The sequence below is a fragment of the Mesoplodon densirostris genome, chromosome 8 (assembly GCF_025265405.1).
Source record: "Mesoplodon densirostris isolate mMesDen1 chromosome 8, mMesDen1 primary haplotype, whole genome shotgun sequence".
Taxonomy (NCBI): domain Eukaryota; kingdom Metazoa; phylum Chordata; class Mammalia; order Artiodactyla; family Ziphiidae; genus Mesoplodon; species Mesoplodon densirostris.
Window position 1 is genome coordinate 40,260,405 of NC_082668.1, and position 144,179 is coordinate 40,404,583.

General features: G+C 38.3%; 1 protein-coding gene across 1 annotated transcript; it reads right to left on the minus strand.

The window, feature by feature from the left end:
* Nucleotides 1-20,954: 20,954 nt before the first annotated feature.
* On the minus strand, nucleotides 20,955-104,812 carry LOC132495489 (coiled-coil domain-containing protein 150-like). The gene is given in 30 exon segments (XM_060107383.1): nucleotides 20,955-21,353; nucleotides 21,642-21,752; nucleotides 30,702-30,788; nucleotides 31,514-31,675; nucleotides 31,768-31,836; nucleotides 32,278-32,472; nucleotides 35,769-35,895; nucleotides 36,815-36,984; nucleotides 37,778-37,871; nucleotides 38,921-39,090; nucleotides 39,980-40,108; nucleotides 44,672-44,688; nucleotides 44,691-44,727; nucleotides 45,178-45,285; nucleotides 62,415-62,498; nucleotides 67,654-67,782; nucleotides 84,665-84,733; nucleotides 85,288-85,324; nucleotides 85,326-85,463; nucleotides 85,699-85,823; nucleotides 87,867-87,974; nucleotides 90,129-90,221; nucleotides 91,715-91,758; nucleotides 94,525-94,611; nucleotides 94,614-94,644; nucleotides 95,699-95,815; nucleotides 101,293-101,361; nucleotides 104,293-104,471; nucleotides 104,593-104,631; nucleotides 104,634-104,812. Coding segments are annotated over 30 exon segments (2,997 nt in total). The 5' UTR covers nucleotides 104,680-104,812; the 3' UTR covers nucleotides 20,955-21,227.
* Between the last annotated feature and the right edge of the window lie 39,367 nt (nucleotides 104,813-144,179).

A 144,179-nucleotide genomic window follows, 5' to 3' on the forward strand; every position in this document is an offset into this window, starting at 1 on the left:
ATGTTAACACATTGAAGTTCTGCTGTGTCCGGAAAGACCTAGACTTTTCCTCTAAGGATGCAAAAGGCTTGTAGTTACTGATTTAACCCTTCCAGGGGAAAAAGAAAAGAACTGTGCTTGCCTCTCTGTGTATAGTCAGAATAGTCAGAATCTTCGGGTAAATGCTACCGAGCTGCACTCCCAGGTGGCTGTGTTGATTGTGCGAGGTTAGCTGTCTCCCATGCCCACTTCACACCCCATATTTTTTTCCCAATTGATAGGAGAAAAATGGTTGTTGCATTTGCTTACTACCAAGGTTGAAATCAATCGTCTCATGTTTATAAACCTTTGGATTTTTTTTCTTCTCTGAATTTTCTTCTCTGAATTTTTTCCTCTCTGAATTGTCATATCCTTTGCCCATTTAAAAAATTGGGTTCTATTTTTCTTATTTCATTGTAGGTATTCTTTAATCTGGAATTAAATATTTGTCTTTCACTTGTTTTTTTTCACTTTATGGTGTCTTTTTTTTAAATTGAAGTTTTAAGTTTTCAGCATAATCAAATTTATTATAATGTTTTCCTTTTATGGCCAACATGAAGCTTCAGAAGAAAGTTGGACTGTGTTTAGGAAAGTCAGGAAGATTCTGGAACATCAGGTGGGGTTCTTAGGAAGATCCCAGTAGAAGGCAGACTAACCCCACCTCCATCTGGACTGACAGGAAGTAGGGAACAAATGGTAGGACCACTGAAATAGCCTGGGTGGAAAGCTGGTGTGTTCTGGAAGCAGAAAGTGGGTGCTGGGGGAGGGATAGGCGTCTATAGAAACACGGCTAGACTTCTCAGAGACTAAGAGACAGAGGTGGCTTTTACAGGATTTACTAGGCCCTCCTGGAGATGTAAGAATTAAAAATACGGAGAGGGTACATGGCCCAGGTACTTGCCTGCTGAAGGGCTTTATAGCAAGCTTTGGCTTTGCCTTATACAAATGATTCTAGTCTCATCACAAGCCAGAGGTCTTCTCTAGGAAGAGTCAAGAACTTATATATGTTTTTAAAGGCAGTGGAGATGGGGAGGCCTACTGGCTTCTGTGGGCCAACTTCAGGCATCTCAGGAAGCAAAAGAAACTCCCGAGATTCTTCTAATTGTTAATTCTGAAGGAAGGAGGGAAAGCGGGGACTATACTACAGGGAATCAGAGAAAACAACACAGGGCAACTCCCATCAGCTAGCACCTTGGAGCAGGTGAGGCAGAATTGGCCTTGTAGGTGTGAGAAGAGTTGTTAATAATCCATTAAAGGCAGTAGGAATCAGAAACCTATAAGCCTCACCTGTCCAGAAGAGATCTTCCATTGTAGGTCATGGGGTTTTCTTTGGCGGGAATCCTTTATGACTGACTGGTGGCAGAGTCTACCTACCCAAAGGCTCACTCCCTTGGGAACTGGAAAAGGTGCAGAAGTGCTGAGAGGCTGCCAGGAATGGACTGGGGGTCCAGACTGACCCAGCATTACCTCAGTCTCTACTTGGCTCCAGGCCGTAAAGCAACTCCTGGCTGTCTTCTAGATGGGGTGGGGGGGTGGGGGTGAAAAGCTGTCACAAGGGGAGCCATGCCAAGAGTTGTTGGTCCCAAATAACTGCCTTTTACTAGTCATTCTATGAGCTAATACTTATAAGGTCTCTGTGGCTTGAAAATAGAAAGTCACTGATACTTGGGATACCCTGTGATGCGCTCGTTAATTTCCAAGCACTTTGCAGAGGTAAGAGAAGTTGTAGGCACACTGCATTGTCATACCAGGGATCCCTGGGCTCACAGCAACAGGGGAGCTGATTATAACCAGCTCCTAGAACTCGCTGTTGTTGGCAATAGGCTAAGGAAGGTATCATACACATGCTTATGTCCCCTTTTTATGGTACAGCCCTTCAGTGTTCCCCAGAATTCCTGGGAGTGGTGAGGTCAGGGTATTAAGAGCGGGGTAGTGCTTTGTGCTCCCCCAGCACCCAACCTAGAAATGGAAAGAAGGTTAATATGGAAGTTGAAGGCTAGGAACAGGCATGTCATCTCACTACACCTGGGAATTATAGAAGCACAGACATTTAATGAGTGCTGGAAAGAGTTTGGGCAGAGATCCATGGTTTAAGGTAGTGCTGTCCAATAGAATTTCCTGTGATGTCAATGTTCCATGTCTGTGCGGTCCAATTCGGTGGGCACTAGACATTACTGAGCTGTTGAAATGGGGCTAGTGCGACTAAGGAGCTGAATTTTAAATTGTACTTAATTTTAATTTATTTAAATTTAATTTAGATTAAAATTGAAATAGCTTTGGCAGCCATATTGGACTGTACAGATTTGAGGGACCATATTAAGACATTCTTAATTAATGCCATTATCTGAATTTTAAAGTTCTTAGGCATTTTAAAGAGTCTCCCAGTGGTAGAGGCTGTGTACGAATTACAGGTACTGAACAAGCAAACTTGAGTTTGTCCTGAGTTCAGGATGCCCTCAACTGCCAAACAGAACTAGCGTGTCAGGAATAGGGGTTCCCAGATGCTCACGGTGGAGAAGAAAGAGAAGACAGCTCACATTTGCCGGTACAGGGAGTCACTGGAGAGTGGTTGGGATATGAAGTAGTTGGTGGTGCTACTGTGGGTAACGATTCAATGATGTTGAAAGGGCTTTGGAAGAGCATGAGAAACAGGTCCCTGAACTGGTGGCTCTCCTGCAGGAAGTAAGGAGGGAAGAAATCTGTCACTTGAAAAGCATCATTTCTCTTGCATTTCAGAGAAGTATGTGAAACACATCATTTTTAATAAGCATCGGATTCAAATAGATTTCTTCCCTGGTCCATCAGCTGCTGAGAACTAAGGCTCTGTTTGGAGTTTAATGGGTATGATAGGTGGTTTGTTGGAGACAGTCCTGAAATCACCAACCATTCACCAATTTGACTCGTAACTTGGCAGCAGGAGGACCTCTTCTGGGGCTGGAAAGAGGGCAGAGCACCTGGCTGTGGATGAGGGGCAACCCCAGTGCTACCGGAGGCTTTGAAAACCCCCCAAAGTCTTGCTCATCACACATCTTTTTATTTCAGGAGGATTTGGGGGAAGGAAACCTGTCGCATTTGCCATGGTTGCTCATCTGACAGTGAGGAGGCCTTGTGTATCCTCTGTGAGGTTCAGACTGAAGTGGTCTCTCCCAGCTGTAAGCCAGGACCCGTGTGGATGCCAACTGCCTGCCCAGAGGTGGGGGCCTCATCACCATACCAGGTGGGCCACAGGTGCAAGACACAGGTAGATGAGGAGGAGAAAACTCAGTGGGTATGTTGTCGGCTTGTTAATTTTGTTTATAAAATAAAGGACTCTTTTTTCTAGTTGGTTTTTTAAAAATTTTATTTTATTTTTGGCTACGTTGGGTCTTTGTTGCTGCGTGTGGGCTTTCTCTAGTTGCGGCGAGCGGGGGCTACTCTTCGTTGCGGTGGTGGGCTTCTCATTGCAGTGGCTTTTCTTGTTGCAGAGCGCGGGCTCTAGGCGCACAGGTTTCAGTAGTTGTGGCTCGCGGACTGTAGAGCGCAAGCTCAGTAGTTGTGGCGCACGGGCTTAGTTGCTCTGTGGCATGTGAGATATTCCCGGATCAGGGATCAAACCTGTGTCCCCTGCATTGGCAGGCGGATTGTTAACCACTGTGCCATCAGGGAAGCCCTCTAGTCTTTCTTTTTTCCCTATAGGTTTTCTGTTTGGGGTGTCATTCTTAGAAATGTCTTTCCCTCCACAAGATGACAAAACTTTCCACTCATATAATCTAGTACTTTTATGGTTTTGTCCCCACCTCTTAAAAATGTGGTTAAATGTACTAACATGAAATTTACCATTTTAGCCATTTTTAAGCGTATGGTTCTGTGACATTAAGTACGTTGACATTTTTGTGCAACCATCACCACGATCATCTCCAGAACTTTTACAGCTTTCTCAACTGAAACGCTGTACCCGTTAAATGAGAGCTCTCTATTCTCTCTCCCCCAGCCCTTGGCAACTGTCATTCTACTTTCTCTCTCTATGAACTTGAATTTGACTACTCATAAGTGGAATCATACCGTTTTTGTCCTTTGTGACTGACTTATTTTACTTAGCATAATGTCTTCAAGGTTCATTCACGTTGTAGTATGTGTCAGAATTTCCTTCCTTTTGAAGGCTGAATAATATTCCATTCTGTTATATACCAACTTTTATTTATCCATTCATCCATTGATAGGCAGTTGGGTTGTTTCTACCTTTTGCTATTGTGAATAATGCAATGAACATTGGTGCACAAATTTCTGTTCAAGGTCCTGCTTTCAGTTCTTTTCAGTATATACCCAGATGTGGTGTTCTTCCCCTTTAAGTGTGAAATCCATCTGAATATAAAGGCTGGTACTGAGGTAGGATGAGGTGGAAACCCACCCTTGTTTTACTAAAAGGCTGACTAACCAGTCTGTGTCTCGACTGACTTTACGGAATAATTTTTTACCACTGTTTTGAAATGCCACCTGCAATGTCCGCTCTGCTTGACCAGCACAGTGACTCAGTCCAGTGAGACACTCACAGTCACAAGACCAATAGGCCACACCTGGCATCAGCCTCATTTACATCTATAGGAGGACACAGGACAGGAATTACAGCATGTCAGCAGAACAGCATCAGATGTGTCATCACTAGGGGTCCTTACAGAGTCCAGGAACTAGACTTTTGGCCTCCAAGGAGCAGCACAGGTATAACGGAACAAAGCCACACAAGAACCAAGACCACCATAGGAACCAATATTGTTTGTAAAAGCTCATGAACATCACTTCCAGGGCCCTGCATTGAAGTGTGCACTCGCTCACAGGGTGAACCTCATAGTGAAGCCCCAGGGCCCTGCTTCCCACCAGGCGTTAAAAGCCTCCCAGACTAGGTGCAATTTACTCATTAGGGGGTCATTTTTACTATAAGCAATGCTGCCTGGTAATACAGCTGACACCCTACCCTATTAGGTTTCCAGGCAAATAATGCTGGGAGAAAGTGAATCCAAGGTCTTTTCCTTTTGGAAAAGGAGAAAGGGTTTTGTTAACTCTTTATTCCCACTATCTTAATTACATAGCAAATTCAAATGGTGACTATTTCTGGACTTTCTGTTTTGTTCCATTGAACTGTTAGTTTCTGAGCCAGTACCAAATTATTTTAATGATTATAACTTTACAACACATTTAATTTCTTTTTTTTGAGCTTAATTTTTATTTTATATTGGGGTATAGTTGATGTACAATGCTGTGTTAGTTTCAGGTGTGCAGCAAAGTGATTCAGTTATACATATACATATATCCATTCTTTTTTAGATTCTTTTCCTGTATAGGTTATTACAGAATACTGAGTAGAGTTCCCTGTGCTTTTCAGTAGGTCCTTGTTGATTATTTTATATATAGTAGTGTGTATATGTTAATCCCAACTTTCTAAATTATCTCCCCCCTCCACATGTACCCTTTGGTAATCATAAGTTGGTTTTCAAAGTCTGTGAGTCTGTTTCTGTTTTGTAAATAAGTTCATTTGTATCATCTTTTTAGATTCCACATATAAGTGACATCATATGATATTTGTCTTTCTCTGTCTGACTTACTTCACTTAGTATAATAATCTCCAGGTCCATCCATGTTGCTTCAAATGGCATTATTTCATCCTTTTTTATGCCTGAGTAATATTCCACTGTTGTATATATGTACCACATCTTTATCCATTCCTCTGTCGATGGACATTTAGGTTGCTTCCATGTCTTGGGTCTTGTAAATAGTGCTGCAATGAACATTGGGGTACACGTATTTTTTCAAATTATGGTTTTCTCTGGATATCTGCCCAGGAGTGGGATTGCTGGATCATATGGTAGTTCTGTTTTTAGTTTTTTAAAGAACCTCCATATTGTTCTCCATAGTGGTTGTACCAATTTACCTTCCCACTCACAGTGTAGGAAGGTTCCCTTTCTCCACACCCTCTCCAGCATTTATTGTTTGTAGACTTTTTGATGATGGCCATTCTGACCAAAGTGAGCTGATACCTCATTGTAGTTTTGATTTGCATTTCTCTAATAATTAGTGATGTTAAGCAAATTTTCATGTGCTTTTTGGCCATCTGTATGTCTTCTGTTTTATTCCACTGAACTGTTTGTCTATTTATGAGCCAGTACCAAATTATTTTAATATTTATAACTTCATAACACATTTATTTTCTCTTTAAAAATGGCTTATTTAGTGAAAGTATAATATACTTAGGGAAAAGGGCTCAGATCATAAGTGTAGGGGCCAGTGAATTATTTCAAAGTGAACACAACCATGAAATCACCACCCAAATCAAGAAATAGAATGTGACCAGCTCCCCTACAGGCCACCTATACTCATTGCTGGTCAGAATGTGCGGTTTGAACTGTGTCAGTCTAATTAAGGTGGAACTACATTTTCCAGAATTCCTTTCTCTGAGTGGTTCCATGTTAAGGTTGGCTTGGGGAGTTTGTGTGTGTTTATGTGTGTGTGTGTTTGTGTGTGTGTGTATAAAATTTATGTTTGTGCAGTTGACTGCTCCCCCTAACCCCACCCCACTGCATTAGAAAATCCATGTGCTGCTATTTCTGCCTCAAAGACAAAGGAATTGATAGATGCCTCACTCAAGGGCAGGAAGGTAAAACCGTTGGTATAGAATCAGTACTCAAATCCTAGTTTTTTTGATTCTACATATTGTGATCTCTAATTGAACACAGACTTTTCCCCACACTTAGTTAATTTAAAGTTTTGTAAAATGAAAATACAAGTGCTATATTTATTGAAAAAATTTGCATGCAAATGGACCTGTGCAGTTCAAACCCATATTGTTTAAGGATCACCTATGTGTATATATACATACATACATATATATGTATATATAATTTTATATATTTTATAAACATATATTTATAGATAAATAAAGTGAAATCTGTATTTTTATATATATTTGCTCTTGTTAAAAACTCAATTCCTATTTTCTTGAGTATTTTTATCTTCAGTGGATGTTGATTTTTATTGAAGGCTTTTTCAGCATCTATGAAAATAATTATGATTTTTCCCATAGATTTTTAATATTTTTCCCTTTTGGTTTTTAATATGGTATATGATATTAACAGATATCCTAATATTGAACCAACCTTGCATTCCTGGAATACATCCCACTTGGTTATAGTATATTACTTTCTTGGTATGGTGTTGAATTCTGTTTGTGGATTCTTTAGTATTTTTGCATGAATATTCATGAGTGATATTGCTCTGTAGTTTTTTTTTTATCATCTTTATCAGGTTTAGGTATCAATGTTATACTTGCCTTAAAAAAGGTATTAGGAAGTTTTCCTTCATTTTAATGCTCTGGAATAATGATGAAGCATTTGAGTACCAGTCTTTGAAGCTTTGGTAGAATTCCACATTTATGTTAGGTAATTTCTTAATAACTTTCTCTGTTTCTTCTACAGAAATTCGTCTGTTTAAGCTTTCTATAATTAAGGGCATCAATTTTTTTTTTTTTTCTGTCGTACGCGGGCCTCTCACTGTTGTGGCCTCTCCCGTTGCGGAGCACAGGCTCTGGACGCGCAGGCCCAGCGGCCATGGCTCACGGGCCTAGCCGCTCTGCGGCATGTGGGATCTTCCCAGACCGGGGCACGAACCCGTGTCCCCTGCATCGGCAGGCGGACTCTCAACCACTGTGCCACCAGGGAAGCCCAAGGGCATCAATTTTGATCAGCTGTATTTCCCTAGGAAATTATCCCTTTCATCTAAGTTTTCAAATTTATTTGCAGCAAGATGTGCAAACTAGTCTCTCATGACTTAAAATTTCTTCTGTTTCAATGGTTATTTCTACCTTGTCATTTTTCAGTATTTATGCTTTTTCCCTTTTTAATGATCAAATTAACTAGTGGTTTTGTCTATTTTGTTAATTTTTTAAAATAGGATTTTAATTTATTTACTAGATCTATTTTTAAATTCTCTATCATCAATTTCTGCTTTTATCTTTATTATTCCCTTCTTTGTATCTTCTTTTGGTTTACTTTTTTCTTTCACTAGTTTCTATGAGCTTGAAACTTGATTTATTGGTTTTCAGTTTTTCATTTTTATTGATAAAAATGTTTAGTGCTATGAATTCTGATCACTGCTAATATTTTGGTAAGAATTTTTGCATCTCTATTCATCAGGGATATTGGCTTGTAGTTTTATGGTATCCTTGTCTAGTTTGGTATCAGGGTAATGCTGGACTCGTCAAATGAGTTTTGGAAGTGTGCCTTCCTCTTGTATTTTTTGGGAGAGTTTGACAAGGATTGGTATTAATTATTCTTTGAATGTTTGGTAGAATTCACCAGTGAGGCCATCTGGTCCTGGACTTTATTTTGTTGGGAGGTTTTTGATTACTGATTCAATCTCCTTATTTCTCTTCAGTATATTCAGATTTTCTATTTTTCATGATTCAGTCTCAAGGGTTGTATATTTCTAAGAATTTATTTCTTCTAGGTTGTCAAATTGGTTGGTGTGTAATTCTTCATAGTAGTCTGTTATGATCTTTTGTATTTCTGTGGTATCTCTCTTTTTTTCTTGGTGGGTCTAGCTTAAAATTTGTCAGTGTTGTTTATCTTTTCAAAGAACCATCTCTTAGTTTCATTAATCTTTTATGCTGTCTTTTTAGTCTCTATTTCATTCATTTCTGCTCTATTCTTTATTTCTTTCCTTCTACTAACTTGGGCTTCATTTTTTTCTTTTCCTAATTTCTTGAGGTGTAGTGTTAGGTTGTTTGTTTGTGATTTTTCTCATGTCTTGAGGTAGGTGTTTATTGCTATAAACTTCCTTCTTAGAACTGCTTTTGCTGTATTCCATAAATTTTGGTGTGTTTTATTCCCATTTTCATTTGTCTTAGGTATTTTTTATTTCTCTTGTGATTCCTTCTTTGACCCACTGGTTGTTCCATAGCATGTTGTTTATTCTCCACATATATGTGAGCTTTCCAGTTTTCTTCTTGTAATTAATTTCTACTTTTATACCATTGTTGTTAGAAAAGATGCGTGATATGATTTCAGTCTTCTTAAATTTATTAAGACTTGTTTTTGGCCTAACATATGATCTATCCTAGAGAGTATTCCAAGCGCACTTGAGAAGAATGTGTATTCTGCTGCTTTTGGATGGAATGTTTTGTGTGTATCTGTTAAGTCTGTTTGATCTAATGTGTCATTTAAGGTCTATGTTTCCTTATTGATTTTTTGTCTGGATGATCTATACATTGATGTAAGTGAAGTATTGTAGTCCCCTACTATTATTGTATTGCTGTCTATTTCTCCTTCTTTTTAGCCTGTTAATATTTGCTGTATATATTTAGGTGGCTGTTATGTTGGGAACGTAAATATTTACACCTGGTATATCCTTTTGCTGGACTGACCCCTTTATCATTATCTCCTTCTTTGTCTCTTATTACAGTCTTTGTTTTAAAGACTATAATATTTTGTCTGATAAGTATAGGTAACTCAGCTTTCTTTTCGTTTCTGTTGCATGGAATATCTTTTTTTATCCCTTCACTTTCAGTCTGTGTTCTTACAGATGGAGTGTCTTGTGAACAGCATAGATGGGTCTTAGTTTTTATGTGTGTTTTTTAATGCATTTAGCCACTCTTTGTCTTTTGATTGGAAAATTTAGTTCATTTACATTTAAAGTAATTATTGATAGGTATGTATTTATTGCCATTTTGTTAATTGTTTTCTGGCTGTTTTGTACTTCTTCTCTGTTCCTTTCTTCTCTTGATCTCTTCCTTTGTGGATTGGTGACTTCCTTTAGTGGTATACTTAGATTCCTTTCTCATTATCTTTTGTGTATCTACCATAGGTTTTTGCTTTGTGGCTACCATGAGGCTTATATATAACAACTTATAACAGTCAATAAGTTGATAATAAGTTTGAACATATTTTGAAGTTCTACCTTTTTATGCACCCCCAACATTTTATATTTTTGATGTCACATTTTACATCTTTTAATCTTATGTATCCCTTAACTAATTATTATAGTTATTTTTACTACTTTTTTCTTTTTAGTTTTATAAGTGAATGATCCACTATATTTACCAGTGAGATTTATACTTTCATATGTTTTTCTGTTACTAATTAGTGCCCTTCCTTTTCAGCTTAAAGAAATCCCTTTAACATTTCTTTTAAGGCTGGCTTCATGGTAATGTTTCCCTTTAGTTTTTGCTTGCTTGGAAAACTCTTCATCTCTCCTTCAATTCTGAATAATAATTTTTCCAGGTAGAGTATTCTTGGTTGGAACATTTTTTTTCTTTTAGCACTTTAAATATATTGTGTCACTACCTTCTAGCCTGTGAAGTTCCTGCTGAAAAATCTGTTCAGAGTCTTATGGGAGGGTTCCCTTGTATGTAACAAACTATTTTTCTCTTGCTGTTTTTAAGATTTTTTCATTGTCTTTCAGTTTTGAAATTTTAATTGTAATGTGTTTCAGTGTGGATCTCTTTGGGTTCATCTTTTTTGGAACTCCCTAGACTTTCTGGATCTGGATGTCTATTTCCTTTCCCATGTTAGGGAAGTTTTAAGCCATTATTTCTGCAAATAAGTTTCCTGCCCTTTTCTCTCTCTCTTCTCCTTCTGGGACCCCTTTAATGTGAATGTTAATATGCTTGATGTCCCATAGTCACTTAGGGCATCTTAACTTTTTTCATTCTTTTTCTTTTTGCTGCTCTGATTGGGTGAGTTCCACTGCCTGGCCTTTGAGTTGATTGATCCTTTCTTCTGCTTCATCTACTCTGCTGTTGAAACCCTTTAGTATATTTTTCATTTCTGTTACTGTGTTCTTCAGTTCTGTGACTTCTATTTGGTACTTTCTTATATTTTTCATCTCTTTATTAAAGTTCTCACTAGGTTCATCCATTGTTCTCCCCAGTTTGGTGAGCATTTTTATGACCATTATTGAACTCTTTATCAGCTAAATTACTTATCTCTGTTTCATAGGTTTTATCTTCTTCCTTTATTTGGAACATATTCCTCAATTTCTTCATTTTACATGACTCTTTGTTGGTTTCTATATAGTAGACGAAACAACTACCTCTCTGTCTTGAAGGAGTGACCTTGTGTAGGAGATGAACCTTATCATTCAGCCCTGCCCCAGCTCTTCGTTGTCTCTCAATCCTTTGTGACTGTCCACACGGCCTATTTTATTTTTAATAGTTCCCAGTAGTTGAGGGTGTGCCAAGACCTGTCAGTGTTCCACAGAGGGGTATTTCAGTCAGCACCTTGATTCAGGCAGATTTAGAAGCCAGACCTTCAGGCAGCAGCTTTTAAAGCATGCAAATATATACAGTCCTATGGAACTGCAGGCATAAGTCCTGCTGGCCCCTAGAGCCAGGTGATCTGGAGGTGTTCCCTGGGCAACAGCTGCAAAAATCAAGGCTCCAGAGGAGTGTATAAGTTGCTTTTCTGGGAGTAAGGCAGAGGGAGAGAGTGTAGATGGTGTCCTCTTGCCCATATTTCTTGAGAGCACCTCCACATGCCTCTAAATGCATGCTATACCTGAATCCTGTCCCTTAGGCCAAAGCTCCAGGATAAGTAAATACCTCTTTCACAGAAAGACCAAAGGTGTGTTTCAGGCTTCTGTCTGTGCAGTGCCCTGGGGGTGGCAGTCTGCCAAGAATTCTCTCTTCTATTGTTACAGTCCTGTGGAACCCAGGAAGGTGAGCCCCTGTGGCTACCAGAGCCAGGTGATAAAGGGATGTTTCCTGGGTGGCAGCCACAGAAACCAGGGCACCAGAGGTAAAAACTGGGGCGCTAGACATGTGTAAGAGCTCCCGCCCAAGCAATACTGGCATTCTGGAGTGCCAGTACCTGCTCTGGAGGGAGAGCATGAAGGCTGTGCCTGCCCTCTGCAGTCTCTAGAAAGGTTTACAGTCAGCCCTTGGTGTGTTTTTAATTAGAAGCCTTGCCCCTATGCTGCATCAGTGATGCTAAACTTTTAGGCCTCTTTCATAAGAAGACTGAGCTCCTGGCTCTCCTGAGCTCCTTGCCTCTTGCTGTGCCCTAAGGGTGGTAGCTGTTTAAGAATTCTTTCTCCTGGCTATAGTTCTGTGGGACCCATAGTGTAAGCCACCAGAGCCAGAAAATGTAGAGGTGTTCCCTGGTGGCAGCTGCAAAAATTGGGGCACCAAACAAGTATATAAGCTCCTTTCTGGAATATACCAGCAAGCTGGAGTGAAGCAGGGGGAGAGCACAAAGATTGTGCCCACCAGCCTCTCTTACCCAAGATCACCTCCTAGAAGCGTGCCAGACCAGTAAAGCCTGCCGCTCAGGTCAGAGCTCCTGGACGAGCAAATAGGCCTCTTTCTCAGAAACTCTGTGATACGTATGTTTTAGTAGGCTATCTTTGCAGTGCCCTGGGGGTAGTAGTCTGCCAAGAACTGTCTCTGATTGTGACAGTCCTCTGGCACCCAGGAATGTAAGCCCCCAGGCCTCCAGAGCCAAGTGATCAAGGGGCATCCTGTGGCCGGCACCCACAAAAACCAGGCACCAGATGCATATAAAACCTCCCCTCTGGGAGATGCTGACACTCTGGAGCACAGTAGAGAGAGAGCACAAAGATGGAGCCCACCCCAAGCAGAGAAAACAAAGGTCTAGAGTGGGGAAAAGAGATGGCAACTCTAGGTTTAGCAAAATTAAAGTTTTAGTGAGGATGGCACTCCCTGGTTGGAGGGTGGAGATGACACCTGCCAAGGGGTGAGAATAAAAGGCACCCACTGGCTTTAGCAATGCAGAGGGAGAGTGTGAAAATGGTGCCCACCATCCTCCGTCCCTGGAGAGTATTGCAGCGCATCCCACCCTTCTGGTGGATGCTTTAAGATTAGCAGTTGAATCTCTTTCTTGTAAAGTCGAAGTGCTTTTCTAATGGCTGCTTCTGTGCTGGGCCCCATGGTGAGTTCATGCAAGCCCTTCAAGGGCCATTTCTCAGATTGCTGCAGCCCTTTGGGTCTCATGGACATGAGCCCTGTTGGATTTCAAAGCCAGATGTTTTGGAGGCTTGTCTCTCATGTGCAAATCTTAAAAGTTGGGGTGCCTTTTTTGGGGTACAAACCCTTCACTCCTCAGGGAGCAGCTCTGTGTTTATGTTTCCTCCTGATTGTGGGTTGCCATGCCAGGGATGGGGTTTGTGATGAAATTGGATCTCAGCCTCTCCTACCACTTTGATGTGGCCTTTTGCTCATTTTCCCCATGTAGAGATGCTCAGCTAGTTTTCAGAGGAAATTGTCCCATATATAGCTGTAGATTCAGTGTGTCCGTAGGAGGAGGTGGGTCCAGAATCTTCCTACATCATCGTCTTGAACTGCCTCCCTTGCTTGTACTTTTTAAAAAGCTGTTAGTCCAGTTTCCTTATTTAACCTTTGGCTATCTGGTTTATCAAGGTTTTTTTTATCCTTTAATGCCCTCCTGTGGCCTATATAACATTATTCTATTTTTGTATTTCCTTCTTCTTTTTGCCATTTTTGTAGTTGCATTTCTGCTTTGTCATAATATGTAACATTTGTACATCAGTTTTCCATTGTCATTCTGACCTTTGCTTCATATATTGCTTTATATATTTTTAAATGCTCACACCATCAGTCCTTTGCCTGAAATTTTCCCAGTTATCACTTGGTTGGATGAGGCTCATCCTTAATACAGAGGTTGTTCAAATAAGGCCCACAGGCAAATATGGCCCATAGCCCATTTTTATATGGCTTGTGAGCTAAGAATTTTTCTCCTTATTTTTAAAGGATTGTATAAAACACACACACACAAACCAAAAAATAATGAGTGACAGAAACCATATATGACCCTCAAAGCCCATAATATCTACCATCAGGCCCTTTACAGAGAAAGTTTGCTGACCTCTGCTATTGCAAATTCCTTAAGAAGGGCTGATGGGTACAGAATTCTCTAAGTTTTTATATGTTTCTAACCAATTTTCTTAGTCTTGCTATTTGAAGGACAATGTATCTGGATATAAAATCCTTGGTTCACACACATTCTTTGAGTTTTTTTTTTTAACACATTCTTAGAGTTTTAAAAAAATGCTACTTGTATTAACTTCTTTATTGCTGCTACCTTAAACCCTTAAAATAATACACACTTATTATTTCATAGTTTCTGTGCATCAGGAATACAGACACAGCGAGGCTAGAGTCTCACTCAGGGTTTCATAGGCTGAAAGCAAGGTATCAGCAAGGCTGTGCTTCTCTCTGGAGGTCTAGGGAAGAATTTGCTTTGAAGCTCAACCTGGTTGTTGGCAGAATTGTTTTTTTTTTGCAGTTTTAGGACTGAGGTCAACATTTCCTTGCTGGTTTTCAACCGGGGGCTGTTCTCAGCTCCTAGAGGACACCTGCATTCTTTGCCATGTGGCCTTCTCCATCTTCAAGGCAGCAAGGGCACGTGAAATCTTGTGCTTCAAATCTCTGACTTCCCCTTCTGTAACCAGGTGGGGAAAACAGTTTTTAAAAGACTCACGTGATTAGACCAGGATACTCTTCCTTTCTTAAAGTCAGTTGTAACATATAATTGAATCATGAGTAAAATCACCATTTTCACAGTCCCAGGGATGGTGTAGGCATGCATATCAGAGTGTAGGGAATCTCAGGGCCTTAGAATTCTGCCTACCACACTGCTGCGCTGTTGCTTTGCTTGGTGTGTTGGTTTTTAAATGTCTATTGCCAGTTTCTTTTGCCTTTTAAGTTATTTGATCTTTTTGCCTGTAGACTTTGATAACGTTTTGTCTTTGAAATCTAATAGTTTTATTAGAATATGTCTCAAAGTTGATCAGTTTTCCCAGGGTACCCACAGCATCCTTATAATGTAGATTCAGATATACATATTTTTTTCTAGTTTTGGAAAGTGTGCTTGGGCTGTAGGTTAAAATATTACTTCTATTCTACTGTTTTTTCTTCCTCAGGGCCTCCAATAACACAATTATTATTCCTTCTTTGCCTATTTTCCATTCCATTTACATTTTCTCTGAACTTCTTTATACAATTTTCATTTTCTTGGTTGTTTTCCTGCCTTTCTTCAATGACTGTTATTTTCATCTGAATCTGTTCTCCCTTGAGCATCTTGTAACTTATTCCTCATTTCTGAGACAATTTTGTCTTTTCCTTCCATTTCTTTCCTGAGTTTAAACAACTCTCCTTTTACTTCTGATTTTTGTCCATTTCTGGTCTCAGTTTTTGAATTTGTTTCCCAGTGGTTTATCGTGTCCTCAAAAGTTTGTCTGAAATACATTTGTTTGGAATGTTCACTTTTCGTGTCCTCCTCCATGAATGCCTATTGGAAATTTTCCTCAGTTGAAATGTAGGGAATTTCACTTCCTGACTTTCTGCAGTAGCTCTGTACGGACTTAACTTTCCTCTTGTTCACAGGTGTGATATTTTATGCTTGTCTTTTTTCTTACTGGCCCTAAAATTTTCCTTTTTTCTCTTTCCCCTTAACACTTTCGAAAGAGGGCTTCTCCCTTTTGCCTTTTTTACTCCTCCAGAATCTATGCATTTTGATGACTGCCCCCTTAAATCATGCCTGTACCTTTTAAATCATGTATGTACTTTGAAGTCCCTTTCCTGTAGTTCATGCTCTGATCTGCCTGGACACTTTTTAGTATTTCCAGATTTAGGGTGCATTTAGTCTTTGTGGTGGCAGTTCCAGATCAACCTTAGACTCCTTCCTTAGTTTCCTTTTTCTGTCTTCACTGCAGTTATTTTGGTCTACCTTTGTCTGCCACAGAGCCTTTTATTGAGGGAGGTGGGGCAGAAGTGGGAGAGAGCCATGCATGGGGATTTGGTGATTTTTTTTTTCTCCTCATTTTACTTAATTATTTTGAAGATTTGACATTATCTGCCTTCGAGTTACATAGAGTATGGTTTTGTGTAGAATTTACTTTTTCTTTCTTGTTTCATATTGCTTGTGAAGGGAATATTAGGAGGCAGACAGCTAAGTAGCTGCCATGTCTTTAGTTACCTGAAAGCCCCTATACATAGGTTACTAATGAAATAGTTTTAAAAGCTTCGGGAAGAACTTGACAGCTTGTGGCTGTCCATTAGTGCTCTGGAGGAAAACGAGTGTCAGTATGAGGACCCTATCCGCTACTCAAAGCTTTCTGGCTGCAGTGTAAATGAAGTTCACTAGTGACCTTGGTGTATTTTCTCCACTTACAAACTTTTGACATCTATGGTTTTGATCTGGTCCACCTCCATTTCCCCTTTCTTCTGGAAATATCACTTAGATTTCCTTTGGGGACCACCCTCAGTTTCAGAGATGGACACATCTCACATAGAGACCTAACCAGTCAGTATACAATTCATCTTTCAAGTCACAGTGATTCTTTGAGGGTGGCATTGGACCAATCCTTCCAATGAGACTCAATCCTGATCTCTTATTAGAATTATATAAGAAAAGAAAAGCACTCTGCTGGGGCTGGTAATCAGGAAATATTCCAGTCTGTTTTAGTCTTCTATGTATTGTTCATCGTTTCTGACCATTTAGAAAAGGGATTACATTAGCAAATGGTTTACAGAGTCCCTATTGCCCAAGGAAATCCAAGGTGGAGAAAACATTATAGTGTGGTGCCACCATAGAGCCATCTCACTCAATGAAGTGAGAGATCACCAGAGATAAAAGCCCAGAATAAACACTCTTGAGAAGAGAGATGTCAAATATTATCAAATAGTCAAATTTCTTAGAAAACCTCCTCTTTTTTCGAAAGTATTCTGGGGTAGACCCCACAGCTGAAGTAAAGGAGGACTAGTCCTCCCTTTTTTAAAACAGGCTCAAATATAAACTAGAGAACTTATTAAGAAAAAAATTGAAATGTGAAACTATTTTTAGAAAATATATAATATGTGGCCAGCTGTTTTTAGAGAGGCTTAGAGAGTAAACAAGCTATGGCTCTCTAGATAAAAATTGACCCCTGAGATAAAAACTAGACCAAAAGGTCTTCTGTTAAGAATTGGAAGCCTGTAGGTAAAGAAGCCAGGAGAATAGTGCAAGTGAAAGGAGCACTGAAATAACAATTGTTCAATTCTGGCTAAGAAGCTGAAGGACAATCCAAAATCTGTCTAATCATGGCCGCTCTGAGGGAGACCTGAGCCCACAACAGTTCCTTGTCCTTCCTCTAAACTACCAAGTGGAACAATATAGCATTCTTGTTGATATTAGTGTTCTCTACCCTTAATCCTGCTACTCTGGAACATCAGATCCTCAGAGGAGTTTTGAGGTTGTCTAAAAAGCAAAATGACTTACAGTGAGAGAGAGAGAGAGAATTTTGTCTTAATGTAAAAATGACTGACATGATAAAAGATGATGAAGAATTTGAAAATGTAATCATAGAAGCTTGAGAAGAAATAAACTTGATTTGATTTGGTCTACTAGAACCGCTCTGAAAACTGAGAATTTACAACAATTCTAAGTCTCAGCCCATACCTGATACTTTGGGATCTCTGCTGGAGAAATATTCCTTTCTTCTTTGTGGCACCTACAGAGTTAATAGGCAGGATCTACTTCCAGAGAAAATATACTGCAGCCCTTTCATATTATCAAATTATAGCTGATGTGACATTAGATTACCTACACTAGCCTAAAGAAATGACTCAAGGAATTACCAAAGATACTTACATGTGGAATCCCCCCAAAAAAGGTCAAACTCATAGAAACAGAGATTAGAAAAGTGATTTCCAGGGGTTGGGAGGTAGAGGAAATAGGAAGCAGTTGGGAAAAGGGTACAAACTTTCAGTTATAAGATAACGTATAACATGATGATTGTGGTTGAAAATACTGTCTTGTATAACTAAAATTTACTAACAGAGTAGAAATTAAATGCTGTCACCACATTTTTTTTAAGAAAGATGTGAGGTGATGGATGTGTTAATTAGCAAGTTGAGAAGAATCTTTCACAGTGAATATCAAATTATTACAATGTATACTTTAAATATCTTATAATTTAATGTCAGTTATACCTCAATAAAGCTGACCAAAAAATTACCAAAGAAATAGCTATGGTCTCAGAATCCCCAAGGGTAAAAGACTTTACAGACAGGCTAACTGGAACAAAGTCAATTAGAGTTCAGATTGATTCTTCCTAGATTTTCATAAATCTCTTTTTGTACTGACATGAAATGGTTAGGCCGTGCTCTAGGGGTGTTAGAAACATGGCACTGCCTGTCCCTTAAATCAGTAGAAGCCATGGCTTAGTCTCCTTGCTTCAGAACAATTACAGTCTTCAAGAAATTAGTCAAAGCATCTTCAGGTCTTGTGTTAGTCTCACCTTTAAATCTGATGTTACCACAGGCAGTAAATCTCTATTGCTAAAGGAAATCTCTCATCATTTTTCTACTAGTTAACTAAATAATTATAAACTATTGCCACTTTCTTTTTCTCATATTACCATCTACTGATATAATATTCTTTGAATATACAGAATAGTTACAATAATTGTTTTAATGTCCTTGTCTGTCAACTCTAATGTTTGTGTTAGTTCTGGGTCAATTTTGATTTTCTCATTATGGGCCCTATTTTCCTGCTTCTTTGCATGCCTGATAATTTTGCCAGAAATCGTGATTCTACCTTGATGGGTACCATATTTTTTTGTATCCTTCTAAATATTCTTAAGCTCTGTTTTGGAACACAGTTACTTGGAAATGGGTCACTTGGGGCCATGCTGTTAGGCCGTGTTAGGAGCAGAGCTGTGTTGACTCCAGGGCTCACTATCCACTACCACTGAGGCCAGGCCCTGTTGGATACTACCCAGTGCCCGGAAATCACCAGGTTGCCAATTCTGGCTGGTGAGAACTGGTACTGCATGCACGCACGTGTGCGTGCACGTGCATGCTGGGCACTGTCACTTCTAACCCTTTTGGATGGCCTTTTCTCCAGCCTTAGGTAGATTCCCCAAAGGCATGTGCTGCCCAGTACTCAGCTCAGTACTCAGAGAGGACCTTGTGGGCGTCTCTGACGTGCTCCCTCTGTGCGGCTCTCTCCTCTCCCATCCTCTGTCCTGGAACGCTTGCAGCCTGTGTCTCCCCGGACTCTCAATTCTCATTCCTTAACCCAGGGAACCCATCCTGATTTCCACTCCTTGCATCACAGCCTGAACTCCCTCAAGGCTGTAAGTCGTCGAGGCAACAACAGGGCCCACCTCACTTGTTCCCTTTCTTTCAGGGATGAGAGTGCTTTGTTGCTTGATGTCCAGTCTCTTAAAAACCATTGTTTCATATTTTGTCTGTTTTTTTGTTATTTCAAATGAAAGTAGAGGGTCACAATAGAAGCTAGTATATATGATAGACACTCTAAACGTACTATAGAAACACTTCTAAAGTATCATAGAAATGCTTTAACAAATCATCACACTAAATAGGCTGTTTTAACTATCATCTTGACTAGAAATGATCACCAGTCTAACTCTGTAATTCTCCTCTTGTTCTGGATGAGGATATTAATATTCTTGGCATGTGACTCACGACAACACTCATTTGCAACCCATTAAGATTGATCATCTCTCCTGTGCAGCAATTGGGATCTTTGTTCCTATGCATATTTCAGGACCAAGGTTTTCAGTGCCACCCCAGGACCAGGTTAATTGTTCTCTGGGGCTCTTAGTTAGGCTGTTTCAAGATTCTGACTCCCCAATACCATCAAATTGACAATACCTCCTTACCTCCAAAGGGATAAATACTATAGGAGTTAGACAACTTAAGGAGGCTTTTACCAGCCTGCCAATCAGTGAGTCCCTCACTCTTGAAAGTCAGACACAGAAATGGATGCCCTCCAGGAAACTTGCCTCTGAATGTCAATTAATCAACAATAGTCTCACTCAAGTACTACACATCTGCAGATGATGCCAACCCACTTAAACCTCTGAAACTCTTCCAGTGCTTGAACTCAATGCTTTCTCAAAACCCTATATAAGATCAGCAGTTTGCTCTGATCAGGGGGGCCACTGTCTGACTAACATCTCTCCCCTACCACAGTAAGCAATAAATTCAGTGGTGTTTTTTTATTTTTTAGTATTTTGTTCTATTTTTAAAATTTATTTATTTTGGGCTGCATTGGGTATTCGTTGCTGCGTGTGGCTTTCTCTAGTTGCAGAGAGCAGGGGCTACTCTTTGTTGCAGTGCGTGGGCTTCTCATTGTGGTGACTTCTCTTGTTGCGGAGCATGGGCTCTAGGTGCGCGGGCTGCAGTAGTTGCAGCATGCGGGCTCAGTAGTTGCAGCACGCAGGCCCTAGAGTGCAGGCTTCAGTAGTTGTGGCACATGGGCTTAGTTGCTCTGCGGCATGTGGGATCTTCCTGGACCAGGGATTGAACCTATGTCTCCTGCATTGGCAGGTGGATTCTTAAACACTGCACCACCAGGGAAGTCCCCAGCTGTGTTTTTTTTTTTTACATTAGATATTGAGTGGTGGGCTCATCAACCTCTGAGTCTTATATTTGATATTCTAATTTTATAATTGCTCATTTGATTTAGGTCCTAATACTATTATCAGCAGCTACCATTACTTGAGCATCAATTAAGCCAGGTATTATGCCAGCTGTTTACATACTTTAAATCTGGATTACTTAATCTGAAATGAGAAGATAAAGCTGAATTTATTGCTTACTATAGTAAGGGAGAGCTACATTGGTCAGGCATAATCTCTTGGAACAGAGTTGAATAAACTTCTTTGTAAATGTCCAAGGAACCTACAAATACAACCTCTGAGATATCTTATATACGAACAGAGATATGGTCTTATAAAAGGTGTGCTAGTAATTACCCAGCATAGAAGGGTATATGTTTACTAGACAGTGGGAGAGTTTTTACCACTTTTCAGGTGATCGTATTTCCAGGGAGTATCTACTAGATGTTAGACCAGGACATTTCACTGAAATAAAGTATCATATCATTTAGTTGCCAAATCATCCAGTACCTCATTAAATGCTTTTTGATAAAATTTACTTAAAACAATAGCCAACAGCATCTCCTATCATACAACACATTAATATAAACTTACTGGGTGGAAAATGGGGAAAGGGACAAAAAAGATGGGGTGGTTCTGTATTGATATCAAAGAGTTCATAAAAGGATAAACTCAGGTCCAAAATCTTCAGTCCACATCAAAGACTTCATGTCCTGATGACGGTGGAAACAGCCCAGCCCTAGTTGCTGGGCTCAGGGAATCAGGGTGATGTAGCTGTTCTAAGTGAAGAAGCTCCTCTGTCAAGGACACCACCTTCTCTTTACTTCAGAATGACACTTCTTGGGCACAAGTCTAAGATTCTGTTTATTCTCCCATCAATGTAGAGCAGACTGATCGGATATGCTGCTGTGCCTTTTATCTTGGTCCTATTGGAAAGAAAACACACCCCAAAACTGTTAGAAACTAAATGCAGAGCTGAGGGCCTATTTTGTCTTTATGGATGTCATTTTTTTTTCAAGATAGGTGGTTCTAAACTAGACAGCTTGGGAGAGGTAGAACTTTTAAGAAAGAAATTCAGTTCATTGGTTTTCCAAACAGTAGTTTAAAGAAATCTACAGATTAGTGGAGAGTAGCTGGATGAAGAGAGAATTTGTGTAATTAGAAATCTGAGAAGGAACAAATCCAGAATTGCTTAAGACACACAAATATTCCACCTCTTTCCGCCACCTGTCTTCCCTCTGCAACGGGTTTTTGATCAGCTCAAGTTGTGGGTCATCGCATTTGCACTTAAACCAGAGCCAAGCTTCTTGCACTTTAGCTGTTACCTGCACATACAAATGTTCTCATTAAAATTTACAACAAAGGAACACTTAATCTTTTTGTGTATTAGTTCAAGAGACTCTTTTTTTTTTTTTTTTTTTTTTTTTTTTTTTGCGGTACACGAGCCTCTCACTGTTGTGGCCTCTCCCGTTGCGGAGCACAGGCTCCGGACGCGCAGGCTCAGCGGCCATGGCTCACGGGCCCAGCTGCTCCGCAGCGTGTGGGATCTTCCCAGACCAGGGCGCGAACCCGTGTCCCCTGCATCAGCAGGCGGACTCTCAACCACTGCACCACCAGGGAAGCCCGAGACTCTTTCCTTTTACACTGTATAATTTAAAAGCTTAATTTCCCCCCACAATTAGCAAATGGGCTTCATATTAGTTAAACTGGAAGTTTTCTTCCCATAGTTGCCAGTTCAAGAGACTTTACCTAGATATTAAAAGACTCAAATTCTAACTGCATGGTCTTTGCAACCTGTTTGCATAATACATATCCTCCTATAGATGAGAGAATAATTTCTGAATATGGAGTTAAACAATGAATGCAAACCTGCTGATTTTCATGCATTTGTTAATATTTCCTGGATGTGAACTGAGGTGAGAGGGCTTGGGAGAAAGTTAAGATAGGAGTGAAAGTACAAGATGGCACTGAACATTCATGTGGTAGTTCAAACCACACTTTGAGTTCTGTTCTCTAAGACTAAACACTTCTCCAAAGTCCCTGAACTGTAAAGCCTAGATTTTCCTGCTGTGCTTTATAAAGGTAATAGAATGAATTAGTAAAAACACTGGGCCAGCTTAGTGTAAATGGTATTTTTTATTTCCTTTATCAAAATATTTTATACTTTAGTTCCTAAGCACAAACTTCCAAATGATCTGTTAGACTTGAAAACAGTCCCTCTAATAGTCTGCCTTTGAAGATTATCTAGAATCAGTATTCATTTACTTGACAAATATTTATTGAGTGCCTATATGTGCCTAGCACTTTTCTATGTATTTGGGATATTTTGTGATTTTGAAGGTAGAGCCAACAGGTTTTTATTATATATAAAGGTTGCTTCAAAATAGCTGTAGAACATATCCTCTAGAATAAAAAGTAAAATGACTGGTTTTCCCCCTTTGATTATTTATGTTTCATGGACAGCATTTTCATGTTTTGACGCTGAGGTCTCAGAGACGAGTGTATTTCTCTCTTGCTTGGGAGAAGGCAAGCTTGATGAGAGCAGGGGCTTCTTGTGGCTTCTTCACCCTGTAGCTCCATCACCTAGCACGGCACCAGCCATATAATAGGTCCTTTATAAATTTGTGCTACTATGTACTTGTCCTGTATTAACCAGGTCACAGTGTGAGTACAAAATAGTGAGATAAGAAAATAGAGCTCTGCTTGTCATTTAACTTTTAGAAAGCTACAAAGCTGAAGTATTTTCCAGGTCTGTTTGTGCATCCTGACGACAGACACACTCCCATCCACCCCCAAACCAAACCCCACTTTTCTCTTTATCGGAAGTGGAGGGAAAGATGCTTGAAATGACATTCATTGTACGTCATGTCTCCTCTTGTATGGTGAATGAGAATGGAGCCAACATTTATTGAAACTTACTCCAAGCCATCTATCAGAGTAACAGTGGTAGGTAATAACTTCCTGACTATTATAGAAGTGGTAACTGATGAGTCACAGAAAGTAAATGTAACTTCCTTAAGGGCCCAGTAAGCGTCACTGTTGGCAAACTCACAAGAGACGAGTCCATATTCCTTTTAATTAATTAATTAATTAATTAAAACATCTTTATTGGAGTATAATTGCTTTACAATGGTGTGTTAGGTTCTGCTTTATAACAAAGTGAATCCGTTATACATATACATATGTTCCCGTATCTCTTCCCTCTTACGTCTCCCTCCCTGCCACCCTCCCTATCCCACCCCTCTAGGTGGTCGCAAAGCACCGAGCTGATCTCCCTGTGCTATGCGGCTGCTTCCCACTAGCTATCTAGTTTACGTTTGGTAGTGTGTATATGTAAATGCCACTCTCTCACTTCGTCCCAGCTTACCCTTCCCCCTCCCTTTATCCTCAAGTCCATTCTCTAGTAGGTCTGTGTCTTTATTCCCGTCTTGCCCTTAGGTTCTTCATGACCTTTTTTGTTCTTTTTTTTTTTTTAGATTCCATATATATGTTAGCATACGGTATCTGATTTTCTCTTTCTGACTTACTTCACTCTTTATGACAGACTCTAGGTCCATTCACCTCAGTACAAATAACTCAATTTCGTTTACTTTTATGGCGAGTAATATTCCATTGTATATATGTGCCACATCTTTATCCATTCATCTGTTGATGGACACTTAGGTTGCTACATGTCCTGGCTATTGTAAATAGAGCTGCAGTGAACATTGTGGTACATGACTCTTTTTGAATTACGGTTTTCTCAGGGTATATGCCCAATAGTGGGATTGCTGGGTCGTAGGCTAGTTCTATTTTTAGTTTTTTAAGGAAACTCCATACTGTTCTCTATAGTGGCTGTATCAATTTACATTCCCACCAACAGTGCAAGAGGGTTCCCTTTTCTCCACACACTCTCCAGCATTTATTGTTTGTAGATTTTTTTTTTTTTTTTTGCAGTACGCAGGCCTCTCACTGTTGTGGCCTCTCCCGTTGCGGAGCACAGGCTCTGGACGTGCAGGCTCAGCGGTCATGGCTCACGGGCCCAGATGCTCCGTGGCATGTGGGGTCTTCCCGGACCGGGGCATGAACCCGTGTCCCCTGTATCGGCAGGTGGACTCTCAACCACTGCGCCACCAGGGAAGCCCAATTGTTTGTAGATTTTTTGATGATGGCCATTCAGACTGGTGTGAGGTGATACCTCATTGTAGTTTTGACTTGCATTTCTCTAATGATTAGTGATGTTGAGCATCTTTTCATGTGTTTGTTCGCCATCTGTATCTCCTTAGGAGAAATGTCTCTTTAGGTCTTCTGCCCATTTTTGGATTGGGTTTTCTGTTTTTTGATATTGAGCTGCATGAGCTGCTTGTATATTTTGGAGATTAATCCTTTGTCAGTTGCTTCATTTGCAAATATTTTCTCCCATTCTGAGGGTGGTCTTTTCATCTTGTTTATGGTTTCCTTTGTTGTGCAAAAGATTTTAAGTTTCATTAGGTCCCATTTGTTTTTGTTTCTATTTCCATTTCTCTAGGAGGTGGGTCAAAAAGGATCTTGCTGTGATTTATGTCATAGAGTGTTCTGCCTATGTTTTCCTCTAAGAGTTTGATAGTGTCTGGCCTTACATTTAGATCTTTAATCCATTTTGAGTTTATTTTTGTGTATGGTGTTAGGGAGTGTTCTAATTTCATTCTTTTACATGAAGCTCTCCAGTTTTCCCAGCACCACTTATTGAAGAGGCTGTCTTTTATCCATTGTATATTCTTGCCTCCTTTATCAAAGATAAGGTGACCATACATGAGTGGATTTATCTCTGGGCCTCCTATCCTGTTCCATTGATCTATATTTCTGTTTTTGTGCCAGTACCATACTGTCTTGATAACTGTAGCTTTAAGTATAGTCTGAAGTCTGGGAGCCTGATTCCTCCAGCTCCGTCTTTCTTTCTAAAGATTGCTTTGGTTATTCGGGGTCTTTTGTGTTTCCATACAAATTGTGAAATTTGTAAGTTGCTTTGGGTAGTATAGTCATATTCACAAATGTTGATTCTTCCAATCCAAGAACATGGTATACCTCTCCATCCGTTTGTATCATCTTTAACTTCTTTCATCAGTGTCTTACAGTTTTCTGCATACAGGTCTTTTTTCTCCTTAGGTAGGTTTCTTCCTAGGTATTTTATTCTTTTTGTTGCAATGGTAAATGGGAGTGTTTCCTTAATTTCACTTTCAGATTTTTCATCATTAGTGTATAGGAATGCAAGAGATTTCTGTGCATTAATTTTGTATCCTGCTACACTACCAAATTCATTGATTAGCTCTAATAGTTTTCTGGTAGCATCTTTAGGATTCTCTATGTATAGTATCATGTCATCTGCAAACAGTGAAAGTTTTACTTCTTTTTTTTCTGATTTGCATTCCCTTTATTTCTTTTTCTTCTCTGATAGCTGTGGCTAAAACTTCCAAAACTATGCTGAATAATAGTGGTAAGAGTGGGCAACCTTGTCTTCTTCCTGATCTTAGAGGAAATGGTTTCAGTTTTTCATCATTGAGGACAATATGCCTACTTTCTGGAAGGTTTTTATCATAAATGGGTTTTGAATTTTGTCAAAAGCTTTCTCTGCATCTATTGAGATGGTCATATGGTTTTTCTCCTTCAGTTTGTTAATATGTTGTATCACATGATTGATTTGTGTATATTGAAGAATCCTTGCATTCCTGGGATAAACCCCACTTGATCATGGTGTATGGTCCTTTTAATGTGCTGTAGGGATTCTGTTTGCTAGTATTTTGTTGAGGATTTTTGCATCTATGTTCATGAGCAATATTGGCCTGTAGTTTTCTTTCTTTGTGACATCTTTGTCTGGTTTTGATATCAGGGTGATGGTGGCCTCATAGAATGAGTTTGGGCGTGTTCCTCCCTCTGCTATATTTTGGAAGAATTTCAGAAGGATAGGTGTTAGCTCTTCTCTAAATGTTTGATAGAATTCACCTGTGAATCCATCTGGTCCTGGGCTTTTGTTTGTTGGAAGATTTTTATCACAGTTTCAATTTCAGTGCTTGTGATCGGACTGTTCATATTTTCTCTTTCTTCCTGGTTCAGTCTCGGAAGGTTGTACATTTCTAATAATTTGTCCATTTCTTCCAGGTTGTCCATTTCATTGGCATAGAGTTGCTTGTAGTAATCTCTCATGATCCTTTGTATTTCTGCAGTGTCAGTTGTTACTTCTCCTTTTTCATTTCTAATTCTATTGATTTGAGGCTTCTTTTTTTTTCTTGATGAGTCTGGCTAATGGTTTATCAATTTTGTTTATCTTCTCAAAGAACCAGCTTTTAGTTTTATTGATCTTTGCTATTGTTTCCTTCATTTCTTTTTCATTTGTTTCTGATCTTTATGATTTCTTTCCTTCTGCTAACTTTGGGGTTATTTTGTTCTTCCTTCTCTAATTGCTTTAGGTGTAAGGTTAAGTCGTTTATTTGAGATGTTTCTTGTTTCTTGAGGTAGGATTTTTTTGCTATAAACTTCCCTCTTAGCACTGCTTCTGCTGCATCCCATAGGTTTTGTGTCGCCGTTTTCATTGTCATTTGTTTCTAGGTATTTTTTTGATTTACTCTTTGATTTCTTCAGTGATCTCTTGGTTATTTAGCTGTGTACTGTTTAGCCTCCATGTATTTGTATTTCCTACAGATATTTTCCTGTAGTTAATCGATATCCAGTCTCATAGCGTTGTGGTCAGAAAAGATACTTGATACGATTTCAATTTTCTTAAATTTACTGAGGATTGATTTGTGACCCAAGGTATGATCTATTCTGAGTGTTCCATGAGCACCTGAGAAGAAAGTATATTCTGTTGTTTTTGGATGGAATGTTCTATAAATGTCAATTAAGTCCATCTTGTTTAATGTATCATTTGAAGCTTGTGTTTCCTTATTTCTTTCCAGTTTGGATGATCTGTTCATTGGTGAAAGTGGGGTGTTAAAGTCCCCTGCTGTGATTGTGTTGCTGTTGATTTCCCCCTTTTATGGCTGTTAGCATTTGCCTTATGTTTTGAGGTGCTCCTATGTTGGGTGCATAAATATTTACAATTGTTATATCTTCTTCTTGGATCAATCCCTTGATCATTATGTAGTGTCTTGTCTCTTGTAATAGTCTTGATTTTAAAGTCTATTTTGTCTGATATGAGAATTGCTACTCCAGCTTTCTTTTGCTTTCCAGTTGCATGCAATATCTTTTTCTATCCCCTCACTTTCAGTCTGTATGTGTCCCTAGGTCTGAAGTGGGTCTCTTGTAGATAGCATATATATGGGTCTTGTTTTTGTATCCATTCAGCCAGTCTGTGTCTTTTGGTTGGAGCACTTAATCCATTTACATTTAAGGTAATTATTGATATGTATGCTACTATTACCATTTTCTTAATTGTTTGGGGTTTGTTATTGTAGGTCTTTTCCTTCTCTTGTGTTTCCTGCCTAGAGAAGTTCCTTTAGCATTTGTTGTAAAGCTGGTTTGGTGGTGCTGAGTTCTCTTAGCTTTTGCTTATCTGTAAAGGTTTTAATTTCTCTGTTGAATCTGAATGAGATCCTTGCTGGGTAGAGTAATATTGGTTGTAGGTTTTTCCCTTTCATCACTTTAAATATGTTCTGCCACTCCCTTTTGGGTTGCAGAGTTTCTGCTGAAAAATCAGCTGTTAACCTTATGGGGATTCCCCTTGTATGTTATTTGTGCTTTTCCTTTGCTGCTTTTAACATTTTTTCCTTGTATTTAATTTTTGATAGTTTGATTAATGTGTCTCGGCGCGTTTCTCTTTGGGTTTATCCTGTGTGGTACTCTCTGTGCTTCCTGGACTTGATTGACTATTTCATTTCCCATGTTAGGGAAGTTTTCAACTATAATCTCTTCAAATCTTTTCTGAGTCCCTTTCTTTTTCTCTTCTTCTTCTGGGACCCCTATATTTCGAATGTTGGTGTGTTTAATGTTGTCCCAGAAGTCTCTGAGACTGCCCTCAATTCTTTTCATTCTTTTATTCTGCTCCCTGGCAGTTATTTCCACCATCTTATCTTCCAGCTCACTTATCCATTCTTTTGCCTCAGTTATTCTTCTACTGATTTCTTCTAGAGTATTTCTAATTTCAGTAACTGTTTGTTTGTTTGCTCTTTAATTCTTCTAGATCCTTGTTAAATGTTTCTTGTAATTTCTCCATTCTGTTTCTGAGATTTTGGATCACCTTTACTATCATTACTCTGAATTCTTTTTCAGGTAGCTTGCCTATTTCGTCTTCAATTATTTGTGTTTTAGGTTTTCACCTTGTTCCTTCATCTGTAACATTTTTTTTTTTGGTCGTTTCATTTTTTTTTTTTTTGATGGGTGGTGCTGTATTCCTATCTATCATCTTACTGGTTGTCTGGCCTGAGACGTCCAGCACTGGAGTTTGCAGGAAGTTGGATAGAGCCGGGTCTTGGTGCTGAGATGAGGACCTCCAGGATGCCTCACTCCCATTAATATTCCCTGGGGTTTGAGGTTCTCTGTTAGTGCAGCAGACTTGGAGCTCCCACCACAGGAGCTCGGGCCTGACCTCTGTCCTGGGAACCAAGATCTTGCAAGTTTTGTGGCATTGTAAAAAATAAAAAGAAAAAAGAAAAAGGAAAAAAAGGACCAGAGCAGCACAATATCAAAGAATAGAAAAGAAAAGAAAATTAGAAAGATAAAAAATATATTAGGAAATATAAAACTATAATTGAAACAACTGCAACAAGGTAAAATAAAACCACAACAGAAAAAAGAAAAAGAAAAGGGGGGGTACAAGCCAAAAGGAGAGAACGATAACAAAGTATAAAGAATAAAATAAAATTAGAAAAATAAAAGATTAGGAAATATAAAAATATAAGAGAATCAACAATTAGTCAACAAGGTAAAACAGAACCCCAATCTAAGAGAGGAAAAAAAAAAAAGCCTTAGCTATGGGGGGGTGGGGTTTAGGCAGGGGTGGAACTTAGGCAGGGGTGGGGTTTAAGGTGGGGCAGGGCCTCTGCTTAGGACCTGGGTGGAAGGAAGGGAGGGCCTCTGCAGTGTGGAGTTCTGGAGTTTGGAGGTAAGGCCCTGAATGAGGGTGTGTGGGTAGGGTTTAGGCCCAGTGCCTTGGAGGGGGTCTCTGAGTGTAGAGGTGGGGCCCTGGGTGGGGGGTGTAGGGGCAGGGCTTGGGCTCTGCGTAGTAGGGGGGAGGCTCCGAGGATTAGGCCCAGGAGCCCAACAGGGAAAGCGCTGGCCCTGTTTCCTTCCATTCCTCTGTGCCCTCCCCCACTGTCTCCTCCAGGGTCTCCCCCCATTGCTGCTGGACCCCTAACCGTGGGTGGGTCCCGCTGGGTGTAGGAACTCCTCCCCTCCCCCAGCCACCCCTCAGGGGTGCCAGTCCCACAGGTCCAGCCTTTACTTTTGTTCCCCCTTCCCTCCCACTCCCTCAGGACCCGCACAGCTGGAGGGGGCCTCAGTGGGCAGAGGGTCAGGCCCGGGATCTCAGCAGGCTCCCAGGGGCCCAAGTGGGCAGGGGAAACCTGGCCCTGCTCCCTTTTGATCCTCTGCCCTCCCAGTGGTACCCAAATTTCCCCCTTCAGGCATGGAATCCCTTCCCCTCCCCTAGCTGCCCGCCAGGTGCCAGTCCTGTCCCACCTCAGCTTCTCCTCCCCCCTCACTCCCCCCCACACCCCAGGTCCTACCTGGTCTCTGGGGGTTCCTCCCGTCCCCTTAGGTATCCGTGGTCCCCGGGGTGCCTGGTAGGTGCCCTCGTTGTGAGGAGACGCGAATTCTGCGTCCTCCTAGTGCCCCGTCTTCACCCCGCCCCCCCATATTCCTTTTAATATACCATTCTGACAGTCATATTATCATGTAACTTAATGGCTACAAAAGGGATAAACTGGCAGCAATGTCACTGTGATACCTTTAGCTTAAGAATCTCTTCTTCTTTGAATTTTATTTATTTATTATACAGCAGGTTCTTATTGGTTATCTATTTTATACATATTAGTGTAGATATGTCAATCCCAATTCCAGGGATTTCTGGAATTTCAGGGGCTTGGACTACCAAGTTAATATTAGTCAATGTCAATCAATCTTTTAGCATTCTATGATGTCTCATCAAGACACAGAATCTTAATCTAAAACTATTCTTTATAACGGAGGCTATACTAAGGTATTGGTTCTTGCCTTTTGCACTCCTGACAACTGTGTTACTGAAGGATATTACACGGACTTGTGTTTCAGGGTCATCGTGTCTGAGGAAGCTTGTCTAAGTCTTCATGTCTGTGGGTCTCGCTTACCTGTTCTGATTCCACACTAGCTTCTTTCAGTTTATCCTCTGTTGCCTCTTTACATTTCTTCAGGTGTCTAACTGTTTCTTCCAATTCCTGAAAACGTGATACAAAGATTTTTGACAAACTCCCAATGTACTATATATGGAAGAAAAAGCTTCGATATTGTAATAAATGAGCAACCAAATTATGAAAGTATGATGGGGTACTTTCGAACTCCGAGTGCTACCAGACTATAAGATAAAAACTATTATTTTCAGTTTAACCTACAGTATACATTTGTGTATATGATTATAGATTTTGATTTACAGATTCTCCTGAGAAAAGATGATTAACATCTCTTTCCAGAATTGGGGAATACTTTTCATAGCAGATAATCTCTGTTGGAAGGCAAGAGCTTGATGGTCTCTTGAAGTCCCTTTTCGGTAATAAAATGTGCTTTTCATTAGGTTGGGAGTAGATAAAAGTCCTGTAACGGCAACAGATGTATCTGAGCTATGGGGAAGAACCAAGGGGTGTAAAGTTCCTGAAAGACTATGAAGTTCACAAGTTTTGCTTAGTAACTAGTACTTTGCATATGTGAGCTTTAGCCGTTCTTTAAAAATGAGTATCATTTTTATTAAGTTGAACATGAAGACGAGGTGCCATAGTCAAAGCTCCAGGCTTCATTCCTAGATATGATTCTAAGGACTTAGCTAAGATGAACGACTTGTAAGTTTGTCTTCTTCTATAGAGCCTAGAAAAGCCAGGTGCCCTCATGCTGGGTTTTGCACATGGCCTTTGCTGGTAATCTCTGAGATGAATCTTAGGAACCCTTTTACCTGGCACCGATGCTCCAGCTCCCACCTCCTCTTCTGCTCTGCCTCGAGTTGCAGCTCTTGCTGTTTATTCTGAGCTGACAGATCATGTTGGCTCTTGGCCAACAGCTGCATCTCCTGCTGTAGGTTAGTCATTTCAGATACACATTTCTGGATACTCAGTGCCTGGTAGGGCACAAAGAGGGAGACGGTCGGTGAACCTGTCCAAGTTTGGGACTTCATGTGAATGGTAAACAGAGTGTGTGGAAATCATCTACCTGTTCATAGCTTTTTTTCAGATACTGATCCTTAATTAGCTCCACTTGCCTCAATTCTGTTTCTGTTTGCTGAAAGTAAATGTGGAAATAACATAGAAAGATGATCAGTGGAAAAACTGGCTTGCTCTTTTTGCCTATAGGCTGACAGAAAGAATCCCACATGAGATCCACAGTTACCAGTTCCTGCTGGGCTCTCCTTCCCATCCAGCCCCCTGACCCCGAAAGAGCTAAGTCTTGTACAATCACTGTGGAAGAGACAGCTGGGGAGCCAGAATGTGACACTGGCAGCTAATGAGAAACCAAACACTGATGCAGCAGTATCTCTGCGGGACAAAGAGTCTCCCCCCACCTCCCCCCAGGCAATCTGCCCACTTCCCAGGTGTAGCTGTAATTCCCAGAGAACACATGGTGGTGGGGGGGCTCTGAAACCATCTTCCCCAGACACCACTGCCTGCCTGGATCCTCATCAGATACTAAGGAGGAGAGGAGAGTCAGGGTTTCTCATACAACCTTCCTCCTCTCTATGTTCTGAGCATTATTCGCCCTAGCTGACAAGTGGAACTTAATTTGGGCCTTTTGATCCTTTATTTTCTCCTTGCTGCTGTTCAGTATCTTTTCCAACTCTGTCAGTTTCTGCCGCAGCTCCTGGTTGGTCCGGGATACTTCCACTGATCTGAAGTTGCTTTCATCAAGGGCTTTCTTCAGCTGTGGGATACAAAGGGAAAATTAGAACATTTTAACCTTCCATTCAGTAAGAGAAGCTTATGTTTAGCTGTGTCCCTATATTTTGTTCTCTTTGGACCTTTCTTTTAAAAAGGAGGTTAAGTGATGGGACTTCCCTGGTGGTCCAGTGGCTAAGACTCTGTGCTCCCAATGCATGGGGGCCGGGTTTGATCCCTGGTCAGGGAACTAGATCCTGTGTGCCACAACTAAAGATCCTGTGTGCTGCAACTAAGACCTGGCACAGCCAAATAAATAGATATTTAAAAAAGGAGGGTAAGTGAGGCAATAATAATAAGTAGATTTGTGGAGAAACACTCTCAGTGATTTTCATAATTTTTAACACTAAAGAACACAGTTTTTCTTAGAACAGATAATGTAAATGTATGTTCGTCATTTGCTTTCTAAGAGCATGGCTTTGGAATCAGACAGAAGTTAAAATCTCAGCTTCACCACACACTAGTCAAGTAATTTCAGATAATTAACTTCCCTAAGCTTCAGGTTCATCATTGGAAAAGTATGTGAATAGCCTACTTCATAGGATTCATGTAACAGTTAAACAAGAGGAGGCAGAGAAGGAATATAGAGCCTGGCACACACTAATTGCTCAGTGCTCATTGCTGTGCTTTAAAGGTTTTTTTTTTGTTTTTTTTTTTTTTAAAGCTTAAGCTCGTCTCTTTCTGTCACTTGTGACCTCATGTATGGAGAAGTGAAAATAAATTATATGGAGTTTATGTAAATACACCTATCGGTTATTGACTATCCTTGCATGTATTTTTATAATATTGCTTTTTTTCTATTGAGGTATAGTTGATTTATGATATTATATTAGTTTTAGGTGTATGACATAGTGATTAAAAATTTTTATAGATTATACTCCAGTTATTATAAAATACTGGCTATATTCCCTGTGCTGTACAATATATCCTTGTAGCTTATTTACATAGTAGTTTATACTTCTTATGAATACTGCTTTTTGTTTAGAAATTTTAATAAACTTGTCTAGTGGAAAAATAACATAGTGATTACTATTAAAAACAAGACAACAGGCCCACAATGAAGTCACTTATGCTAAACCTTATGTCACCAAACTGAGACTTAATTACAGTTTTGGCTCTCCCAGAAAAGGACTCTTAAACCAGTCAATCAGGAATGGCCTGATCAGCATTAGGTGAGTAATCTGCCTGACAGACCCCTGCCATCCCTTAAAGGAAGTAACTCTGCTACTACTAACTAATCTACTTTTTTGCCTAGTATAACTTCCTTGTTCCTGCTCCCCTCTGCCTATAAAAGTCTTTCATTTTATACAACTCCTCAGAGCGCCTGTCTATTGCAATCAGTTGCATACTGCCTGATTCAAATTGATTTTTGTTCAAATAAACTTAATTTTATTATTCCTCAATTTATCTTTTAACATTACTTAAATCATTTTACAGAGTTCCCTCCTATGCCCTTAAATGAGTACCACTGGATTTTTAGGAAGAAGAGACGGCAGCTGAGGAGGGAGACGATAGGAGGGTGGTATTCTCTGTGGCTGGTATTTAACATGTCAAAGAAAAAAGTCAAAATTATTTGTTACCTTTTCTCTTTATACTAGCTCATTCCCTCAGATCCTAACCTCACACTACAGTGTTAGTCTTTTATTATCACCCAACTAAATTTCTGTTAGATATTCCACCATTACCTCAATCACAGCTTTGTCAAAACTGGGTAAGCCCTAAAAACTAACCCTCAAAACCACCCTGGAAAGCAGTTGTGATGATTTCCATTTTGATTGAGGAAACTGAGACTCAAAAGTGAAGTCATCTGCACAGATAGTAAATTTACACATTGCTAATAAGAGGCAGCGCTGGGAGTCTTAAACAGTGCACCCTGAGCCCACCCCTGCCACTGACTGCTCAAGACATCACACTCATACTGTTCCTTGGTCTCTCCTGCACAAGTTCACCATCTTTACTGATCCCTGTTAAAAGGATTTAAACTTTTAAATATTCTGAACAACTCTCTCTGAATAAAGGTACTTTTAATTTCAGTGCCCATTTTTGTTTCCCACAGAAATTATTTCTGTAATATTTTTAACACTTATACAGTGCTTTGTCAATTTACAAAGCATCATATAAACGGTTGAATCTGATTTTGTGACTGTGCGCTGTCAAGTGCAATTGCTAAATACGCTAAATTTGGCAAAATACAGACTGGCCACCCCAACCAAGTCTTGGAATTATTTTAATTACTCCCTCCCCTTTGCTTATGATACATTTAGTGTCTGATTTTTCTATTAATTAAAATGGATTTTTGATTTGATTGTTCTCTATTTTCAACAGAAACACTTTGCTTGGCTCTAATCATCTGAAGCCCAGAGTAAATGCTCTAGTTCCCCTTAGCCTCCATGTTTCCAGTTTCTCTTCATTCTTACCTACTCTCCACTGCTAACAGACTAACTGACCTAACATTGTGCTCACAGCCTTCTCAGAAACCTACAGTGCTCTACTGTTACCTAATACTTTCCATCCAACATTCTGGGAGTCAAGGCCATCTACCAGCTGGTCTCATCTAAGCTAACCCCCTTTTCTCAGAAATTTCCTAAAGTCTCTGCTCTGACCAAGAGAGGCAAATCCTTTTTCTTTGCTCACATGTCCTATTTATTTCTGTAACTAAGCTTTGTTCATCCTCTTACATAGAGTGTCACAGCCCTGTCAGCTCTGCCAGTCTCAACCCTGTAGAATTGCGTCAAGCTTCCCCTCTTCTTCGATCACCCAACCAGCCTAAAGCAAACTTTCCCTTACTTCTGAATTCCTTTAAAATTGTACACAGCTTCTAGCTATCCAGGAAACATCTTCTGATGTCTTCCTAGTTGTCTCATGTAAAGAGTGGAGATGACAATTAAATAAGGGGTAATTTAGCACGGACCACATCTTCTGCTGTTTTTACTTGTGCCTCTTAGGAGGAGATAGGTGCATGATGGATGCTAGTTAAGTGAATTGAGGAGACAGGTGATTTGCCATCTGTCTAGCAGATGGCGGTCTCCTCCTTCCCACTCAGTTATTATTCTCCAATGGGAAGGCTGTCACCAAGGCATTCCTTCATTGGGCAGATAACTGTATATCAGAAACTTTTTGTGTGTTAATTTACAAACAGCATAGAGACGTATCTGGCTTGCTGGCAAAAGGGGGATTAGAAGGACCAAAGAACAACTGTAGCCATTCTCGGAACTCCTGTAGCTGGTTCTCCTCTTCAAAGGCATTCACCTAGAGGGAGACTTTTCTCGCTTGCCTCCATACCTCAGTCACTTCCCGTTGTGCTGCTTTGTTTGCAGTTTCTCTCTCAATTTGAAACTGCTTTCTTAGAGCATTTAGGCGTTGAGCATGCAACTCTGCTTCTATTTTGGATTCTTCACTCATCCGTTCTCTGTTTTGAAAAAGAGACATGATAAATCACCTTTAGAAAACATCTTAGTAGGCGTCATTTACCAATGAGAAGCAGATCAGCCACCAGGTAAAAATCACTGATCTGGAACTCATTAACAGAAAGAAGAAGAAATAAGCATTTACCTACAGCATTAAAAAACAAAAAGTTATTCAATATAAAGAGATCCACCCAAAAGAGTGAAACACATGCTCTTGTTTTAACCAATACTGAGTAGTCTTGAGCCAGCAACATTTCACCAGAATATAAAATTTGTACAGATTACAAATATGAAAAATACCTTCTTTGCTTTAGCTTATACTTGTCTGCTATATCAGTATGTTCACTACGTGAAAGGAATAAAGATCCACGTGCACAATGCATTTCCCTTGGGTATAAATTTTCATGGGATGTTATTAATATCTAAATCCTTTGCCTAGATAAAGTTTAACCAAAAACTTTAGTGGCTTGACCTGAACTTGATGGGTTTGACCTAACTAATCTCAGGAAAAAAATGGAAAACAATGAATGGTTTAGCAGCTGCTTAAATGGAATTATCCCACTCCTGGAGGGGTTATTCCCATCCATGCTTCTGTTCCTCCTTTTCCAAATCATGCTTTTAAAGGACACATAAGCTTCTGATAGAAAAGGTTTGGCAGAAACATGTAAGTATCCCTTCCAACTTGGTTTAAACCTTCATGTACAGAAGAAGACCGACACTATATGAGGGAAGAGCTGAAAAGGAGCGTACCCCAGCCAGCTAATATCTGCTCTGCTCAACTATGCCTGCTTCCTTCACATGGCTCTGCTGGGAGTACTAGCTCAAAGTAGGGAAAAAGGGTTTAACGGGTTTATGTGAATTAGCCAAACTTTCTCTCCCAGAGGCTCTTCCCTAATTCCACTGTGACTATACTGCCCTTACATGAAGGTTTCCAAATTCCGTCGCTCACGTTCTTTGCTTTCCAATTTCTCCTGAACAGGATAAAGCTTTGTTTGCAGCTGATGATTTGTCTGGAGAGCTTGCTCCAGGCTCTTAGCCAGTTTCCTGTGTTCTTCTCTAGCTACATCTAGAGCTTTTTGTAGAGCCTCTATCTGAAAGAGAGAAGAAAGAAGATTGTTTTTAATTCCACTGTAAGAGATACAAGAAGTCCATAACACTGTATATTCACTCTTTAAACTCTGAAACAATAATTATTTGGAACCAGAACCAAAGACTCCAGATGCCTGGAATATATATATGTGAGAACTTATTACAGACAGTCCTTAGGAGACTCTTAGAAGGTGGTGGGAAGGGTATGCTCCACTGGTCACTAGAGAGTTTTGGAAAATAGAGCCAACTTATTTATCCTAATTTCTAAGGTTTTAAACCAGTTAAACTCCCCTTCCTGATCCTATGACCCTCTGGTCTCACTGCCTAGAGAGATAAGAAGTGGCAACTGTTCCTTGTATATCCTTCTAGAAAAAGCTTTTTATAGGAAATATCTCTATTTTATATGTGTGCATACGTGTAGATACATATTCATGTGTGTATACACCTATAAACATGTGAGTGTGCCTCCTTATTAAGTGGGATCACTCTAGCTACTTCTGACTAAAGTTATGTTGTTTTCTAAGCCCTTTAACTTCACTTATGCATTAATACATGAAAAGAATGCAGACCATATAAGATAGAGAGTTAGGCATAATTATGGTCCTGGTTTGCCAATAAATGGTTCACTGTAAGATCACAGACCCATTCCCCATTTGGAAATATGTCACTGTACAAAACTCAGACTTGAATGGAAAGGAAATTTACCCGATTGTTTTACTCCATTTTTCCAAAATAGCAATATCCCAATAAAATAAAAAATATCAACATTATCATCTATAAAAACCTGGCTTCTACCTTAGTGTTGTGCTGGAAATCCATGACAAGGATTCTGGCCTGCCACTGGTCCACTTCTGCTTCCAGCTTCTGTACCTGCTCTTGATTTAGAGCCCTGTAAATGAAGGGCACAGGGAGAGTGACCATAGAAAAGTACCATCTAGGAATGATACCACTGGGAGTTACAGGGCACCTTCCAGGAAGCCCAAATGGCATATGCAGTGGGCTACAGATGCTCAGAATATCTGAGAGTTGGCAGGTGACAATTAGTAGCCTCAGCTTCAGGTTAAGAAACTAATTTTCCTATGGATTAAAAACTTGTCCCATTTATGATTCAATTTGGCTTTATATATTAAAGTATCAGTACATGTTAATGACTAACATGGGCTGGTAACTTTATACTATATATATTACTAGTACAAAAATATATCACCTCTGTATGGACTGGCTTGCTGTTGAGATTTCTGCTTTTTACCCAGAATTTTATTGTGAATAGTAAACTATTTTTAATACCATCCCCTTGACTTTTTTTAAGTTCAGAGGTAATACAGATTCATAATATGTAAAAAAACAAGCACAATGAAGAATATGAAACTCACTTGTTCTCCCATAACACAGAGGCAATATGCACCACTACTGTATTAAAATATGTCTTAGAGGTCTGATTAAACTCAAACCATTTGTTCATTAACCTAAAAGGGAAACTTTTATGTAATTTTTGAAACATTTAAAGGAGTTCACTTATAAAACATGGCTAAAAGTAGTTCTCAGAATGATTCATCTAAAATAAATAGGATACTAATAAATGGATAATTAATTCAAACAGAAGTAGACACTTGGCTTTAATCTTGACAATTACCATTCTGTAGACCCAAGGGCAGGTATAAATGGTGTAGGAAACAGCAAGGATAAAACAGCATATATCACATGAATTTCTAGAATACATACTTATTTACATCACTACAAAATATGAGAATTTTTGGATATCATTTTTATTTATAATTCCAGATTTTCCTGAATTTGCTAGTTCTTTAAATACCATTTTACTACTTTATTTTCACAAGGGAATCAATAGAAAATGACTGTTTCTTGACTGCACTCTGTTCTTTACTACAAGGCAGCAGAAAAATACAAGTACAAAGACAGAAAAATAATCTCTGGTACCTTTCTTTCTTGAGGCCTGCAATCTCTGCATCCCTCTGCCCAAGCTCTATTTGCACTTTTTCCAGAGCGCCTCGCATCTTACTGTGAGAAGCCAACACATTCTCCAACATGATTGTAACTTTGCAGTTGTCTTCTTTAGCTTCTGCCAGTTGTTGCTGAAATTTTCCCACCTAATGGAAAATGAAATAAGACAAAGATATTTGATCCTTTCTGGTTATTCTTCTGCTGAGTCCCATGACTTCTAGAAGAGTATGGAAACCAGGTCTGGTAGAATGCTAAGAGGAATAATTAAATTATATTTTATATTTATTTTGTTTCTTAAGTTATTCTGACTTTGAGAAAAAGAAAACTAGACCCTAGATCACATGGATCCTATGAAGAACTCTGCAGTGCATCCCAACTATTGTCGTGTCACAGCACATATATTAACTAGAGACATAAGGACCAACAGCTTCTTGGGTCTAGAGGTGGTTCCAGACTGGCCTGTGCTAGCCCTCCTCAGCTATCTTACCATGGGGTCAGAAGAAGATAACACATTTGAAGCCCATCAGAATTATCTGAGGAAAGAGGACCATAAGTGGAAGCTGCTGAAGAATGATGTGACTCACAGCCCTCTTCAGAGGGGCAAAATCTAGCACCTGCTGTCAAGAAGTTTGGGATGTTACCTCTCTTCCCACTAAGTACACACACTGTTAAGCAGAAAGCATTTGGTAATTTGACTTAACATAAAATCTTAACAGTGTTATATCACATTAATAATACATAAGTAGGTGGTTATTATTACCAAGGTCAGATGTGTTTCAACAGAAAAAAATAGGACTTTTGATTATTTTAAGACAGGAAGAAAAAAAAACATTGGGAGCTAAATCATGTATTTTTAAAGGAAATATTTTAGAGCTCTTCTAAAGTTATCCTTTCTTTAGGAAAAAAAAAATCCTCCTCTGATCAATCCTCATTCTTTTTTACTAAAGGTAACAAGAAAAGAAAGAATATGGCTCATGAAAGATTTCAGAAGCGCTTCATTTCAGTAACAGACTTCAGAAAGGATTGATGTCTTGCCTTCTTGTTCTCCCTGCCCTCCAAAGCTTCGAGGTCACGTTTCAACTTCTGACTCTCTTTCAGGGCTGCAGCCCGACCCTTCACAACTCGTGAGAGCTCCCCTTCTTTCTTTTCAAGAATGGATTTCACCTTAGTAGAAAAAAAGAAATGATAAATGATTCTCCCAAAGCACAGTCAAATCAGCAATTAGAATAAGACACAGCAATTTAGAAACCAAATTTAAAATGTTTAATTAAATATGCTTATATACTATTGTAAATAAAAACTAGCTTTAGTAACTGTTTTTCCCCTTAAAACTACAAAGCAAAAAAAAATCTGTTAATAAACATGGGCAAATCTCTAATATATGTCAATCTCTATGAAAGTGCAGAATGAAGGTAAGGGAGATAAGACAATGATGCTAAGATGAAAAACGGGGGAGAAACTGATTATCACAGAATTTGAAAATACAACGTAAATTAATATCATAAAAGCAAAGGTGAATAAGTACTAAATAGTGTCAAGAAAACAGTGTTACAGAAGTGTTCTAAATAGTGTCCTAATCCTAGTTAGAAGTATTAGAATTTTACATCTCTGAAACACTTTTAGTATATCTACACAGTTGTTTCAGATTCATCATACTATTCTAAATACTACTCCTTTAAAAAATACTTTATCTTGAAATACAGACTCACAGGAGTTTATAAAATTAGTGCAGAGTCCCCATGCACTCTTTTCCCTGCTTCTAATGATGACATCTTATATTGTAGTTCAACATTAAAACCAGGAAATTGACTTTAATGAGATTAACTAGACTACAAAACTTACAATTTTCACTTTTTTTTTTTTTGCAGTATGCGGGCCTCTCACTGTTGTGGCCTCTCCCGTTGCGGAGCACAGGCTCCGGACGCGCAGGCTCAGCGGCCATGGCTCACGGGCCCAGCCACTCCGCAGCATGTGGGATCTTCCCAGACCGGGGCACAAACCCATGTCCCCTGCATCGGCAGGCGGACTCTTAGCCACTGCGCCACCAGGGAAGCCCTTCACCTTTTTTTTTAACCTGCATTCATCTGTGTATGCACACATGCACATAGCTCTATGTAATTTGACCCCATGCACATATTCCTGTCATCACGACAATCAAGATACAGAACTGCTCCACTGCCGCAAAGAACTCACTTGTGCTACTTCTCTGTGTTCACACCCTCCCCCAAACTCATCCCATGTCCCCTGGCAACCAGTAATTTGTTCTCTATCGCTACTGTTTTTGTCATTTCAAGAATGTTATTTTAAACATTTAAAAATAATTAATTTTAGTATAATACATTCACATTTTTAAAAACAGCCTTACTGAGATATAGCTGAAATACAATAAGCTATGTATATTTAAAGTGTACAATTTTGATATATGTATAAACCATAATCATGATAATGAACACTTCCATTATCCCAAAAGTTCCCTTATGCCTTTTTGTAATTTCCCCCACTTCTATCTCTCCCTGTTCCTACACATCCACCCAAGGCTACCACTGACCTGTTTTCTGTCACAATCAATTCACTTTTATTTCCTAGAATTTTATATAAATGAAATCATATTTTATGTACTCATTTTTGAATGATTTTCCACTCAGCACAATTATTTTGAGATTCACTCACTCTTCTTTATATATCAATACTTCTTCCTTTCTGTTGCTGAATAGTGTTCTGCTGAACACTTGAGTTGTTCCAGTTTTAAGCTGTTACAAGTAGAGCTGCTCTGGGCAGTTGTATACAGATCTTTGTGTAGATATATGCTTTCATTTATCTTTGGTGAATGCATAGGAGTGGACTGGCTGGGTTGTATGGTAGTAGTATGTCTCACTTTTAAAGAAAATACCAAACTATTTTCCAGAGTGGCTGAGTGATTTTACATTCCCTTCAGCAATGTATGAGAGTTCCTCCACATCTTCACTAACACTTGGGGTAATCAGTTTTTCAATTTTAGACATTCTAATAGTGTGTGGTAGTATCTCACTGCAGTTTTAATTTGCATTTCCCTAATGACTGATGTTTAACATCTTTTCAGGTGCTTATTTATCATCCGTATATCTTTTTTGGTGAAACGTGTGTTCACCAAATAAATAAAATACTTTGCGCCTTTTTTTTTCGGGTTGTTTTTCCTTCTTAGTGAGTTTTGAGAGTTTTTAATAAACTGTGGAGACAAGACCTTTATCAGATATGTGATTTGCAAATGTTTTTTTCCCCCAGCCTGTAGCTTTTCATTTTCTTAACAATGTCTTTGAAGAGCATACATTGTCAATGTTACATTTTTTCTTTATGGATCATGCTTTTGATGTCAAATCTAAGAAATCTTTGTGTAATCCAAGGTCACAATGGTTTCATCCTATGTTTCAGAAGTTTTACAGTTTTAGGTTTTACCTTTAGGGCTTTCATCCATTTTGAGTTAATTTTTATATATGGTAAGAGGTATGGATCAAAGGTATTTTGTTTTTTTGTTTCTGCATATGATACCCAATTGCTTTAGCACATTTGTTGAAAAGACCATCCTTTCTCTACTTTTACTTCTGTTGAAAATAAAATGTTCATAAAATTATTCTGGAAGGGTAGCACATTCACATTACTCTTAAGGTACAAAAGGATAAAGTGAAAAATCTCCCAGCCACTCAGTTTCCTTCCTCGAAAATAATGTTGCCAATTTATTACGATTCATTTTAGAGAGACTCTATTCAAAAGTGAATACATATGTATACTTCATCGCCCCAACCCTTTTGCACACAAATAGTAAAATACTCTATACTCTTCTGAACCTTGACTGTTTTAACCTAATAGTAGATATGTTATGATTAAGATAAATATATCTTCAAACAGTATTCCAAACTATGGATATACCATGATTTATTTAGCCAGCCTCTTACTGATGGAATTTTGGTTGTTTCTAGTCTTTTGCTAATAACAAACAATACTTCAGAAAGTAACCTTGTAAACATGTCTTATGTACAAGCTAGTGTATCTGTAGGAAAAAGTACAACTGTGGGTGTAGAGTGATAAAGCCAAATTGTCCTCCACAGGAAAAGGGCACTCCAAACAGCAGCAAAGAAGAATGCCTTTTCCCCACATCTTCCTCAATATTATACTTCCTTAAAACTTTTAACCTGTAACATTAAAAATACTTTAACATCTTCTGTAAGGATTCAAGAATAGTACCAAAGATGCTAACTTATAAGGTTTTGAAAACCTATTGGACTTTGTTCTAGAAAAGTACATTAGGAAGCATATAGTTTTTTATAATTTTACCAGTGTTTATAAAATATTTATAAAAATGAAAAGGCCACTAGCAAAAGTGCTTACAGAAAGGGTCTAAATTGTAGTTAACTCTAGAAGACAAGCTATAGTACTTCCTATTTTTAAATACCAAACAAAGATGGATGCTCTACTAAGTTTTCTTTGGAAAGTATTTTCCAGTGTTCAAGTTCTCAGGGCTTCTATTTATGTATTTCTACTTTAAAATCAGGCTTTACCCATTTTACGGTAAATGTTAAGACTATTAGCATTAATTTTTAAAGTGAAAATTAGATTAAAAATCTCAATGGTTACTCTTAAGCCAAATATGACATTTCTGTGTCCAAAACAAAAACTAAGTATGCAATAGCCAGAATGATGGTTTTGATCTACATCATCAGTTTTTCCTGTTTGTGAAGAAGTTCTTTCCATGTTGTTACTCACACCTCCAAACGTTATCTTTCTAGATGTTACTACTTTTCTTCACTGTTGTATAAATCTGAAATTTCCTTATGATTTAATTTGTGGCCTTCACTTACCGAATCCCGGTGAAGAAAATTTGGTGACTCATCATTTTCTAATGGTCTTGAGGCAAGAATGTCTATTTTACCTTCCAGTCTTCCCTCCATGGTTTTAATGGCATTCAAAAGAGTCTTTAGAGAGATCTCAGAGTCTCCAATCTCCTGAGAAGACCTCACAGAAGTCAGGGTAGGTGCAAAGGTCACATGGTGTGTAGGGTTTGGCCTAACCCTGGGCAAAACAACTGATAAACTTCGTTTCTTTACATTGTTGACACGGGGCCTATGGCTTTCAAGTAATTTTGAAGATGCAGGTCTCTCTGGAAACTTCCTTCTTCTTGGAGGCATCACCAATTTAAAAAGACAAAATCCACTAAACCTAGAATTATTTTTCAGTGAGTGCCCCCTTTACTATGAGAAACAACACAATATTCTAAATGAAGCTGGGATGGAAAATATACTTAAAAATGTGTTCCTTTGCTTTCAGAATGAAGAAAATACTAGTGTAAAGTATGTCCTCATGAAGAAACAAAGCTTATCTAATGAGGTCCCCTTTACCAGTATAGTCAGACTGTTAGAACCCTAGCAGCATTCCATTTGAAGACACATTCTAGTTGCTTGGTTACCAAGGGTATACATACACAAACGTTATAGTTAAAGAAGTTACACATGCTTACACTGTTAAAAATTAAAATTAAATAATGTGATAAATTTGTAAGTCATTGAAATGAATCACTTTCTTTTAGTAACATATTCCTGGATTATTTTCTTCACTAAATGTTTTAGATATCTTCTTTGTCTAATTTTCTCTGTTCATGTTAAATTGTTATGTGACCTATGAACAGTTTTAATAGTCTCAATAGTCTCAGTCTCAATAGCCACCATGCTAACAAGTAAGCACCTTCACTACTAATACCTCTTTCAAGTGCGCTATTGCAGGTATATCTTGTTGGCAATGAGTTCTGCGTTCGCCTGTAATTAAAAACCCAAAGATACTTGTTCCTCACGTCTGCCGAAAGTTTTAAGGCTCAAATTGAAAAACCACTTCCTCTATGATAGAGATTCTCGATGCTTTCATCATGATGATGTTCCCTATGCATGCTCACAATACAATCTATTTTGTTTCTGAAAGGCATAACCTTCTATTCTATAATAAAGTCTGCCGAGTACATTACTAATCCTGCAATTAGAGCATGCAAGTTGAATGTCCCAATACTGCTTCAGGCATCTTTATGAATTCTTCTGTGGTTTAGTGGAACCTTGTACATCGAGGGTGTTTAAAATATTTTTGATAAATTGAGTCAAGTGAGAGAATATTCATCTTTCTGGGATCATACGGTGAGGTGGGGAGAAAGTCACCAATTTCTTAAAAGCTAATTAAAACAACATAGAAGCAATCTGTTTTATAGCTATTAATCACACCTGAGCATATTTGCCCTCTAGTGCCTTATTCAACTTGCGTAGATGGTTGTTCTGTGAACTAGTTTCAGTAAAAGAATGTAGTTGTTCTTCTAGCTGCTTAACTTTTATCTAGAGGAAAAACAGAAGAATAAAAAAACAAGTCTCATTAACGAAATATATATATATACTCCAAAAGAGAAAAAAAAAAGATGTCACAAGCTTTGCAGAAAAAAAAAAAACCCTTAAAACTTGTAAAAAGCGATCCTGTTTTTCTAATGACGCTATTTCAACTAAAATTGCTATTTCAACAAATAAAATAGGCTATAGCCCTATACATGTACTGAGTAATTCATTTGGTTTATAGCATTTATGGAAACTCCAAATTAACATGACTCATGAATATAACAGTGAGACTTTGTGGGTAAAATATTTCAATTTTAAAGAAATTGTGGTATCTAGTATTCAAAACCCTTTCTGAGTACGGATAATTAGAATTGTCAGTATGTAAGGAGACAAGAGTCTTGTGTTTACCCACAGAGAATTACGAAAGTTGAATTAACAGAATTCTTATAGGCTGAATTATTATTTGAAAACTAACTCATAAAGCTGACTACTCACATCTTTCACTTTAAAGAAAAGATGATTTGGGGGAATAAAATCATTAATATTTACTCACAAATCTCCAAATTGTGTGTTTTTCTACATTTTCTTCCTCTTATTCCCAACCCTCTCAATACAAATAGACAATTAACATTACTGAACCTATCTCTGAATCAGAAAAAATTTCATCCAAAATTTTTAATTTAAATCAACTTTTTCCTCTCTCAGTATCTTTTCTTGTTTCCCACCTCTGAAGGGCAAACTCCTCTTGGTGGTAGCCACTAATTGTTTTCAAGAACTGTTAAAATTTGAGTGCTAATACTTCGTTTTGTTTAGAAACACATGAAAACACATTTTGTCTTAGGAAATCTCTCTTGTTCCATCAGCAGAATCCTTTTTCTCATCTTTGCCTGTTTCTGGTGCTCTTTTCCACAGTGTACAGTATAAAACATGTTCCATGGCTCCCCCTTAAGAGTATTCACTTAAGGTTCAGAATTAGAATGGCTTCCTCTAAAGAGAGGTATTGATGCAACACTTATTCTCATTTTAAACGTAAGCAAACTGCTGTTAACCTTAGAACTCAGTGGAAAATACTGATGAACACTCAAGAATTTTAGATTTGCCTCTCTTCAAACAAAACACAGAATATCCTTATTCCACAATATTTCTCAGGTAACTTATGCTACCCCCAGCCTCAGAGTAGTCAATAAAATGCCCTGAAACTTGTCAGATGGCATGTTCTCATCTATAAAGCACTTTACTTTTTATACTGGGTTTCTTTTTTGGAAGAATTTCTAATTCAGGACACTGAAATGGGGAAGAACACAGAAGCAAATAAATCCTGCTGCCCTCAGAGATCTGATGTTTCTGTGTCATTAAAATCCAAGTAGCTTCCACAGCTAGCTTACCAGGCAGTCTCGGAAATACCAGTATTTAGGTCAAGGTCATATCCTCCTATTGTTTCAAATGATCTAAATATATAGAGATACATATTTTTAAAAATTGAGGTATAGTTGATTTATAATATTATGTAAGTTTCAACTATACAACATAGGGATTCACAATTTTTAAAGATTATACTCCATTTATAGTTATTATAAAATATTGGCTATATTCCATGTAATGTACAATATATCCTTGTAGCTTATTTTATACACAGTAGTACTTCTTAATCTCCTACCCTAATATTGCCCCTTACATATATTTTCTAATATAAAACTATAAAAACATAACACTATAGAAACTGTGAGACACCTAAGAAATGGATGAAAAGGAAATTTTTTTTTTTTTTTTTTGTGGTACGCGGGCCTCTCACTGTTGTGGCCTCTCCCGTTGCGGAGCACAGACTCCGGACGCGCAGGCTCAGCGGCCATGGCTCACGGTCCCAACCGCTCCGCAGCATGTGGGATCTTCCCGGACCGGGGCACGAACCCGCGTCCCCTGCATCAGCAGGCGGACTCTCAACCACTGCGCCACCAGGGAAGCCCTTATTTTTATGTGTTTTATAATGCAAGTATTCTAAATTAATGCTATTAATAAATTTCCTAAGTTTTTTCTTCTTCGATACATATGATAAGTTGGAAATAAAGTAGGACAAGCCTACAACGTTACCCCGAAGTTTGAAATGAGCTACAGAGTTGAAACAACCTAAACTGCCAGAGTTATGTATTTTGACTAGAAGTATGAAAATACATTCATAAAACTGATCATTTCAGCACAGCACCCTTAATAATATTCATATAATTCCATGAAGCAATTCAAATCAAAGAAGTACAACAACAATCAACATGGATGGATCTCTCAATTATAATGCTGGGTGAAAGAAACAAGACACAAAAACTATATACTGTATTATTATATAAAGTTCAAAAATTAATCTGGGGTATTAGAAGTCAGGATGATGGATAGTAACATCATGGGGGATAGTGACTGAAAAAGGCTATGAAATGGGTTCTGGGTGCTGGGAATATTCTGTGTGCCGGTCACATGGTTACCTCTACTTTGTGAAAATCCATTAACTGTATCCTGTGTACTTTTCTGTATAATATGTTATAGTTCAATAAAAATTTATTAAAACAAAACAAACAAAACCTTTAAATAATCTCTAAATTAAGATCACAAATGCAGCTGCTCCTAAGGGGCTAGGCAGCTAACATAATATTTGAATCTAGTTGGTATAAGAGTGATGGGGCCAGTGGTAGATTAAAGTGAGCATAAAGCACTAACGTATGTTTAAAGACAAGAAAAAGGTGTGGGGCTTCCCTGGTGGTGCAGTGGTTAAGAATCCTCCTGCCAATGCAGGGGACATGGGTTCGATCCCTGGTCCAGGAAGATCCCCTATGCTGCGGAGCAACTAAGCCTGTGCGCCACAACTACTGAGCCTGCGCTCTAGAACCTGTGAGCCACAACTACTGAAGCCCGCGGGCCTACAGCCCGTGCTCTGCAACGAGAAGCCACCGCAGTGAAAAGCCCATGCACCGCAACGAAGAGTAGCCCCAGCTCACAGCAACTAGAGACAGCCCTGCATGCAGCAATGAAGACCCAATGCAGCCAAAAATAAATAAAATAAATTTATTTTTAAAAAATGTTGGAAATCTTTCAGGCATATATAGCAACATCCCTTCTATTCATCACTCAACTTAAAAAGAATAAAACATTACTAATATAGTTGAAACCCTCTGTGTAGCCTAATCCAACTAAATCTCTTCCATCCCGGAGTTAACTACTATCCTGAATTCGGTGTTTTATCATCCCTATTCCTTTTAAATAATTTTACTATAAATGTATCCCTCAACAGTATGTAGTATTATTTTATGAGATTCATCCATGTTAACACATGTCACTCTACATCCTCTTATATAGACTGCTTTCTAAACTGGTATAATTACTTTTCGGAGAAATTTGAAAAACTCCAGTAAATTTCAATTTATGTACATCATGCAACCCAGCAATTCTCCTAAGAATTATACCTAGAATAGAGAATATTTTGGATGAGTACAAAGACATGTGCAAGAATTAATCATATCAGCATTATTTGCAAACAACTGAAAACTGCCTAAATTTCCATCGACATAAGAAAGGATAGATACATTTGGGCATATTTAGATAATGCAATAGTATACAGCACCATATATGAAACTGAAATCATGTTTGAGTGTGAGGTGACAGTTTCTGACAGTCTGCATTAACACGTAAAACCCGGTATTTACATCATTAAGTCAATTTTGACAATACAATATTTTATCTAATATGGTTCACATGTAATATTTTAATCGATTATAATCCAATTGAGAGAACACACAGCAGACTATTGTTTTGATTACATTTAATATGTAGCTCTTCTTTTAGATTATCTTGTGAGAGTAATATGCTATACATTTACAATAGCCAAGACATAGAAGCAACCAAGATATGCATCGATAGAGGAATGGATAAAGAAGATGTGTGTGTGTGTATATGTATGTGTGTGTGTGTGTGTGTGTGTATATATATATATATATATATATATATATATATATATACACACACACAAAGGTCTATTACTCAGCCATAAAAAAGAATGAACTAATGCCATTTGCAGCAACATGGATGGCCCTAGAGATTATCATACTAAGTGAAGTAAGTCAGAGAAAGAAAAATACCATATGATATCACTTATATGTGGACTCTAAAATATGATACAAATGAACTTATTTACAAAACAGAAACAGACTCACAGGCATAAAAAACAAACTTATGGTTACCAAAGGAGAAAGTGGGGGGGGGGAGATAAATTAGGAGTTTGGGAGTGGCAGATGCAAGCTACTGTGTATAAAATAAACAACAAGGTCCTACTATGTAGCACAGGGAGCTATATTTAATATTTTTAAATAAAGTATAATGGAAAAGAATATGAAAAAGAACATATATACACACACACACATATATATAAAACTGAACCACTTTGCTGTACACCAGCAACTAACACAAGATTGTCAATTAAAAAAGAAAATAATGTGCTATATAAGAGCACTTTCCCTTGGGCTGATGAGGTCAGTGCCTTTTGGAATGTGCCAACCCAAGGCATGACATAAAAACACCAGTGAATCAATAGTTTCAAAAGTGTTTCACCTTTCAAAGGCTATCAAAAAGGTTCAGCCCTTATTACAGGAATATGGACAGAAAAAAAGGCATGTATTTTCCTTAAGATTATAAGGATGATCTCTAACATGTAATCAAGGTTTAAAAGGTTAGATAGGTAACACCAGACTCACTAATAAATCTTAAAATGTATTCCACTCCCAGCTAAAGTTTGGCATCAAGGGTTTAAGATTTGGCTATGAGTATTTAAGAGTTTTCTCACCCACTTAAAAATATACTTCATTTCTCTTGGGAAAGCTAAAAGCAGGTCAAAATCATGGGCCACAGCTTCTACGAGATGATTAGTTTCACAAAGGAGAAAGTATATACCCAGCCTATTACACTGATCACTTTTCCCAGTGAGAAGTAAATAAGAGAGGTGTACTTCCCCAGCTCATTTCATAGGTGAATAAGATGAAACAAGAAAATTAAGACTTGTGCAAGGTTACACAAGTATAGATGATTATATTTAAGTGCATCGCTGCCTCTGGAAAATATTAATTAAAAGCACACAAATAGTGGCCAAATAGCTTTATCTTTTTTTTTTTTTTTTTGCGGTACGCGGGCCTCTCACTGTTGTGGCCTCTCCCATTGCGAAGCACAGGCTCTGGACACGCAGGCTCAGCGGCCATGTCTCACGGGCCCAGCCGCTCCGCGGCATGTGGGATCTTCCCGGACCGGGGCACGAACCCGTGTCCCCTGCATCGGCAGGCGGACTCTCAACCACTGCACCACCAGGGAAGCCCAGCTTTATCTTTTTACTGGACAACATACTGTTTCACAACCATGGTTTATCAACTGCCTTTCAGATCACCTGCCATTTCTGGGCTGGATCTTGTCTGCTAACCCTATGGTAAGTCCTTTGGGAAGATGAGATAAGATTAACACTGAGGTGTTCGGCAAATCTCTAGGGAGATTACTTATTCAGTCAGCTCTATAGCTGCCAAGGCTAACCAGACTTCACTTCATACCATTCAGTCCAGTGGTGCTCAACTATGGGTGCACATTGGAATCACCGGGGATTTAAAAAGTATTGAAGCCTATGACTTATTTCCTGAGATTCTGATTTAATTGCTCTGGGGTGCAAGCCCAGTCATGGGGAGTTTTCCCTTTATATTTTATTATGAAAAAATTTAAATATACAGAAAAATTGAAATGTGCATACACCTGCCATTCAAATTCAACCATTAACATTTTTATACTTACTTATCATATATCCACCCATCATTTCCTGTATCAATCTACCAAACTATTTTCTTTTTTCTTTTTTTGATGATTCATTTCAAAGTAAATGGCAGACATCATATACTTCCTAGCATGAAGAGTTTTTAAAATTCCCCAGGGGAGCCTACTGTGTAGGTAAGGCTGAGAACCACTAATTTAGACTTCAGTGTTTCTACTGAAGTTGGTTTAAGGCAGGTCTACCCTTATTAGTGGCAAGCTTCCTGCTCTGAGGATACTTTAGGGACAAAACTCACATGGAGTGAAAGAACAGTATCATCTCATGCACAAGTCAATTCTATTGCCTTGCCTCTCAATTTCCAGGGTTATTTCTTTTTAGGAATGTTATAAAAATTCTGCAAAAAGGAAAACATATGCAATGGAGGGAATCAAGATGGTGGAGTAGGATGATGCTGAGCTCACCTACCCCTACAAACAAATCAAAAACACATCTGTATGTGTAGCAGCTCTCAGTGAAAACAAACTGGAGACTGGCAGGAAGATGTCTACAACCAAGGCTGCAAAGAAAGATCCACAGAGTTTGGTAGGAAGGGAGAAGTGATCAGGTCAGGACCTATGTCCCTAGTAGGGATACAGAAGAGGAGGGGATATCACAGGTTCAGAGATCCTCCCTGGGGATTTTGGGGCTTGAACCACATATTAGGAACCCCAGTCCTGGGGACCAACAATGGAAAGATGAATCCCACTAGCTGGTTTGAAAATCAGTGGGACATACCAGAGAGCTGTAAGAACCTGAGACTCCGCTCCTGAAGAGTGCACACACGCTTGCTTACTCCCAGGAACAAGGTAGAGGAAACAGATTAAAAATGGCCTGGGGCTCTGGCCGGTTTCCCAAGACCACCCCAACAGCTGCCCTAGCCTGCACGGATGCCAGCTCCAGCCCCTCTTGCTGTGGAGCAGCTCCCCACTAGGTAAAGGCTGCCATTGTCAAGGAGGATAAGCACTTGGGGGAGATGGAGCAGTTCAGACTGGGCCCTACATCTGAATAGGGTGAGGGCAATCATTACCAGTGTGTGCAGAAGTGGTGGGGCAGGAGCTACCTGGAACTCCTACTGACGTGCTGGGACCATCCCAGTGCATACCCCAGCCCATGCCAGGCACCTACTCTGGACCCTTTTGCTCTGATGCAGCTGCCCACTAGGGCAAAGGCTGCCATTGCTGGAGGGGAGAGGGAGTGCACACTTAAGAGGGAACAAAACCAGCCTGGACCTGACCCTTAGGGCTTCTGCTCCAGCACCTTGATACCTGGCCCTACACCTGATAGGGTGGCTACAGCCATTGAGCAGAGGAGAAATGCCAGCTCACACCTGGCTCTGGCTCTAGCCCCTCCGTCTCTGGCCCTACCTCCCACTAAGGTGGTAACTGCCAGCACACCCTGGGGGAAGATGTAACCTGTGCTCACTTCAGATTCAGCTCTCCCAACAAAGCCACTGGACACGAGCAGACTGCACAGGGATACTCCCACACAAGGACACCCCTTTAAGTTTGGGATAAGTAACTTTTACCTAGAGATACAGAAAGTAAAACAAAATGAGAAGATAAAAGAATTTATTTCAAACAAAAGAACAAAAAAAACCCTGAAAAAACAACTAATGAAATAGAGATAAATAATTTACCAGATATAGAGGTCAAAGCATTAGTAATAAGAATGCTAACTGAACTTGGGAAAAAGAATAGATGAACAGAGTAAGAATTTTAACAAGGGACTAGAAAATATAAAAAAGAACCAGTTGGAGCTGAAGATCATAATAACTGAAATGAAAAGTACACTAAAAGGAATTAATAACAGACTAGGAGATACAGAAGAATGCATAAGTAATCAGGAAGATACAATATTGGAAATCACCAATTCAGAAGAGCAAAAAGGAAAACAAATTTTAAAAAATGAGGATAGTTGAAGGAACCTCTGGGACAACATTCCCATTTTAGGGGTCCTAGAAGGAGAAGAGCAAGAGAAGAAGGTTAAAAATGTATTTGATGAAATTATGGCTGAAAAAAATTATTCCTGAGGATGAAGAAAGAAACAGATTTCTAGGTATAGGAAGTACAAAGAGTTCCAAAAAAGATGAACCTAAAAAGACCCACACCAAGACATATAATTAAAATGGCAAAAGTTAACAAGAGCATTTTAAAGGCAGCAAGAAAAAAAAATAAAGAGTAACACACAAAGGAACCTCCATAAGGCTATCAGCTGATTTTTCCATAGAAACTTGGCAGGTCAGAAGGGAGTGGCATGATATATTTAAAGTATTGAAAGGGAAAAACCTACAAGCCAGAATACTCTACCCAGCAAAATTATTATTCAGAATTGAAAGAGAGTTGAAGAACTTCTCAGAGAAGCAAAAACTAAGAGAGCTCATCTAACTGATGTTACAAGTGTTAAAGGGTCTTCTCTAAGTGGAAAAGGCTACAAGAAGAATTTATAGGAAAGGAAAATCCCACTAGTAAAGGCAAATATAAGATAAAGGTTGTGGATCAACTACTTAAATAAGCTAGTACAAGATTAAGAGACAAAAATTATAAAATCAACCATAACTACAATAAATAGTTAAGGGATAGACATGAATATGTAAAATATGACATTGAAAACACAAAATGTGGGGGGGGGATAAAAAATGTAGCTTTTAAAAAGTGTATAAATGTATCTGAACTTAAATGACTACCAGTTTAAAATAAGCACATAAAGTTCTAGGTCAACATATATGAACTCCACAGTAACCACAAATAAAAAACCTACAATAGATACACAGAAACTAGAGAAAAGAATACAAGCACACCACTAAAGAAAATCATCAAACCACAAGGGAAGGAAGTAAAAGAAGAAGATAACAGAGAAGAACTATAAAAACAACCAGAAAACTAGTGACAAAATGGCAATAAGTACACACTTATCAATAATCACTTTAAATATCAATGGGCTAAATGCTCCAGTCAAAAGACATAGGGTGGCTGACTGGATAAAAATGAAGACCCATCTATATGCTGCCTGCAAGAGACTCATCTCAGAGACACACACACAGCCTGAAAGTGAGGGGATGGAAAAAGATAGTTCATGTAAATGGAAGAAGAAAAAAATGCTGAGGTAGCAATACTCATATCAGACAAAGTAGACTTTAAAATAAAGTCTATAACAAAAGACAACAAACAGCATTATATAATAATAAAGGGATCTGTACAAGAATAGGATTAACTTTCATTAACATATATGTACATAAAACAGGTGAACCTAATCAGGAGCATCTAAACATACAGAGCAAATATTAACAGACATAAAGGGAGAAAATGACAACAATACAATAATAGTATGGGACTTTAACACTCCACTTGTATCAATGGACAGAAAATCAATAAGGAAACAGTGGTCTTAAATGGCACATTAGACCAGTTGGACTTAATAGATATCTACTGGACTTTCGTCCAAAAACAAGAATACACATTCTTTTTAAATGCATATGGGGGCTTCCCTGGTGGCACAGTGGTTGGGAGTCCACCTGCCAATGCAGGGGACACAGGTTCGAGCCCTGGCCTGGGAAGATCCCACATGCCACGGAGCAAATAAGCCCATGTGCCACAACTGCTGAGCCTGCGCTCTGGAGCTCGCATGCCACAACTACTGAAGGCCGTGCACCTAGAGCCCGTGCTCCACAACAAGAGAAGCCACTGCAATGAGAAGCCTGCGCACCGCAATGAAGAACAGCCCCTGCGTGCCACAACCAGAGAAAGCCTGCACACAGCAATGAAGACCCAATGCAGCCAAAAATTTTAAAAAATAAAAAATAAAATTTAAATGCACATGGAATGTTTTCCAGGATAGATCACATGCTAGGCCATAAAACAAGTCTCAACAAATTTAAGAGAACAGAAATTATATCAAGCATTTTTTTATGAACACAATGGTATGTAACTAGAAATCAACTACAGGAAGAAAAATGGGAAAACCACAAGCATGTGGAGACTACACAACATGCTATTAAAACCTATGGGTAGGTAAAGAAATCAAAGAGGAAATCAGAAAATACCTTGAAACAAATGAAAATAAAAACACAACTTTCCAAAATCTACAAGATGCAGCAAAAACAGTCCTAAGAGGGAAGTTTATGGCGACACAGGACTACCTCAAGAAAAAAGAAAAATTTCAAATGAACAACCTAACATACCATCTAAAGGAATTAGAAAAAGAACAAAGCCCAAAGTCAGCAAAAGGAAGGAAATAATAAAGATCAGAGAGGAAATAAATGAAAAGGAGACTAAAAAAAAAACACCAATAGAAAAGATCAATGAAACTAAGAGCTGTTTTTTTTAAAAGATAAATAAAATCAATAAGCCTTTAGCCAGGCACTTTAAGAAAAAAAGACAGAGGACACAAATGAACAAAATAATAACTGAAAGAGGAGAAATTACAACTGATATCACAGAGGTACAAAAAAACATCAGAAGAGAATACTATGAACAGCTATATGCCAACAAATTGGAAAACCTAGAAGAAATGGATAAATTTCTAGAAACATACAATCTTCCAAGACTGAATGAGGAAGAAAGAGATAATCTGAACAGACTGATCACTAGTAGTGGAATTGAATTAGTAATCAAAAAACTCCCAGCAAACAAAAGTCCAGGACCTGACAGCTTCACAGGGAAATTCTATCAATAACAAACATATAAAGAAGAGCTGATACCTATCCTTCTCAAACTACTCCAAAAAACTGAAGAGGAGGGAACACTCCCAAATTCATTCTATGAGCCTACGATTATCCTGATACCAAAATCAGACAAAGACACCACACAAAAAGAGAAAATTACAGGCCAACATCTCTGATTAATATAGTTGCAAAAATCCTCAACAAAATATTAGAAAACTGAATTCAACAATTATAAAAAGGATTATATACCGTGATCAAGCGGGATTTATTCCAGGGATGCAAGGATGGTTTAATACCTACAAATTAATCAATGTGATACACCACATTAACAAAAGAAAGGATAAAAATCACATGATCATCTCAACAGATGTAGAAAAAGCATTTGACAAAATTCAACAAACATTCATGATACAAACTTTCATCAAAGTTGGCATAGATGAAACATATCTCAACATAAATAAAGGCCATTTATGACAAACCGACAGCTAACATCATACGCAATGTTGGAAAGCTGAAAGCTTTTCCTCTAAAATCAGAAACAAGACAAGGATGCCTACTCTTCCCATTTATATTTTACACAGTACTGGAAACCCTAGACACAGGAATCAGACAAGAAAAAGAAATAAAAGGCATCAAACTGGAAGGGAAAAGGTAAATCTGTCACTATTTGCAGATGACATTATACTTATATATAAAACCCTAAAGTCTCCACCAAAAAACTATTAGAATAAATTAATTCAGTAAAGTTGCAGGATACAAGATTAATATACAGAAATCTGTTGCTTTTCTATACTCTTACAATGAACAATCACAAAGAGAAAGCAAAACAATCCTGTTTAAAATCACACCAAAAGAATAAAATACCTAGGAATGATCTTAACCAAGAAGGTGAAAGACCTATACTCTCCAAAACTATAAAACACTGGTGAAGGAAATTAAAGATGATATAAGGAAATGGAAAGATATCCCATGTTCACAGAAATTTTGGTAAAATGTCCATACTACACAAAGCAATCTACAGATTTAATACAATCCCTATCAAAAACGCATGACATTTTTCACAAAACTAGAATAATCATAAAATTTATATTGAACCACAAAAGATCCTGAATAGCCAAAGCAATCTTGAGAAAAATGAACAAAGTTGGAGTTCACATATGCTCCCTGACTTCAGACTATACTACAAAGCTACAGTAATCAAAATAGTATGGTACTGGAATAAAAAGAGACACATAGATCAATGGAACAAAACAGAGAGTCCAGAAAGAAACCCACACATATATGGTCAATTATTTTACAACAAAGGAACCAAGAATATACAATGGGAAAAAGGTAGTCTCTTCAATAAACTGTGTTGGGGAAATTGGACAGGCACTTGACAAAGAAAGAAAATGGACCACTAATTTATACCATTTACAAAAATTAACTTGAAATGGATTAAAGACTTGAATTAAGACCTGAAACCACAAAACTCCTAGAAGAAAACACAGAACACTCTTTGACATACATTGTAGCAATCTTTCTTTGGTTCTTTCTCCTAAGGCAAAGGAAACAAAAGCAAAAATAAAACAAATGGGACCTAATTAAGCTTAAAACCTTTTGCACAGCAAAGAAAACCACTGACAAAATGAAAAGACAACCTACTGAGTGGGAGAAAATGTTTGCAAATGGAATGACTGATAAGGGGTTAATATCTAAACTACATAAACAGCTAATACAACTCAATATCAAAAAACCCAAACACCCCAATTAAAAAAATGGTCAGAAAACCTGAATAGACATTTCTTCAAAGAAGATGTACAGAGGGCCAACATGCACATGAAAAGATGCTCAACACTGCTTATCATCAGGGAAATGCAAATCAAAACCACAATGAGATACCACCTCACACCTGTCAGAATGGCTATCATCAAAAAGACCACAAATAACAAACATTGGCAAGGATGTGGAGAAAAGAGAACCCTAGTGCAATGTTGGTGGGAATGTAAATTGTTGCAGCCATATGGAAAACAGTATGGAGGTTCCTCAAAAAACTAAAAATAGAACTACCATATGATCCAGCAATTGCTCCCAAGTATATATCTGAAGAAAATGAAAATACTAATTCAAAAACCCCAATGTTCAATAATAGTGGGGGACTTTAACACCTCACTTACACCAATGGACAGATCATCCAAACAGAAAATTAATAAGGAAACACAAGCGTTAAATGACACAATAGACCAGATAGATTTAATTGATATTTAGAGGACATTCGATCCAAAACCAGCAGATTACACTTTCTTCTCAAGTGCGCATGGAACATTCTTCAGGATAGATCACATCTTGGTTCACAAATCAAGCCTCAGTAAATTTAAGAAAATTGCAAAGATCAATAAAACTAAAAAGCTGGTTCTTTGAAAAGATAAACAAAATTGATAAACCATTAGCCAGACTCATCAAGAAAAGGAGGGAGAGGACTCAAATCAATAAGATTAGAAATGACAAAGGAGAAGTTAGTTACAACAGACACCGCAGAAATACAAAGTATCCTAAGAGACTACTACAAGCAACTCTATGCCAATAAAATGGACAACCTGGAAGAAATGGACAAATTCTTCAAAAGGTATAACCTTCCAAGTCTGAACCAGGAAGAAATAGAAAATATGAACAGACCAATCACAAGTAATGAAATTGAAACTGTGATTAAAAATCTTCCAACAAACTAAAGTCCAGGACCAGATGGCATCACAGGTGAATTCTATCAAACATGTAGAGAAGAGCTAACACACATCCTTCTCAAACTCTTCCAAAAATTGCAGAGGAAGGAACACTCCCAAACTCATTCTATGAGGCCACTATCACCCTGATAACAAAACCAGACAAAGATACTACCAAAAAAAGAAAATTTCAGACCAATATCACTGATGAATATAGATGCAAAAATCCTCAACAAAATACTAGCAAACAGAATCCAACAACACATTAAAAGGATCATACACCACAATCAAGTTGGATTTATCCCAGGGATGAAAGGATTCTTCAATATATGCAAATCAATCAATGTGATACACCATATTAAAAATCTGAAGAATAAAAACCATATGATCATCTCAATAGATGCAGAAAAAGCTTCTGACAAAATTCAACGCACATTTAAGATAAAAACTCTCCAGAAAGTGGGCAGAGAGGGAAATTTCCTCAACGTAATAAAAGCCATATATGACAAACCCAGAGCAAACATCATTCTCAGTGGTGAAAAACTGAAAGCATTTCCTCTAAGATCAGGAACAAGGATGTCCACTCTCACCACTATTATTCAACATTGTTTTGGAAGTCCTAGCCACAGCAATCAGAGAAGAAAAAGAAATAAAAGGAATACAAATTGGAAAAGAAGTAAAACTGTCACTGTTTGCAGATGACATGATACTATATAGAGAAAATCCTAAAGATGCCACCAGAAAACTACTACAGCTAATCAATGAATTTGGTAAAGTTGCAGGATACAAAATTAATGCACAGAAATCTCTTGCATTCCTATACACTAATGATGAAAAATCTGAAAGAGAAATTAAGGAAACACTCCTATTTACCACTGCAACAAAAAGAATAAAATACCTAGGAATAAATCTACCTAGGGAGACAAAAGACCTGTATGCAGAAAACTATTAAGACACTGATGAAAGAAATTAAAGATGATACAAACAGATGGAGAGATATACCATGTTCTTGGATTGGAAGAATCAATATTGTGAAAATGACTGCAACACAAAGCAATCTACAGATTCAATGCTATCGCTATCAAATTACCAATGGCGTTTTTTACAGAACTAGAACAAAAAATCTTAAAATTTGTATGGAGACACAAAAGACCCTGAATAGCCAAAGCAGTCTTGGGGGAAAAAAACGGAGCTGGAGGAATAGACTCCCTGACTTCAGACTATACTACAAAGCTATAGTAATCAAGACAATATGGTACTGGCACAAAAACAGAAATATAGATCAATGGAACAAGATAGAAAGCCCAGAGATAAACCCATGCACCTATGGTCAACTAATCTATCACAAAGGAGGCATGGATATACAATGGAGAAAAGACAGTCTCTTCAATAAGTGTTGCTGGTAAAACTGGACAGCTACATGTAAAAGAATGAACTTAGAACACTCCCTAACACAAAAATAAACTCAAAATGGATTCGAGACCTAAATGTAAGACCAGACACTATAAAACTCTTAGAGGAAAACCTAGGCAGAACACTCTGACATAAATCACAGCAAGCTGTTTTTTGATCCACCTCCTAGAGTAATGGAAATAAAAACAAAAATTAACAAATGGGACCTAATGAAACTTAAAAGCTTTTGCACAGCAAAGGAAACCATAAACAAGAAGAAAAGACAACCCTCAAAACGGGAGAACAAATCAACGGACAAAAGATTAATCTCCAAAATATATAAATAGCTCATGCAGTTCAATATTAAAAAAAACAAACAAACAACCCAATCCAAAAATGGGCAGAAGACCTAAATAGACATTTCTCCAAAGAAGACATACAGATGGCCAAGAAGCACATGAAAAGCTGCTCAACATCACTAATTATTAGAGAAATGCAAGTCAAAACTACAATGACAGGGCTTCCCTGGTGACGCAGTGGTTGAGAGTCTGCCTGCCGATGCAGGGGACACAGGTTCTTGCCCCAGTCCGGGAAGATCCCACATACCACAGAGCAGCTGGGATCGTGAGCCATGGCTGCTGAGCCTGCACGTCTGGAGCCTGTGCTCCACAATGGGAGAGGCCACAACAGTGAGAGGCCCGCGTACCACAAAAAAAAAAAAAAAAACTACAATGACATATCACCTCACACCAGTTAGAATGGGCATCATCAGAAAATCTACGAACAACAAATGCTGGAGAGGATGTGGAGAAAAGGGAACCCTCTTGCACTGTTGGTGGGAATGCAAATTGATACAGCCACTATGGAGAACAGTATGGAGGTTCCTTAAAAAACTAAAAATAGAATTACCATATGATCCAGCAATCCCACTACTGGGCATATACCCAGAGAAAACCATAATTCAAAAAGACACATGCACCCCAATTTCATTGCAGCACTATTTACCATAGCCAGGTCATGGAAGCAACCTAAATGCCCATTGAGAGACGAATGGATAAAGATGTGGCATGTTTAAACAATGGAATATTACTCAGCCATAAAAATGAACGAAATTGGGTCATTTGTAGAGACGTGGATGGACTTGGAGACTGTCATACAGAGTGAAGTTAAGTCAGAAGGAGAAAAGCAAATACCGTATATTAACACATATATGTGGAACCTAGAAAAATGGTACAGATGAACCAGTTTGCAGGGTAGAAATAGAGACACAGATGTAGAGAACAAACGTATGGACACCAAGGGGGGAAAGCAGCTGGGGGGGGTGGTAAAAAAAAAAAGAAAAAAAAAGAATTCTTTTTTACACTTCAAAAAAGTTAAACATGGTCCCAAATAGGAATATCTATAGAAACAGAGAGTAAATTAGTGGTTGCCAGAGGCTAGGGAAGGGGAGAATGGGGAATGACTGCTAGTGGGTACAGGGCTTCTTTTTGTCACGATGAAAATGTTCTGGAATTAGACAGTGGTAATGATTCCACAACTTTGTGAATGTACTATAAACCACTAAATTTTACACTTTAAACGTGAATTATATCTCAATAAACCCATTATTTTAGGGGGAAAAAAACCCCAACCTTCATAGCAGCATTATTTACAATAGCCAAGATATGGAATCAACCTAAGGGTCTATCAACAGATGACTGGATAAAGAAGATGTGAGAATATATATATATATTCTCTCTCTTTCTCTCTCTATATATATACATATACATACGTGTACGTATATATACACAGACACACACACATATATATATATATAGAGAATATTAGTCAGCCATAAAAAGGAATGAAATCTTGCCATTTGCAACAACATGGATAGACCTGAAAGGTATTATACTTAGTGAAATAAGTCAGACAAAGAAAGACAAATATTATATGTTAGCACTTATATGTGGAATCTAAAGAATAAAACAAAGCAATGAAAATAACAAAACAGAGACAGACTCACAGAAATAGAGAATAAACTAGGGGTTATCAGTGGGGGAAAGGAAGGTGGGAGGGGCAAAACAGGGGTAGGGGATTAAGAGGTACAAACTACTATGTATAAAATAAACAAGCTACAAGGACTGATTGTTCAGTACAGGGAATATAGCCAATATTTTATAATAACTTTAAATGGAATATGATCTATAAAAGTATTGAGTCACTCTGTTGTACACCTGAAACTAATGTAAAACTGTAAACTATACTTCGATAAAGAAAGAGAGAACATAGGCTTTCTACATTGGCAGCAAATGACCATGCATAAAATAATTATAATAAAGTTTTATACTGTCACAGAATGAGCCTTGGCTTCACAATTTTAGGTTTCAGTATTATATTATAGGTGTGTAAATAGAAGTCACCTGGATTTGAATGAGGGACCAAACTTAGGGAGGCTTAAAAACTTGTCCAAAGTTATAGAATTAGTAAATGACAGAGCTAAGTCCTCTCAAAATCCAGCAAAATTTAGCTTGACAACTGGCATTAAGAAATTAGAAAACAAAAATCAAAAAACAAAATCTCATACCTGTAGTCTTCCCTTTTCATAGGCCAGTTTATTTTTACTCTCAGTAATTTTTCCCAAGACATTTTCCACCTGCTGTTGGGCAAGCTGATAAAGCAAACACAGGTATCAGTACCTCTAGGCATAGAATGAATAATCATTTTCTTTCTTAAGTATTTATACCCTTACTAATTCTAAAGTTATGAATCCAGGATTCATATTTATTTGCTACTGCTATCTCTTAGTCTGTCTTTAGACAGCTGATCATAGTGTAATATGAAACATGTAGAGAGACTGCTAATGAAAATATGAGTGCCTTAGGACTCACTGTTGTTCTTTGGTTCCTAATTCTGTTTTTGTTATGTCAAGTATTCCTTTGTAGTTGCAACCTAACCCAGATGTGGGGTGGTTTTATCAGTGGTTGCAGGTATGCAGTTTGAGGATTATATGCAGTCGGCCCTCTGTATCCACAGGTTCCACATCCACTGGTTAAACCAACTGTGGATCAAAAATATTCAGGAAAAATTAATTTTCAGTAAGTTCCAAAAAGCAAAACTTGAATTTGCCACACACGGGCAACTGACAACTATTTAAATAGCATTACATTGTGTTAGGTATTATAAGTAATCTAGAGATGATTTAAAGTATATGGAAGAATGTGCATAGATTATATGCAAATATCACACCATTTTATATAAGGGACTTGAGCATCCACAGATTTTGGTATCTGGGGGGTCCTGGAACCAATCCCCCACAGATACTGAGGGATGACTGTAGTTATTTAAGACAATGGGAGCTACAAATGATCACAACCATTTGGTCAATAACAGACACCTCAGTTACCATAGTAAAAGGCAGTAAAAAAAGAAAAAAAAACTGAAAAAAAAACAAAAGAAATGTTTGTCAGAAACTCCAACATTGTTTGATCAAGTACTCAACATAATGTTATCTAGGACAAACATTACTGAAGTCTCTATATTTCATGAAATTACATATTTAATCATTCAAACAGCCTTTAATAATGAGAGGTCTTTGTTTTTTTGTTTTTGGCGGTACGCAGGCCTCTCACTGTTGTGGCCTCTCCCGTTGTGGAGCACAGGCTCCGGATGCTCAGGCTCAGCAGCCATGGCTCACGGGCCCAGCCGCTCCACGGCATGTGGGATCTTCCTGGACCGGGGCACAAACCCGTATCCCCTGCATCGGCAGGCGGACTCTCAACCACTGCACCACCAGGGAAGCCCTGGGATTATGTTTTGATCAAGTCTTCAGCAGAAAATATATGACAAGGATGGCCAATAATGCTACAAAAACAAAGCTACACCATAACCATAAAAGCTGAATTATTTAAAACTTAAAATTCAGTTCCAAGTCCTATAAATCAAGGTGCCCAATGTGCTGCAAAATGTAGGTATAGCTTATAAAAAGTCAAGAGCCAGATTTAACCAAAAATATGCTAGCTATTACAAATAAAAACACTCAAAAATAACTTTGCTTGCCTTCTTGGAATGTGGAAGGCTTTTTATTTTTTTAAATAACTTGGATAGTCTGGGTCTCTTATAAAATGTGTCCAAGAATTTTTAAAATAATGGCACTTTTTTCCTCAGTAACATTCCCTCTTTTAGGCAAAGGCATAAAGAATTCTATTACTCTTTCAAATACACTTTTAAAATAATTTCCTTTTTGCCACCCAAGAGAACACTAATGCACTGATAAGTGAAAACTAAGAAAAATCAAAATGTGATACTGTTTGACACAAAGTCACTTATTTAAATTTATGACAAACAAAAATAAATTGTTCCAGTTGCTAAAGGAAAGTAGATGTTAAGGCAGTAACTTAAATTACTGTTTTCAGATTATTTAAATAGGCCCTGTACTTAAGAAAATTGGCGGAACACCAAAAATTAGAGAGAGACCACTTAAATGAGTGAATATCTCAGATTCTGAGTTGTGGAATGCAGAACTCAATGTAACCTTTGCTTAAATAATCTTGGCAATATACTATAAAAATTATTAATATACAGAGCAAAACAGAAACTGGAGAATCACCTGAGAAACAGCATACAAAGAAAAATGCTAATGGTTAGAATATACATTTTAACTCAAGCACAAAAACATCACTCCTTGGAAAAGCAGGAAGCTAACACAGAAAGAATTATCTTAAGATATGAAAGGTAGGTTGACAAGGATCAACAGTAAGCCACAAAGTGATTTCTAAAATAATTTTAAAAATCTGGGTAAACTCTAAAAGCTAGCAGAAGCTGTTAGAAGGATACATAAAACCAAGAGATGGTAGCATCTTGGTAAAGCTGTTTTATAAGTAGATTGTTAAGTACGAATTTTATTCAAAATGTTTAACAACCAGTATGACATAGACCCCCCCGGAAATGGAACCAATTGTCACCCTCACAAGTATACACTGACTGAATGTCACCCTAGTTTTAAGAAATACTACATTTAATACATTGTTTAATTTCAAGTCATTATAATCCTAGTTGTGTATGCAACTAATTCTACTTCTGTCTGGTGCTACCATTTGAAAATGTATGTTTAAAATACAAATGAGAAGTGGGGCAGATAGTCAGTTAACTTGAATCCAGGAATAGTAACCTTCTCACATTTGGATCTTTTCTCATTGTGTTTCCCTCCATGACTGCCTGTGGTAACGGACTTAAATTACACCATTATTCATAGCAAACAGACTTGTGGTTGCCAAGGGGGAGGGGAGAATGGGGGAGGGAGGGAGTGGGAGTTTGGGGTTAGCAGATGCAAACTATTATATATAGAATATATAAACAACAAGGTCCTACTGTATAGCACAGGGAACTATATTCAATATCCTCTGATAAACCACATGGAAAAGAATATTTAAAAATATAAAAGTATAACCGAGTCACTTTGCTGTACAGCAGAAATTAACACAACATTGTAAATCAACTATATTTCAATAAAAATTTAAAAATTACACAGTCATTAAAGGCTGAAATGGCAAACATAAACCTAAAATTAGGAAGTGTGAGAAAAAGAAGAAATTATATTTATACAAGTATACTGTATATGTTGGCCCTGTGAGGGGCACTTTACTCGCAGTATGACATTTAATCCTCACAGCCTGGTAAGACACACATGACCCTCTTTGTGCTCTACCCAATCAACATTTCTTAAACACCTATTATGTATTAGGCGTTACGGTAGGCAAGGGAGTATACAGATGAATAACTACTCTTCTTGCATTAGAAGAGAGTGAAGGCAGATGCATAAGCAGGTCAATTTCTAACTTAGCAGTTAGAAATGTAGTAACTATTTTGATATGGGTTTGCACAGTAGAACCCCACAGTTAGGGCAGATCCCCTTGGTGCTGAAGGCCATAGAGGTTAAGAACTTGCCCAGGTCACACAGTAAATGGAGCTGAGTATTGTAACCAGGTCTGAATTTAAATCTGTGGTGTGGCATACACAACACACATTCATATGTATATCTCTAAAAATCAGTAAGAGGTTATACTAGAGGGTAGTTTTTATTGAGAATTTCAAGTGTTAATTCTCAACGAACAATAGGCTTAATGACATTGCTCGGATTGAAAAAAAAAAGTTCTTAACCTCTTTCCTCAAGACTCATACAGCCAAGTGAAGCACTTCCAGGCAGGTTTGGTCAGAGAAGATGCTATGCATAGACATATAAGCTGGAATTGAGGTATGGGATATCACTGGGAGACCTTAATCAAGAGATGCTGTGGACAGGCAAGAATCAACATTGAGCAAATCACTCGCAAGACCCGTCAAAGTCACTAATAGGATAAGGCCACAGGCCTGCTCACTGGCAGTAGAGGCATGAAAGAATCATGCAGACTGAGATATGGTCTTCCAGAGAGACCCAAACCAGGTGGGTGGATAAGCCCAGCTGAGGCCTGGCCAACAGGAAAGGACATGGATGAATCTTTAATCTTGGGGGAGGGAGGCGTGGTTTGAGACAATACCAGGAATTAGAGCTAATGCACCTTGTTGCTCTGATAGGAACTTACAGGCTTTCTTCTGAGACAGTTGAGATACTAAGAATTCAATAAATGTTAGAATGCTCTACATGCTTTACATGTATTAACTTACTTAACCTCAACAACCTCCTAATAATAGTATGATTATCCCCATTTTCAGAGATTAAGAAACTCAGGCTCCGAGAGGTTAAAGATCACACCCAAGGTCACAGCCAAAATTGAAACATAGATAGTCTGGATCTAAAGCCATGAAAATGTAAGAGTATTTATACATATATTTTTAATTTTTATTTATTTATTTATTTTTGGCTGTATGGGGTCTTCGTTGCTGCGCACGGGCCTTCTCTAGTTGCAGTGAGCGGGGGCTACTCTTCATTGGGGTGTATGAGCTTCTCACTGCAGTGGCTTCTCTTTGTTGCAGAGCATAGTCTCTAGGCATGCGAGCTTCCGTAGTTGTGGCACGAGGGCTCAGCAGTTGTGGCTCGTGGGCCCTAGAGCGCAGGCTCAGTAGTTGTGGCACATGGGCTTAGTTGCTCCGTGGCATGTGGGATCTTACTGGACCAGGGCTTGAACCCGTGTCTCCTGCATTAGCAGGCAGATTCTTAACCACTGCACCACCAGGGAAGTCCCAGGATTTAGATTTAGTCTCTGTAATTTTTTATAGTTGAAGTAATGAGCAGCTTATGACAGAGTTTGAAAGAATTTAGTTCAGATTAAGGCAGACTTCACAACAGGGCCTTCTTTGGAATTTTGAAAGATGATTTGCATGTTATAGAAGCAATGGCTAATTCTTTCTCAAGTATTCAGAAGCACATGGAAAACTTATTAGCTGTTTAACATAACAATCATCTCTTTAAATCTCCTTCATCCGGAGATGTTTTAAGAATTCTACCATTTATTTGTAATGGATTGACCTTGTCAAGTAGCTTTTAGGAATCAAACTTACTATTGATTTCCTAATGGATGAAACTGTCAGAAAGAGAAAAAAAATACAAGTTTGTTCCTCACAATTTATGGAAAAGAAAATATTTTAAAACGTTAGAAATATTGGTGCTTTTCAGCATTATAGATCATCTGTGTAGGCAGACATTTAAAGGCTGTCTTAAACTCTTGTTTTCCTAAATCCTGTATTGTCTGAATACCATAGGGCTCTCTGACATATTTAGCCTGCATTATTCAGACTTGTGATAATTATCAAAAAAAAAAATGAAGGAAACCCATCTCCTGATTTCTGATTGTTTTTCAAACTCATAGTCATTAGTTGCTACTTTAGACTGACTTTTTATACCCCCAATGGTAATCAGAAGTTGCTTGCTCAAGTTCTAGGGAAGCAATTTGATCTGCCAGTTGCTTATTCTTTTCCTCTAGAGTCTGCAGGTTGCGGGTTAATGCATTTATGCCTACCTTTAGAAGAAAAAAGAGAAAAGAATTCTGTGCCAGATCCAAAAATATTATCTTGTTTTTTTGTTGTTGTTTTTTGTTTGTTTGTTTGTTTTGCCGTACGCAGGCCTCTCACTGTTGTGGCCTCTCCCATTGCGGAGCACAGGCTCCGGGCGTGCAGGCTCAGTGGCCATGGCTCACGGGCCTAGCCGCTCCACGGCATGTGGGATCTTCCCGGACCAGGGCACGAACCCGTGTCCCCTGCGTCAGCAGGCGGACTCTCAACCACTGCGCCGCCAGAGGAGCCCTTATCTTGTTTTTAAAATGACATTTTTAACTGTAAAATAAATGGTATCTTATGAATATGTTTCCCTGCTTTTTAGTTGTCTTTAGCAGGAGAGTTATTACAAATTGCATAGTGTACATTTACTAGAAGTGAAAGTCCTTCTGGTACTTGGTACCTATTTATATATTAACTCGAGCATATAAATATAGAGGCAAAAATACTCCAAAAAATATTAGCAAAATGAATCCAGCAATATATAAAAGGATAACAAATCAGGACTAAGTGTAGTTTATTCCAGTAATACAAGGCTTGTTCAACATTCAAAATTAATTACTATAATTCACCACATCAATAGACTATAGAAGAAAAACCATATGACCATCTCAATAGACACAGAAAAAGCATTTCACAAAATTCAAATTAATTTATGATAAAACCCCAGTAACCTAGAAATGAAAGGGAACCATCTCTATGTGATCAATTCTGTCTGTAAAAACCTACAACTAATATCAGTATTGGTGGAAGACTGAATGTTTTCCCCTAAGACTGGGAAAAAGGCAAGGATATCTGCTCTTGCCATTCCTATTCAGTATCATATGGGAGGCCTTAGCTGGTGCAACAAGGTTAAGAAAAAGTAATAAAAAGCATAGAAATTGGCAAGGGAGAAATAAAACTGTCTCTACTTACAACAGACATGATAGTCTACATAGGAAATCCCAAAGAATCTACAAAAGAAATCCTAGAATAAGTGAGTTTAGTAAGGTTGAAGGATACAAGGTCAAATCAATTGTATTTCTATATATTAGCAACAAACAATTGGAAATTGATATTTCCTAAAAGTTCCATTTATAACAGCACCAAAATCCATGAAACCCTTAGGTACAAATCTAAGACAAAATATGTCCAATATTTGACATGCTGAAAATTACAGTATGCTGACAAGACAAATCAAAAGCCTAAATAAAATGGAGAGACATACTGTGTCCCTGTATTAGGAAGATACAATATTGCTAAGATGTCAATTCTCTCTAATCCCAATTTAAATTGTGTGGGATAATTTACCAGTGTCCACCCTTTGGTGGGGTCTAGACTGTGAGGCTAGAAAAAAATGCCCTGTAAGAAATGCTAAAGGGAGCTCTTCAGGCTGAAATAAAAGGGGATTAGATAATAACTGGAATCCACATAAAGAAATAAAGGGTACCAGAAAATGTAGCAACATAGGTACATGTAGAAGACATATAAATATGTAGTTTTTGTTTGTAACTCAGTTATCTATAAATCAAAAATATATAGTAAAAGAAAGGTTAAGGGAATTAAAATAGTGCACCAGAAATATCTACTTAACACAAAGGAAGGCAATACTGGAGAAACAGAGGAACAAATATCACATAAAACATATAAAAAAATAGTAAAGTGGCAGATGTAAATCCTACCTTATGGGTAATTATGTTAAATATTAATGGATTAAACACTCCAACTAAGAAGCAGAGACAGGCAGAATAAATTTTTTAAAAGACCCAACTGTATGCTGTTTATAAGAGACACACTTTAGATCCAAAGACACAAATGGGTTGAAAATAAAAGGATGGGAAAAGATGTATGATGTAAACAGTAATCTGAAAAGAGCTGGAGTGGCTACACTAACATGAGACAAAGTAGATATTAAGACAAAAATCTGTGAGATAAAGAAGGACATTATTGGGTTTCCCTGGTGGCGCAGTGGTTGAGAGGCCGCCTGCCGATGCAGGGGACACGGGTTCGTGCCCCAGTTCGGGAAGATCCCACATGCTGCGGAGCAGCTAGGCCCGTGAGCCATGGCCGCTGAGCCTGCACATCTGGAGCCTGTGCTCCACAATGGGAGAGGCCACAACAGTGAGAGGCCCACAAACCAAAAAAAAAAAAAAAAGAAGGATATTATATATTGAAAAAAGGATCAACCCATTAAGAAGATAACATTTATAAATGCATTTGCATCTAACAACACAACCCCAATGAAGCAAAAACAATACAGCAAAAACTGACAGAACTGAAGGGAGAAATAACAATTCAACACTAACAGTTGAAGACTTCAATATCCCTCTTTCAATAATAGGTGGAACAGTTAGATGATCAATGAAGAAACAGCTGATGACTTGAACAACACTATAAAGCAACTGGACCTAACAGACATCTTTAGAACACTCCACCAAACAATAATAGAATACACGTTTTTCTCAAGTGCACATGAAGCATGCTCTAGGATATACCACATGTTAAACCATAAAACAACTCTCAAATCTGAAAGGACTGAAATTATATAAAGTATGTTCTCCAACAACAATGAAATAAAATTAAATGAATAAAAGAAGGAAATTTGGAAAATTCACATATATGGGGAAATCAACAACATATTTCTAAATAATCAATGGGTCAAAGAGGAAATTACAAAGGAAATTAAAGAATATTTTGAGATGAATGAAAATGAAAATATAACATGATAAACAAAATGTATCGTATGCAGCTAAAGTGGTGCTTAGAGGGAAATCTGTAGCTGTATAAGCTTATATTTTAAAAAAGAGAAATATCTCATATCAATAACCTAAGCATCCATCTTAAGAACCTAGAAAAAGAAAATTAAACTCAAAGCAAGAAAAAGGAAGAAAATAATAAGGATTATAGCAGAAATAAAACAGAGGCTAGAAAAACAATAGAGGAAATCAGTAAAACCAGAAGTTGGTTCTTTGACAAGATCAACAAAATTGACAAACCGCTGTGGTATTAACCAAGAAAAAAATATAAAGAATACACAAATTGCTAAAATTAGAAATGAAAGAAGAGACATTGTATTGAACTCCCAGAAATTAAAAAGGGGCTACTATGAACAACTGTATGCCAATAAATTACATAGGCTAGATGAAATGGACAAATTCCTAGAAAGACCCAAATGACTAAAACTCAAAAACAAAGTAGAAATATGAATTGAACTATAACAAATAAAGAGACTGGATCAATAATAATAATAATTAAAAACAAAACACTCCCCACAAAGAAAAACCTAGAACCAGATGGCTTCACTGTTGAATTCTACAAAACACTGAAAGAATTAACACCAATCCCTCACAAAGTCTTCTTAAAATAGGAGAGGGAACACTATCAAATCATTTTAAGAGGCCAATATTATTGAATACCTTGATACCAAAACCAAAGATGTCACAAGAAAAAAAAAAAACTATGGGATAACCCTTATTAATATAGATTTTTAAATCCTCAACAAAATAATAGCAAGCCAAATCAAACAACATATGAAAAGGATTATATACCATGATCAAGTGAAATTTATCCCCCAAAGGAAAACTTGGTTCAACATTTGAAATCAATCAATGTAATACACCTTAGTAATAGAATAAAGGACAAAATCCACAAGATTATTCCAACAGATATAGAAAAAGCAACTGAACAAGTTCAACATATTTTCATGATAAAAATTCCCAACAAACTAGGAATAGAAGGGAATTTCTTCATCCTGATCATGGGCATTTAGGAAAAGCACACAGCTAACATCATACTTAATGGTGCCAAACTGAAAGCTAACCCTCTAAACTCAGGAACAAAACAAGGATGTCTACTCTCATCACTTCTATTCAACCTCTCATGGCTGGAGGTTCTAGCCAAAGCAATTACACAAGAAAAAGAAACAAACAGCAACAAATTGGAAAGGAAAAAATAAAACTATCTCCATTTGCAGATGGCACAATCTTATATAGAGAAAATATATACTCTATTGTTAAGATCACAATACTCTCCAAATTGATCTACAGGATCATACAAACCCTATCAAAATCCCAGCTCCTCTTTTTTTTGCAGAAATGGAAAATCTGATCCTGAAATTCATATAGACATGCAAGGATCCAGAATAGCCAGAACAATCTCAAAAAAAATAAAGTTGGAGGGCTCACACATCTCAATTTTAAAACTTATTACAAAGCTACAGTAATCAACACCATGTGGTACTGGCATACGTATAGTCATATATATCAATGCAATGGAATTGAGAGTCCAGAAATAAGCCCATGCATCTATGGTTAACTAGATTTTGACAAGGGAGCCAAGATCATTCAATAGAAAGAACAGTCTTCCAACAAATCGTCCTGGGATAACTGGATATCCACAGGCAAAATAATGAAGTTAAACCTCTACCTCATACCACATATAAAATTTAACACAAAATGGATCAAAGACCAATATGTAATCTGTAAAACTATAAAATTTTTAGAATAAAAAATGGGTGCAGGATGACAGTTGCAAGATGGGGGAGTAGAAGGACATGAGCTCACTCCTTCATACAAAAACACCAAAATCACAACTAACTGCTGAACAACCATAGAAAATAAAACACTAGAACCTACCTAAAGAGATACCCTACATCCAAAGACAAAGAGGAAGCCACAACGAGATGGTAGGAGGGGCACAACTGCAATAAAATCAAATCCCATACCCACTGGGTGGGCGACCCACAAACTAGAAAGTAATTATGCCTGAAAAGGTCTCCCACAGGACTGAAAGTTCAGAGCCCCATGTCAGCCTTCCCAGCGTGGGGGCCTGGTAAGAGGAGGAAGAGCCCCCAGAGAATCTGCTTTTGAAGGCCAGCGGGGTTTGATCGCAGGAATTCCACAGGACTGGGGAAACAGAAACTCCACTCTTGGAGGGCACAGACAAGGTCTCATGTGCACCAGGACCCAGGGAAAAAAAGCAGTGACTTCATAAGAGACTAGGCCAGACCTACCTGCTAGTATTGGAGGGTCTCCTGGAGAGGCAGGGGAGGTGCTATGGCTCACTGCAGGTACAAAGACACTGGCAGCAGTAGTTGTGGGGAGTAATCATTAGCATGAGCACTCCTGGAGGCTGCCATTTCCTCCCAATGACCTAGCCCCACCCAACAGCCTGTAGGCTCCAGTGCGGGGACGCCTCAGGCCAAACAACCAACAGGGCGGGAATACAGTCATACCCATCAGCAGACAGGCTGCTTAAAGTCTTCCTGAGCATGGCCCTGCCCAGAGGGACAAGAACCAGCTCTACCCACCAGTGGGCAGGAACCAGGAAGCCTGCACAAGCCTCTTAGACAGCCTCATCCACCAGAGGGCAGACAGCAGAAGCAAGAAGAACTACAATCCCGCAGCTTGCGGAATGGAAACCACAATCACAGAAAGTCAGACAAAACGAGACGGCAAAGGAATATATCCCAGATGAAAGAAAAAGATAAAACACCAGAAGAACAACTAAGTGAAGTGGAGATAGGCCATCTACCGGAAAAAGAATTCAGAGTAATGATATTGAAGATGTTCCAAGATCTCAGGAAAAGAATGGAGGCACAGACTGAGAAGATACAAGAAACGTTTAAAAAAGACATAGAAGAACTAAAGACCAAACAAACAGAGATGTACAATACAATAACTGAAATGAAAAATACACTAGAAGGAATCAATAGCAGAATAACTGAGGCAGAAGAATGGATAAATGAGCTGGAAGACAGAATGGTGGAAATCACTGCTATGGAGCAGAATAAAGAAAAAAGAATGAAAAGAAATGAAGACAGTCTAAGAGACTTCGGGACAACATTAAATGCACCAACATTCACATTATAGGCCTCCCAGAAGAAGAATAGAGAGAGAAAGGACCTTTGAAAATATTTGAAGAGATAATAGCTGAAAACTTCCCTAACATGGAAAAGGAAACAGTAACCCAAGTCCAGAAAGCAGAGAGACTCCCAGGTAGGATGAACCCAAGGAGGAATATGCCAGGACACACAGTAATCAAACTGACAAAAACTAAAGACAAAGAAAAGATATTAAAAGCAACAAGGGAGGGCCTCCCTGGTGGCGCAAGTGGTTGAGAGTCCGCCTGCCGATGCAGGGGATACGGGTTCGTGCCCCGGTCTGGGAGGATCCCATATGCCGCGGAGCGGCTGGGCCCGTGAGCCATGGCCGCTGAGCCTGCGCGTCCGGAGCCTGCGCGTCCGGAGCCTGTGCTCCGCAACGGGGGAGGCCACAACAGTGAGAGGCCCGCATACCGCAAAAAAAAAAAAAAAAAAAAAAAAAAAAAAAAAAAAAAAAAAAAGCAACAAGGGAAAAGCAACAAATAACATACAAAGGAATTCCCGTAAGGTTATCAAGTGATTTCTCAGCAGAAACTCTGCAGGCCAGAAGGGAGTGGCAAGATATATTTAAAGTGATTAAAGGCAAGAACCTAAAACCAGGAATACTCTACCCACCAAGGCTCTCATTCAGATTTGAAGGAGAAATCAAAAGCTTTATAGACGAGCAAAAGCCAAGAGAATTCAGCACCACCAGACCAGCTTTGCAACAAATGCTAAAGGAACTTCTCTAGGTGGAAAAGAAAAGGCCACAACTAGAAACAAGAAAATTATGAATGGAAAGCTCAGCAGTAAAGGTAAACATGCAGTTAATGTAGGAAATCATCTGCACACAAATATGATATCAAAACCAGTAACTGTGAGATAGGAGAGCACAAATGCAGGATATTGGAATTGCATTTGAAATTAAAAGACTAGCAACTTAAAGCAATCTTCTTTATATATAGACTGCTATATCAAAAGCTCATGGGAACCATAAACCGAAAATCTGCAATAGATACACACAAAAAAGAAAAAGGAATCAAAACACAACATTAAAGGTAGTCATCAAATCACAAGATAGGAGAACAAAAGAGGAAGGAAAGAAGAAAGACCTACAAAAACAAATCCAGGGAATTCCCTGGTGGTCCAGTGGTTAGGACTTGGCACTTTCACTGCCATGTCCCAAGTTCAATCCCTGGTCAGGGTACTAAGATTTCAGAAAACAAGGGGTGCAGCCAAAAAAACCCACAAAAAAACCCAAATCCAAAACAATTATGAAAATGGCAAGAGGAACACACATATTGATAATTACCTTAAATGTAAATGGATTAAATGCTCCAACCAAAAGACCCAGACTGGCTGAATGGATACAAAAACAAGATCCGTATATATGTTGTCTATAAGAGACTCACCACAGATCTAGGGACACATACAGACTGAAATTGAGAGGATGGAAAAAGATATTCCATGCAAATAGAAATCAAAAGAAAGCTGAAGTAGCCATACTCATATCAGACGAAATAGACTTTAAAATAAAGACTATTACAAGAGATAAAGAAGGACACTACATAATGATCAAGAGATCGATCTAAGAAGAAGCTATAACGATCGAAAACATATATGTACCCAACACAGGAGCACTCCAATATATAAGGCAAATACTAACAGCCATAAAAGGAGAAATTGACAGTAATACAATAATAGTGGGGGACTTTAACACCCCACTTTCATCCAAAACAGATCATCCAGAAAGAAAATCAGTAAGGAAACAAAGGCCTTAAATGACACATTAGACCAGATGGACCTAACTGATATTTATAGAGCATTTCAGGGCCTCCCTGGTGACGCAGTGGTTGAGAGTCCGCCTGCCGATGCAGGGGATACGGGTTCGTGCCCCGGTCTGGGAGGATCCCATGTGCCGCGGAGCGGCTGGGCCCGTGAGCCATGGCCGCTGGGCCTGCGCGTCCGGAGCCTGTGCTCCGCAGCGGGGGAGGCCACAGCAGTGAGAGGCCTGCATACCACAAAAGAAAAAAAAAAAAAAAAAAGAAAATCAATAAGGAAACAAAGGCCTTAAATGACACATTAGACCAGATGGACCTAACTGATATTTATAGAGCATTTCATTCAAAAGCAGCAGAGTAAACATTCTTCTGAAGTGCACATGGAACATTCTCCAGGACTGATCACAAAGCAAGTCTTGGTAACTTTAAGGAAATTGAAATCATATCAAGCATCTTTTCCAACCACAATGCTATGAGATTAGAAATAAACTACAAGAAAAAGCTGTAAAAAACACAAACATGTGGAGGCTAAACAATATGTTACTAAACAACCGATGGACCACTGAAGAAATCAAAGAGGAAATAAAACAATACTAACAGACAAATGAAAACCAAACCACAATGATCCAAAATCTATGGGATGCAGCAAAAGCAGTTCTAACAGGGAAGTTTCTAGCAATAAAATCTTACCTTGGGAAACAAGAAAAATCACATATAAACAACCTAACCTTACACCTAAAGCAACTAGAGAAAGAAGAACAAACAAAACCCAAAGTTAGTAGAAGGGAAAAAATTATAACGATCAGTGTGGAAAGAAATGAAATCGAGACAAAGAAAACAACAGAAAAGATCAATGAAACGAAAAGCTGGTTCTTTGAGAAGATAAACAAAATTGATAAACCTTTAGCCAGACTCATCGAGAAAAGAGGGAGAGGGCTCAAATCAGTAAAATTAGATATGGCAAAGGAGAAGTTACAACAATCACCATAGAAATACAAAGGATCATAAGAGACTGCTAAAAGCAACTATATGCCAATAAAACAGACAACCTAGAAGAACAAGTTCTTAGAAAAATATAATCTCCTAAGACTGAACCAGAAAGAAATAGAAAATATGAACATACCAACCACAAGCCCTGAAATTAAAACTGTGCTTTAAAAACTCCCAACAAACAAAAGTCCAGGACCAGATGGCTTCACAGGCGACTTCTTTCAAACATTTAGAGAAGTGTTAACACTTATCCTTCTGAAACTATTCCAAAACACTGCAGAGGAGGGAAGACTCACAAACTCATTCTATGAGGCCACCATCACCCTGTTACCAAAACCAGACAAAGATACCACAAAAAAGGTAAATTATAGGCCATTATCACTGATGAACACAGATGCAAAAATCCTCAACAAAATACTAGCAAACCAAATCCAACAATACATTAAAAGGATCATACACCACGATCAAGTGGAATTTATCCCAGGGATGCAAGGATTTTTCAGTCTCTAGAAATTAATCAGTGTGATACACCACATCAACAAATTGAAGAATAAAAACCATATGATCCTCTCAATAGATGCAGAAAAAGCTTTTGACAAAATTCAACACCCATTTATGATAAAAACTCTACAGAAAGTGGGCATAGAGAGAACCTACCTCAACATAATAAAGACTGTATATGACAAACCTAAAGCTAACGTCATACTCAACTGTGAATAGCTGAAAACACCTCCCCTAAGATCAGGAACAAGACAAGGATGTCCACTCTCCCCACTTTCATTCAACACAGTTTTGGAAGTCCTAGTCACGGTAATCAGAGAAGAAAAAGAAATAAAGGAATCAAAACTGGAAAAGAAGAAGTAAAACTGTCACTGTTTGCAGGTGTTTGCAGATACTATACATAGAAAATCCTAAAGATGCTACCAGAAAACTACTAGAGGTCATCAATGAATTCAGTCAAGTTTCAGGATACAAAATTAATACACAGAAATCTGTTGCATTTCTATACACTAACAATGAGAGATCAGAAGGAGAAATTAGGGAAACAATCCCAGTTACCATCATATTAAAAAGAATAAAACACCTAGGAATAAACTTACCTAAGGAGGCAAAAGACCATTATTCTGAAAACTGTAAGATGCTGATGAAAGAAATCAAAGATGACACAGATGGAAAGATATACCATGTTCTTGGATTGGAAGAAGCAATATTCTCAAAGTGACCATACTACCCAAGACAATCTACAGATTCGATGAAATCCCTACCAAATTACCAATGGCATTTTTCACAGAACTAGAACAAAAAATCTTAAAATCTGTATTGAGATACAAAAGACCCTGAATATCCAAAGCACTCTTGAGAAAGAAAAACGAAGCTGGAGGAATCAGGCTCTGAGTTCAGACCATACTACAAAGCTACAGTAAACAAAACAGTATCATACTGGCACAAAAACAGAAATATAATTCAATAGAACAGGATAGAAAGCCCAGAAATAAACCACCCACCTATCATCAATTAATCTACAACAAAGGAGGTAAAACTATACAATGGAGGAAAGATAGCCTCTTCAATAAGTGATGCTGGGAAAACTGTATAGCTACATGTAAAAGAATGAAATCAGAACACTCCCTAACACCATACAGAAAAATAAACTCAAAATGGATTAAAGACCTAAATATAATACTGGACACTATAAAACTCTTAGAGGAAAACATAGGAAAAACACTCTTTGACATAAACCACAGCAAGATCTTTTTTGACCCACCTACTAGAGTAATGAAAATAAAAACAAAAATAAACAAATGGGACCAAATTAAACTCAAAAGCTTTTGAACAGCAAAAGAAACCATAAACAATATGAAGACAACCCACAGAATGGGAGAAAATATTTGTAAACAATGCAACCGACAAGGGATTAGTCTTCAAAACATACAAACAGCTCATGCGGCTCAATACCAAAAAAACGACCCAATCAAAAAATGGGCAGAAGACCTAAATAGACATTCCTCCAAAGAAGACATACAGATGGCCAAGAGGTACACGAAAAGATGCTCAACACTGATAATTATTAGAGAAATGCAACTCAAAACTACAATGAGATATCTCCTCACACCAGTCAGAATGGCCATCATCAAAAAATCTAGAAACAATAAATGCTGGAGAGGGTGTGGAGAAAAGGGAACACTTTTGCACTGCTGGTGGGAATGTGAATTGGTACAGCAACTATGGAGAACAGTATGGAGGTTCCTTAAAAAACTAAAAATAGAACTACCATATGACCCAGCAATCCCACTACTGGGCATATACCCTGAGAAAACCATAATTCAAAAAGAGACATGTACCAAAATGTTCATTGCAGCTCTATTTACAATAGCCCAGACATGGAAACAACCTAAGTGTCCATAATCGGATAAATGAATAAAGATGTGGCACATATATACAATGGAATATTACTCAGCCATAAAAAGAAACAAAATTGAGCTATTTGTAATGAGGTGGATAGACCTAGAGTCTGTCATACAGAGTGAAGTAAGTCAGAAAGAGAAAGACAAATACCGTATGCTAACACATATATATGGAATTTAAGAAAAAAATATGAAGAACCTAGGGGTAAAACAGGAATAAAGACACAGACCTATTTGAGAATGGACTTGAGGATATGGGGAGGGGGAAGGGTAAGCTGTGACAAAGCGAGAGAGAGGCATGGATATATATACACTACCAAACGTAAGGTAGATAGCTGGCGGGAGGCAGCCGCATAGCACAGGGAGATCAGCTCGGTGCTTTGTGGCCGCCTGGAGGGGTGGGATAGGGAGGGTGGGAGGGAGGGAGACACAGGAGGGAAGGGATGTGGGGACAGATGTATATGTGTGACTGATTCACTTTGTTGTAAAGCAGAAACTAAAAAAAAAAAAAGGAATAAATGCATTCTTCTGATATTTAGGCTTCTTGGGAGTGAGAAATAGATATTAGACTTAATTTTTAGCAAAATTACATTAGACTGCTTAAACTAATGTATCATAATTTTCCCTTAAATTGCACATTCCTTTTAATCCAGTAAGAAGGTAGATGAAAGACTTTTGTAAGTTTTAGTATGGAAAGATCTATGGTGCCATTAAAGCGAAAACCTTGGGGGAAAAAAAAAAGAGTCATGTACCAAAATGTTCGTTGCAGCTCTGTTTACAATAGCCAGGAGATGGAAACAACCTAAGTGTCCATCATCGGATGAATGGATAAAGAAGAAGTGGCATATATATACAATGGAATACTACTCAGCCATAAAAAGAAACGAAATTGAGCTATTTGTAATGAGGTCGATGGACCTAGAGTGTGTCATACAGAGTGAAGTAAGTCAGAAAGAGAAAGACAAATACTGTATGCTAACATATATATATGGAATTAAAAAAAAATGTCATGAAGAACCTAGGGGTAAGACAGGAATAAAGACACAGACCTACTAGAGAATGGACTTGAGGATATGGGGAAGCAGAAGGGTAAGCTGTGACAAAGTGAGAGAGTGGCATGGACATATATACACTACCAAATGTAAGGTAGATAGATAGTGGGAAGCAGCCTCATAGCACAGGGAGATCATCAGCTCGGTGCTTTGTCACCGCCTGGAGGGGTGGGATGGGGAGGGTGGGAGGGAGGGAGATGCATGAGGGAAGGGATGTGGGAACAGATGTATATGTATGACTGATTCACTTTGTTATAAAGCAGAAACTAAAAAAAAAAAAAAAAAAAAAAGAATCTGCCTGCTGATGCAGGGGACATGGGCTCAAGCCCTGGTCCAGGAAGATCTCACATGCTGTGGAGCAACTGGGCCCGTGTGCCACAACTACTGAGCCTGCGCTCTAGATCCCACGTGCCACAACTACTGAAGCCCGCAACCCTAGAGCCTGCGCTCCACAACAAGGGAGGCCACTGCAATGAGAAGCCCGCGCACTGCAAGGAAGGGTAGCCCCCATTCGATGCAACTAGAGAGAGTCCACGTGCAGCAACAAAGACCCAACACAGCCAAAAGTAAAATAAATTAAATAAATAAATAAATAACGTGTTGGTGAGGATGTGGAGCAACTGGAGCCCTTGTACACTGCTGGTGGGAAGAAAAAGTGGTTCAGCACTGTGGAAAACAGTCTGGTGGTTCTTCAGAAAGTTAAACATAAAATTACCATATGACCCTGCAATTCCACTCATAGGTATATATCTCAAAGATATGAAAACAGGTACTTACAAATACACATACAAGTGTTTATAGCAGCACTAATCACAACAGCCAAAAGGCAGAAACAATGCAAACATCCATCAACAGATAAACAGATAAAGAAATTGTGGGGTGTGTGTGTACATATATATACGTGTGTGTGTGTGTGCGTGTATACACACACACATACATATATTGGGTTGGCCAAGAAATTCGTTTGGGTTTTCTGTAAAATCTTATAAAAAACCCAAACGAACTTTTTAGCCAACTCAACACACACACACACACACACACACACACACAAAATGAATATTACTCAACCATAAAAAGGAATGAAGTACTGATACATACTGATACAAAAACATGGATGACCCTCAAAAACATTATGCTAAGTGAAAGAAGCCACATACAAAAGATCTCATATTGTATGATTATATTCATATGAAATATCCATAATAGGTAAATCCATAGAGACAGAATGCAGAGTAGTGGTTGTCAGGGGCTGGGGGAAGGAGGGAATAAGGAGTGATTGCTTAATGGGTATGGGGTTTCCTTTCGGGGTATTGAAATGTTTTGGAACTAGACAGAGGTGGTGGTTGCACAATATTGTGAATATTGTACTAAATGCCACTGAATTGTTCACTTTTAAATGGCTGATTTTATAGTATGTGAATTGCACCTCAGTTAAAAAAAAGAACCGCAATGAGATACTTCACACCTACTAGGATGGGTGTAATTTTTTTTTAAGTTTTTTTAAACAAGTTTAGGTGAGGACGTAGATAGTGGAATGCTCATACATTGCTAGTGGGATTGTAAAATGGTGCAACTACCTTACTTGTGAAACAGTTTGGCAGTTTCTCAAAATGATAAACAGAGTTATCACATGACCCAGTAGTTTTGCTCCTGGAGAACTGAAAACATATGCTCACAAAAAGAACTGTACACAAATGTTCATAGCATTATTCTTTTTTTTTTTTTTTTTTTTGCGGTACGCGGGCCTCTCACTGTTGTGGCCTCTCCCATTGCGGAGCACAGGCTCCAGACGCGCAGGCTCAGCGGCCATGGCTCACGGGCCCAGCCGCTCCACGGCATGTGGCATTCTCCCGGATCGGGGTACGAACCCGTGTCCCCTGCATCGGCAGGCAGACTCTCAACCACTGCGCCACCAGGGAAGCCCCATAGCATTATTCTTAATAGCCAAAAAATGGAAACGGCTTAAATGCCTATCAACTGATGAATGGATAAATGAAGTGTGTTATATTCATGCAATATTATTCAGCCATAAAAGAAACGAAGTACTTATATACACTACAAAATGGACAAACTTTGAAATCATCATGCTAGGAAGCCAGACCCAAAAGGCCACATACTATTTGATTCTATTTACATGACATGTCCAGAACAGACAAATCCATTGAGGTAGAAAGTAGAATAGTAGTTGCCAGAGGTGGGCAGGGGTAAATAGGGAGTGACTCCTAATGGGTACTAGGTTTCTTTTTAGGATGATAAAAAAGGTTCTAGAATAAGATAGTGGTGGTATTTGTGCAAACTTGTGAATATACTAAGAAATCACTAACTTGTATATTTTAAGAAGGTGAATTTATGGTATATTAATTATATCTCAATAATAAAAGGTACTAAAACAATCAGATGATCCACCTAAGAATAAATGAACCTTGGACTACATCTTGCATGATATACAAAAATTAACTTGAAGTGGATCATACACCTAATATTGAACAAAAAAGTTCTAGAGAACAAAGGAGAAAATCTATGTAATCTTAGATTAGGCAAAAATTTCTTAGCTACAACACAAAAAGTATCATCCATAAAATTTGAAGAATTGATAAACTGGACTTAATCAAAATATAAAACTTCTGCTCTTTAAAAGAGCATGAAAAGGCATAATACAGAAGAAAAGTAGGTAAAGCACATATAAAATTTGTTTATATACAAATAGTAATAACTATTACATGAGGATTAATAGGACACTATTTTTAAAGCTCTGAAATATAAATTATAAGAAAACAAACAACTGAATTAAAAATGGTTAAAAGATTTGAAGAGACACTTTAAGTTGTTGATGGCAAATAAGCAGATGAAAAGGTACTCAATGTTACTAGTCACTGGAGAAAAGCAAAGTACACCACAATGACATACCCCTACACACCAATCAGAATGGCTGAAACTGAAAGAACTGACAATGCCAAGTGCTGGTGAGAGTGTAGAGAAACTGGAACTCATATATTCCTGGTAGGAATGCAAGAAGGCACACATCTTTTGGAAGACAGTTGAACATATATTTACTGTAGGATCTAGAAGTCCAATTCCTGATATGTATCCAAGAGAAATAAAAATACATGTTCACATATGAATATTTATACAGGTTTTTTCATAACTGCCAAAATCTGGAAGCAATCCAAATGTTCTTCAATTGGCAAATAGGTAAAGAAACTGTGATATAACAGAACATAAACTACTGATACATACAGTAACATGCATGAATCTCAAATCTCAAATGCTTTACGCTAAATAAAAGAAGCCAGACTTATAATGCTACATATTGTATGATACAATTTATACGATATTCTGGAAAAGATATAACTACAGGGATAGAAGAACAGATCAGTGGTTGCCAGGGGATGGGGATGGAGGAAGAGGCTGACTACTAAAAGGCACAAGGGAACCTTCCGGGGTGATAGAAATGTTCTATATTTTGATTGTTGTGGTGGTGGTTACATGATTGTGTTTATCAAAGCTCACAGAACTGTACAGTAAAAAAAAGGGTGAACTTCACTCTAAATTATAACTCAATAAGCCTGACTTTAAGAAAACATAGCTTTACAATGAGTACACATGTAAAAAATATCAAGTTAGACCAAAAAACGGAACTCTGTAGAAGCACTGTCATTTGGCTTAATAGAACCTCTCTAACGAGCAAGTATCTTTCAGCCCCATGAACATACACTTAGTCTACATTAAAACAAATGAAATCAGACAAGCAAAATAATAATACCATGTTTTAATCACAAATAGCATTTGCCTTAGCCATGAAATATTCACTAGCATTTTAAAGCAAAAAGTATTAATGAATTGAATAGTATCCACCAAATTCCCAAATTTTAAAAAACATATTTGAGGCCACATTGACACCAGCAAAGTCCTTGCCACAGGAAGTCAGCTTTATTTAAAAGATTTTTGGGGTGGACTGTTTTCAAATCACTAGATATGAGTGACTAAACCACAGAAGGGACCTGCCAGCTTAGTGAACTGTCTTTGAGCTCCAGCTCAGAATTTAGCTTTTCTTCTCTCCCCAGTTCTTAAACTAAAAGTTCACATATATGGTACTAAGAATGCTATTTACTTGAGCCAAGAAACAGTCAAGGCTTGATGACTATATCTGACACCTGTTGCTGGGTTTATTGCATGGGGATGGGCTGAGAGTCCTTGATGCTCCAGATATATTCTCTAGATGATAGTGAGACATAATCTTTACCCTGTTCAAATTTTGAAATGCAAACAGCAATGTCTGAAAGATTTTTTTTTGTTTGAATAAGGATTGTATTTGTTTCTCTGGCCATTCTACCTTCATAGAACCCAGAAAGGGGTATCTCACAAATAAAGTGGCAAGTGCTAACAAGTTAGGAAGCTTAGTTTTTTTTAAAAAAAACCAAAAAACAAACAAACAAAAACACCAGCATCGTCAGCAATCATCCCTTTGCAGCCCACAGGCCCATTAGCTCACTCTCAGGGGACCCCGTGGCTAAACTCCTCGGTGAACACTAGGGTCCGAGGCAGTGAGGACTCACTGGCAAACACGAGATGCTCAACGAGCAAACATTCCCCAGACGCAGCCTTATGCTGAAGTGACTGGGGCGCTCCAAGTGCATCCAGCTTCGCGGCTTCTCTATTGCCCCCATGTTTTGGTATTCAACAAAATAACCCATCTCCTCATTCAGATAAGCTGATACAGGAGGCAGCAATACAGAAGGAATTAAATATAATGACATAACAACAAATAAAATGTGGAATACCTTGCTTTTAGCTAATTCCTCTTCCAAGTTGCATTTTTCTTCTGCTATTTCTTTCTCAGTTTTATTAACCTGCCCAAGAGAAGGGAAAAAAAAAGAAATGGGTCATTTTAAAAACAGCAGACAGGCTCCACTATAGCAGATACACCCTGCATGTCAATTAATACCTACACTGCAGAGATAGCACATCCTCTCAGAAAAGGGGCCACTCGGGGAGTCTCTGAGGCAGAGCAGACTTCACAAATAGCCCTGAAATTAGAAAGACACGTCTGCATGTCAGACTCTGCCGGTTCTTTCCTAACTAGGAAGACAGGGCTGTTTCCCCTTACATTGTTTCCACTACACTGTCCCACTTCTACTGGGAAAATCGAGTTTTAAATCTGACTCCTTAACTAACATGAGGATGTGTGAATGGTTAACATTCACTCACGCTATATAAGGGCAACTATTTGGCACAGTGCACTCACATGCTAAAAGACACAGATTAGCCACCCAAAGGTTTCTTTCATGGGCAACTCAGACAAACTGCCTCTGGGTTGTATTTCTTGTCTTTTGCACTTACAAGAAAATTTTAAAACAAGATCACCACCACAACCAGGAGGTAACATAAATCTGCCTCTACCTACCTCTCCCTGAAGTCCTTCTTTCTCCTCTAGCAGAGGTCTTCTCTTGCATTGATGCTTCCAGTTCACTTTGCAATCTTGCAATAGTTGTTTCTAGCAGCTCTTTTTGCACAGCTGCCCTCTTCTCAGCATCCTGTGCTTTCTGGATACACTGGTTATGCTCAAGGACTAAATGGTCCCTGCAGGAAGAGAACAAGGAGAAATGAAAGCTGAACGAGAGTTCTTCTTTAACAGAAAGACTAAATGTTCTTACAGAACATATCTCCTGCCTGAGAGCAGTTACTGAAATGTTCTAAAACTAGTTCCTTGAGGGCAGAGTCTTTATTTTTGTGACTGGCCCAGCAAATGCAGAATTAAACATTTTCATTAAAGATAAGAAATACAAATGCGAAAAGTTGCCCACAGTTTACTTATAGATGCATTTGGAGTTGTGTTTTCTCATTCTGAACAGTCTGTAGCTCACTTGTGATACTGGCATGGGCTGCATCCAGCAGTAAGTTTTGTTCTTGAAATGTCTGTGTCATCATTTTCTGTTCTTCCTGAGTGTTAGAAGCAATATTAAAAGTTGAGATGCCAGAAGTCATTTGATAGGGTATCACTCTAAACAACTGATCAAAGATACTGATACTTACAAAAGACAAATTTAATTTATATAAATAAAACCTCTTTTTAAAAGAATTTATCTTAATGTCCAGCTTGCTCTTTGTACCTACCCTGACCTGACCACAATTCTATCATTTTATAGCTCTTCTAGCCAATAATCAAGAGGCATTATTTATCCAGCTTGCTGCAAAATTTATAAAACTCCTAACATGAACAAATTTTTAGATATCATGCATAAAATAGACAACTGATAGGAACATACTGTATAGCACAGGGAACTCTACCTAATGCACTGTGGTAACCTAAATGGAAGGGAAGTCCAAGAGGGAGGGGATATCTGTATGTGTACGGCTGATTCATTTTGTTGTGCAGTGGAGGCTAACATAACATTGTAAAGCAACCATACTCCAAAAAAGATTAAAAAAAAACTATATTAAGTATATTTTGGTACTTCAAAATTTCAACATACTATATTTTAAAAAGTAAAACAATATCAACGTATATAAAGTGAAATGATCGCTCCACCTCTATCTCCCCCACATCTCTTCCAAATAATTCCATTCTCCAGGGACAATCATGTTTCATAGTTTAGTGTAAATTCTTTTGACAGTATCTGAAATTGCACTCATATATTGCTACAGCAGATGTCTAAGACTGTTCTGCACAATTTCCTCTGGCTTTACTATTTTCAATTATCAAAACAGCATGTTTATGCACACCTCCTCTACCTACAAGTTATAAAGCTTCTGTAAATAGAGTATATATTAATAACTATAGTTGTAAACATATTTTAAAACACTTCTTTTTGAACAATATTTGATTGCAAGGTAAACCTTTACACCTTCATACTTGGTAAAATGGGATCTCACTTGTGTCATATTCCAAAGTTTTAAAATGTTTGTGAAAGTGTTGCATACATAAGTCACATTATTCAGTCTACTAAATTGTAAGTTCCATGAAAGTAGGGACTTGTCTTGTTCACTGCCATAATTCTATCTAGATCTAGCAACATACTTGCATGAGGTAAGCACTAAATGCTTGCTGAATAAAAAATACTTATTGAGTACCTGTTATGTGCAAAACACGCTTAGCCCTATAGGTAATAACAAAGGTATGTAAGACAATGTCCTAGGAATGTAGTACAGGACATGAGCCATGCACATAAACTACTACTATAGAATGCAGAACAAGAGAAGCAACATAACATAAATGATTAAAAACACTGAGTCTGGAGTCAAGTCTAGATTTAAATCTGGCTCCACCCTACACTAGCTGGGTGATTTTGGGCAAGTTGATTAACTTCTCTAAATCTTATTTTTATTATCTGTAAAACAAGGATGACAAATATCCCTTTACGTAACTGGTAGGAGTAAAGGAGGTAATATATGTAAAATCCTTAGCACAATGCTTGGTATATAGTAAGTATGCTCAAAAAAAAAAAAAAAAAAAAAAGAGAGAGAGAGCCTTATTATTACAGCCTGTTCAGTGTCCTAGAAGGAGAAATTAAAAGACAAAACGGATTTTTTCTGATTGGAGTGATCAAGCTTCTGGGTGAAAGTGAGTCTTAAAGAATGAACACAATCTCAAACAGTTGAAAATGAAGTAAAGACCATTCTCAGCAGAGGGAATGGCATAAGCAAAATGGGAAAGCACAGGTCTTTGGGAAAAAGATAAATACTTTAGGGTCAGTCAGAAGTATTCTCCATAATTCTATCAATACTGGGACAGGTAATTACTTTTCCTAAAGTAATGATATTTGAGAAGAAACCATTAAGAAAGCTCTGAGTGTAAGGCCAAATGACCCCTCTGATGAAAACAGAAAACAACTAATTAAAAAATAAAATAGTTCAGAAAAACCCTTGAAATTAATGGCTAAAATATTTTATGTATCCAGTTGGCTATTTGTATTTCCTGATCTCTTAGCCAAGGAGGCTTCCTGATGACTCTACCAGAAATTGACTAGTGTTAAAAATGAATACCTGCAGAATGGCTTGGTGGTCAGCAATGATTCTGGCATTTTCCATTCTAACAGTCTGAAGCATTCTGTTCAGCTCTGAACACTTTCTAGTCAGTTGGTCATTCAAAATCTAAGACAACATATATAGCAAATCACAGATCTCTCCAATAAATAAGTCTTTTTACTTACGTATCATCATTTTTAACAATGGCATAGTATTTCACAATACATGTGAACCTAATTTATTTAACCTAATCCCAATTGATATTTCATTAGATTATAAAATACTTTCAAACATTTGGAGTCATCATCCTAAACAACTGTAAATTAAAAGGGGAAATTTGGTGATACAGTGGAACAACTGAAGCATTTGGCAGTTTACCAATCTTCCATTCTTCATAATTTTGAATGCTGGTCAATTACAGCAAGACATCTACAGAATGGAATTTACAATGTAGATGCATGGCCAATGTTATAGAAATCCATTCTCAAAACTGGATGATGAGCTTTCAGAATTGTTTAGCTGATAACAAAATACCTAAGCTCCTTCATCACCAACTACAGTATTCAAAAAAGCAAAATACAGATCACTGTGCCATTTCACAAGATTAACCTTCCAAAATAAAACAAAAATCTTTTCTGCAACATACATGTAGTTAGTTTATAATTCTCTTGTCCTTTTGGTATTTTGAAAATTTGTATTCCTGTGGAAAATATTTATCTTAATTCTCAGTTATTTTTGCAAAGTATATTTGGTAAGGATCTTATGTTTTAATGTATAAACTCTTTAAGGATGGGGCAAATAACTCTGAAGGGTTAATAGAAAAAACACTCAAAAAAACAGTAACAAGAAAGGAGAGATAAAGATTATCTGGACAGCATCGTAAGTGGGACAGCTTCATAAGACAGGAATACATTCATGGGCATCTTAAAGGTATAACCAGATGCACAAACTACTTATCAAGGAATACTTGGGGATAAGACAGAGGAGAACTCTTGCTCCTTGAAAAGAAATAGCTAATTTTCTTTACAGCTAGATTGCTGGGCTCAAATTCCAACTGGGTCACTTACTAGCTATATATATATATATATTTTTTAACTTATTTTTGGCTGCGTTGGGTCTTCATTGTTGCACGCTGGTTTTCTCTAGTTGCGGTGAGCAGGGGCTACTCTTCATTGCAGTGTGTGGGCCTCTCATTGCGGTGGCTTCTCTTGTTGCAGAGCACGGGCTCTAGGCTCGAGGGCTTCAGTAGTTGTGGCATGCAGGCTCAGTAGTTGTGGCTCGCAGGCTCTAGAGAGCAGGCTCAGTAGTTGTGGCACATGGGCTTAGCTGCTCTGCAGCATGTGGGATCCTCCCGGACCAGGGCTTGAACCCTGTTCCTTGCATTGGCAGGCGGATTCTTAACCACTGTGCCACCAGGGAAGCCCTAGCTATATTATTAAACTTCTCTGTATATCAACTTTCTTATTTTTAAAATGGTAATAATAATAGTTCTAAAGAAGTCCTATTGAGAGGATTACAATTTGTTAGTAACATGAAGTGCTTAGAATTGTGCCATGACTGTAGTATGGATTCAGTAAATGTTAACTATCATTTATAGTAAGAGTAGTAGTAGTTACTGTTATCATTATTTTATGAAAGATCACATTTTGTATTTTTTTTATCATAAAGAGAGCATAACAACACTATGATCCTAACACTGAAATAATCAAATTGTACTAACAAAAAGTTATTTTAAACGATCAATACTATTTCTTTGGGCCCTATGAGAAATAACTCGGTTGCTTGCGTATGTGGTGACTCCTCTCCATATACATGCATATACAGAAAACATCAGCTGAATTTGGGAACCACCATCCCACATAAAATGATTACACATAACTCCAAAATCAGCAAGTATTTATTAGGTTCCTACTGTGCTTTGACATAGAAGATACAAAGAAAGTATAAGATAGCCCTTGGCATTGAACTGCTTAGAGTTTCATTGGGGGAAATAAAAGGTATACATTTAGTGAGTAAATTAGAAAGCAAACAAGGCAAAGTTTAAACTAGTGCATGGTTTAGCAGTATATCTCAAATACCTACGTATCACAGGAATTTAGAGGGTGAAATGGGAAATGTAGTTAATTTGATGATGTTTCACAAATGAAGTAAATCTTACGGAAATAAAAATTTTGGATGATGGCAATGGTATGAATTCATGTAACCAGAATTAATCTTGGTTCTTGGTTCTTTAACTGAACAAAATTAACATCTAAACACTAGAGAAACGGGAAGATTTACCTGTGCTTTTTCTGAGGCTTCATGAAGGGATATTATTTCAGACCTCAAATATGCATTTTCTTCATGTTCCTTATTGAAAGACATCTGTATATTCTACAGGAAAAAAAAAGAATTTCTCTTTTTCTACATGTAAGAGCTATTACATGTATCCCTATCAAAATACCTGTTCTGTATTGTGGCTAGTACCAATTCAAGTTCTAATATACATAGATGAGTGTCTTATAAAGGATTTTTTAAAATCTTGATATATCCAACTCCAATAATTTATAAATTATTTATCAAAAGTATTTATTAAAAATATTCTCATACTGGGACTCCAATTAGAAAGAATTTGCCTAAAAACAAACCTTGTTATTTACCTAGTATCCTTACATCAAAAAAATTCTACTAGGATGAAATATTTTTAGTTTATGTTACATACACATTTCTTCCTATTAGCAGTATGAGCTTATTATTTCAAAGAAACACATGCAAGGATCTTTTAAAATTATTAGTAGGGGAAGAGATTTTCATCAAGGAATACCTGAGGGTGGAGCAGAAGAAAGCACCTTTGTTCTGTGAAAAAAAATGTTCTCTTTGAGATGAGGGAAAGGTGATGGGGATGTGAGTTTTGGGCTGGGTTTTACCTAATAGGTACTTAGTCAAATGGGGAAGAACAAAGTCTAAGTCCTCTTCCTTCAGAGACAGAACCACTTTTCTAGCTTTCCAAAAGAAGCATCTCAAGAAAAGTTAACATCATATAACATCTACACCATGAGACTGATTTAGAAATGTCTTGATATAAAAGTAGTAACATTTATTCTATTTTTTATTTTTTATTGTGGTAAAATACACATAACAAAATTTATCATTTTAACCATTTTTAAGTCTTTTTAATGAAATGTCTTTTTTACTGAAGTATAGTTGATTTACAATATTGTGTTAGTTTCAGGTGTACAGCACAGTGATTCAGTTATATATAATAATAATAATATTAATATTATATACAAATATACATTATATTATTATATAATTACATATAACAATATGCATTCTTTTTCAGATTCTTTTCCCCTGTAGGGGAAAGGGGTGGGGAAGGATAAATTAGGAGGTTGGGATTAACATATACACACTACTATATATAAAATAGATAACCAGCAAGGGCCTACTGTATAGCACTATACTCATTTTAACTATTTCTAAGAGTACAGTTCACTTAAAACTATTTTTAAGTGTTAAGTGTTAAATTCAGTGGTAGTAAGTACATACATTCATGTTGTTGATAAACCATCACCAAAAATAGTTAATATTTCTTACATTTCATAGAAAAAGCTTCACAGCAATTCATTTGCAATAGGTATAAAATGCAAATAAGTCTCATTAGGTTTGCCAACTCACCTTTTTTCAAACTATAATAACCTGCATGAAATGATTTATTTCCTAATACCCAGTTGACAACAGTTCTGGATATACACTCATTTACACTGAAACTTTTTTTAATAAAGATTTTAGGAGAATCAGAAGGACTGTAAACCAACATGAGTGAGGAAATACTATTTAGTGAAGATATGAAAGAAAACCTCTGTACTCAAAACCTCAAAACCTACCTTATTTTCTTCAACCAACTTGGAAATGAGGTCATCTCTAGAAACTAAAAACAAAAAAAGTCCACATAACTATGATGATAGTAACTTACAAGTACATCGAAATCACATGGTATTTTCCCTGAGAAACTTTGATTAAAAAAAAAATTTGTTTTAGTCTGTATTTTGCAGAAATAAGGAGACCGCAAGTATTTCTATCATATTTTTATAGACTGGAAACTAAATCCTGAAATTATCAAGAAACTAGTCCACAGTCACGTACAATGGTAAATGAGGTCACATTTTACTCAGTGCACAGATGATAATGAGTCCGAGGGATTTCAAGACAGAGAGGCACACAATCAAAAAGATCAAAAAGCCTTTTGTTAGATTACCCTGACAAAGGCTCAATAAAGACAGGGAGATCAGTTTAGTAGCTGTTGCAGTAACCCAAGTGTAAAACAATGAGAGCTGGCTGAGGTAATGATGCAGAAGGAAAAGACTTGTGAAAAGCAAGCAGGGAGAATTATCAGGACTTGGTGACTGACTGGTGGGGTAAAGGCAATAGATGAGTCAAGGAAAATACCTAGTGTACAGACCTGGACAGTGGGGGTGGTTGGTGGATTCTAACAGGGAATTCAGGGCAAGGAGCAGGTTTGAGGGATATAATGAGTAAAAATGACTGCAAGACTTAAGCTTTCATCATGTGTTTTGAGGTATCTGCAAAGCATCTAAATATAGATGATTAGTTGGCAGTAAGATACCATCTGAAGCTCAGGAGGATGATTTGGTGTAGGAAAAAAAAAAGATTTGAAACCACTCAGAGTATGTATATACAGTGAAAATAAAACCAAAGGCAGAAATAGGAGAACAGTTTGGCACTGTATACTAGTAGCCAAGAGATATAAACTTTTCTGAGGTTAATGTTTGCCTTCATAGAAAATTCATAAGGATCTATTAGTTTTGTTTCACTTAAAAATTCTAAAGCCAGAAAATTATAAAACACATAAAAACTCATTTTATTTATGATATACTCAGAAAAACTGTACTTCTTGAAAATGAGTCCAAGACTCATTTTAAATAAATTCTAATTTAACATATGTGAAGGATCAAAAAGATAAACTACATGATCTATTTTGAAAATTCCACTAATCAAAGAAAGACTAAAAGGGGAATGTTTATCCTACTTTGGAGAACAATTTAATCACTTTAATTAATTTGTGTGTAATACACAAACATATACACACACATATATACATATAATGTTTATTGCTAATAAATAATTATTAATAAGTACATTTTAAAATTCATTGAAGCAAGTATCTAAAGGCATTCCTTTTATTAATATAGTTAGAATAACTATTTGTACCTTAAAGTAATAAAATTGCATGCATGTAAAGCATCTATTATTCAATATGAAGCATATAGCTGGTATTCAGACAGGCTTCCTTTTTTATGTTAATTTGAATTACTGTTATTCTAATCTCAATGTTTTTAATGGTCTTCCATATATTCTTACAAAATTCAAAAAGCATTAATCCTTTAAGAAAGTAACATTTTAAAAAATCACTTAATCAGAAGGACAACTAATATAATAGAAAGATCTGTGTTTAGTCCCAGCTATTCTATTTACTGTGGGTCCTTCACTATAGATCTTTTCATCCTTTTGTAGAATGGGGTATATTTTCTTATCTTTCTCACTAGTTTGCTGTAAGGCTCAAATGGGATAATGTGGTAGTACAATAAAATGTAACATGTATTTTTGTAGGCATGCGGTCACAGAAAGACAGAAAACTATTTAGGGACATTATCAGTGAGAACTTCACAGAATAATTCATTACTCAACAACTATATGGAAAAAGAATACTTTCTGCTAAAAGCAGTAAGTAAAAGCATTGAATGGGTTACCCTTTATGGTTTCTTTTTTCTAATTTTCATTCCCCTTTTGGTATTCCCTGTCCTCATGACAGCCACAGAGCAGGGAGGCCACAGTGGCAAGAACATTGGGTTTGCAGTTAGAAGATCCAGGTTGAGGCCTCACTTCACCATTTACTCATTTTGTAACTTTAGGAATTACAGATAGTTTTGTGTATGACATGAGATAATGTATGTGAAAGCCCTGTGTAAACCATGAAGTGTTATTCATGCGTAAAGCACTGCACTGGAGCTCTGTGTGATCTCTATAGTGAGATCTACCTGAAAACTGCTGTTACAATTATATATTAACAAACAGTCGTCTGATAAGGGCTGTTGGGTTGGAAGAAGCATGTCTCTGAGCAACCTGGGATCAAGTCTAGACACTTCCATTTCCTAGCTCTGTCACCTTTTAGGACTCTTTTTTAAAACAGATGTTTTTTCCTCCTCAAACGAGTAGTTAATCTAACTTCTCTCTATGGTACCTTACAACTATCCATTTCTACAAATACAAGTTGACCAAAACAGGTCGATAACCTGAAGAATGGAGAGTCTGACATGATAAATCGTTAGAATCAGTAGGATAGCAAGGATTAATGACCTCATTTCCTTATTAGCATTCTATTATCCAATATTCAATCTAGATTTATAGAACCCAAATGTTCCCAAGTCCACAGTTAAATAAACCTGAAAAAAATCCACATAAGTTGACAATTAAGAGGGTCAAATTCTATTTTATTACCAACATTCTCTGTCTTTCTCAGTGCCACAGATAAAAAGGAAATCAGCAACTTTTTACATTCAGGTCTGTGGGAAATACCAGTAACACTGGCCACTTCGAGAATTTGGAATCTTAAGAGTTTTCGCATGAAATCTCAAAAAACTAACAAAAGTGTAATTTCTAGCATCTGTTTTCGTACCTAGATCAGACTTGAGCTGTGAGGTAGCGGTCTCCAACTCTCCTTTCTGTTGTCGCTCCTGTGCCAGTAGTTCTTGGGTGGTCTGAAAACAGCAATGCAGTTTTGCTGCAAAATTTGCACCTGAAATCGTATAAGAAAAACTCCTTTTCTGTAAGGTAAAGATTTCTACTAAGCTAACTTATAGCACAGGTATAAGGTAGATTTTTCTGATCTTAATGTTCCTGGAGGAAGAAGCGGTGTTTATGTGTTACAGTTAAAAGATCTCAACAGAGTGCAGTGTCTTACAGCAGTGCTGTCCAGGAGAACTTTCTGTGCACTCTTCAACAGCACTCAAAATGTGGCCAGAGTGAATGAGGAACTGAATCGTTAATTTTGTGTAATTTTAACAAATAAAATTAATTTTCATTTAAATAGCCACATGTGGCTAGTGCCTACTATATTGGCAGTATAAAGTATAGCAATAAAGGATCATTTGCAAATTCTTTAAGTAGAATCCTCTTTATTCTACTTAAGGACATTGTAGAAGGACAGCACTCATTAAAATAATAAAAATTATGTAATCTAATAATAGGTATTATGATTTGAAACTACTAATTGCCTTGGTACTTAGAATTTAAAATATTCTAAATTACATATAGATATTTCAAATAACAACTCTGATGAAAGCAAAAACATTATGCTAAAATAAATAATGAGACTTGAAAACAGCAGTGTAAACACATTCCTGATTATTTGACTTATTCCTTGCTTCAAATGTCAGCTCAGTTTAAATCTTTCTTTTCTATGCACATCATATACAATACATATAACATGAGACTAGGTCAGTGCCTTCCAAAATCAATTCTTGTAACAGAGATTATATGGTGTAGAGGGAAGGATTCCCTCCCAGGAACTAAGAGTTCACTTCTGTAAAGCCCGAGACAAAATAACCTCTCTGTCCTTAGCTCCCTTATTCATAAATTAAGAGCGCTGGACTAAATGGCATCAGAGTCTTTTCTTATTTTGCACTAAAATTTTTAAAATTGTAGTAAGAATGTTAATAGAGGAATACTAAAGAAAAGAATTTAATAAATCTAGAGGAAATAAGCAAAACTATAGGTTTGTAGGTAAAACATTAGCTTTTCCCTTTTGGTTTCACTTTCCCAACATAAACAAGGAGAGAAAATCTCTCTACCTGTTTCCGTTCCACCTCCACTGTTGATCCCATTTCTTGTATTTTGAGTAGCATGGCTGGTCCAGATTTCTCAAGAGATTCCCTTAGGTGCTTCTCTTGAGACAGTTGTCTCCTTAGCTATAGAGCAACACTGCAGTTAGGCAAGACCAAGGGAACTTCATAGCAGTTTAACAAAGATCAAAGTCACCATGAAAAGTTTACCAGACACGCCATCTCACCCCCATTCTTTGTTCATTTATGACTACTCAGAAACATGCTTTTGTTTCTCCCTAACGGATAACCTTCTAGGAAATGCAGAGACAAATTTGTTACCCTCATCTTCCTACTGTGTAAGTCTGTTTTCCAAACTGTGGGTCAAGACGCATTAGTAAGTTGCAAGAAGCACTTGAAAAAGGGGGGAGAAAAAAGTAGAAAATATCAGAGCACATAGCAAGTAGTAAGGAAGGGTAAGTACTGCTTCATGAAATGTTTGTGTATATGCATGTATGTATGGTGTTGTACTGTAAAATATGTCTTACAATGTATTGCTGTCAAAAGAAGTTTGAAAAACACTAATATGTCTTAGTATATGTATTTTCTGTATTTCTCTATTTTCTAACTTTATTTTTAACTCTTTATTTTCCTGTAGTTTGATTTCTTCACCTATATATATATATATATATATATATATATATATATACATATCATCCCATAGTATTATGAACATGCCTCTGAAAGCTGTTTCAATTATGTACTGGAATTTTTTTTTTCATGTATTGGAACTTAAAGATCAAAACAAATAATGAAGTAGTTGTTAAGCAGCAGACAAAAACAACACTCAAAAATTTGGGTACACTGACCTTATCTCCATCAATAAATGACTATAAAATGAGTCAGATAAAGATACAAAGAAGGTTAAGAGTCTCCTTTATCATGAAGTAAAATAATCCTTTCTAATTTAAATGGGAACTGAAAAATGCTGTTCCTTTTATGAAGTGACGTTAAATTGAAAGAATTTCCTTTTTAATTTATTTACTTATTTATTTATTTTTGGCTGCGTTGGGTCTTCGTTGCTGCACGTGGGCTTTTCCTAGTTGCGGTGAGTGGGGGCTATTCTTCGTTGTGGTGCACGGGTTTCCTGTTGTGGTGGCTTCTCTTGTTGTGGAGCACAGGCTCTAGGTGAGTGGGCTTCAGTAGTTGTGGCGCACGGGCTTAGTTGCTCCGCAGCATGTGGGATCTTCTCAGACCAGGGCTTGAACCCATGACCCCTGCATTGGCAGGCGGATTCTTAACCACTGCGCCACAAGGGAAGTTCCAGAAATTCTATTTTTAAACCCCAGTAAACATGACGTAAGAGTACACTTTATAACTCTTCTCTACATTGTACATATGCACTTTATATGTGTTTTCTTGAAGGATGATATATTTAACAATTTAAGAAGTTTTTAAAAAGTGAAATGAGATGAAAAATATGTTGACATGAAATAGTTACAAGATAGCCCGTTTTGGAAATGTTCTATGATTTTCTTAACCATACACCTAATATTGAACATTTGGATATTTCCAGTGTTTTGTTATTCTAAATACTGTTCTGCTGAACATGCTTGTGAATAAATCTTTCATTGAATTTCTGATTATTTCCTTGGGATAAATCCTACAAAAGGAATCACTAGGTTAAAGGTATAAACATTTTTTAGAATTTTGATACATTTTGTAATTCTCCTTCCAATTTTATCTTATCAGTAGTATTTGAATAAATCTCATCAGCACTACAGATTATCATTTTCTTAAATCTTTGCTAATAAATGAAAAACAACACCTTAATATTTTTGCATTTCTTTGGTTCCTAGTGAGATTAAACATTTTCTAATATGGCTATTAGCTCTTTATATATTTTCTGAACCGTTCTTATCCTTTGTCCTCTGTTTTTTTTAAGTCATTTAAGTTCTTTAAAAGGGACGATTATTAACTGTCTAGTTTTGTTATTTTTGTTATTTTATTAGTTTTGCTTTTTTTATACAATATAAGATTTTAATTTTTATATGGTCAAATTTATCGAGCTTTTTATAATCCTGTTCCTTCTTTTCAAGCTTAGAAATTCCTTCCTTATCCAATAATCAGTTAAATATTAATATTAGAATCTTATTTAAGAATGAGTTATAGTTTCTGTTTTGGGCTATATTTTTCAGGTTTTATTTTAGTATCAGATTATAATCACTTTATAATTTAGAGTAGCATAATATACTTTTCTAAGCTCTACATCGAATTATATAGTATAATTTGCTCAAGATATAATTTAAGTGCCTTATAAAGGGAATCTTTATTTGATAATTATACTACTATGATATTCATCCCTAAAGCATTATGAAGGGCTATCAGTTAATCTATTTCATGTTCATCAGAACCAGATTTCATATATATATATGTATTTCTTATCTCTTAGAAAGATATATACTGCATTTACTTTACCTTTATATAGTCCTTTGTTATGGGCTGAACTGCATCCCTCTGAAATCCATATGTTGAAGCCCTAAACCCCAGTATCTCAAAATATGACTGTGTTTGGAGATAGAGCCTTTAAAGAGTTGTTTAAGTTATGAGGCCGCTGGGGTGGGCCCTAATCCAACATGACTGTTGTCCTTATAAGAAGAGGAAATTTGTACGCAAAGAGACACCAGGGATGTGTACACAGAGAAAAGACCATGTGAGGACACAGAAAAAAAGGCAGCCATCTGCAAGCCAAGGAGAAAGGACTCAGGAAAAAACCAAACCTGCTGATGATATCTTGATTTTGAACTTTTCACCTCCAGAATGGTGAGACATCAATTTCTGTTGTTAAAGCCACCAGTCTGTGGTACTTTGTTATGGCAGCCCCAGCAGACTAATACATCCTTCCTGCCTCACATACCCTCAAAATGTCCCTATTTGACTAGCACAGTCCTTCTTCAGGTCCTTGACAAGTTCAATGAAAATTCAACATTTTACTACAGCACCAAGAATTAAGACTTCCCCAATAAAAAAATAATGTTAAGTGGCAATCCAAAGGATAGTCTTTTCAACAAATGGTGCTGGAACAACTAGACATACACATACACAAACTCACCCAAAGAATCTAGATACAGACCTCACACCTTTCACAAAAAATAATTCAAAACCTAAATGTAAAATGCAAAGCTATAAAACTTCTAAAAGATAACATAGAAAAATCTAGGTGACCTTGGGTTTGGCAATGATATTTTATTAATAGATATAATACCAAAAGTACAATCCATGAAAAAAAATGGGTAAGTTATACTTCATTAAAATTAAAAGCGTCTGGGGCTTCCCTGGTGGCGCAGTGGTTGAGAGTCCGCCTGCCGATGCAGGGGACACAGGTTCATGCCCCGGTCCGGGAAGATCCCACATGCCGCGGAGCGGCTGGGCCCGTAAGCCATGGCCGCTGAGCCTGCGTGTCCAGAGCCTGTGCTCCACAACGGGAGAGGCCCTAACAGTGAGAGGCCCACGTACCGCAAAAAAAAAAAAAAAAAATTAAAAGCGTCTGCTCTGCAAAAGACACTGTTAAGAGAATGAAAAGATAAGCTAAAGATTGGGAGAAAATATTTGTAAAACATATACTGGATAAAGGATTGGTATCCAAAATATAAAAAGAACTCTAAAAAACTCAACAATAAGAAAAAAAACCCAGCTGCAAAGTGGGCAAATGATCTAAGATACCTCACCAAAGAAGATAGACAGATGGCAAATAAGCATATAAAAAGATGCTCAATATCATGTCTGTAGAAAACTGCAAATTAAAACAAGATACTATACATATGCCTATAAAATTGGCAAAAATTCAAAACACTGACAACACAAAATGCTGGTGAGGATGTGGAACAACAGGAACTCTCATTCACTGCTGGTGGGAACACAACATGGCATAGCCACTGCAACAGGTTGGCAATTTCTTTTTTTTTTTTTGCGGTATGCGGGCCTCTCACTGTTGTGGCCTCCCCCGTTGCGGAGCACAGGCTCCGGACGCGCAGGCTCCGGACGTGCAGGCTCAGCGGCCATGGCTCACGGGCCCAGCCGCTCCGCGGCATATGGGATCCTCCCAGACCGGGGCACGAACCCGTATCCCCTGCATCGGCAGGCGGACTCTCAACCACTTGCGCCACCAGGGAGGCCCTAATTTCTTAGAAAGCTAAACATAAGCTTATCATATGATAAGTATGAATCGTACTCCTAGGTATTTATCCAAAGGAGTTGAAAACTTATGTCCATACAAAAAACTGCATATGAATGCTTACAGCAGCTTTATTCATAACTGCCAAACTTGGAAGCAACTAAGATGTCCTTCAGTAGGTGAACGGATAAACTACGGTACATCCAGACAATGGATTAGTGTTCACTGATAAAAAGAAAGGAGCTATCAAACCATGAAAAGACATGGCGGATTAAATGCATATGCTAAGCGAAAGAAGCCAGTCCAAAAAGGCTACATGCTGTATGATTCCAACTAGAGTGACAGTGAAAAGATCAGTGGTTGCCAGGGGCTTGGGGAAAGACAGGGGTCGGGGAGGGAGGTGCGGGGTGATGTGTATGTAAAGCACAGGGCATTTTTAGGGCCGTGAAGCTATTCTGTATACTGTGATGACCAAAAAGTAAAACTTAATCTAAACTGTGAATTTAGTAATCATGTATCAAAACTGGTTCATCACAGACTAATACAGAATGTGAATAACAGAGGAGGCTCTGGGGGTGGGGAGAAAGGATATATGGGAACTCTGTTTCTGTACAATTTTTCTAAAAACTTAAAACTGCTCTAAAAAGAATCTATTAAAATAGCCAAAATATTTTTTTAAAGCATGAAACAATATACTCCAACTAACAATGAACAATCATGCTTTTATAAGTAACTATTGGCAAAAAAAAATACTCTACATGAGAGAATGTCCCAGATAGCTACACTTACCACCCTAAACACACTGAAATTCATAATTTTTAAAATAGTATATCTATTTCTGTTTTGTATAACAGAATATTTTAAATATAACTTGATCCTTTGATTTGGACTAATGTCAACTATTATTGTCAGGGAATATTGAGGTTTTTAGGCCACTGTCAAGGTGTATTGAATTGGTAATTCTTCTGACTCTTCCACTGCTTTCAGCTGCAAATTTTTAGTCCAACAACTTTTAGCAGCCACCTACTCCATAATTCCAATCTGTTATCTACTTAAATTTAGACTGAAATGAAAGTTTTAAGGTAAAATTAGATGAGCAGACTTATTAAAAGCTTTTTATTTTAAACACAGCTTTAGTGTAAAAGGTCTTTTTATGTCCACTTAACTCTAGTATATGGGCAACTGCATGAGTTTCACGGTAACTGTTTCCCTCCCGGCTCAGAGAGCATTTATTTTTTATTTCTGGTTTTGTGGCAGTATTGAGGTGAAAGGAAGTCTTAATGTCACATATGGGCAGGTATAACTTCATGTGGCATATTTTTTAAATCTTCCTAATAAACAGCCACATATTTTCTTCTTCAATGGTTTCTTTTCATTCTATCCACTACCTTGACTTCCCCCTCTGCAATTCCAACGCCCCCTTCACCTTCCAGCTTCCTTTTTATCTTACCTCCTGAATTGTAAGGTTCATTTTACGTTTTGTGGTCTTCAGTTCCTCTTCAATAATGGCTGCATTCTTCTAAAAATAGAAGGAGAAAAGGTTCTAAATAATCTGAAATGACAGGAAGAAACTGTCTATGGTATATCACAGTTCAAATCTAGACTTTTTTGGGGCAACCTATAAATGCTATTCTGAATACAGTTATAAACACTTCTTATTGAGTCTAAAGTAATTATTACAATGAGATATTTAAAGTTATTTTATTACTTTCATTCATGACTTCTATCATTTTCCCTTTCAGATAATTAAAAAATGATTAGTCACATGTACCTCCTATGTAAAATTCAATAATCAGAGGAAAACCTGGTAATTGCTAGACATTTTTCTTACAGGGTATAGTCCTATTTTTTTAAGTACTCCATTTTTTCTAGCCTCAAATATTATCTATGCTTAGGAGTTGAGGATGAAAAACACAGCTTTCACTATTCATTCTCTCTTTTTTTTTTTTTTTTGGATTCTGTGTTGTTTATTAACATCCAAATACATGAAGTTCTGATGAAATAAAATCATAAGGTACAGATAAAAACAGGCCATGAAAGCCCAGAGTCGTTTTAGGGCCAAACTGCAGACCACCCAATAGTTCACATTTTAGGAATTTGAAATGCCTAAAAATAGATAAGGTGGTTTCTGAAAAAGAGAGAGAGAGAAGAAAAGAAGAAAGAAAAAAAGAAAAAAAAGGAGAGGAAAAGGAGGGAGGGAGGAGACAAGACAAGAAACCATTCAGGAAATGTTAGCTCCCAAGAACGCCCGACTTAGAAAGAAGGGACAAACGCATAAAAAATGCATAAACTTTGCGCAGGTTAATGCAATAGTAAACAGTAGAATACATAGGCCTCATAATACTTTTGTAATGGCATACATATAATGTCTCTAGCACTTTTGAAAACTATGCAGACACTAATTAAGGATGATTCTAGGTAAAACTACATATTTCTTTAAAGGGGCGGGGTGGGAGGAGGGGAAGTATGGTCTCAGGGCGGATCCCCACAGACACAAAGATGAAACTATGTTTTTTGGTAATTCTAGTGGATATGGCAGCAAAAATTTGTCGTAAGGATGTTGGCTGGTTTTAAGAGGGTTATTTTCAAATATAACCATACAGCTCTATTTGTAAAAAAATCTTTGTGAAAAGTTAATTTTATTAACCCTGAAAAATGCCTATATTGACATCTCTTTCTAAGATAAACTAAAAGTAGCAGAGTTGTGAACAGGTAAGGGCTATATGCTTTAAAGCAAATGTGAACCCTCTTTGGGTTCCTCTCACACAAAGGATACAGAGTCTTAAATACAATAAACTTCCTTAAAAATCTGCCACCTAACAATTGTTTACATCATAGAAAAATAGCATTTTTGTAAAAAGAAAGTTACTTTGTTAAAATGGTCTATTTTAAACCAGCAATTATTTTTCATATAAAGAATTTCTAAACATCCATACAGGAAATAAAAATAGATAATACTGAGTGCAAAGCAGACAACATCATGTTTGCAAACGATCAAAGTATCTCATTGCCAGATAAATAACATTTTCACTATTCATTCTCTTTTATATTATTATTAATGGCACTACAATCTAAGATGTAAAAACTCAAAGCTGTCCTTGCCTTCTTCTCTACCTTCAGCCCCTATCCAATACCACATTCTAACATATCTTTCCCCTCAAAATGCCACAACCGTAGTTCAGACCTAATAAGGTCTGTGTCTCAAATAAGGCAATGGATTCCTAATGGGTTTTCCTATCTCCAATCTCTTCTCCTATAATTGATACTCTACACTACTGCTAGATTAGTTTTCTTCTTTTCATTATGTCACTTTCTTATCAAAAATTTAATCACTCCCCATAGGATCAAGCCCAACTACTTAATTATTCTTGATTTTGAGATCCTCTATGACGTTATCCCTTGCCAATTTCCAACTTCTTTTACACAAACAAATCCTCACTCCTGTCCAGCTAGTTTATGCATTGCCTCCTAACTGCACCCAAGGGAAAGATCTAGGTTCAAATCTGAGTTACAGGAAGAAAACAGGCAAGTGTGATCTCAGAGAGGTGACTTCTCTCTGAGCCCCAGTACACTTATCATTAAAATAGAGACAATAGGGTTTCCCTGGTGGCGCAGTGGTTGAGACTCCGCCTGCCGATGCAGGGGACACGGGTTCGTGCCCCGGTCCGGGAAGATCCCACATGCCGCGGAGTGGATGGGCCTGTGAGCCATGGCCGCTGAGCCTGCGTGTCTGGAGCCTGTGCTCTGCGACGGGAGAGGCTGCAACAGTGAGAGGCCCGCGTACCGCAAAAAAAAAAAAAAAAGACAACAATATCCTACATCTTGAGGTTTTGCAGAGATTAAACAAAACATGTTTTAAACAAAATAACATCTGTTACACTGCCTGGCCTGTGGAGGGAAAACAAAATCATTAGTTTTTTTTCCCTAGTCTTATCTTTTGCTGCCTCTGTGTGTGGTCTTTTAAATGTCCTCACTTCACTGCTTTGCCTTCTAAGGGCTCATCTCAAGTCCCGTCTTCTCCTTGAAGCCTAGCCTAATCTATTCTAGACAGGACATGCGCACCTTCTCAAACCCACCTGCATACAGAACACTTAGTTGGCAATATCTGCTTATTGTCCTACACTGTCCTTTAATATTTCTTATACCCTTCTTTTCTCTCTTTAGTTTCTCCTGCTGTGCCTTGTTCTCCCAGCTAGCATACAAGCTCTCGAAGAGCACAGACTCCCTCATATCTCTGGATCCGCACAGTCACAGGTAGAGGGTAGGAATCTATAAATACTCAGTTACTGACAGCACACAATGTTATAGGCTATCGATGTAGATAAATTTCAGATGTCAAGAATCCTCACACCAACATCACCTATTTTTAAAAGTCAGCTTTATGGGTCTGTTGCCTCCTCCAGCTAACACATTAACAGTGAGTTTGTATTCCAGAACTCTGGACTCAAACCTTTGTCTCTGAGGCAAGCTGCAGAGTCACAGTCAACCTTTGCACCTCATCTTGTGCCGTGCCTTCTTTCTCTTTTACATCTCTTAGTTGCTGGCACAAATTCGTCACTTCCAGTTGCAATAGCTTCAGATCCTTGGAATGCTCCTCCTGTATTGTATTCAGTCTTTCCTTCAGAAAATCTATCAGACAGGACAGGAGGGTCATCAAGCAGTTTAAAGAAGGTCAGGAAAGGAAAAGAATCATGAACTCATCAAGCACCCACACAGGACCAAATTTCTGATGACCCTCTTCTCTCTATACCTGTTTTCTGTGGGTTCAAATCTTTTTCAGTTTGCAGACGAAGATGTTCATCTTCAAGGACTGGATGAGGCTTTCCAGACGGCACATTCAATTTACCAGAAACTCACAGTTCTTCCATAAAATATCTGTTTTTCCTAAACAAATTATTTCATTCTGGATAGGGCTAATGATGTCCTGGCTCACAGGCTCTTCTAAACATTTTGGAGTTTCCAAGTGGCCTCTGGACAAAGATCCCAATATAACAATATTATAGGGTAATCCCAACCATCGAATCAATGTAACACTTCTACTGAGTATAAAAACTATAGTCTTTAGTTAACCAGTATCTGATAGCCCCTGCAAATTTAAACACAGAGAGCACGATTAGGTAAAGAGGATGAGACCAATGTGGGATGGGTAAAAACCACTGATTTTTTATTTATTTATTTATTTTTGCGGTACGCGGGCCTCTCACTGTTGTGGCCTCTCCCGTTGCGGAGCACAGGCTCCGGACACGCAGGCTCAGCGGCCATGGCTCACGGGCCCAGCTGCTCCACGGCATGTGGTATCTTCCCGGACCGGGGCACGAACCCGTGTCCCCTGCATCGGCAGGCGGACTCTCAACCACTGCGCCACCAGGGAAGCCCAAGACCACTGATTTTTTAGTGGTTATTTTCATCGGAATTTTTTGTAAACTTATTTTGTATGTAAAAGCAAGTGATATATAAAACATGTTAAATGCTAATTCTATAATGGTAAACTAAGAATTAAAGTTAGTATGGAGGCAATATTTCACATCCTTTTTAGAAAACTTTTAAACAAAGTGATAATAAACATTCCCATTTTGTTCTAACATACTCAACACTGGTACAAATTTAATCTTTGCTGAAGAGTTATTTTTCTACGTGTGCTATAATACCAACTATACCAATTTTAGGTCTTTGTAAGAGACATTCAGGAAATATATACATAATTTTAAAGAAAATCACACCAGGAAATTCAACATTGGCCACTTAAGCACCCAGATTCCTCAAGGCCTTTTGACAATCTAACTTTTAATGGCAATAACTTCTTCAGGAGCACAAAGGAAAAACACAGTTCTTTTTTTGAGCACTTCATTCTAAACTATGAATTTTTTTTAAGACTTATAACCTCTCTTTTAATTTACAATAAATCTGGAGAAAGAAAATACAGACCATATTAATGGCATGAATCAAGTTGTAGATGTTCACCTTAACTAATATCAAAGTCTATTTTTAATTTTAAAAAAGGCCCCCCAATTTTTTTCTAATTATGTAAAAAATTACATTTGTTTTTAATCAAGTATTGAAGGAGAATAGGATATCAAAGTTTGTGCACCTAATTAACACACTTTAAAAATCTGTTTAGAATAGTGGTAGTAGCTCCATTACAGGAGGACAACTCTTTATCTTGCAAATATTTTCTAATTAATATTCTAATGTTATTTCTCAATTCTTTTCTAAGTACCTATTTCACCTGCCAAACCACCCACACTGTGACTCCTTATTAGTAACCAGTGAGGCAAAATTCTTCAACCTACAAAGATATTGTAACACAATTTTTCAATTTGTTACCTTTTTTCACCAAAGTCCAACATTATTGGTCATCCCTCAGAGAACTGGTCTGTTCCTCAACTATTCTCATCCTTTGCTGAAGTACCGTGAATGTTTCAGAAGCTGTAGCATTGATGCAGGCTGGAGAGAGGACTGGTCTGGACATTGTAGTTTCCATATGCACCTGAGATTAAAGTCACAATATTAGTGTAGTCGGTTCTATTATTGTTCAGAATGGCCACTGCCCCTTCGTGTGGAGGATTATACATCCCTGTCCTGTTGAGCTTGGAAATGGCCATGTGTCCTGCTTTGGTCAATTAAATGTGGGTAGAAGCTTTAAGAGCCAACTTGTCATTCATCATCTCTTTTCCCTTCTCCATGCGATGAGCAACATCCCAGATAGGGCCTGCTCCATGTGCCAAGATCCCAGAGTAAAGATTACGTGAGCAGAGCCATGGCCCATCCTTGACATACAGTGTGAGTGAGCAAGAAACTAATGTTGTTATAAGCCGCAGATTGTTAGGTAGTTTGTTACTGCAGCACAGTCTAGTCTAACCTGTCTGCTACTATTAGACATACACTAGGACCTATGACTTGGCTGAAGGAGTTATTACCTCTTTTCATTGCCAGCCATTTTCATTTTAACGTATTCCCATCCAACCTTTCTGAAAACAAAACAAAACAACACTCTACAGTACTTGGATCTCCGAGCAGTTGTCATAAAATAGGTTTACCAACTACCTTGAAGCAATGACTTTTAAAAAGAACTTGCAAACATAACTTCATAGCAAAGACTCTTTTACACTTACTGACATCAAATTTCCAGACTCCTCCCGCAAGACCGCATGAGAGTAAATGGGAGTAGTGAGACTACTCTTTCAGGTATTAGTGACAGAAGCAGAATCAGCTTATAAGAAGTCCCAACATTTAAATGAATCATGTGCTCAAAGTTCAATGACAAGATCATTGGTGGAAACTTTAAGGACATTTTCCTGCAACTCTATCCTGTACAGACAGTTCTATACTAATCAAACTATAAACCTTAAGCATCACTAGCAATAGTGTATCTGTGGGAATGTGTTCACAAAGGCCCCACCTGGGATATTCGTAATACAACTTTCTCTCCCACTTGCTGTGTGATTAGATGCCTCCCCGAGGTATCCCAGGCAATGGAAGTGGGGACTCCCTTAGGTTCAAGTCACTAAAGGTGGTCCCCAGGACCCAGGGAAGGAATTAAAGAAGCCTTAAAACTGGTGGCAGGATTTAAGGGGGCACCAGCGGAAAGGCTGAGCTTCTTGCCAGTGTAACACTGTTACAGCCACTGAGGACAGCTCTCTAACCACCTTCTGTCTTTCCCCCACTGGTTCCAGAGAACGGCCTGTTTCTCTCTTTTTACTTAAAACAAAACAAAACAAACTCCAAACAAACAAACAAATACTTTACTGAGGAATAGTTGACAAATATAATTGTATACATTTAAAGTGTACAACATGATGATTATATATACATATACCTTGCAGAATGGTTACCAAGATCAAAATAATTAATACATCCACATAATTAACAACCTCACATAGTTAATGTAAGTAACTTTTTTTCTTTGTGGTAAGAATACTTAAAGATCTACTCTCAGCAACTTTCAAGTATACAATACCGTATTATTAACTATAGTCACCATGTTATACATTTGATCCTCAGAATGTCTTATTTGAAAAGGCAACCTGCAGAATGGGAGAAAATATTCGCAAACCATATATCTGATAAAGGGTTAATATCCAAAATATATAAAGAACTCATACAACTCAGTAGCAAAGGAAGAAATAATCCAATTAAAAAATGGGCAGAGGGCCTAAATAGACATTTTTCTAAAGAAAATATACAGGTGGCCAACAGGTACATGAAACAATGCTCAACATCACCAATCATCAGGGAAATGCAAATCGAAATCACAAGATAGTAGCTCACACCTGTTAGAATGGCTAGTTTTAAAAAGACAGATAACAAACGTTGGCAAGGATGTGGAGGAAAGGGAACCTTATGTACTGTTGGTGGGAATGTAAACTGGTACAGCCATAATGGAAAACAGTATGGAGGTTCCTCAAAAAATTAAAACTTGAACTACCATATGATCCAGCAACCCCACTCCTGGGTATATATCTGAAGGAACTAAAATCAATATCTTGAGATATCCACATATCCATGTTCACTGCACCACTGTTCACAATAGCCAAGAGATGGAAACAACCTAAACGTCCTTCAGTGGATGAACAGATAAAGATGTGATTTATATATATATATATATATATATATATATATATATATCTGGAATGTTATTCAGCCACATGAGAGGAAATCCTGCCATTTGCAGGATGAATCTGGAGGGCATTATGCTAAGTGAAATAAGCTGGACAGAGAAAAAACAGTGTGTGGTTATCACTTATATATGGACTCTAAAAACCAAACAAACAAAAAAATCTGATTTCATAGAAACAGAGAATAGAATGGTGGTTGCCAGGGACTGGAAGATAGGGGAAATGGAATGATGTAGGTCAAAGGGTACAAATTTTCTTTTTATTCTTATTTTATGCTCCTGACCAAGATTTCTCTCCTTTGTGCTCCTCTATAAAACAGAATGCATTTCTGACACATATAACCTTTTTGAATTCTTTAGATTTTCTGTTAACAATCAGCTTAAGGACAGGGGGTAAAGAAGTTCTCTTCTATTAACTGCTTTTCATGCTTTCAATTCGTTCTTGAAGGGAATGACAAAAGTAGACCCAGATATTAATAGAGTCTCTGGATACACAAAGGTGTGAAGTAAGGTTCATCTACATTTCTGAAGAAAGCCAGGTTTGGAGTTTCCTGCTCAGGTTACCACATGGGCCTGGATAGTGTCCCTCAGGTAACAGAAAGAAGAGCCTCGAAGACAAACCTTAGGGCTGGTTCTACTGCCATGAAACCAGGGCTAGGGTTGGGGGAACCACCAATAGTTTGGGGTGGGAAGAAAAGAGAGAGGTAACAGTGAAGAAACACCAGATGGGTTTACCCTCCATTCCATTTTCTGTCACCTGCTGTCTGGCTACTGCCAACATAGAAATAAACCAGGCCTGGGGTTGGGAGAAAAAGTACGGAAAGGGTGTTTAATGGGGTTTGTGACAGGCAGTTGGCTCCTTTGCCCTCCCTCCAAAAGCAGTTGAAAAGTTCATGTCTCCACCCTCCCTTATAGCTGGCACATCCATGTGACATATCCTGGCCAGTGAGACTTTAGGCAGAAGTTTGCAAGAAGCTTCTGGGAAGACTTTTTTTTTTTTTCTGATAAAAAGAACAGAAATGATGGCACCTGTCCTTTCCTTCCCCTGTAGGATGCCCGGAGCTCTGAGGGCTCTCTTTAAGTCAGCCATGCAGTACCTCACCGTTAAATGTAAACAAAGGGTCGGGGATCACCAGCATCTGAGAAACAAGGAAAAGGCCAGAGAAGCTCAGATTAACCTGACTTTTTGAAATAAAACTAGTAACCTCCAAACTTTGCTTACGTGAGAAATATAAACTTCTGTTTAGTCACACTTCCCTGTTGCTTGCAACAAGAGCAGTCCTGGAATACATAGTCGTCCCAGATAATAGTTGGTAGAGAAATGGGAAGAAGGAGGAGGTAAAGAAAATGACAAGCGGTGCCGGGGGTGGGAGGGGAGGGCAATTTCTGTGGCAACTTGTTAGGCCCAGGGAGCTGGTTATAATATAAAGGACTGTCTAATTAATTTATGTCAGAAGTCAGATCCATAATACTAACACAAATATAAGTTCATTTTTGGAAAAAAAATACAGAAAATGGAGTACAAGTTTCCCACATATTTTTAATAAGATGCAGATTCCCACCTAAAATTCTTTTGTGTAATTGTCGAAATGTCATAGTTTTGCTGTTATTTCCCCAACGTACCCAAAATAGATATAAAATGCTTACATAACCTTACAGGGTATGTGTGCGCATTCAGCCATAAAAACAAGATGGAAAACAACACAAATTAAATGGCTTCATTTTCTCAGAAAAGAGAAAGTAAGTCTAGATATGTTTAGGTAAGAATTTGATTGGCATCATCACTCACACCCACCTGAACCTGATCTATACTGGAGCGTCTCAGGCTTCTGGAGAGAAAAAATACTCTCAAACAAAAAAGAAGAAGAAACTTGGCCCCCAGCCTTTGAGGGAGAGGAGGTTTATAGAAAATTCATCCTACGGAGGGAGAGATCGAGGTGCCTGGGACACTGACTGACAGTGGGCAGAGGATAAAGCTTTTGAGTGAAATACATGGTGTTGTCCTTGAAATATCCTCTTAGTCAGTCACTGAGGTTCAGGTCATCAAAGTGGATTCAAAAACAAAACAAGACAATCTACCCTTTGAGGATTTATTACAAACAGGTCTCAGGGTTAGTTGAAAATTCTTCCCTACCCCCTCACCACATGGGGAGAAAAGCAATGTCAAGGTCAGGAGAGCCCTCAGAAACAAAAATGGAAGCAATGGTGGCCCAGTAGCAAGAGCAGGACAGCCTTAATATCCACCAGGAAGTCCCTGAGTACCTGCGAGCCTGCTAAAGGAAGAGTAAAGTAAGAACTTGGGATCCAGTGAATCCGTTGATTTGAGGTTTAGAGTCAGGAGAGATTCTCATTTTCGCTGCAGTTGCTCATACCCCTGCCTCTCCTCCCTTATCTGGCAGGTCCAAGAAAGGGTAACAGAAACACCATGCCTCCACACACAATCCGCAGGCCACCTGGAGGCCAGTGGCCGTAACTCTATGACTTCCATGCTCAGCAGACTTATAACTCTATATGTTATTAAGAAGTTACAGACTTTCAACTCTATCTATAACTTATGGGGATAGAAGCCATAACTCTTCTTACAAGAAGAGAACTTAGCTCTAATTGCTAATATTCCAGCAAAGAGACTATAGCTTGAACATATCTGTGCTTTGCTGTTTTTGAAAAGGAGTAAATATCATTGAATGCAGTCTTGAACCTAAGTCCTGATGCTTGATAGCAACGAGAATAAAAATAGGAAGATATAAGCTTTTATTTTTAAAAAAGTTAATTCACAATTACTTTCCTAAATATATCATTATCAAATTAATACAGTGCTGTCTCTATGTTTAGGGCAAGTATTTCCAGAGAGCTCAGGTTACCTCACTGAAAGCATGGCATGAATAAGACAAATGTCCTAAGTAATATACTAGTAAAAGCCAGGTGGCTTTGAAAAGGCAACACTTGCTTCTGTAGGCACAGGCTCCATTCTTATATCTGGCAATAGCTACAACTATATGCTGTTGGTTCCAAAGTAACAGGCCAGGAACTCAGTGTTGCTTACCACAGCCACTGGAAAATAATTTGGTAATATTTTCTTCATTCACTCATATGTCCAATAAACGTTTCCTGAATGCCTACCATGAGCCAGAAACTGTTTTGACACCAGGGAATACAGCAATGATCGAAAGAGACTAACTCCCTGCCCTCCTGGAGCTTATATTCCAGTTGAAGAAATAAGTAAAATATATAGTTTGTTCACCAGTGATAAGTACAATGGAGAAAAAGTAGGAAAGAGGATGGGAGGGAGGCTATGGTGCAGGCTTCCAATTTAAACAGAGCGGTCAAAGGAAACCTCCCTGAGATGATATTTAAGCAAAGACCTGGGAAGGAGGTACAGGAGTGACATAAGGATGGGACAGAAAGGTCCAGAAAGAGTGAACAGAGAGTGCAAAGGCCCTAAGTCAGAAGGCCTGGTGGGTCCACAAACAGTAAGGAGGTCAGTTTGACTGGGAAGCACGAAGTGAAGGAGAGAATAGTGGGAGATAAGGTCAGAGAGTAATAACAGGACAGGTTACATAGAGCCTTAAAGGCTATTGTAAAGGTCTGCCTTTACTTTCAGAGCTATTGGAGGGTTTAGAGTGGAGAAGTGTTGTGATCTACCTTAATTTTTAACTGGATCGGTCTGCCTAGATGGTAGCCAGGCAGAGATGGTAGAAAGACAACAGCAAAGTAGGAAGACCAGTTGTAAAGCTGCTACAATAACCCAGGGGAGATGCCGCTGGCTAGGACCAGGGTGCTAGCAACGGAACAGTAAGAAGTGTCAGAGTCCAGACATATTTTAAAGATAGGTTTGGTTGATAGATTAGATGAGAAAGGATGCATTGGAAGCACGGTGCTGCCATTAACTGAGACAATGAAAGCCTTTAGGAAGAACAAGTTTCAGGGGGAAAGATCAAGAGTTGTTTTGGAAATGTTAAATTTAAAACACGAAAGATGCCCAATACCTGACTGAACTTGTAGATTTGGAGTCAGGGGAGAAAGGTGGACCTTTCTCCCCTGACTCCAAATAAGGGATATAAATTCTGAAGTTGTCCATATATACATGGCTTTTAAAGCCGCGGAGACTGGATAACAGAGAACAGAAAAGATTCAAGGACCTAGTCCTGGGCGCTCCAAGATCAGTGTGGAGCATTCAAGCCAGACTAACCCGAGCTTCACCTCAGTAAGCTCAGATTCTTAATCATTTTCTATCTTCAGAGCCCAGACAGTACATGGGACATTGTGGGTGGCAAACAGCGGTATAGTTCAACAAAAATTTAACTTTGTTCCAGCCTAATTGGTAGGAGCTGGGGAAACAGCAATGAACGAATGTAAATTCCTGACACCTGCGTTCTAACGAGTGGGCCAGGGAAGATAACCGGTGGCAAAACCAGAAAATTAACGAAATAGCTTTCCCAGGAACCTATAACGCCAACCTAACATATAAATAAAGAAAAGTCGGACTGGGGCTTATGCGCGACCCTCTCTGGTGGCTATCCTTCCCCCGCTGGAGCCAGGTCAATGCAAACCTCGCTCCTAAACGGTTTTCACCGGCATCCAGCGCAGACGCGCCATTAATCAGGGTCCTGAGGTCCAGGGGGCAAGAGTAAACTCCGCCAGCTAGGGGAGAGGGCGGCAGGGAGAGATGACTGGGACCTTATCTGAACTGCCGACCCGCCCCCGCGGACGCCGGACCTCCCAGGGCCCCGTAGCCTCACCCCACAGTCCATCTGTCCGCCTGTGGCTCTATCCGGCAGCAGGTGGGCTGGTTTCTATAGAACTAAGACAGCGCTTAAACCTACCCGCTCTCCCGCGCGGTAGCTCCCGTACGCAGGCGCACCCGTGGCAGGGCATGCCGGGAATCACAGTTTTCCCGGCCCTGGAGGGCCCTCCGCCCCGGGCGGGACCCAGGCCGCGACCCGGGGGCGCGCACGGAGCGCGCAGCCCCGTGACCCGCACGACTACAGATCTTCGTTGTGCTCGCGAGCGGGGCATGCCGGGATAGGTAGTTTCAGCCCACTCACGTCCCGGACGTCCTGCGGCGTCCGCTTTGCGGAATTACCCATCCCATGCCGGTGAGCGTGCGGCGTTTGGGTCATTTGACACATACCCTGCATCCGGTCAGAGTCCAAGAGAAGAAAATGCTTTTAGTTTTAGAAGGATGAAAGTATCAAGTAACTTACGAACGACAGGAAAATAAGATTTTGTTAATGAGCATAAAAAGTGGTAAAAATACCGAGCTCAAACATTCTCATCGAAGAAAAAAACAAGCCCCTCTTCATCCTCATTCATCATGGCCAGACCGAGAGTAAAACACATGTCTGCTCCCTGGTTTTTTGTCTCTTCAGCATAATTTATTTCTTGCTTTGTCTACAGGTGAGTAGGTATTTCTGTTTGACTGTAAGTAGCTGCGAAACGAGAGAGAGCACCGAGAATAAAACTGCAGTCGTTTCTGAGTTTGGCTGTAAGACTGGGAATTCACACTTACCGGGAAGTCTTCTACAGTGAAAAGGCAACACGGCTTTGCTTTAGGTAGCTGGACAGAACACCTTTTACCAGCACCAGGGCAATTACTGTATTCTTCTCGTCTCTCTGGGGTTGCAGCTGAGAAGAACTTTAGCCCTCAAGTGAATGCAGTCAGATCCGAGATGAGTCCTCCTTTGCTTAGCGAGTGGCTGGCTGAACTGATCTGGCAATTCTTATTCTGATAGACGAGACTCACGTGAGATGGAGAGAATGTCCAAACCACAGCTGTAAGGCATATTCATCAAACTGTAGGGCCATTCGGTGAAGGAGAAACGAGCACCGCAAACGTTATTCAGGTGAAGGGGCCAAATAAAGCTTTTAATATGAAAAGTGGGAGAGTATTTTAGAGCGTCAATACAAAGAGCCAATTACTCGTAAGTTTTCGCTTGCAGTGACCTCTGATTTATGGATGAAGATGGGGGATATATGTATGCACCCGGTAGATAATCTGCACACTTCAGTGTAATGAGAGTTTTCACCTTCTCCTTGACTGTCTATGTTAAACAGCAGTCAGGGAGCCAAACTGATTAAATTTAGTGTTTTTAATTTATTTTTCTCTGTCTACCATTTGGTAAACCACATTAGAACTTAAGTCAGGCAATTACAGAGTTAAAGAATCTGAAGTCGTCAATAAACTAATTCATCTGTTAGAGAAGGGGTTTCTGGACACCTGAGAATTTACTATATTAAAAGTCTGGGGGTTTTTTGTTTTGCGGTACGTTGGCCTCCCACTGTCATGGCCTCTCCCGTCTCGGACCACAGGCTCCGGACACGCAGGCTCAGCGGCCACGGCTCACGGGCCCAGCCGCTCCGCGGCACGTGGGCTCCTCCCGGACCGGGGCACGAAACCCCGTCCCCTGCATCGGCAGACGGACCCTCAACCACTGCGCCACCAGGGAAGCCCTAAAAGTCTGTTTTTATTCTAAGTGCCTGAACGTATTGATTTTTTTTTTCTATTTCCCTCTTGATTTTCAATTAATAAATAGTTTCACACTTGTTGACCCCACTCAAAAACAAGGTCTTTTCAACCATGGAAATCCTAGGGATTCCATGAGGACCATCCTCTCTCATGACTACTATGATAGCCTTCTAACTGGTTTTCTGATCACTCTTCCCAAAGCATCCTTCATATAGCTACTAAAATGATCTTTTGAGAAAGTAAATCTGATTATCTTATTCCTTTGCTTAAAAACATTTACTAGTTCCCCACTTGAACTCTTAGTTTCCCATTGAACAGTATGAAGCCCAAATTTCTAATGGCTTCAGCCTAATCCACCAGCCTCATCTGCATCTGGCCCCCCAAGGGAAGGGAACCTTGAATTCAAGCCTACAGGCACGTCCTTGTGCTTGCAGGCTCTGCGCCCTCCGCCAGGCATGCCCTGCCTCTTATCAGTGTGGTGAATTCAACAGAAATGTAACCTCTTCTGTAGAGCCATTCTGTTCCCTCCCAAAGTGTTTATTGTACAGCGTTAATTGTCAGTGTGCCTCACCTCCCCTTGCTTAGGCTGTAAGCTACTTGAGGACAGGACCTTTGTTCTCTTTATTTTGATTTTTAAATTTTCAACAGCAAGCACAATGCCTGGCAGACAGTAGAGGCTTGGTAAGTCCTTGTTTAGTGAATGAATTAATGAATAAATTTTGAATGCTTCTACAGAGGCTATGTCTCAGTCTCCTGACTAATCTTATATAATCATGGTACAGTGATCAAAACTAAGAAATTAGTACTGGTATGATACAGTTAATGAAACAACAAACTGCATTTGGATTTCATCAGTTTACCCACTAATGTCTTTTTTCTGTTTCAGGATGCAGTCCAGGAGCCTACATTGCATTTACTTGTCCTGTCTCCTTCCTCAGCCTTTGTCTTTCATGACCTTAGGATCTTTGAAGACTACTGGTCAGTTATTTTGTAAAATGTCCCTCAATTTGGGTTTGTCACGATTTCTCATGACTAGATCGAGGTTATGCAATTTGGGAAAAATACCACAGAAGTGATATTGTGTACTTCTTGGTGCCTCATATTCGGGGGGACATGATATGCCTGCCTTATTACTGTTTAAGTTAATATTCATCCCTTGCTTAGGGTGATGCCTGTTAGATTTCTCCAGCAATCTTACTGTGTTCTTCTCTGTAACTAATAAGTATTTGGGGAGAGACACTTCAAGCCTGTGCAAATATCCTGTTTCTCCTTAAACTTTCACCCACTAGATTTAGCTGGTTTTTCTTGCTAACAGCTTTTATGGTGTGTTAATGGTGGCTTTCTATTTTCCTCATTTACTAGTTTGAGTTCTTTTGTAGAGACGAGTTGTATGTTTTCTCCCATTTATTTATTTATTCAGTTATTTACATCAGTATGAGCTTATGGATATTTATTTTATTATTTGGGTTATAATTCAATACCATTATTCTTTTATTTCTGAAATTGTTCCAGCTTTGGCCATTCAGAGACCATTAAGGAGCCACTGTGTCTCTTTTTTTTTTTCTTTAAGCACTACCCTACTTTCTATCATTGCACGATTTCCAGGCTCATCTTGTATTTTCCTGGCCCAGCCCTAGATTCAACCACTTCTCCAAGGAGCCCTGTTTCTTTTTATTAAAGAATGGTATTTAAAATCTGAATGCTAGGCTATCACTGCTTCTAGTTCCTCTCAGAAGACAGAGATAGGAAATATATGTATAAATACCACCCCATGCATACACATTAATATATCTATATTTCTGTATCTATCTGTGTATATATATATATATATATATATGTTTTACATGTATGTAAATGTGTGGATATATAAATAAGACCTGAGTTCATACTGATATTCCCACTCAAATCCAGCACCACAGTTTATTCTAACTTTTGCCCTTTCTTTTAACTTCCTTCTGTGACTGTGGGAAACCTGGCTCTCAATATCCACAATACATCTACTTGCATGTTCAACCCTAGTACACATATAAAGCAGTTTTTAAAATTGCTAATCCATACCAGATAAGAAACACATTTAAAACTAGAGCATGTTGCTTGGGCACAGATCTTTTTGTCTTTAGCCTTATAGCACCCAGTCCAAACACCATTTTCCAAAGTTACTTGGGTCACTCCTTTCTTCTCCACCTGCTTCAGGGTGGCTATTTGATTTATTTGTAATACAGTTAGATTTATATGTCCCAGTCTGCATTCCAGCTTGTGTTCAGTCCAAATCCTGGTTGGTTTTATCTAATTTCCATATGGCAAAATGTACCATTTGTGGTACATTTTGAGTACCACGGTCCAACGAGTTTCAACAAATTATTAGAGTTTTCTATCTCCCACCACAGTTGTATACAGAAGTTTCCTCACCCTCAAAATTCCATCATTCTACCCCTTAATAGTCAATGCCCCCCCAACCTCCCAGCCTCGGACAACTACTGATATGTTTTCCATACCCATAATTTTGCTTTTCCAAAATGTCATGTTAATGCAGTCATACCCTTTGGGTCTGACCTCTTTCATTTAGCAAATGCATTTAAGATTTATCCATGTTGTTGCATGAATCAATAATTAATTTTGGGTCTTCCCTGGTGGCGCAGTGTTTGAGAGTCCACCTGCCGATGCAGGGGACACGGGTTCATGCCCCGGTCCGGGAAGATCCCACATGCCGCAGAGCGGCTGGGCCCGTGAGCCATGGCCTCTGATCCTGTGCGTCCAGAGCCTGTGCTCCACAACGGGAGAGGCCACAACAGTGAGAGGCCCGTGTACCGCAAAAAATAATAATAATAATAATAATAATAATAATAATTTTTATAGCTGACTAGCATTCCACTGTATTGATATATCAGTTTGCTTATTCATTCACTGGTTGAAGGACATCTCAGTTGTTTCCAGTTTGGGGGGGGGATTGTTAATAAAGCTTCTATAAATATTTGCATAGAAGTTTTTGTGTAAAAATAAATTTTTCATTTCTCTTGGATTAGACACTTAGGAGTGGGATTGCTGGATTATATAGTAGGTATATGTTTAAATTTGTAAGACACTGCCAAACTGCTTTCCACAGTGGCTCTACCATCTTGCATATACATCAACAATGTATGGCATTCCCAGTTGCTTCTCATCCTTGTCCACACTTGATAGTGTCATTATTTTTTTTTCTTTAGCCATTCTAGTAAGTGTGTAGTGGTATCTTGTGGCTTAATTCACATCTCCTCAGTGACTAATGATGTTGAACATATTTTCATAAGCTTATTTGACATGAATGTATCTTTTATAATAATTTGTCTGTTCATACCTTTTGCCCATTTTAAAAATGGGGTAGTTTTTTTCTGATAAATTTTTTGAGATACAAGTCCTTTATCAAAATGTGATTTGACAACATTTTCTCTTAGTCTGTGGCTTGTCTTTTCATTCTCTGAATGGTGTTTTGCAGAGCAAAAGTTTTTAATTTTGATAGAACCAACTTACCAGTTTTTTTTCTTTTATGTATTGCTCTTTAGGTGTCATACCTAAAAATTCCTTGCCTAACCCTAGGTCATGCAGATTTTTTCTTATGATTTCTTCTGGAAGTTGTACCATTTTGTGTTTTACTTTTAGGTCTATGATCTAGAGTTATTTTTTAAAATTAGGTATGAGGTATAAGTTGTTTTGTTTTTGGTTATGGACATCCAATTATACTAGCACTATTGTTGGGAAGATTATCCATCCTTTCTTCTAGTGCAACACTGTCTTTGGTTAGTGTAGTTTACAATATTTCTTGAAATCAGAAAGTGTAGTCTTCCAACTTTGTTCTTCTTTTTCAACTTTATTTTGGCTATTCTAATTCTTTTGCTTTTCTCTAGAAATTTAAAAATCAACTTGTTGATACCAACAAAAAATTCTGCTAAGGTTTTTTGTTTGTTTGTTTGTTTGTTTTTCTTTTTGCGGTATGCGGGCCTCTCACTGTTGTGGCCTCTCCCGTTGCGGAGCACAGGCTCCGGATGCGCAGGCCCAGCGGCCATGGCTCACGGGCCCAGCCGCTCCGCGGCATATGGGATCCTCCCAGACCGGGGCACGAACCCGTATCCCCTGCATCGGCAGGCGGACTCTTAACCACTGCGCCACCAGGGAGGCCCTCTGCTAAGGTTTTGATGGGGAATATGCTGAATCTGTATATCAAGTTGGAGAGAATTTAGGATTAATATTATTGAGTCTCAATCCACGAACATGATATATCTCTCTACTTATTTAAGTCTTCTTTGATTTATTTTATCAGTATTTTATAGTTTTCAGCATATAGATCCTATTCATAGTTTGATTTATATCTATGTTTTCTTTTTTTTGGTGCTATTGTAAATATTGTTTAAAAAATTTTAAAATCCAAGTTAGTTTATAGAAATGTAATTGACTTTTGTATTTATCTCTTATCCTGTGACTTTGGTAAATTCACTTACTAGTTTTAGGAACTGTTTTTGCTATAATTGGGGGGATTTTCTATGTAAAAATCCTGTCATCTGTATATAAAGTATTTTCCCCCCTTACAATCTGAAATGACTTTATTTTTCTCACCTTGTTGCACTGGCTAGGACTTTCACTGTGGTGTTGAGTAGGAGTGGTGAAAGGAGATTATCTTTACCATGTTCCCATTAAGTTTGATATTAATTGTAAGTTTTTTATGGTTATCCTTTATCAGGTTAAGGAATTTTCCTTCCATTTCTAGTTTGTTGAGAGTTTTTATTATGAAGCGATGTTGAATTTTGTCAAGTGCTATTGAGATAATCATGTTTTGTTTTGTTTTTTTTCTTCTTTAGTCTGGTAATCTGGTGAATTACACTGCCTTTTCAGAAGTTGAACCAACCTTGTATTCCTAGGTTTTGTCCGACTTCGTCATTCTGTATTATTTTTGTTATATATGCCTAGATTTGATTTGCTAATAGTTTTTCTTTTAATTTTTATTTTATATTGGACTATAGTTGATTTACAATGTTGTGTTACTTTCAGGTGTACACAAAGTGATTCAGTTATACATATATGTATATTTATTCTTTTTCAGATTCTTTTCCCATGTAGGTTATTACAGAATATTGAGTAGAGTTCCCTGTGCTATACAGTAGGTCCTTAGTGATTATCTATTTTTTTGTTTTGTTTTGTTTTGTTTTGCTTTTTTTGTGGTACGCGGGCCTCTCACTGTTGTGGCCTCTCCCACTGCGGAGCACCGTCTCTGGACGCTCAGGCCCAGCGGCCATGGCCCACGGGCCCAGCCGCTCCACAGCATGTGGGATCTTCCTGGACCGGGGCACAAACCCGTATCTCCTGCATCGGCAGGCGGACTCTCAACCACTGCGCCACCAGGGAAGCCCTGATTATCTATTTTATATTTAGTAGTGTGTATATGTTAATCCCAACCTCCTAATTTATCCCTTCCTGCAACCTTTTCCCTTTGGTAACCATAAGTTTGTTTTCTAAGTCTGTGAGTGCTTCTGTTTTGTAAATAAGTTCATTTGTATCATCTTTTCAGATTCCACATATAAGTGACATCATATGATGTTTGTCTTTCTCTATCTGACTTACTTCACTTAGTATGATAATCTTTAGGCCCATGCAGGTTGCTGCAAATGGCATTATTTCATTCATTTTTATGGCTGAGTTATATTCCATTTATATATGTACCATATCTTATTGCTAATAGTTTATTGAGGATTTTTGTATCTATGTTTTTGGGGGGATACTGGTATTTATTTTCAGTTTATTATAATGTGTTTGGTTGTGATATTAGGATAATCCTAGCAGTATAAAATACATGAGAACTGTTTCCTCTTCTTATATTTTCTGAAAGGGATTATTTAGAATTGATATTATTTCTTCCTTAAGTGTTTTTTAGAATTTGCCAGTGAACATTTGGGCCTGGTGTTTTCTCTGTTGAAAGGTTTTGAACTACAAATTCAGTTTCTTTAATAGCTATAGGACTAGGTTTTTTTCTCTTTTTTTTTTTGGTATTGCAGTGTTTTTTAGTGAGTTTAAGTAATTTTTGTCTTTTAATAATTGGTCTCTTTTATCTGAGTTGATTTATAGGCATAGAGTTGTTTGCAGTCTTTTTTTATTATCCTTTTATTCTCTGTGGGATCTGTTGTGATACTTCCTCTTTCATTCCTAATATTGGCAGTTTTTGTCTTCTGTCTATTTTCTTGGTCAGTATGGCTAGAGGTTTATCAATTTTATTGATTTCTTTTCAAAGAACAAGCTTTTGGTTTCATTGATTCTCTCTATTGATTTTCTCTTTTTAAATTTATTGATTTTCTTCTCTCATGTTTATTATTTAAACCAGAACATTTTCAAGAATAAAAAGCGGGTACTATTAATAATTAAACCAAGATAAAAAGCACAAACTGGAAATGATCCAGGAAAACCAGGGTGTATGGTCACTCAACCTATAGGATATGTGGGATGCGGAAAATGGTAGCTGGGAACCTCTGTGGGAATAAAACTTTACAGTGTATACCTTTTAGTATTATTTTCATTTTTAATCATTTGAATGTATAACCTATTAAAAATAAAATAAATGTACTTCTTTAAATATCTGGCATAAGGTAAGATTTCAATGTATGCTGTTGAATAAATGAATAAATCAGTCGATTAGTTAGCATTGGTGATTACCTGAGTTTCATTGGAGAAAATGGGATAATCATTATATATCCAACTCTGAAATTCTACAACATATGTATCAGAATTGAATGATTAGTTTGCTCTGTATTCCTAACCTGCAGGTTTGGTGACATGAATATTATTATCTCAGACTTGGTTATATTGTTCTCATTATTTATATCTTTCTTTGCCTGTTTTTTGATTTATTTGAAGCATCTTACATATGAAGAAAGAGTAAACTGCAACTTACTGTAGAAAATCGGGAGAAAAGAAAGGGGCATCATTGAGGTCCTGCAGAGGGCATCATTGAGGGTTTCCCCAGCACTGTTCCTTTTCCTCAGAACCTGTGCCTCATCTCCATGGTTACTGTGGGGATTTCCATTTTCATACTTTGCTCTGTATATATGTCTCCAGCACAGCCAGAGTCTTTTCCACATAATTTTTGGCCAAGAGAAGCTGCACAGTAATGGGAAAATTGATGAGAAATAAAATTTATAAAGTGGTTGTTTAGAATTCAATGGGTGAAATGTTATAACTGCAGCAAGGACCTTAGTTCAGTTGTTTCTGAAATTTAGCTGCATTATTGTATATTCAGTACCTCCTTGAGTTCCATGAGTCAATAAATCATATGAATAGAATAAAATTTTATTTATGGAATGAAAAAAGTTTCTTAAAGAATGATCTGATAAGTTAAATGTAAGTAATGAATTCAGATAAGTGTTCCTATAAATAATAAGAATGCTCCTATTTTTAATAATCAAAGATTAACTCAGCCCTTCAAAACACAAGGCTCTGGAATAAGCTACAGGTCAGTATTACAACAGGAATGTGTCTCATCTAAAATATAGGAAATTTCAGGTGGGTGAAAAAGGTGGAAATCAAAATAATGTTTTACCCAGACATTGAATTCTAAACAGCCAATTTATAGATCTTATTTCTTAGAATATGTTCCATTATTGCTAAGGTTCTATGATTGCTTTATAGACCTCTCATAATTATATTTGGACAGACATGACACCTTGTTACAATAGCGATAATCCCTACAGAATATAAATATATGTATTCCACTAAAAACATTCAAATCGAGATCAAGGTCTCACTTGGATATCTCGGTGAAACAATGATCAAATGGTAAAAGGTTAAATCTTTATAAAACATTATTTATTAAGATTATATGACAAAGTAGAACTGTTTCTCCTCTGGCACTCAACAAATAGAAAAATCCATATTCCCATTGCTTTCTTCTTTGTTTCCTCCATAACAATCAGTACTGAAAACCCACAAAGATAATAAATTCAGTCAAGCATATTGATGATAAAATCAAGCTTCTATATTAGCTCTGAAGTGCATACTGTCTCTTGAAACCTTTGACAACTTGGCTGGTTTCATTTTCTACCCCCGTGTATTCTCTTCCTGGAAAGTGTCCTGGCTTCTTAAAATAACTGTTCATGGAAAACATTCTTTCTAGATACAGCACTATGAAGATATAATATTCTTCCTTATATAAGCTCAACAGCTTAATAAAGTCAAAAGGACTACTATTTAATATGATAATAAAGAAATTGAGTTCATATATTCCTTATTCTAGAATTACAGTATTAAAGATTTTTCTTAAACAGAAATCTATCTTTGTTCTAGAAATATTAACCAATATGCCTGACTCTTTAGCTGTATGATCTTGGGAAAGTTACTAGACTCTCGATATTTTAGTTTCCATATTTGTAAAGTAGAGAGGATTAAGTAAGTTAAAAATACCACCAGGAGGGCTTCCCTGGTGGCGCAGTGGTTGAGAGTCCGCCTGCCGATGCAGGGGACACGGGTTCGTGCCCCTATCCCGGAAGATCCCACATGCCGCGGAGCGGCTGGGCCCGCGAGCCATGGCCGCGGAGCCTGTGTGTCCGGAGCCTGTGCTCCGCAACGGGAGAGGCCACAGCAGTGAGAGGCCCGCGTACAGCAAAAAAAAAAAATAATAATAATAATAATAATAATACCACCAGGATACAATTGTTTATAGGTCTCTCACATTTCTCTATGACTTGTGAAGAAAGGCACTGATTTCCCTTTCTCTGGACTCTCTTTTCGAGAATTTTTTTTTTTTTTTTTTTTTTTTTTTTTTTTTTTTTTTGCAGTATGCGGGCCTTTCACTGTTGTGGCCTCTCCCGTTGCGGAGCACAGGCTCCGGACGCGCTGGCTCAGCGGCCATGGCTCACGGGCCCAGCCGCTCCGCGGCACGTGGGATCTTCCCAGACCGGGGCACGAACCCGTATCCCCTGCATCGGCAGGCGGTCTCTCAACCACTGCGCCACCAGGGAAGCCCAAGAATATTTTTAGAGGGAAAATAGAGATAGAGTCTGCCTCTGGAGCAAAGGGAAGGCTTGCTTACCATCCATTATAAAAGATTTGGATTCCCAAAGCTCAGGGATCCCTTCTTGTAACACCATCCACTTCATATGCAATGAGGCCCCTCTGGTAATTTGAGGAAAAGGGAACTAATGCAAACATGCTGATCCTTATGCTGCTTGCTGTGTCCAGAGTAACAAAGTCCTTTGTCTCTTACCCAGGAGTCTCGTGTCTCTGTCAGCATCCATGAAACTGTGGCAGGATAACTTGTTAGCTTGAAAGTAGGGTAAAATCTGAGACCCTTTACAGTTTTTGGCACATATGACCGTCTTGGAGTCTGGAATGTAGAAAATGTTCAACAAATATTAATATTTATCACCATCAAGATTATTTAGCATCAAAAATACTAAGATTTGACCTAGCAATTATACTTCTGGGAATTTGTCAGGCTGAAGGTTGTGAGATATGTGTAAAGTGCTAGATATTCATTGTAAATTTTTAATAAAAATTGGAATAAACATAAATGACCATCCTATAAAAATGCTATCACCACAGTAATACCATCAAACACAGCCATTCTAAAACTCAGTGTCATAAAGCCAAGCATTTATTTTCACACTTGTGATGTCTGTAAGTTGGCTGGGAAAACTCTGCTCCATGTGTCCCCTTCTGGGGCCCAGGCAAAAGGGGACAGTGACTATCTGGGGCATACTCTTCTTGGGAATGACGGAAGAACAAGAGGGCAAGCCCAATTGCATGAGCACGTTTCAAGCCTCTGCTTGTGTCACATCTGATAATATCCTAATGGTCAAAGCAAGTAACACAGCCAAGCCCGAAGTCAAGACATGGGAAATTATACCAAGACCACCACAAAGCCATGGTAAGGATGTTCAATGTACTATAGAAGAGTGAAGGATTGGAATCCACAATTTACTCTACCATAATCAATAGGAAAGTGGCTAACTAAGTACAGTGTATTCATACTAAGCAGCCATCAGAAAGAATGAGTGAATCTGAATGTTCTAAAATGGAAAATGTATACAATACATTACTGAATGAAAAGAACAAATTGTGAGATATGCATATGATCTATTTTCATTTAAAGGAAAAACCTTTGAATACATGTATTTATTTTATATGGACAATAATGAGCTTGAATAGATATACAAACCGTTAGTATTTATCTTCAGGATTGGAATTGGGAGATGAGGGATAAATTCCTTCGACTTTATGCTTTATGCACTTTTGTATTATTAGAAAAAATGTTTTATAAATATGTTTTACTTTTGTAATAAAACACCTGATAAAGATAAGACAAAAAGTACTAAAAGAAAATGACAAAAATGTTTTTAGCTTCCAGGTATTTTTTAGTTGATGTCTCATTTTCCATTCCCTTTCCCCAGTATACATAAGAATAAAATAATTCTAATACCTAGAAGATTTTCGTCTCAGATCCTGCCCCTACAAAACTTCATTCTGCTTCAGAAATGATTTGTTTCATTCCACATAATCACCCTTAGACTTATGTGATACATTTTGATCCTGTTGGGTCTCTCGGTAGAGCAGAGAATTCCTAATAATATTTAAGGATTTTCTGAGTTTCTTGACATTTATTTCAGATATGTAGTTTTTCTGTTTTAAAATTCCCATTTGGTTCTTTTTTGTTATTACTATAGTTTCTATTTCTTTTTAAAAAAAATAAATTTCTTTATTTCTGGCTGTGGTGGGTCTTTGTTGCTGCACCCGGGCTTTCTCTAGCTGTGGCGAGTGGGGGGCTACTCTTCGTTGCGGTGCACGGGCTTCTCGTTGCGGTGGCTTCTCTTGTTATGGAGCACGGGCTCTAGGCACACGTGCTTCAGTAGTTGTGGCACGTGGCCTCAGTGCTTGTGGCTCGTGGGCTCTAGAGCTCAGGCTCAGTAGCTGTGGCGCACGGACTTAGTTGCCCCACGGCATGTGGGATCTTCCTGGACCAGGGCCTGAACCCATGTCCCCTGCATTGGCAGGAGGATTCTTAACAACTGCGCCACCGGGGAAGCCCTAGTTTCTATTTCTTAGTTGAGAAGATATCTATCTTTTCATCCATTTCAAGTGTTTACCTTTACTTCATGGCGTATTGTTAAAATAGCTACTTTAGAATCTTTGTCTGATGTTTCCACCATCTGTATCAAGAGCCAGCAAACTAAAGCCTGTAAACCAAATCCAACCTATTGTCTGGTATTGTTTGGTTCATGAGCAAAGAATTTTCACACTACAGTTTTAACCAAAGCTAAACTTTTAAATGGTTGGGAAAAAAACTTTTTAAAGGCTAATATTTTGTGATGTGAAAGTTACACGAAATTAAAATTTCACTTTCCATAAATACAAATTTATTGGAACACAGCCATGCTTATTCATCAACATATTGTATGTGACTGCTTTTGTACCACAATGACAGAGCTGAGTTGTTGTGACACAGATCATATGGCCCAAATAACCGAAAATGTTCCTTCCATTTGGCTGTTTACATAAAAAGTTTGCACCTGATCTGGGTTATCTCAGGCTTTGCATCTGTTGAGTGTCTTTTCCATTGAGAATTGGCCACGTGTTCCTAGTTTTTTGTATGTTGAGTAATTTTGGATTGTATTCTGGACATTTTGAATAATATATAGTGAGACTCTGGGACCTGTTAAAGTCCTCTGGAGAATGCTGATTACTTTTTGATTTAACAGAAATCCACCTAGTTAGGTTCACACTTTAAGCTCTATCTCAACTTCTGTGGGAGTGGCTCCAATATCATTTCAATTTTTGAAGGCTTTTCTATGCTACTTTACATCTATTCCGTGTGTGTACAGCTCGGTGGTGAGCTTGTGACTTATGTTGGTTCATACACAGAACCAAAGATCTCCTTTAGCTCTCTCCTCTCTGATATTTCCATCATTTTCTCCAACTTTTTAGGGCCCCTTTTCGCAGTCTTCTGATTAGAAAGATGGTATTTCTCTCAGAGTTATAGTTGCCCATGGTACTGCACAGTTATACACAACTGGAGTTTTCTTTAGGTTAACACCAGCAGATAAAAGAGAAAAAGAAAAAAAGAAGAAAGGGAAATTAACCCCTGCACAGGCCATTCTTCAAATTTTGAGTCCTCTCCGTGGTCCACCTGTTATTTTTCTCCCTGAAGTCCCCAGGTAGTTGCTATTCATATACTGTCCATGGTTTATGTTTGTATAAGGTTTTAGCTCCTGCATGGAATTAAGGGGTTGAGATTTCCAAGGCATAAACACATCCTAAGCAACATCTTAATAATCCATATAGCACTATTCGGTAATAATTTTGCTCTAAAATTTTGGACTCCTTGGGATTCAGGATATGCAAAAGGCAATATCATGTTTGATTTACCCAAGACCATCAATCCTCATGAATCCTGAGAATTTATACTAGAATGTAACAGGTGAATGAATTCCCATGATGAATCCTCATTGACCTGGGTGAAGAGGTTTACAGACCATGATAAATCCAAGTGGACTCAAACGATTTATTCTGTAAGATTAAATATGAGGAGTTTTGTGGTCAGTCAGTGAGGCCAGGACTCTTATTTGCAAGTGACAAGAGGAAGAGAAGAAGAAAATAATTTTTACAAGTCCAGGGGGGATTTAGTGTGGTAGAAAGACCAATGGCCCCCAAAGATGTCCACATCCTAATCCCCAGCACCTGTGGGTATGTTACCTTGCATGGCAAAAGGGACTTCACAGGTGAAGATCTTGTCATGGAGAGATTCTCCTGGATTTTCTGGGTCCAAGTAATCACAAGGGACTTTATAAGGGAAAGAGGAAGGCAGGAGTGTCAGAATTATAGAAGAAGATGACATAATGGAAGCAGGGGTCAGAGAGAGAGAGAGTGAGCTTTGAAAATGGAGGAAAGGGCCATGAGCCAAAGAATTCAGCTTCTAGAATCTGGAAAAAGCAAGGAACCAGATTCTCCTCTAGAGTCTCCAGAAGGAACAAGTCCTGTCAATAACTTGACTTTAGCCCAGTGAGACTGATTTTGGATTTCTGCCCTCCAGAACTGTAAGGTAATAAATTATATTGTTTTAAGCCACTAAATTTGTAGCAATTTGTTATGGCAGTAATAGGAAACAAATACAGTTAGCTCAGCCACAAAATGGATCCATTGACTTAAATTATTATTAGCAAGGCTAGGGCCCAACCCCTCCCTCTCTCTCCCTCCCTCCCCCCCAACTTCCACCAACTTACTCTTCCTTCTGTTTATCCCTACTTGACCTCATTTCTATTGCAGATACAGGCTTTTCCCACATGGTAAGGAACCTGGCTGTAAGCAGCACCAATTTCACCTCTTTCTAGCCCTGTGTCTTTGGAGTCAAGTGGGACTTTATGCCCTAGAGCCATTTAGAATCTCAGAAGAGGACTTTAATTGGCTTGGCTAGGGTCAGGCGCCCAACCATTGAACCAATTATCCCAATAAATGGAAGAGGGAATAATGATAAGTCAAAACTGCCTGAGTCACCTGCAGACCCCTCCCCCACAACTATGTGGAAGGTAATGAAATGGCAGTCCCACTAGAAGCAAGTAGAAAAAGTAACAAATTCTCTGAAGGAGAAAGGGGTGCATTCAGACAAAGTGAACAAATGTCCACGACAACTAGTCATTTTACTAGCTAGACCCAGCAAGGATAATGTCAATACATAAACCTGAATTTCCACTGAGACTACCAACTAAGACCACAGTCCATCTCCTTTTCTATCAACGTGGCTGCACTCACTTGCTCAAATCCCCAGACGCTCAGTTAATGTTAGATTTTGTGTTAAGTGACAGTAAACTGAAAATAACAGTGGCTTAAAAAAGATGGTGTAGGGGAGGGATTGTTTCTCGGTCATGTAAATGAAGTCAGGAGGTGGACACTTCAGGGCTGGAAGATGCTCCTTGGTGCCAGGGTTCTAGACATTTCTTGTCTACCATCCTTAAAAGGGACTTCCACGTTATGGTTCCAGATGGCTCCTCAGGCTCTAACCATCATTTTTGTACCACACAAGGCAGAAAAGAAGAAATAAAGAGGAGCACCTCTCCTTCCTAAAGATATTTCCTGGAAGTTAAACACATCCAGTTGATCAAAATATAGTCACATAGCCTGGTTCTCAAGCCACAGGCTTATTTCCTGAAAGCTACTGGAAAATATATTTTTTAACATCGTTATTGGAATATAATTGCTTTACAATGTTGTGTTAGTTTCTGCTGTATAACAAAGTGAATCAGTTACATGCATACATATATCCCCATATCCCCTCTCTCTTGCGCCTCCCTCCCACCCTCCCTATCCCACCCATCTAGGTGGTCAAAAAGCACTGAGCTGATCTCCCTGTGCTATGCAGCTGCTTCCCACTAACTATTTTACATTTGGTAGTGTATATACATCAATGCTACTCTTTCACTTCGTCCCAGCTTACCCTTCCCCCTCCCCGTGTCCTCAAGTCCATTCTTTATGTCTGTCTTTATTCCCGTCCTGCCCCTAGGTTCATCAGAACCATTTTCTTTTTTAGATTCCATATATATGTGTTAGCATATGGTATCTGTTTGGGTTTTTTTTAACAACTTTATTGGAGTACAATGGCCCCAAAATGGTACATTAGTTTCTGCTTTATAACAAAGTGAATCATCTATACATATACACGTATCCCCATATCTCCTCCCTCTTGCATCTCCCTCCCATTGTTTTTCTGTTTCTGACTTACTTTACTCTGTATGACAGACTCTAGGTCCATCCACCTCATTACAAATAACTCAACTTCGTTTCTTTTTATGGCTGAGTAATATTCCATTGTATATATGTGCCACATCTTCTTTATCCATTCATCTGTTGATGGACACTTAGATTGCTTCCATGTCCTGGTTATTGTAAATAGTGCTGCAATGAACATTGTGGTACATGTCTCTCTTTTTTTAAAAAAAACATCTTTATTGGAGTATAATTGCTTTACATGTGGTGTTAGTTTCTGCTGTACAACAAAGTGCATCAGCTATATGCATAGGTATATCTCCATATTCCCTCCCTCTTGTATCTCCCTCCCACCCTCCTCATCCCGCCCCTCTAGGTGGTCGCAAAGCACCGAGCTGATCTCCCTGTTCTACACAGCTGCTTCCCACTACCTATCTAACTTACAGTTGGTAGTGTATATATGTCATTGTCACTCTCTCACTTTGGGTCAGCTTACCCTTCCCCCTCCCTGTATCCTCAAGTCCATACTCTAGTAGGTCTGTGTCTTTATTCCCGTCTTACCCCTAGGTTCTTCATGACCATTGTTTTTTTTTTTTTTTTTTAAGATTCCATATGTATGTGTTAGCATACGGTATTTGTCTTTCTCTTTCTGACTTACTTCACTCTGTATACAGACTCTAGGTCCATCCACCTCACTACAAATAACTCAGTTTTGTTTCTTTTTATGGGTGAGTAATATTCCATTGTATATATGTGCCACATCTTCTCTATCTATTCATCTGTTGATGGACACTTAGGTTGCTTCCATGTCCTGGTTCTTATAAATAGAGCTGCAATGAACATTGTGGTATTTGACTCTTTTTGAATTATGGTTTTCTCAGGGTATATGCGCAGTAGTGGGATTGCTGGGTCATATGGTAGTTCTATTTTTAGTTTTTTAAGGAACCTCCATACTGTTCTCCATAGTGGCTGTATCAATTTACATTCCCATCAACAGTGCAAGAGGGTTTCCTTTTCTCCACACCCTCTCCAGCATTTAGAGTTTGTAAATTTTTTGATGATGGACATTCTGACTGGTGTGAGGTGATACCTCATTGTAGTTTTGATTTGCATTTCTCTAATGATTAGTGTTGTTGAGCATCTTTTCATGTCCATCTGTATATCTTCTTTGGAGAAATGTCTACTTAGGTCTTCTGCCCACTTTTGGATTGGGTTGTTTTTTTTGTTTGTTTTTTGGGTTTTTTTGCGGTACGCGGGCCTCTCACTGTTGCGGCCTCTCCCGTCATGAACCACAGGCTCCGGACGCGCAGGCTCAGCGGCCATGGCTCACGGGCCCAGCCGCTCCGCAGCATGTGGGATCCTCCCGGACCGGGGCACGAACCCATGTCCCCTGAATCGGCAGGCAGACTCTCAACCACTGCGCCACCAGGGAAGCCCAGGTTGTTTGTTTTTTTGATATTGAGCTGCATGAGCTGCTTGTATATTTTGGAGGTTAATCCTTTTTCAGTTGCTTCATTTGCAAATATTTTCTCCTATTCTGAGGGTGGTCTTTTCCTCTTGTTTAAGGTTTCCTTTGCTGTGCAAAAGCTTTGAAGTTTCATTAGGTACCATTTGTTTATTTTTGTTTTTATTTCCATTTCCCTAGGAGGTCGGTCAAAAAGGATCTTACTGTGATGTGTGTCATAGAGTGTTCTGCCTATGTTTTCATCTAAGAGTTTGATAGTGTCTGGCCTTACATTTAGGTCTTTAATCCATTTTGAGTTTATTTTTGTGTATGGTGTTAGGGAGTGTTCTAATTTCATTCTTTTACATGTAGCTCTCCTGTTTTCCCAGCACCACTTATTTAAGAGGCTCTCTTTTATCCATTGTATACTCTTGTCTCCTTTATCAAAAATAAGGTGACCATATGTGCTTAAGTTTATCTCTGGACTTTCTATCCTGTTCCATTGATTTATATTTCTGTTTTTGTGCCAGTACCATAGTGTCTTGATGACTGTAGCTATTAAGTCCAGGAGCCTGATTCCTCCAGCTCCATTTTTCTTTTTCAAGATTGCTTTGGCTATTTGGAGTCTTTTGTGTTTCCATACAAATTGTGAAATTTTTTGTTCTAGTTCTCTGAAAAATGCCATTGGTAGTTTGATAGGGATTGCATTGAATCTGTAGATTGCTTTGGGTAGTAGAGTCATTTTCACAATGTTGATTCTTCCAATCCAAGAACATGGTATATCTCTCCATCTGTTTGTATCATCCTTAATTCCTGTCATCAATGTCTTATAGTTTTCTGCATACAGGTCTTTTGTCCCCTTAGGTAGGTTCATTCCTAGGTATTTTATTCTTTTTGTTGCAGTGGTAAATGGGAGTGTTTCCTTAATTTCTCTTTTATAATTTTCATCGTTAGTGTATAGGAATGCACGAGATTTCTGTGCATTAATTTTGTATCCTGCTACTTTACCAAATTCACTGATTTGCTCTAGTAGTTTTCTGGTAGCATCTTTAGGATTCTGTGTGTATAGTATCATGTCATCTGCAAACAGTGACAGTTTTACTTCTTCTTTTCTGATTTGCATTCCTTTTATTTATTTTTCTTCTCTGATTGCTGTGGTTAAAACTTTCAAAACTATGTTGAATAATAGTGGTGAGAGTGGGCAACCTTGTCTTGTTCCTGATCTTAGTGAAAATGGTTTTAGGAGGATGATGTTGGCTGTGGGTTTGTCATATATGGCCTTTATTATGTTGAGGTAAGTTCCCTCTATGCCTATTTTTGTGGAGGGTTTTTTATCATAAATGGGTGTTGAATTTTGTCGAAAGCTTTTTCTGCATCTATTAAGATGATCATATGGTTTTTCTGCTTCAGTTTGTTAATATGTTTTATCACATTGATTGATTTGCATATACTGAAGAAACCTTGCATTCCTTGGATAAACCCCACTTGATCATGGTGTATGATCCTTTTAATGTGCTGTTGGATTCTATTTCCTAGTATTTTGTTGAGGATTTTTCATCTATGTTCATCAGTGGTTTTGGCCTGTAGTTTTCTTTTTTTGTGACATCTTTGTCTGGTTTTGGTATCAGGGTGATGGTGGCCTCGTAGAATGAGTTTGGGAGTGTTCCTCCCTCTGCTGTATTTTGGAAGAGTTTGAGAAAGATAGGTGTTAGCTCTTCTGTTGCCTTGCCAGAGCACCAAGACCCTGACAGCCACATGGTTCAGAAGAAAAGGAAGGGACTTCTTAGTGTGTGGAAACTTTTTCCTCTTCACAGCTCCCTCCCAGAGGTACGGGTCCCACCCCTATTCTTTTGTCTCTGATTTTCATTTTTCTTTTGCCCTACCCAGGTACATGGGGATTTTCTTGCCTTTTGAGAAGTCTGAGGTCTTCTGCCAGCATTCAGTAGGTGTTCTATCAGAGTTGTTCCAAATGTAGATGTATTTTTGATGTATTTATGAGGAGGAAGGTGATCTCCACGTCTTACTCCTCTGTCATCTTGAAGGTCTCCAGCTGGAAAATAATTGAACTTGAGGGAGAAAAACTTTCTAGATTTGTAACTTTGGGAAGTCATAATCTAAGACTCAGTTTGAATTTGAGGGTGTGACAGTTAAAATAATTTTTAACTAAAAAAACACATTATTTCTCTTAGTTTATAATGGAAAGAATGTTCTGAACTGATTGTTTTCCATTTCTCTTATCTCTCTTTAGATATTGTAATTGGGTGACTAGCTTCAATACTTTCCTGTAATGGCCATTTGAAATGGCACTGTTGACCTCCGTTTTGCAGAATCCCAATGGCTTTTATTTGCCACCATTCCTCCCGACCTCTCTGCAGATATGACCCCATTATCACCCTTATCCTTTTGGACATACTCTCTTCACTTGAATTTCAGAATAGAGCACTCCAAATCAAGCACAAACTTAAATCCTCACAGCTGAGCTTGAAGCTAGACTCTATGCTGTAAAAAAAACTTCACTGAAGTCTCAGAAGTTATGGAAGGGAAACCCAGTACAGACTACTGGCTACCTGTTGTGGCTGTTTTTGTAACCCTGGTTCATCCATACAGCTTCTCTTCTGCCTAGTTACCACATTGCTTCTGTGGCAAAGGCTGGTTTCCTTCACCTCTTATGAATAGCTTCATGTACTTGGAACCCAGGCCTGGAGAAGGGGAGAAAATTCCCTTCTCACCCTATTTAAGGTCTTTATCTTCCAAAGATGATTGACAGTGACAATAATCACACCCTTCATAACAGCTCGAGTACCCTCCCTGACATGGCATCTCAATGCACAGTATCGGATATGAGTACAGGAGATGCACTCCCAGCAGCAGAGAAATTACAACCTTAAATCCCCCACTTCCAAATAGCAGAGAGACAGATTTTTAAAACAGTTCTCAACCCTGTGTTATTATATTTTAAATAATATACGTGGGACAGCAGCAATTCAGTCTGAGATGAGCTTTGTCAAACCCAGTCTAGTTTCTTTTATGACCTCTTCTCCAGTGTGAGATGAAAATGTATGCATATGCTCCTGCCATTCTTAGGATTATGGGGTCTTATCTGTGATAACCATTCAAGTGAGAACACAGCCATCTCATCAGAACTCAGCAACATTCTATGGGCACAGTGCAGTTTAAGTCTACTCACAGTAAACTTTTCTCCAAAGAGGACACAGATTGCAGAGATTCAGTTCTGGCTCAAGCAAAGAGACAAATCCATGATCACAAATTCAGTTCAGCTTCTTAGAACACACAGAGCAGACACTTGGGTGCCCCATGTCATATCCCGTTAGCTCTTGTGATTCCAGCACAGAGGTGGTGGACAATTCCAAGCACAGTGTCAGTGTCTAGTCTCAATGTGGGCAGTGAAATCTCTCCACCTTTCTAGCTCATGGTTTTCTCTGAAGCCACAGAAGGCCACTCAGAACAAGCAGGCTCAGCTGGAAAGTTGGAGGAGGGGATAGTTAACAGCCCTGTGGGCAACCATCAACCAATGGTGGAGGGAGGTGAGAGAATAACCAGCCCCCCTCCAGTTCTTTAGTAAAATGATTTTGGAGCACATTCTACATGGTTCTTCAGAGGCTTACCAGGGGGAATCAAACCCCAATTGCCCACAGGTCAATGAGGCACTCTTTGTTTGCTCTTCTCCTTTCTCTATTTCATTCTTTCCACCCTTTTATTTCAGCTTCCTGGGATCACCTCCTAAATAAACAACGTGTACCCAAGTCCTGATTCTGTTTCAGGTATTGGGAAGACCTGAACTAAAAATCACAGAACTCCAATTCTACACCGTTTTACATGGGCTCCAGTTTTCTTTTGCATATTTAAATGTTCTACTTGGGTGGCTTTTTTTTCAAATTAAAAATAACTCATATCAAAGCTGCATTCAATTCTCTATATCTTCCAATACTCAAAGACTCATTGTAGCTCTGAGATGACATTTTGCCCTATCCCCAGATTTCTACTATTTCCATCAGTGCCTCAAAGATCTTAGAAATGTGTTGAGCCAAGACTGAAGCTTAAAGAACCATGTTCAATCCCCCTCCAGCTCTCTCTGCAAAGATGAAGCGCCTGTGAAGCACATGCCTTAGAAATGGGAACTTAACCTTGAGCTGAGGGCAGAGGAAAGGCTACTTTTCTCTCTCACATCTTGCTCCACGAGTCAATACCTTCTCACTGTGTAGTTAACTGCATTCTCTGCCAACTTCCATGTATCTTAAAGGTGCAAGCTTATTGATTCATTAATTAAACAACCATTTATTGCTTGGGTCAGACACAATGCTAACTACAGGGGGAACAGAAATTAATAAGACAAGAATTCAGAAGACAAGGGGATCACTATCTCATAAAAGAGACTGAAATGCAAACAACCCATCTGCTGTGATCAAGCCTAATAAGGCCCAGAGAGTACATAGGAAAGGCATCTCAAGAGGACATCTCACATGGATCCAGGTAGTGAGGTCTGAGAAAATTTTCTGGAGGAAATAATGCCAAGATTAAGTAAAAAGAGATGAGTAGGTGTTGTCCTGTTGACTTAAGGACAGAAAGGGAACTCCAGGATGGAAGAACAGTCTGTGCAAGTGTGTTTGTGGGGAAAAGTAAGATATATATGGGAACTGAAAGTGCAGTGTGAGTAGAGCAGAAATGGTGAGAAATGAAACTAGACAAGGGTAGTTGGATCAAAGTTATGCTAAGGAATTTTGTCAGTAAATATGAAGTTATTTGCCTAGGGAGTGAAATGGTTAGATTTACACTTTAGGAAGATAGATTTGTAGTTCTATGAGAACAGATTGGAAACAGGAAAGGATAGATATAGAGAAACTGATTAAAAGGCTATAGCAATATCCAGGCAAACGATCCTGAAGATCTGAATTTATATATGGCATACTTGATATACCACTGAAAAATTTTTGTGTGTGCAGTATCTACTTACAGTCCATGGAACAGAGTCTTCGAATTGTTAAATTAAGAAGCTATTCAGGAGGCAGAAATGGTGGCCCACAGAGACTGGTTGAATGTAGAGGTGAAGAGGGAAGAATTCAGGATGGCTTGGTCAACAGGGTAGAACATATAGCCATAAGGAGACAGAGAAAAGCAGAAGTGGATGAGATTCTGGGGTATATTAGTTATCGCTGCTGTGTAACAAATTTCCACAAACTTAGTAGCTTAAAACAACACATTATCTCAAAGTTTCTGTGAGCCAGAAATCTGGGCATGATTTAATTGGGTCCTCTGCTTAATGTCTCACAATGCTGTAGTCAAGGTATTGGCCAAGTTTGCATTCTCATCTGGAGGGTCAACTGGGAATGTATATGTTTCTAAGCTCACTCAGATTGTTGGCAAAATTCATGTCCTGTGATTGTAGAACTGAGGGCCCCAGCTTATTGATGATGACAGCTGGAGGCTGCCCTCAGCTCCTTGAGGCCACTTGCAGTTTCTAGAGGCTGGCCACAGATCCTCGCCACTTGGACTCTCCCAACATGACTACTAACTTTGTTTAGCCAACAAAGAGTCCCTAGAGGAAGTCTGCTAGCAAGACAGAATCTAGTATAACTTAACGCCACAGGAGTGCCATCCCACCAACTTTGCCGTATTCTACTGGTTAGAAGCAAGTCTCAGGCCCCATCCACTGTCAGGGGGAAAGGGTTACACAAAGGTGTGAACACTATGAGGCTGGAATCAAGGGCCACAGAGGGGAAAGATGAGTTCAGTTTGGACATGTTGAGTTTCATGTAACATCTAAGTAAAGATGTCCAGTGGGATATGTGAGTCTAGAACCAAAAGAGAAGCTTAGGGCTGGAGCTATAAACCCACAATCCATGTTGAATATAAATGGCAGGTGAAATGATGGAAGTAGATGATGTTGTCCAGGAAGAGTGTATATGTAAGGGTCTGTGGAGATGGAGATGAATTAATATCCTCTCTGTAAACTTGAGGACAGCCAAGTTGTTCCTCAGCCTTCTTCTTTTCAGAATGAAACAATACTAAGCACCCATTTCTAATTTCTCCGTACCTACTCATTTTTATAATCCTTTATTTCCTTTGTTCCCCTCTGGACATTCACTTGTTTTTGTACGTTATGCTTAAATTAAGGAACTAAAATAAGAGGTGGTGCATTAATAAAGGTTATGATTAATCCCCAACAAAGCAGAACTACCTCCAAGGAATTTCAATGTCTTTTTTGTTTGTCCCCATTAATATAATTCAAAGATTTTAACTAATTTATTGTATCCTAAAAGGTATTTCACTTACCAAAGACAATACTGAAAGAAGCAAAAAATAATTGAAGTCTCCTCAAAGTAATTAAAAACCTCAGAGCGTATCTAATAGTAATTTAAAGAGTGAGAAGGAACATATAGTTATTGACAGGTTTGACGAATTAATTTGGGCATCTGTGTTGAAGGGTAATAAATAAGGGAAGAATGTTAACAATGTTTCTAGTACATTCAATAGGTTACTATAATATAGCTGGTCTAGTTCTTTAGATTTCTGGAGTCAGAATTTACAGGAAAATTATAGATTGTGTAAGTTAAGGAGTTGCATAAATTAGATAACAATAATACTTTCTGCAGTGTTACAGCAAGTGACCAAAGAGTTGAAAAAGAGAAAGTATTGGGGTGATGGCTAAGGGGTGTGGACTTTCTATTTGGGGTAATGAAAATGTTCTAAAACTGGTTGTGATGATGGATACACAACTCTATGAATATACAAAAATAATTGAATTGCACAATTTTAATGGGTGAATTGTATAGTATTTGTATTATATCTCAAAGTTTTTTGTTTGCTTGTTTGTTTTGTTTTTAAGATGGGACAATGGTGCTTATTTGCTTATGCATTTTTTCAGATGCTATATCTCTATTCTCCACTAGGGCAAGGTGAAGGGTGGAACCCGTAGTGATTCTGAAGATGCTCAGTTGACAGGAAATAAGAAACTTCTGTGCTCTTGCTGCTTCTCTAAGCCATCATAGAGGAAAAATAAATCTACCCCTTTCTTCAACGAACTCTGGAATCAACCAACCTCTCTGTGTCCCACCCCTGCTCCCCACCCCTCTCTCATCCCCTCTCTCTTCCCTCCCTCCACCTCAACCTCTTTTTCTCTTCTTTCTTTTTTTTTTTTTGATTATCAAATGCATATTGATGAATAACTGTAGTGCTCAGAGATAAAACTTGTAGTTTAGTAACTTGGTTTCTTAACTTATGGTTGAAAGAAACAGTTTATATATCATTTTAAAATTAGATTTATGTACTTTATGATAGTCTTTATGTTAACTTTTAAAATACAGAACCATTGTGTTATCTGTTTGACTTTCCAGATCGCATTTTCACCCTTCTATTCCCTGTTCTGTGCCACAGGAAACTGACCTTTATGGAGAGCATCAGACAAGCTATCTTGGCTTTTAGTTGGTTGTGGCCAATGGAAGGCACAGGCAAGCGATCAGAGGAGGGAGGAAAGAGAGCCTGGTATTGATTTTCCCTAGAAGGCCTTGGTTTAGGCAACAACTGAGATCCTCTAATTCCTCTACTGCAGGTCAGAGCCCCATCAGACCCCTGTCCCAAACTACAGCTCACACCAGGTTCTGGAAACATGACTCCCTCCCCTTGCCCTTTCAAATGCACAGGTGGTCGGGACTTCCCACCGTTGCTACTTCCTGGCTGCTTCACCACATCTTGCTTTTCTTTATAACTGCCCATCTCTCCGTGAAAAGTCCCTTTTTGCCCTCCGTAACCTCTCTCTAATTACTCCTTTGAGTGTGCCATCTCCTTCTTGCTGGGATCGTAACTGATTTAACCATAGCATATCTTATTTCTGGACATATACACAGGGAGAAAAATGTTGCCAACCCCCTTAAAACAAAACAGAATGGGAATGATGTACATCAGCTTCAGGGTAGTGGTTATTTTTGAGGAAGAGAGGGAAGGAGGAAAGTGAGAGTTAGGGGTTTTATTTGTTTGTTTTTGTTTGTTTTTAAGCTATTTCTAAACTGTCTTAGTTCTGAAACTAATACTTAACAATAACAACAAAAAAGTAAAATAAATATGGCAATTAATTAATGCTTGTTTAATCTCAGTCATGGACACATGGATGTCTTTTTTCTGTATTTTTGAAAAATAAGAAATGAAGTAAAATTTACCTTATTTTAAATTTAACCTGTTTGTAAAAGAATCTACTCTGTATGACAGTTTGGATGTACACATGAATGCAGATTTGTGTTCATGGACTAAGGAAAGGGAAAACCATGCCTGAACATTTAAGGTCCTAGACTGGTTGAATTGCACACAAAAACTTAGCTGAGTCTATACACATAGTAACAAAGATAAGTTCCTATTGTTCCCAGGAGAAGTGATGACATTACCCATCTTAGAGTTCTCATGGAAACAGTATCTCAGGGCCACATAATCTCTTGAAAAATGTATATACAGATAAACTTGGAGCAGATTTAACCTTGAGGCTACTGCAAAGAGAAATCTTTACTGGCCCTGGCAGCTTCTGGTTTGGAGAGGAAAAGAGTCCATGAGCAATAGTATAAGCAGAATGGAAGACTGTGAGGATGGCCAGGGACTAGGAATTAAAGGTGTTTGCTGTAAATCCTCACTTTATAACCTAGAAACATTTTTTGCTAATTATTATATGGCTCAACTTCTTCTTCTAAGGCCTTGGAGAAGCCTCTGATGAAACTGGTGGGCTGACACACTAAGTCTTCTAGACTGCCTCTGAATACTCATTGTCTCTATAACATACACCCTCCCTTGTTCTCAGCCATATTGTATGTGGGGGATGGACCCCACTCCCAGCCATAAGGGCAGGTCCTGATTGGTGTAAACCAATTCAATTAGATTATCCCAACCCTCAGTCCCCACAGCGACCGGCTCAGGAATATGCACATAATCTAAACAGAAGTAATGAGACCTAATAAGACCTTGAAGGGACTTCAAGAACAGAGAGGCTTTCGCTCTTCCTCTGGGTTTAAGGAATTAAGGATATGAGGAAGATGGGATTGCTGCAGCCATTGTACCATCAGGAGAGGAACCAGATTGATGATGAAGCCCTGAGGAGGCAAAGCCAACATGGATCCTAGGGTTCTGGTTTGGCCTGAAGTCAAGCTGTGCCTGGTGCCAGCCCTAACTGAAGTTATGGGAGCTGACACATTTTTCTTTCCTTCCCTTCCCTGCACTTTCCTTCCTCCTTCCCTCCCTCCCTCCCTTCTTTCCTTCCCCCCCTCCTTCCTTCCTTCCTTCCTTCCTTTCTTTCTTTCTTTCTTTCTTTCTTTCTTTCTTTCTTTCTTTCTTTCTTTCTTTCTTTCTTTTCTTTCTTCCTTTCTTCATTTCTTCCTTTCTTTTCTTCCTTCCTTCCTTCCTTCCTTCCTTCTACATTTAGTTTGGAAGCCCTACTAATGTAGAGGCACATAGTGCAGTGTGACTCTTAACAAATACCCTCTGATCAACTGATAATGTAGATTTGCTGAATTATACAGGGAGTCAAATCAGGCAAGAATTGTATTTGGATGATAGTAACAGACACAAATAGTGACTTGTGTACCCAAGAGTTTATTATCTCATGGACAGTAAGTCCAGAGTTTGACATTTCAAGCTGGTACAGTGACCCTGCAAAGGCTCAGGCTTATTCTACCTTTTTTGCTTCACTGCCCTAGTCATGGATTCCACTTCCAGTGTTAACCCTGGAGTCCATAGAAGCTGCTGAACTCCAGCCAACATATCTGTATTTGAGGCAGAAGATAGGAAGAAAAGAGGAAGAACAAAAGGAACAGTACACCTTCCAGTTAAATCAACTTCTTTTAACCATTCTTTCTGGAAGGCCCACTTATTACATTTCATTGGCCAAATTTTAATCTTATAATTGTATCTGGAAAAGAAGCTGGTAAGTATAATATTTTATCTGGAGCTATAGGTTCCCATGGTAGACCGAATCATGGCCCCCTTAATCCCTCAAATCTGTGAACATGGCAAAAGGTACTTTGCTGATATGACTAAGTTAAGGATCTTGAGACAGGAGGATTATCCTGAATTTTCCAGGTGGGTCTTATGTATTCACAAGGATCCTTATAAGAGGGAGGCAAGAGGGTTCAAGGTAGAAGAAGGAGATGGGACAATGGAAGGAGAGGTTGGAGTGATGAGCCTTGAAAATGGACGAGGGAGTCACAAATCAGGGAGTACAGGCAGCCTCTAGAAGCTGGAAAAGGCAAGGACATAGATTTTTCCCGAGAGCCTCCAGAAGGTAGGCCTGATGATACCTTGACTTTTTGTCCAGTGAGGCTGATTCCAGACTTCTGACCTCCAGAACTGCAAAATAATACATTTGTATTTTTTAAGGCACTAAATTTGTGGTGATTTGTCATAGCAATGATAAGAAACGAATACACTACTCCAGATGAAGTCAGTGTTCTTTTACCAAGGAAATGTGCTCTATCAGTTTCTGCTGGAGTGGGAGGTAATATACATGTGGAGGGTTGTGCATCCCCAAACCTGTCGCTGCTTGGGTACAGCCAGTTTGCAAGACAATTACCATTGCATTCTTCTAATCATAAAAGCAGGCTCATCTAAAGAGAGTGCCTTAGTCGATGTACTTTAATTTGGAACCATAGTTAGCTGAAAAGAAGTCCCCACATTGTCATTTCATCAGGTCTTTAGTTCGTAAAAAGTAAGGGATTTTTTTGTTTGGTTTTGGTTTTGGTTTTGGTGGTGGGACGGGGGTGGGGGAGTAATAACACCTATATTTGCCACAGCTTTAGTTAGCCAAAGGAAAAAGAGCATATTTGCAACTGGATTTCAAAAAGTGGATTAGAGCACTTTATAATTGTATTAGAAAACCTCCCACTGGAAGTCTGGCTGTCATGAGCCAGGGGCTTCTTATGAAGGCCATGAAGGTATCCTGTTTCTTTTGACAGCTAGGTGGGTGAGATAAATCTTGTTATAAACAAACTAAACCAAAATAATAATCAAATGCCTAAAGTAATAAACTATTATTGTTATTAGAAACAATTATATGACAGTGCTCAAAGAAAAATGATATATTTTTTAGAGGAGTCAAGGTAAAATGGAATGAAATTCTTTATTGCAGGGTTTCTTTAATGCTCATGAGTGACGTTTCTGAATGCTGTTTAAACAAAGTCCCTCTGGCATGGCAACCATTGCCAGGTAGGGCTTAGCTTCCTAAGGAGTTCAATGAGATAAGAGGCTGCTTTTAATCAACAAGCCAGAGGAACCATATGTAGTCTGTAGGCTGAGCACCTAATGCTTCCTCCCACTAGTCAACGTCCAGATCAAATAAGCAAGAACAAACATGGCACCGTACAAATCTCTATCTACATGCAAGGCTTTGGGTCACCCTGACCTTCAAGTAGGGGGCTGCTGGTGCCATTAGATGGCCCTTAAGTTTGATTTTATTATTATCTTCCTCCAGTAGTGTGAACCCTTAGTTTGTTTTGGCATAAAATAAGTTAAATAAGCCTCCAGGAGAGTGGTTTTTTTTTTTGTTTTTTTTTGTTTTTGTTTTTTTTTTTGCGGTACGCGGGCCTCTCACTGTTGTGGCCTCTCCCGTTGCAGAGCACAGGCTCCGGACGCGCAGGCTCAGCGGCCATGGCTCACGGGCCCAGCCGCTCCGCGGCATGTGGGATCTTCCCGGGCCAGGGCACGAACCCGCGTCCCCTGCATCGGCAGGCGGACTCTCAACCACTGCGCCGCCAGGGAAGCCCGGGGAGAGTGTTTTTATTTGTGTGGTAAAATATATGTAACATAAAATTTACCATATTAACCATTTTTGAGTGTAGAGTTTAGTGGCATTAAATGCATTCACAGTGTTGTGCAACCATCACCACCAATCATCTCCAGAACTTTTTCATCTTCCCAGACAAACTCTGTACCCATTAAACACTAACTGTCCATCCTGCCTCTCCCTAGTTCCTGGAAATCACCATTCCATTTTCTGTTTCTATGAATTTGACTACTCTAAGTACCTCATATAAATGGAATGATACAATATTTGTCCTTTGGTGTCTGACTTAGCATAATGTCTTCATCCATGTTGTAGCATGTGTCAGAATTTCATTCTTTTTTAAGTCTGAATAATATTTCATGGCATGTATACACCAGATTTTGTTTATCCAATCATCTGGTCACAGAAATTTGTTGTTTCTGCCTTTTCACTATTGTGAATAATGTAGCTATGAACATTGATGTAGCCAATATCTGTCCAAATAAGAGAGCGGTTTTAAAATAGAGAAGTGCATCTGATTCATCCAGGACACACTTTCAAAATACATATGACAAGAAAGTGGGAGACTATAGAGGCTTTGATTCAACAGGTGTGGGGTGAGATTCCAAGGCATACATCTGATTACAAATCACTGCTCTGGTGTATCAAGAAGGCACATAAAAATTGAGATTAAAGTTTTAAAAGAGGTCATTGGAGGGCTTCCCTAGTGGCGCAGTGGTTGAGAGTCTGCCTGCCGATGCAGGGACACGGGTTCGTGCCCCAGTCCGGGAAGATCCCACATGCCGCAGAGTGGCTGGGCCCGTGAGCCATGGCCGCTGAGCCTGTGCGTCCGGAGCCTGTGCTCCGCAATGGGAGATTGCCACAACAGTGAGAGGCCTGCATACTGTAAAAGAGGTCAATGGAACTCTCTCCAGAAATAGCCTAATCTAAGATATTATTTCCAAGAATGTTTTGTGACTAGAACCAAAGAGTTATCATTATGTTTCATCTGGAAGACATCCAGGAATTATGAGGTGCTAATGTCAAATAGTTGTGATGTTAGACATTATTATTTGAGATAATGTCATGATAGAAGCTTTAGTACTGACAATGACTACCCCATCCGAAAAGCAAAATTGATGGTCGTTGGTCAGTGGATCTACAGTATTGTCCAATAGAGGGCAAGCTCCATTTCTAGGAGTGGTACTGATAATTTTGAAAAACTTTATTGAAGTATAGTATAAATACAAAAAGGTGCACCCCTATTATAAATGTATAACTTGATAAATTTTCACAAACTGATCCCCTTGTGTCACTAGCACCCAGATTAAAAAAGAGAACATCGGGCCTCCCTGGTG